Source organism: Zophobas morio, unplaced genomic scaffold (genome assembly GCF_036711695.1).
Source record: "Zophobas morio isolate AGI-343-1 ecotype UQ-CSIRO unplaced genomic scaffold, CSIRO_AGI_Zmor_V1 ptg000580l, whole genome shotgun sequence".
Classification (NCBI taxonomy): domain Eukaryota; kingdom Metazoa; phylum Arthropoda; class Insecta; order Coleoptera; family Tenebrionidae; genus Zophobas; species Zophobas morio.
Genome location: NW_026972683.1, coordinates 5,873 through 150,051, shown reverse-complemented (window position 1 = coordinate 150,051; position 144,179 = coordinate 5,873). Strand labels below are relative to the sequence as shown.

General features: G+C 31.6%; 1 protein-coding gene across 2 annotated transcripts; it reads right to left on the bottom strand.

Moving 5' to 3' along the window:
• Window positions 1–27,004: 27,004 nt before the first annotated feature.
• On the bottom strand, window positions 27,005–127,700 carry LOC135121423 (pyrokinin-1 receptor-like). 2 transcript variants are annotated; one of them, XM_064045746.1, is made up of 4 exons: window positions 127,661–127,700; window positions 67,850–68,833; window positions 39,136–39,341; window positions 27,005–27,631 (listed from the first exon to the last, which is right to left on the bottom strand). In XM_064045746.1, exons 2-4 carry the CDS (start codon window positions 68,784–68,786, stop codon window positions 27,083–27,085), a joined length of 1,692 nt encoding a protein of 563 aa, XP_063901816.1. In that variant the 5' UTR covers window positions 68,787–68,833; window positions 127,661–127,700; the 3' UTR covers window positions 27,005–27,082. The 2 variants fall into 2 exon arrangements, with proteins under 2 accessions (XP_063901816.1, XP_063901815.1); XM_064045745.1 differs by lacking the exon at window positions 127,661–127,700 and adding an exon at window positions 101,041–101,085.
• Between the last annotated feature and the right edge of the window lie 16,479 nt (window positions 127,701–144,179).

Here is a 144,179-nt window from a genome sequence, read left to right as displayed (position 1 = left end):
AACTTTCCATTTTGTGAATCTTTTTTTTTATTTTTCGATGTCTTAATATATTACAATTTTTCAATTATTCGATTTCGCAAATTTTGGTTTTTACAACTTAGAGATATTTCGATTTTTAATTTTAATCGAGAAAATTTAAATGAAAAACTGCAAAATTCCAAAATAAAATTGGAAAATTTGGGGTTTCTGCTTTTAATTTTTTTAATTTAAAATCAGTTTTTGGATTTTTTTTTCAGAATATCAGTTTGAAGAAATCTGTTCTTTTGTCGAAACACTAAAGAAAATTTATCTCCTCCCACTCCGCCCGAAGCCGGCCAATCAGCTTCAACCACGACGGTTTCCCCCACCACGTCTCAAATAGGTCACAACCACATTCTTCCCTCCAGAAGAGCTTCGCCTCTGGTACGGTTGACATACTGAGTTACCGTGCTCTTTTGCCTTATTCTTAACCCTGCACCTGAAGATGACACTTACGAAAGTGTGCGAAACGTTGAGCCCAAAAACTCAATTAACACGGTGCCAACTCTGAAAACGATCATGTTATTGACTCCGACCGTGGAAGCCTCCGAAATTATATTAATTGAAAAACTGAAAAATAAAAAAAAACAGAAATAGAAATGTCGAAAAATAGGGAAATCTAAAAATGGGAAAATCAAAAAAGCTAGAATTTAAAAAATTAAAACACAGAAAAATTATAAAATTGAAACATCAAACAAGTAAAAAATAAAAAAATTTGAACAATTAAAATTCAAAAAGAGACAATCAAAATATCCAAGATGCGAAAAACTCGAAAAAACAAGAAATGGAAAAATCGACAGACTGAAGAATCTGAAAACTAAAACATCGAAAAGTCAAGAAGTCGAAAAATAAATAAATTGTGAGTAGCTGAAAATGGAAAAAAAGAGAAATCGAAAAACTGATGAATCAGAAAAAAAACTGAAAAATAGAAATGTCGAAAAATTGAAAAATCGAAATATAGTAAATCGAAAAAGCTAGACTTTAAAAAATTGAAAAATTAAAATATTGAAAAATTGAAAAATTGAAAAATTTATAGATTTAAAATTCAAAAAGAGACAATGAAAGTATCCAAAAAAGCGAAAAGTTGAAAAATAAAAAAAACCAAGAAATCCAGAAATCCAGGAGGAGGGAGTGCTGCAGCTAGCGCTGGGAGTACGGGGTGAGAGGGGAGTGGAGACCGTAATGACTTTGTTGTTAGATATGTACTGAGTGATCTATTCTTGTAGCGATTTTTGTTGACTTATACAGGGTATGATGTTTGTTGTTGGGTTGGTCACTCGGTGGGCTTAATTTTGCCTGTTGACGTTGTGTTAAATGTGGGATCTTTTGTAATGGAAAATGGTAAGTCTAAGATGACCAAATATTTGCGAAGTGTTCTCCTTCTATTTGACAGTTTCCACGTTCTTGCCGCTCCTTTCCGGTGCTCATGTTGTTCTAGTCAATATTGTTACGTTGAATCTAGGTTAGTTGAATTATTGAAGCTACCATTTGTACATAATTAAAGTAGGTGTTAGTTTACTTAGGAAGATTGTAAAATGTGGGATCAAATCCGCACAGACGAGGTATTTTTTTATTTTAGTGTTTTGCATTAGTCTACGTAATATCTCTATGTGATAATAAAATTTATATTTGTATATCTACTTCGCATACTTTATTAAAATGTTTATTACGATTCGTGGAGTTTTTGATTTTGTGGGGGGAAATATGAATAAGTTCTGGAAAGAACTGTCTGTTATTGAAAAATTATTTCTCTACGAAGTGACAAGCAAGAAAACACGAAAAGTGAGGTTAGAAACGACAATAAATATGTTGTAGCTCCATTTTGTATGAGCAGTAGCATCGTCCTGCTGAAAATAACCGTAAACTAAGTCATCGTCATCCAGGTTGATTTAAAAATGGAGTCAAAGTTTCGTCTCGGTATCTTGCAGCGTTTATGTTTTGCGAAAACTTCTTTTATTTTATTGTTAGAGCACCAAGGTCAGGTCAGATCAGGTCAGGTGAAAAGTCAAAAATTGAAAAATTCAGAAATGGAAAAATTTCCAAAATAGAAATGTTAAAAAATTATGAAATTTAAAACTTGAAAAAACGAGAAATTTAAAAATCGTAGCCAAAAAATTTTAAAAATCGAAAAACCGAAAAGTGAAGAATACGAAACATCAATAATTTAAAAAAATGCCAAATATTTAAAAAATTGAAAAATTGGAAAATCCAAAAACTGATAAACCAAAAAAAAACAGAAATGTCGAAAAAGCTTTAATTTAAAAAATCGAAAAATTAGAATATCGAAAAATTTATACATTTAAAATTCAAAAAGAAAAAATCGATAAACTGATTAATTAGAAAAATAGCAATGTCGAAAAATTGAAAAATCGGAAAATAAGAAACTCACAAAATAAATGCTAGAATTAGAAAACTGAAAAATTAAAATATGGAAAAATTTAAAGATTGGAAATTCAAAAAGAGACAATAAAATATCGAATAGAAAAAAAGTTGAAAAATCGAAAAACCAAGAAATCGAGAAATCCAAAGACCGAAAATTAGAAAACTAAAACATCGAGAAATAGAAATATCAAGAAATCGAAAAATCGAAAAGCCGAAAAGTCGAAAAATCGAAAAATTGAGACATCGCAGTAGCCGAAAATAGTAAAATAGAAAAATCGAAAAACTGATAACCATAAAAAAATTGAAAAATAGAAATGTCGAAAAATTTTAAAATAAAAAACAGAGAAGTCGAAAACGCTAGAATTTAAAAAATTGAAAAATTAAAATAACGAAAAATTAAAAAACCGAAAAATTTAAACATTTACAGTTAAAAAAGAGACGATCAAAATATTCAAGATGCGAAAAGTTGCAAAATCGAAAAACCAAAAATCGAAAAGTCAAGCAGTCGAAAAATCGAAAAATTGGGAAATCGTAGTAGCCGAAAATCGTAAAATAGACAAATCGAAAAACTGATAAAACAAAACAAAAATTGAAAATAAAAATATCGAAAAATTGAAAAATCGGATAATAAGGAAATCGATAAAAGCTAGAATTTAAATAATTGAAAAATTAAAATATTTGAAATTGAGAAACCAAAAAATCGGGAGGTACAAAGACCGAAAAATTAGAAAACTAAAACATCGAGAAATTGAAACATTGAGAAATCGAAAAATCGAAAAATTGATACATCGTAGTAACAGAAAATCGAAAAATAGAAAAAAGGAAAAACTGATAAATCAAAAATAAACTGAAAAATATGTCGAAAAATTGAAAAATCCAAAAAGAGTAAATTGAAAAAGCTAGAATTTATAAACATGAAAATATTGAAACAAAGAAACAAAAAATCGAAAAATATAAACATTTGAAATTCAAAAATTCAAAAAGAGGCAACCAAAATATCCAAAAGGCGAAAAAGTTGAAAAATCGAAAAACCTAGAAATCTAAAAATCGAAAGATCGAAAAATTAGGAAAGAGGCACATCGAGAAATTGAAACATCGAAAAATCGAAAAGTGAATAAGTCGCAAAATCGGAAAATTAAGACATCGCAGTAACCAAAAATCGAAAAATATAAAAATCGAAAAACCGATAAATTAAAGAAACTGAAAAACAGAAAGATCGAAAAATTACAAAACTGAAACATCTAAATATTTAAACACTTAAAATTCCAAAAGAGACAATCAAAATATTCAAAAAAGATAATCAAAATATCTAAAAAAGCGAAAAGTTGAAAAGTCGAAAAATTAGAAAACTGAAACATGGAGGAATTGAAACATCGAGAAATCGAAAAATGGAAAAACAAAAATATCGAAAAACTGATAAATTAAAAACTAAAAAATAGGAATGCCGAAAAATTGGAACATCGAAAAATAGATAAATGAAAAAATCTAGAATTTAAAAAATTTAAAAATTAAAATATGGAAACATTACAAAATCGGCAAATCTGCTTGTCTAAATATACACAAATTTGAAACAACCAGAAATTGAAAAATTCCTAAACTTGAAATGGTGAAAAATTGAGAAATCTAAAACATGAAATATCGAAAAATTGAAAACTCAAAAATACTGAAAAATCAAAAGGTGTTAAATTAAAAATTCGCATCAGTGTCTGTGGGAAGACAAATTAATTAATAAAATAATTTTTTATTGTTTAAAAAAGTGAATCCCAAAAATGTTTGTGATCATCAGGGAAAGGGGAGTAAGGAAAGGGTAAAAAGAGTAAGAGGGAAAAAGAAAATGACATAAAAAACGACCAATGGATATGAGGAACAGTGTAAAAGAGAGAGAAAGATAGAGAAAGAGGAGAAGATAGAGACAGAGTGAGAAAGAGTGGAAGAGAAAGAAAGTGAGGTAAAATGGATAAATAGGAAAGAGAGGGACTGAGAATGAAGGACAGAGTGAAGGGTAAGAGAGAAAGATAGTAATGAAAAAACCGACAAATGAACGAACGGTGAAACGAAAAACGAAAAAACCGAGAAACAGAGAAAAACGTAACGGAAATTTTGTATTTTTTCTTAATTAACTGAAATTTATTTGACTTAAATGTTTCAATTTAAAATTAAATTAGAGGTAGAGTACGAAAAAAAAATTCTAATTTTGCAAATTTTCAATATTTCAGTATTACAATTTTCAGTTTCTAAATATATTTTTCGTTTTTCGATTTTTCGATTACGTTTTTTGATTTTTTTATTTATCAAATTTGATTTTTCATTCTTCGACTTTTTGATCCTTCAAAATTTCAGTTTGAATAAATTTGTTCAAAAAGTGAAAAATTAGCCATTGCGAAAATGAAAAACTGAAAATCCAAAACGTGAAAAATTAAAAATCGAAACTTTGCAAAACAAAAATTGAAATATTAAAAATCTTTTTTCTTTAGTTTGAAGTTCTAAATTATGTGTATTATTTTCCGAAGTTTTAAGTTTTTCAACTTTCCGTTTTTTTAAATTTCTCGATTATTATTTAACTTTTGAACCTTTCGACGTTCCAATGTTACAGTTTTTTGTTATTTCAATTATCCGATTTTTAATTTCTCGGTTTTTCTATTTTCCATTTGTTCAATTTTTGATTTGCAATTTTTCGATTTTCCAATTTTCGATTTTTGAATTTTTCTATTCTTTATATTTTTGATACTTATTTCTGCATTTTTCAGTTTTAAATTTCTTCTGCTTTTTAATATTTTGATTTTTTATTTTCCCGATCTATCATTTTTTGAATTTTTATTTTTCATTGTCTAAGTATTAAATTTTTTTAACTATTTGATTTCGCGAGTTCTGATTTTTCAACTTATAAATATTCCGATTTTTAAATTTAATATACGATTTTGCAGTTTTTCTATTTTTCAGTTTGAATAAATCTGTTCTTTTGTTGAAAAACTGAAGAAAAAGAAATCGAGAAAATGAAAATTAAAAATTGCAAAATTTGCAAAATAAAATGGGAAAATCCAAATTTTCAGTTTTAATTTTTTTAATTAGTCGCTTTTTTAATTTTTGGCTATTGTAATTTTTCGTTTTTCCCATTATTCAATTTCTCAATTTTTGATTTTTGATCTCTTCTATTTTTTTTAATTTTTCGATTTATGGATATTTAGATTTTTTAGTTTTAAAATGATTTTATTTTTTAGTGTATTAATTTTTCATTGTTTCTTTTTTTCAATCGTTCATTTTTCAAAATTTCAGTTTTGAATAAATTTGTTGATTTGAATTGTTAGATTTATAATGTTTCTATTTTCAGTGTTTCGTTTTTTAATTATTCGATATTTCAAGTTTTGATTTTTCAAATTACTGATTTTCGAATTTTCAGTTTTACAATTTGGTAATTTTTCGATTTTTCGATAACCCGATTTTTCATTTTCTTATTTGTCGAATTTGATTTTTGATTTTTGGAATTTTTGATCTTTCAAAATTTCAGTTTGAATACATTTGTTCTTTTTGTTGAAAAAGTGAAAACTTAACCATCGAAAAATTCGATTTCGATTTTCTTATTTCACATTTTTGATTTGAAATTTTTCAATTCTTTCTATTTTTTCTCTTTTTCAATCTTTAAATTTAAAAATTCTTCTGTTTTTCAATGTTTCAATTTTTTATTTTCCCGAGCATTTCCATTTTTTTAATTTTCATTTTCGTTCTCTTAATAATACAATTTTTCAATTATTCTATTTCCCAAGTTTTGATTTTTCAACTTACAGATATTTCGATTTTTAATTATATGTAAAATTTTGCAATTTTTCAATTTTTCAATTACCTGCTCGATTTTTTATTTTTCAATTTTTTTCGGAGTGTCAGTTTGAACAAATTTGTTCTTTATTTGTTGAAAAACTGAAGAATAAAAAACCGGGAAATGCAAAATTGCAAAATAAAATTGGACAATTCGAAGTTTTCAATTTTAATTTATTTTAATTTTTCGATTTTTCAACTGTAGGAACAACCGTTCCCACAAAATCAGGTGTTCTACCTGTGGGCATTCATAGTAATTGTATAAATGTAAATACTTCCTATCCTTCGTCTACCTGCCCTACACTTCTACATACTTTCTCTTTTCGCTTCTAGAATTTTCTAAACCCTTCTTTACCTACTTCCACCCATAGACAAGTTGGTTTGTCTATGCTTCCACCTCTTCGAAACCGAGCTTACCTGTGTACCATTTTAAACACCCTTCCCTCTTCTCCCTGGCACTCTCGAACAGTAAAGAACAAAATAAAATCTAAAAACCGTACCGTCGCTTTTAAATCACCAACAATACCCACACAACATTTAGAATTTTCGCTTTTAAAATATTTTTTTGTTTTGATTTTTCATTGTTTCGTTTTTTCAATAAATAATTTCAGTGAAGTCTTTGATTTGTGGGGGGGTACAGATAAAGTTGTGGAAAGAGAAGAAGTCGCAAGGAGCTTTTGTCACTAATTCAGACAAAAAATATGGTCTCCAGATGCATGAGCAGTAGCACCATCCTGCTGAAAATAACTATAAACTAGTTGATTTAAAAATGGAGTACCAACATTTTTTTTTTGTATCTTGCAGTATTGATATTTCTTGAAAACATCATTAATCTTCTTCTTAGAACAACAAGAAACTGGTCACGTATTATCCAAAAGTACTGGACCGATTGCTGTAAAATTTTGTGTGTATATTAGGAACATCATGTAGATGGTTAAGCGCTAACCAAAGTTTTGCTAATCATCCCCACCAGCAATTTCATGACATCGTCTCAAAAAATTCCATTTTAAAGTTATTCAAATGTTATGTCCAAATATTTACAAAAAAATTAATAAAATGTAATATCACTCCCGAGGCAAGTCAATGTCAATTATTTTATTTTACACTCGTTACTTTTAAATAAAGGACTTCGTAATAAAGCGACGACCCTCAGGCAATTAGTCATTTCGAAACGAAATTGCTCCCCGCGCCCCTTTCTTTATTTGAACACTACACAATTTAAAACAGTGTTTTGGAACTTTATAACGTTTACTTCCGCGTAACTCCAAACGACCCAAATTCGTCAAGCCGTTCCTCGGTACACTCACTGCTTTGATGAGTTTCCTACAACGAGACAAGAATCTTTGCCTACAACAATAAACTGACGATTAAACCCTAAATGCCTTCCTTCGTTTGCAAGTCAAAGCATCCACATCCGTTCTTTGGGGTGTTATCTTAATTGCCGGCTGAAGTACGTGGTAGGAATTAAGTGCGGAAGTCGACACCAAAAAATAGGTGCCTGTGTCGCAACCCTCCGTTATTAAAAATTTTTTTCTTTTAAAATATGTGGCTTGAAATAATTATTTTTGAGTTTGGTTACCCGGCGCCTCCACCATCCGTACAAAAAACGAACGTTTATTTTAGCGGACTGAACAGGTTTAATTCTTTCCGAAAATTCGCCCAAGATCACGAATCTGTGTTTACTTTACCATTATCTCTGGAGATAACCGAGGAAAAAAGCGTTCATGTGCAAAAAATTTAGGCTAGTCACGTAGGATTCGGCTAGGTTAAAGTCTGAGGTTGTGTTGTTGTTTAATTCAGATTTAAACATATTGTGGAAGAAAATTATTCTAAAGGATATTGTTGTTCTAAACTGAGTATATTGTTTCAATTACAAGCAGCTTTGAAACAACTTGGAGCAAACAATCGTAAGTTTAGTAAAAAAATTAAATATTTATACAATTTTAGAACTCTAGGACAGTTTTGTTTTAGAAACAAAATGAAGGTAAAACAGAAATTTACATGGAAGTTTTGGAGTAAGTTTACAAATAATATGACCAACTGAATGTAGAAGATTTAAAAGGAAAGAAACACAAATGGGGGTGTTCATAACTTTAATACTTTTCGTGATGTAGGTTTATGATTTAAACTACTAAATAAATAAAAAACACTCTCTGTTCTTGTTCTGCTTTCATTTTTCAATTCCATGATTTTCCACGTTTAAAATTGTTCAATTTGCAGTTTTTGGATTTCTAGTCTTCCAGTTTTTCAATTTCTTTAATTTTCAATATTTTGATTTTACAATACATATTTCTTTTTTTTTATTTTTCACTTTTTCGAATTTTAAGTTTTTCAATTTTTAATTTTTCGATTTTTCAAATTTTCGTTTCTTCAAATTTTCATGTTTGATTTTCATTTTTGACGTTTTTCAAGTTTTCATCATAAACTTTTTCGTTTTTTTATTTTTGATTTTTCAATTTTACAGTTTCTTGACTTCTAAATGTTTCAATTTTTCGATTTGCAATTTTTTAATTTTGCAATTTTTCGATATTACAGATTCTCATTTTTCGATTTTTCACATTCTCAGTTTTTAATTTTTGTCATTTTCAATTTTTCGTTTCCTCAATTTTTCAAGTTCCCGATTTTTATTTTTCATTTTCCCGATTTTTTTGATTTTGATTTTCTCGATTCTATGTCACAAATTTTCGTTGTTTCAATTCCTCTATTTTTTGTTTCTTTCGATTTTTCGTTTTTTCAATTCTTTAAATTTTCAGTTTCTCAATTTTTCGTTTTCACAATTTTTCATGTTACCGATTTTTATTTTTAAATATGGCGAATTTTAAGTTTTTATTTTCTCGATTTATATCACAATTGTCCGTTTTTTCGCTTCCTTTATTTTCTGTGTTTTTTTGTTCGATTTTACAATTTTTCATTTGTTCAATTTTTCAAATTTTCAGGCTTTGAATTTTTAGTTCGTCCATTTTTCAATTTTTAAATTTTTCACTTTGCAGTTTTTGGATTTCCAGTCTTCCGATTTTCCAATTTCTTTAATTTTAATATTTTTCTATTTCATAATACATATTTCTTTTTTTTTTGATGTTCAACTTTTTCGATTCTTAAGATTTTTCAAGTTTTCATTTTGTAATTTTTCGTTTTTATTTTTGATTTTTCAATTTTACAATTTCTCGACTTCCAAAATTTTCAATTTTTCGTTGCTTCAATTTTTCGGTTTGCATCAGTTTTGCAATTTTTCAATATTACACATTTTCATTTGTCGATTTTTCAGTTTCTCAATTTATAATTTTTCCCTTTTCCAATTTTTTGTTTTCGATTTTTATTTTTCATTTTCCCGATTTTTTAATTTTCACTGTTTCGATTTTATATCACGATTTTCCTTTTTTTGATTTCCTTTATTTTTTGTTGTTTCTTTCGATTTTACAATTTTTCCTTTATTAAATTTTTCGAAGTTTCAAGTTTTTAGCAATTTTTCTTCAAATTTTTAAGTTTGATTTTCACTCAAGTTTTTATTATACACTTCTTCGTTTTTTCATTTTTAATTTTTCAATATTACAATTTCCCATTTTTTCATTTTTCACATTCTCGATTTTTAATTTTTCCCTTTTTCAATTTTTCGTCCCCTCAATTTTTCAACTCCCCCAGTTTTATTTTGCGTTTTCCTGATTTTTTATTTTTCATTTTCTCGATTTTATATCACAATTTTTTGTTTTTTCATTTCCTTAATTTTTGTTGTTTCTTTCAATTTTCCAATTTTTCGTTTATTCAATTTTTCAAATTTTCAGACCAATCAATTCCAATTCGTCGATTTTCCAATTTTAAAATTTTTCAGTTTCCGTTATTTCATTTTTGATTTTTCAATATTACAGTTTTGCAATTTTTCCATTTTTTTATTCGAAAAGTTGAAAAATTGAAAAATTAATAATCGAAATAATGAAAACAAAAGAAAAAGTTTTTAAACAAAAACGGAAAAATGGAAAAATTCTAAAATGGTAAAATTGGAACGGTGATAATTTTAAAAATTATTATTGGTATTTATTATATTATATATTTAAAAAAATTTTCAATTTATGATTCGCAATTTTTCTAGATTTCATTTAGTGGACTTTTCAATTTTTCAACTTTTTGAATGAAAAAGGTAAGATTGAAAAAAATGAAAAAACGAAACAATATAAAATGAAAACTTCGAAAAATCTAAAAATTGGAAATAAAAAAAATGAAAAAACGAAAATTGAAAAATCGAAATATGTACATATGTATATAACAAAATTGAAAGACTGAAAATTAAAGAAATCGAAAAATCGGATAATTGGAAAGGCAAAAATTGTAAAATTGAAAAATTTAAAAATTAGAAAATCGAGGAATTGAAAAATCAAATATTGGAAGTTTGAAAAATTGAATGAACGAAAAATTATAAAATCGAAACGAACATTGAAAGATCAAGGGACTGAAGAAACAAAAATTATGATACAAATTCGAGAAAATATAAATGAAAAAATCGAAAAAATCAAAAATAAAAATCAAAAACTTGAAAAACTAAAATATCGAAAAATTGAAACATTAAAAATTTGTGAAACTGCAAATCGAAAACTGGCAAAATCTAAAAAGTGAAGATCGAAAAATGAAAATTGAAACCAATCGTAAATCGAAAAACTGAAGAAACGAAAAATTGAAAAAATAAAAAACTGAAAAAACAAAAAAATATAAAGTTGAAACATTCAAAAATTGAATGATCGAAAAATTAAAGAAAATAAGAAACAGAAACAAGAAATTACAAAAATTTGCAGAAATGAAAAATTGAAAAATCGAAAAATTGAAAACTCGTGAAATTGAAATCTAAAAATTGATCATTTATCAGACTTTTCAATTTTTCGATTTTTAAGATTTCAATTTTTCGTCACCTCAATTTTTCAACTCCCCGAGTTTTATTTTGCGTTTTCCTGATTTTTTATTTTTCATTTTCTCGATTTTATATCACACTTTTTTGTTTTTTCATTTCCTTAATTTTTGTTGTTTCTTTCGATATTCCAATTTTTCGTTTATTCAATTTTTCAAATTTTCAGGCCAATCGATTCCAATTTGTCGATTTTCCAATGTTTAAATTTTTCAGTTTGCTGTTTTTGAGTTTCCACCTCTTTTTTTCTTTTTGGATTTTCAATTTTTCGTTAAACTTTACATTTCTCAAATTTTCGACAGTTTTATACTTCGATTTCTTAATTTTTTTTCAACTTTTCGATGTTTTAATTTTTCTTTTTTAAAATTTTTCAATTTTTTTTATTTCCCGATTTATCGAATTCAGATGTTTGGATGTTTTGATTGCTGAATTTCTCAATTTATCAATTTCTCATTTTTTTTCTATTTCTCGATGTTCCGATTTTTGGATTTCTTGGTTTTTCGATTTTCCAATTTTTCGATGTTTCGATTTTTCAGTTATCCGATTTTTCAATTTTTTTAAATTCTGTAGTTTCAAGTTTTCAGTTTTTCGATTTTTAAGTTTTAGATGTTGATTCTTTGATGTTTGGATTTCTCCATTTTTCAATTTTGCGATATTTCAATTGTTCAATGTTTTAAATTTTAGCTTTTTCGATTTCGGGATTTTTTGATTTTCCAGTTCTTCAGTATTTCTGTTTTACAATTTTTCAAATTTTGACGTTGCTAAATTTTCAGTTTTTCGATTAATATATATATATATATATATATATATGTATATATATATATATATTTTTATTTTCCCGTTTCTCGAATTCGCAGTTTCGATTTTTCAGTTCTTCAATTCCTCAGTTTTAGATTTTTCAATTTTCAACTGCTTTATAATATATATTTCGATTTGTGAATTTTTCGAGTTTTCAGTTCTTGTATATTTTAATTTTTGTTTTTTTTCCGAATTTTTTTATTTTTCGATTTTTCAATTTTTTGAGAACTCGATTTATCGAGATTCGGATGTTTCGATGTTTTGATTATAGATAAGATAAGATAAGATAAGATGTTTATTTGTCCTGAGAAAATAGGGGGCGGGTGGGCTAGTCTAGTACTTATTCAGGTAAAACTGATATTGCCCCTATTAATCTTAAAAAAACTTGTGAAGTTTAAAGGTGTTAAATTGCAATAGTACCGAGTTAAATTCCTAAATCAACCCGAATTGTGCAAAATATCTTGAGTTTTTAATTGTGAGTTATCATTGCATTCATATTTTTACTTCCTGAGCGAATCCGTCGGCCGACTATCTACTTTTACATTTTCTCGAGCTTTCATGACCCCTAGAAGAAGAAGAAATGGGTCCCCCGTTTCCGTCTGTCTGTCCATCTGTCTGTTTGTCCGTCTGCCGTCCCGTATTTTTATTAGACAGATAATCTCCGATACTACTAGGCCGATAGTTGTCAAATTTTGTATTTATGTTAGGAATGGCATGTAGATGCTAATGCGGTAACCAAAATTTGTCTAGTCATCCCCACCAATAATGTGATGACGTCACTTCAAAATTGTACATGGTAAATGGGTTATAAATTGTATGAAATAACATAGCCCTACATATGTAATTTATGATTCCGTATTGAGTTTTTACCAGAAACGTCCAGATTTTTGAAAAAAAAGTCAAAATTATTAAACAACATTTTGCAATTTAATTTTGAATCTGCAGAACCGAATGCTTTGAAATCTTGGGGATGTTTTAAAGTTATGATAAGCATGATAAATGTTTAATCAAATTATATTTACTTATTACATTGTTATTTAATAAGAATTATAATAAAGATACTCAGAACATTTTGTTGATTCTAGCTTACTACTTAATAGTTTTGATCCTCTGTATTGAGGGGACGAAGTCATTCAAATCAAATTAATTTCTACCTGACATTCTTCCGATGTAAAAACATAAACACTTTCATATTTTCTCGATATTTCATAGCTATGGGACAGTAAATAAAATAAATAATTTCCAAAAAACATATATTGTGGGCAAATATTTAAAAATAAGTTCGACTTAACTGTAACTCCATTTTACAAAGTGTTTTCTTTTAAGTAAATACAGGGTCATTATTTTATCTGTTCACGCCTGAATACTTTGGTGTAGGCAACATATTATACACATCATAAGCATCTTTGATCAATCTATTAATCTTTTTAAATTAATAATTACAGCACAAAACAACAACACAAAAATCACGCTATGTCATAAATGACAATAAAGATGTCAGGCAACTAATAATGGAAAATTCAAACAAAATAATGTTTCCTAATAATAGGGTGGTATGGTTAAAACTGCCCGTCTTTTCTATCTTCACACAGTGCTATCCTGCGTTCAAAATTTTTTTTCGGAATTCAAAAACATTATTAGCAAAAGTTGAAAATAATTTGACTGCTACAATTAATTTGTCATAATTTAGGTACAATCATTGAAATCTACACGTTATTTATTATTTATAAGAAATTTAAGAGAAAGTCATTTATGGAAAGTAAAATGTGTTGCCTATTCAGATTTATCCAGGTGTGAAAAGATAAAATAATCACACTGTAACTTAAATTTGCTTTAGGGGAGCGATAAATTAATACAAATTTACAACTAGTTCCAACATGCTCATCTTATGTAACAGAGGTTACCACTTTAATAATATTTTGATTTAAAAAAGAGATACGAAGAAAATAGGAAAATACTGAGTACAGCATAACAAAAAAAATATTGCACTTATAAAAACAACATTCGTGATTCCTTTACAAAACTATAATGTATAAAAAAACAACATGCAACATAATAAATGTCAAACTTTTCCAAACTGTTCACAAATAATGCTATTTCGTCTACCTGAAGTACTTAGTAGTAAGTGCGAAACTAAAGAATAAACGCTTGCCCCAAAATAGGGGTTATTATTACGGATAATAAAACTTCATAATTTGTATTTGACTTCTAGAAACATTTTTTGTTAAGTTTCTAGGATTTTAAATTATCTTAATATTTTTAGGAATTTAGAGTTTACAAAGGTTTTCGTCATTAACCTCGAACTTATAAATTACAAATGACTTAAATTTTATAGTCTCGCTTGTGATTTCAAATTTGTTATTTAAGTATGTAATGTCAGTCAAATGTATGACTGTGGAAAAATATTAAATGATCACATTTATTATGGCCTAATTTTTAGTGTGTTAAAATAAATGGAGAACGATTTGAACGAAAGTGATGTAATTTAATTAAATATGTAAATAATGTAGATATTAATATTCTGTTCAATGCAGAAAACATGACTTTTTATAAGTAAAGGATGATTGTAATGTATTAATTTTCAAAGATAGTTTATTTCCGGCCACGATTGGGAATTATGCTTTGTAAATAGATGCGAGTTATTTTTTCCGGGCTTTTCAATTATTTTATTTAGTTTGTTTAATGGTGCTAGCTATAAGACTAATGGTGCTAGTTGGTGCTAGCTTTAAACTATTAGGTGCTAGCTTTTCGTTATCTTTAAATTATATTGGGGGGATAGCGTTAACTTAGCCCGCCCGAAAATAACCCTTTATTACATGGCTTTGTTGAATAAAAACACTTTTTTTATGGATCCAGCGAGTGCTAGCCCTAGACTATAAACCTACTGATTTTTTTCATTAAAGAAAAAAAACTGGGGCTAATTTTTTTTTGGTTTTCAATTTTTTTTTAATATTTGTAGGGTGGTGCTAGCTATGAGATTAATGGTGCTAGCTGGTGGTCTAAACTACCTCGGACTAACTTTCTAACCTTTCATGAGAATTAAATAATGTCGGGGGGCTAGCGTTAACTGGGCGCCCCCCGAAAGTAAAAGGCTTTTATTTCAATAATTAGGTGGTGCTAGCTTTTTGATTGGTGATGCTAGCTGGTGCTAGGTTAGAACAACAAGGTGCTAGCTTTTGAGTAAAATTCATTAACTTTGTGATGCCAAGTTAACGGACCCTGGGGAAATTGATAAAATGGAAAGATTGTTTGTCGAAATAACTCTGCACATACTAAGAAAAAAAAATGGCAAAATGTAGCCCCGCCCACCCACCCGGTCTCAATTGTGATGATTTTTTTATTCGTCGTGAGCCAAGAGGAAAGAGCTTAACTGGAAAAACCGTATTTTTCTACGAGAAATTAAAACCATGTTTTTAATGAGTATCGTGTTGTTTAAAGTATACCTACTATATATACTAGAAAAAAAATAAAGCCACACCAATATCCGCCCCGATCTCAATTCTTAAAGATCCGTATTTGTCTACAAGAAATTACCATCTAAAACATGTTTTAAGTTTCTTGTTCTGAAAAGACGACTACGTATATTGAGAAAAATGGAAAATATATATATTTTCATCGAGTTGCCGTATATGTTAGGTGGTATCATTAACGTCGTGTATTTTGAAAAACTTGTACATTTTTTGCATAAATTTTACTGTTTCTTCAGCACCTACAAATTTAGGATTCTCATATTTGTTCAAGTATTCGATCGCTGCCGTAACTGCTGGAGAAATAAGTTCCACAGCACGACGAACATTCATCTTCTCCATATTGATTGGATATACGTGTTTCCTTGTCAAACATCTTAATGGTTTTATAATTAAATTTTTCTGTAAATCGTATATTTCTTTCAAAAATTTTGCAGAAATGATGCCAGTACTAGAATGCATGTCATGGTCCAGGAAAATGTTTCGTAAATTTTTTATTATGTGGCAATAATCAAAGCTTAAAAATAGTGGAATCTTGGGTTGTATGGGATGCTGGATTTGTCTTGACAGGATATTGTTTGGTGATAATAATTTAAAAAGACCTACGTTGGATTTGTGATTATCCGTAACGATTCTAATTACAGTAAATCCACGTAAGTTTAAGAATTTTCATTGTCAAATTGAAATAATCATCTTGTGGTAATTGCCGATGGAAAAAATAACCAGCCGGAATTGTATACTTAATGGTCATCCCATGGATAACATAACATAGCTTTTTATTGGCTAATGTTGTTTTTTTACCAATAATTTGCCCATTTTCGTTTATTGTATCTAAACCATAAAATTTGTCGTCCGATCTACTGTAGGACATCTTTTCTTTTATGGCCATATCATCAATTATGAGGCTAGCGATTTTTTCAATAGGTTGAAGTTTTTGAATACTTAATCTGTCTTCGATTAACTGTGTTATATCTTGACCTCGCCCCAAATATCGTTCCAAAGTATCCCGATATGGCAATTTTAAAACTGAAAATCTGCCGTATTTTATCTCTTTGGTGAAGAAATTCTCTATGATTGTCAATTTTGAATTGCATTTCTTGTAGAGCTTAATTTTTTTGTTGATTTTGAGCGTCCTCCAAGATGTTTTCATATTATTAAACAAACAGGGACTGGAGGTTCTAAGATTTCTTCATAATAAAAAAATACTAAGGAACCCAACATTCTTTCAAAGTGTTTCAAAAAACAACACACTAGAAGCCCCAAGATCTTTTCAAATTCTTTCAAAAATAAGACACAAGGAGTTACGAAGATTCTTTCGTATTCTTAAAAAAAAGACTAGAAGCCTCCAATATTCTTTCAAACTCTTTCAAAAATAATACAACGAGGACCTCAGATTCTTCCGTATTTTTAAAATTAAAGAAAACTAGGGGTGCCAAGCGTATTATTAGTGGACCAAACATTTTTTCAAATCTGTCCAAAAAAACAGAATACTAGAAGTCCCCAAGATTTTTCCACATTCTTAAAAAAAAACACCAGGCACCCCGTGGATTTCTTCAAATACTTTCAAAAATAAAATAAGAAGGACTTCAACGACTCTGTGACATTCTTTAAAATAAAGCCACAGCTGGAGACTCTAAAATTCATTCAAACTCTTTCATAAACAAAACATCAGTGGCTCTGAGGAATTTTTCAAATTCTTTGAAAAGTAAAACAGCAGGGTCCTGCAAGATTTTTTCATATTTTTAAACAAACAGGGACTCGAGGTTCTAAGATTTCTTCATAATAAAAAAATACCAAGGGACCCAGCATTCTTTCAAAGTGTTTCAAGAAACAACACACTAAAAGCCCCAAGATCTTTTCAAATTCTTTCAAAAATAAGACACAAGGAGTTACGAAGATTCTTTCGTATTCTTAAAAAAAAGACTAGAAGCTTTCAAGATTCTTTCAAACTCTTTCAAAAATAATACAACGGGGACCTAAGATTACTCCATATTTTTAAAATTAAAGAAAACTAGGGGTGCCAAGATTTCTTCATATGAAAAAGCGTACTATTAGTCGACCAAACATTCTTTCAAATCTGTCCAAAAAAAACAGAATACCAGAAGTCCCCAAGGTTTTTCCACGTTCTTAAAAAAAATCACCAGGGACCCCCTAGAATTCTTCAAATACTTTCAAAAATAAAATAAAAAGGACTTCAACGACTCTGTCACATTCTTTAAAATAAAGACACAGCTGGAGACTCTAAAATTCTTTCAAACTCTTTCATAAACAAAACATCAGTGGCTCTGAGGAATTTTTTAAATTCTTTGAAAAGTTAAACAACAGGGTCCAGCATGATTTTTTCATATTTTAATAATAATAATAATAATAATAATAATAATAGCGTTTATTGCCCAACAGTTTTAAAAATAAAAACCAATTACAGAGCAACAAAATAATACAAAAAGAACATAATAAATTCGCATTCTAAACCGAAACAAAATTATAATGTAACAAAAGGAAGCACAAAAAATAACAAATCATTATAATGTACCTATAAACAAGGTGAGAAAACAGTGCTAAACATTTAATTTTGCATAACAATGTTGAATGATTAATTTTTTAAATTTTAAACTATTAAACTGGAATATATCAATAATACAGAATTCCTTATTATAAAGTTTGCACATTGTGTATATGGGAGATTTAATGAAGGTATTAGAATGTGGTATGGAGGTATATGTCAGGGAAATGTTTCTGGAATTTTGGCGAGGTACATGAAAAGATATATTAGCTAACAATTCAGCACAGTCGACATTGTAATTTAGAAGTTGATAGAAAAATATGACAATATTTATTTGCCTTTTGATTGTTAAAGGTAACGTATCAAACGCTCTATTGAGAAGTTCGTTGTCGATTCCTCGTTCAGGGTAGACACCGTACTTCTTATACCAAAGAAATTTTAAAAAGCGTCTTTGAACAGATTCGAGTAAGTTAATTTGTGTGACATAAATTGGGTTCCATATAGGACAACAATATTGAAGGATAGATAAGATGAAAGTGTTATATAACAGTCTTATAATGTTTAAATCAGTGAAATCCCTGCTATTTCTGATAATGAAACCAAGAATAGAAGTTGCTCTGGCAGTAAGTTCGTTTATATGGTACTGAAAGTTTAATTCTGAGTCAAAATATATGCCTAGATCTTTAACAACATTGTGGCGGCTTAAGAGTTTATCTTTAATTTTCTAATTGAAGGAAATTGGACATTTTTTACGAGTAAATGACACTATTTTACATTTGGCAGCGTTTAATGAAAGTTTATTGTCCAGACACCATTTATTCAGAGAATCAAGATCCTCTTGAAGAAAAAGTGCATCATTGATGTCGTTCACAATTCTATATAACTTAGCATCGTCAGCAAACAGTAGGGCGGGACTTTTTACAGTGGCAGGTAAATCATTAATGAAAATCAAAAACATTAGTGGTCCAAGATTTGCACCTTGTGGAACCCCCGATTTCACTTCATATGTCAACGAGCGACAGCCATTGTAATACACAGACTGACACCTGTTAGATAAGTATGATTTAATAAGTCGAAAGATCCTACCTGTTAAACCAAATAACTCAAGTTTTTGTAATAAAATGCCGTGATCGATTGTGTCGAACGCCTTTGAGAAATCAGTATAAATTACGTCTACCTGTGATTGTTTATCAATAGCATCAGATATAAATTGAGTAATACATGTCAGATTAGTTAAAGTCGATCTTTTATTATATATTTTTAAACAAACAGGGACTGAAGGTTCTAAGATTTCTTCATAATAAAAAAATACCAAGGGGCTGAGCATTTTTTCAAAGTGTTTCAAGAAACAACACACTAGAAGCCCCAAGATCTTTTCAAATTCTTTCAAAAATAAGACACAAGGAGTTACGAAGATTCTTTCGTATTCTTATAAAAAAGACTAGAAGCCTCCAAGATTCTTTCAAACTCTTTCAACAATAATACTACGGGGACCTGGGATTCTTTCATATTTTTAAAATTAAAGAAAACTAGGGGTGCCAAGATTTCTTCATATGAAAAAGCGTATTATTAGTGGACCAAACATTCTTTCAAATCTGTCCAAAAAAACAGAATTCCAGAAGTCCCGAAGATTTTTCCACATTCTTAAAAAAAAAGACCAGAGACCCCCTAGATTTCTTCAAATACTTTCAAAAATAAAATAAAAAGGACTTCAACGACTCTGTCACATTCTTTAAAATAAAGACAGCTGGAAACGCTAAAATTCTTTCAAACTCTTTCACAAACAAAACATCAGTGGCTCTGAGGAATTTTTCAAATTCTTTGAAAAGTTAAACAGCAGAGTTCTGCAAGATTTTTTCACATTTTTAAACAAACACGGACTGGAGGTTCTATCATTTCGTCATAATAAAAAAATACTAAGGGACCCAACATTCTTTCAAAGTGTTTCAAGAAACAACACACTAGAAGCCCCAAGATCTTTTGAAATTCTTTCAAAAATAAGACACAAGGAGTTACGAATATTCTTTCGTATTCTTAAAAAAAAGACTAGAAGCCTCCAAGATTCCTTCAAACTCTTTCAAAAATAATACAACGAGGACCTCAGATTCTTCCGTATTTTTAAAATTAAAGAAAACTAGGGGTGCCAAGCGTATTATTAGTGGACCAAACATTTTTTCAAATCTGTCCAAAAAAACAGAATACTAGAAGTCCCCAAGATTTTTCCACATTCTTAAAAAAAAACACCAGGCACCCCGTGGATTTCTTCAAATACTTTCAAAAATAAAATAAAAAGAACTTCAACGACTCTGTCTCATACTTTAAAATAAAGACAACGCTGGAGACTCTAAAATTCATTCAAACTCTTTCATAAACAAAACATCAGTGGCTCTGAGGAATTTTTCAAATTCTTTGAAAAGTAAAACAGCAGGGTCCTGCAAGATTTTTTCATATTTTTAAACAAACAGGGACTCGAGGTTCTAAGATTTCTTCATAATAAAAAAATACCAAGGGACCCAGCATTCTTTCAAAGTGTTTCAAGAAACAACACACTAAAAGCCCCAAGATCTTTTCAAATTCTTTCAAAAATAAGACACAAGGAGTTACGAAGATTCTTTCGTATTCTTAAAAAAAAGACTAGAAGCTTTCAAGATTCTTTCAAACTCTTTCAAAAATAATACAACGGGGACCTAAGATTACTCCATATTTTTAAAATTAAAGAAAACTAGGGGTGCCAAGATTTCTTTATATGAAGAAGCGTATTATTACTGGACCAAAGCTTTTTCAAATGTGTCCAAACAAGCAGAATTATTATTATTATTATTATTATGAAACTGCGATCGGGCAGAGGCCTAAGCCTGTTGTGCCCGCGCATCTTTAATACCTACACTTTGTTATACTGATCGTAGCTACGTTTGAAACTTAAAACTGAGTCACTCAACACAACCTCCGTTTGTAAAGAATTCCACTTACCAAACACCCTGTTAACAATGTATATCTGTCTAGCTGTTGTTTTAAAGTTACCTTTAACTAATTTAAAGGAATGACCCCTTGTCCGACCACGCATGTCTAGCTTAAAAAAGGACCGTATCACTGAGTTGTTGTTAGTAAGCGCTTGAAATGTTGTAATCATGTCCCCCCTTACCCTTCTATCAGCCAAGGAAGGTAAGTGCATTAGGGCCAGTCTCCCTTCATATGAAGGGCGAACTCTCCCAAACGGCAAACGAGTGGCACGACGCTGTACACCCTCCAATAATGCAATATCGCCTTTCAGAGACGGTGCCCATACAGTATTGGCAAATTCTAGAACTGGTCGAACTAACGTTTTATATAAATTGATGAACATCGATATTGTAATAGCCCTAAACGTCCGACTAATAAGAAATATAATTCTATTCGCCTTCTTAACTACTTCAGCTATGTGCTCGGACCACAAGAGAGAGGATGACACCATTACACCCAGGTCACGATAAGCGTCAACCTTGAACAGTTGCGTGCCATTCACATGATAATCATGCTTTGGATTTCGGCTACTATTAGTATATAGCACGACGCATTTTGCGGAGTTAATAGGCAGCAACCAAGTACACGACCAATTGGCAACCACATCTAAGTCATTTTGCAGAACAGTGAAATTGCAACTCTTATTATAGATCTTGAGGTCATCCGCATACATTACAAAAGGGGATTTCAAAGAATATTTAATGTCGGAGGTATAGATCACAAAAAGAAGGGGCCCAAGTACCGATCCCTGAGGAACTCCACTCAGCACTCTTCTCTGCATACTAAATACGTCACCCACTTTAACACTGAACAACCGATTAGAAAGAAAAGCCTCTATCCAGCGAAGAAGGTTTCCACGAACGCCAAAATGGTTGAGTTTAAGTAGAAGATGTCGCAAAGGCACTCGATCGAAGGCCTTCGAGAAGTCCAAGTACAGAACATCAGTTGATTCGCCGGAATCAAGCGTCTTGGTCCAGTCCTCAAGACTACAGAGTAAATTTGTAGTAACAGACCTACCAGGCACAAATCCGTGTTGCTCTGTAGGGAGTATATTACAGTTAATCATAAACTCTATCAACACATCATAAACAATGGATTCAGCGATTTTGACTACGTGAGACGTTAAACTGACAGGTCTATAATTGTCAGCAACAAACTTATCACCCTTTTTATATATGGGTTTCACCACCGCGGACCTCCATTCAAGAGGAAGAGTCCCCGACTCAAATGACTGCTCCATTAGAATCTTTAAAGGTTGGCACAAACATTGGCACTTTTTGAGAAGACTCACGGTAATGCTATCTGGTCCAGGAGATTTGGTTATGCGCAGTTTAGATATCTTTTTAGCTATTGCTACCTCAGAGAATTCAACGGAAGTAATAGTTGTGGAATTTGGGGGTGTCTGTACAGTAGGGAGATTAGAATTTGTGTCAATTGTAAAAACTTTAGCAAACGTGTCCGCAAACAAATTAGCGACCAATTGACTATCCTCAGTGACACGTCCACTTACGTCTCTTAGGTGAGGGGTCTTCACAGGCCCAACTAAGGAAGACCGCACGTATTTGTAAAAACATTTCACATCTTTTAAAGCAGCAATGCGCTTCTCATAGTTGCATCTGGCATCTCTTATGGTAGCAGAAACTTTGTTTGAAAACACTCTGTGTGCCTTGTAATCACTCTCACTACCAGTGCGCTTGTAACATCGCCACAGCGCCCTCTTTTTTCTAATAAGTTTAAGAATCTGTTTGGTGATCCATGGTTTATTTGAAGACTGTTTTCTTACTACGGAAACTGTGTGTTTGGTCACCACAGAATTAAGCTGTTTCTTAAATCTAGTCCAATTGTCTTCTACAGATGGTTCCACAAGAATGGTGGACCAGTCAGTGTTGAACAGATCTCTGTTGACCAGCTCATAATTCGTAATAACCCTACAACCTACAAGTAGAGGTAATCTTCCTTCGTCTTTCAAAACAGATTTGCACTTCTACCTTTAACACCACGTGATCAGATTTACCAACAGGATCCAGATAATCCAAGTTTGCTAGTAACTTATCGTCCGAGGTGATAATTAGATCGAGGGTTGACGGTGTTTGGTTCGTTCTATAACGGGTCGGTTTAGTAATAATTTGCTCTAGATGACTGTTTATCAGTACATCACGCAACAACTGGGAATGAGCGTCAAAATTAGCATTATGATCAAGAGGCCAGGTTATGTCAGGTAAATTAAAGTCTCCCGCTATAATCAGTCTGTCGCAGCTATCGGCAATTTTTGACACAAACGTAAAGAGTTTTCTATCATCACCAATTGCAGAGTCTGGGGGTCTGTATATACATCCTAACACAAATGAGATACTACTGTTCGATAATTTGAGAAATAGTGCTTCATTATTGCCGACTTCCGAGCTTAAGATATTAATTGTGAAACTGGAACAAATCAAGTCCGCTACAAAGATACACACACCGCCACCCCTTCTGCCGTCCCGGTCGTTCCTAAAAAGAGTGTAACCGTTTATAGCCACTAATGTATCAGGAATCGCAGGGCTTAACCACGACTCTGACAACATTATAAAAGTCGGTTTCAAAGATTGCACCAGCACAGAGAAGTCGTCATATTTTGCCATCAGGGAAGCTATATTAGTGTATACTAAATTGCCAACAAAATATTTAACAGATGAATTATTTTGAAAATTGAATTTGAAAGGAAAAAGAAAAGAAACGAAATCGAATCCCTATTAGGAACCGCCTGAGGGGCCAGCCACAGTATCCGTAGCTTTATTACATGTTTTATCTGCAAGCCTAGCAAGTGCCTTTTTAATTTTAAGTCTAATTTTTTTAATACGATTGCGGACGCTATTATGAGTAAGCAGCGGAAAAATATCGAATAGCATAGCAGAGACCCCTTCTACGTCAGTCGTGTATTTTCGTATTAACTCTAAGATATCCAATTCACCAACAGCTTTCTCCACAAATCGGGTTAGCTCTTCAAAATTTAGCGGGTACTGGGCATTATCTATTAAATCTTTAGCGGGCTGAATCAAATCAGAGGTCGAAGTTAAACTCTCAGTGGAGTCACTAGTTTTAATTTTTTTGGTTTGTCTAGAGCTTAAAACATTCTCCACCTCACAAGATAACTCTTTACTCAGATCTAGCGGCTGAAAACCTTCCATTTCCTCTTCGTCATCGGGACGGTCCTTGTCCACATCCCTATTAGATCTCTTATTCGACTTCTCAAGTGAAGTGTCATTTGCCTGTAAAATAGTGGGAGAAGAAGTATCTGAAGTACCTGAGGTTGAGGGACATTCTTGTGCGAAATGACCAACCTGCTTACATTGAAAGCAAACGTCGTCGTAATTTAGAAAAATACGGTAGTTCGTGTCATCATACTTCAATATCAACGAAGATGGAAGTTCAACTGAATCATTAGGCTGGACATAAACATGACGACGAAAACTCAAAACATGATTATATTCACTGTTTTGTATGCCAGTTCTCAAAAAGGATATATTAGATACTAAGGTAAAACCCAATCTTTTGATGAGATCCTCAACAATCTTGTGAGGGATCGAAGGACACACATTAGAAAAGATAATACGTTTAGCGGGGTTTATAAGCCGGCGCACACTGACTGCATTTTCCTTAACGACAATATTTTGATGATCTGAAATGATTAAGTCAACATATGATTTTTCTTTTAAATATATACATACTCTATCGTTCGACATATGGGACGCGAATATGACATTTTTAGGCGCAACTATATCCCCTACAGCCACGACATAATCAATAAGTTTTAAATCTTTAATTGCATTTAGAACTATAGCCTGATCCCTTGCCGGAAATGAAGTCGTAGACGTCTCCATTTCGACTGGGCGTATGTTGTTTAGATTCAATAAATTATACTCGCCCTTGGGGCGAGTATAATGCCACAGTACTTCACCTCCGCAAAAATATCCGTTATCAGCGCAAAAAAATTACGATAAAACTCGAATTGATATCCAAACTTTGTTACTGGGAAAACAAGTACTGAATTCCCAGAAAACAACCAAAGATGCACCAATATCAATACAAAAATATGAACACCATCAAACAGGAATAACAATAATCCAATTCGCAAATTAACAATTGGAAAGGGCTCACCAAATACCAGGTGAAAGCGGGGATCGCACAATCACGCACCTATCACCTATGATGGTTGAAAACTCTACCAGAAGTCCCCAAGATTTTTTCACATTCTTTAAAAAAAACCACAGGGACCCCTAGATTTCTTCAAATACTTAAAAAAAAATAATAAAAAGGACTTCAACGACTCTGTCACATTCTTTAAAATAAAGACACGGCTGGAAACGCTAAAATTCTTTCAAACTCTTTCACAAACAAAACATCAGTGGCTCTGAGGAATTTTTCAAATTCTTTGAAAAGTAAAACAGCAGAGTTCTGCAAGATTTTTTCACATTTTTAAACAAACACGGACTGGAGGTTTTATCATTTCGTCATAATAAAAAAATACTAAGGGACCCAACATTCTTTCAAAGTGTTTCAAGAAACAACACACTAGAAGCCCCAAGATCTTTTGAAATTCTTTCAAAAATAAGACACAAGGAGTTACGAATATTCTTTCGTATTCTTAAAAAAAAGACTAGAAGCCTCCAAGATTCTTTCAAACTCTTTCAAAAATAATACAACGAGGACCTCAGATTCTTCCGTATTTTTAAAATTAAAGAAAACTAGGGGTGCCAAGCGTATTATTAGTGGACCAAACATTTTTTCAAATCTGTCCAAAAAAACAGAATACTAGAAGTCCCCAAGATTTTTCCACATTCTTAAAAAAAAACACCAGGCACCCCGTGGATTTCTTCAAATACTTTCAAAAATAAAATAAAAAGAACTTCAACGACTCTGTGACATTCTTTAAAATAAAGCCACAGCTGGAAACTCTAAAATTCATTCAAACTCTTTCATAAACAAAACATCAGTGGCTCTGAGGAATTTTTCAAATTCTTTGAAAAGTAAAACAGCAGGGTCCTGCAAGATTTTTTCATATTTTTAAACAAACAGGGACTCGAGGTTCTAAGATTTCTTCATAATAAAAAAATACCAAGGGACCCAGCATTCTTTCAAAGTGTTTCAAGAAACAACACACTAAAAGCCCCAAGATCTTTTCAAATTCTTTCAAAAATAAGACACAAGGAGTTACGAAGATTCTTTCGTATTCTTAAAAAAAAGACTAGAAGCTTTCAAGATTCTTTCAAACTCTTTCAAAAATAATACAACGGGGACCTAAGATTACTCCATATTTTTAAAATTAAAGAAAACTAGGGGTGCCAAGATTTCTTCATATGAAAAAGCGTATTATTAGTCGACCAAACATTCTTTCAAATCTGTCCAAAAAAACAGAATACCAGAAGTCCTCAAGATTTTTCCACATTCTTAAAAAAGACACCAGGGAATTTCAAAGTGTCAAATTTAATAACTCCTCCGGAAAAATGAGCCCATTAGGTGGCGCCTTGCGGAGAACAGCCAAACCACACTTATGATCAGGCAGGATTAATACAGGTGGCAGTGCTGATACCGATGTCGGTACTGCAGATGGCGCCACAACTCAGTTCAAAAGGAAACTACGAAATTACAGGTTAACTCTGGATATGAAACAGTTTACTCTAGAAGTTTCAACTGACAAGACTAAGAATGCTAATTGATGGCGCTAAATGCAGACAAAGAAAGAGAACTTTTTTTGACTGAAGTGTGTTCAACTCGGTCGATCAACAGGTGAAAATTTCCGCTTGTTGCATGCCATTCCATATTGCAAATTAACATAGAAGAGAATAAAAGAAATAATTTTTCCATACAACATTTATTATAATAACAATCACATGAATCCAAAAGTCAGGTACAAACATTACAAAACTTGTTAAAATATCTCCATTTTCCAAGAAATCGAACAATCGAGTAGAAAGTGTATAGAAAACTCCATTTCGTTGCACAAACTATCATATAACAACAACAACAACAAAAAACACAGACTCTAGAATAAATAACTCTTAGTCAAAAACCCACATTTAACAACACGAAATCAGAGCAAAAAAATAACAACAGTAACACCATCAATACACAATTTATGACAGCATTTACGCCTCCAGTGTTAGTATTACATAACTGGAAACCTCCAATTCATTTCTTATTCATAACACAGCCAATCATATCTCCTAACTCCTAAACTTAATTGACTGAAAGCGCGATCCTGAACTCCTCCACTCTCGTCAGATCCTCCCTCTTCTCGCTGCGCCCCACCCGCCGCATCCCCACCAGGCAGCCTCCGCCAATCTCCGGCATCGTGCACGACTTGACCAAGCCCGCCGCGCCTTTGTCCCCGCCCCAGTTCAGCGAGCCCGCCCTCGCCTCCAGCCGGCCGGCGTTCAGCGGGCAGATGTGCGTCGGCTGCAGGCTGTGCACCTCCACCACGTCCTCGCTCACGTTGGTGAGCGCCTCCTGCACGTCGCTGTCGTCGTAAATGGTGACTTGCTTGTGCGCTCTGCGCGCCGGGACTTGCGAAGGCTTTTTCCTTCGGAAGGAAACAACCAGTGGCCTTCGAGAGTCGTGTAGACGTGCCATCTCGGCATCGAGGTAGCGCAGCGAGCTCTGCCGGCTGTAAGAATCTGTGTTGCTATGACTGTTTACTTGCGACGAGCGACCCGATAATGTCGAGTAACACCTACCTCCGCCGGGGGTGCGGTGGTGGCCGCGGCGAAAGCACTGCTTGAAGGTGGCCTGGAAAGAGAGAAACGGGGGTTAGTGACACAATTAGTCGTTTTTTAGTTTAATCTAATATGTCGATAACCCAACTTTTTTTAACAACTTCAAATAAAACACAAGGGGTCCCTAACAGGGTGGGTGGGCGGGGCGAACACTTTACAAATTAAATTCCATCTTCATCTCAGCGTCAATAAAATAAACCAATGAAATTAGAAAGTTTAGATGGGATTTATTTATCAATTTAAAATCAGCTTTTCGTTCAATAAAATGAGCGATCGAGAAGAAAACGGGGTGGGTGGGCGGGGCTATACCAAAATATTTTTTATTGTAGATTCGAACACTTGACAAATTAAATTCAATCTTCGTCTCACAGTAGATAAAATAAACCAATGAAATTCAGAAGTTCAGATAGGTGGGATTAGTTTTAGTTTTTGATTCCACTAGTTGTCAGTATAAAATCCACATTTGGTCCAATTAAATAACGAAATTGATAAGTGGAGGTGGTTGGGATTAGTTTTACCTTTTTTGTTTAACTTCCACTATTCATCAACTTAAAATACATTTTTCGTCTAATAAAATGAGTGATCGAGAAGAAAAAGGGGTGGGTAGGCGGGGCTACATGAAGTATTTTTTATCGTAGATTCCAACACTTCACAAATTAAATTCAATCTTCATCTCACGCTAAATAAAATAAATCAATGAAATTCAAAAGTTCAGGTGGGTGGGATCAGTTTCACTTTTTTGTTTAGATACCACTATTTATCAATATAAAGTCCACTTTTCGTCCAATAAAATAGGCCAATGAACTTCAAAACTGGACGTGGGTGGGATTAGCGTTACCTTTTTTGTTTAACTTCCACTATTTATCAATTTAAAATACAATTTTCGTCCAATAAAATCAGCGACTGAGATGAAAAAGGGGGGGGGGGGTGGGCGGGGCTACATGAAGTATTTTTTATCGTAATTTCGAACACTTGACAAATTAAATTCAATTTTCATCTCACAGTAAATACAACAAACCAATGAAATTCAAAAGTTTAGGTGGATGGGATTAGTTCTACTTTTTGTTTAGATTCCACTAGTTTATCAATATAAAAACCATTTTTCGTCCAATAAAATAAGCCAATGAAATTCAAAACAGGAGGTGGGTGGGATTAGTTTTACATTTTTTGTTTAACTTCCACTATTTATCAATTTAAAATCCAATTTTTGTCCAATAAAATGAGTGATTGAGAAGAAAACGGGGTGGGCGGGCGGGGCCATATGAAGTAATTTTTATCGTAGATTCGAACACTGGAAAAACCAAATTCCATCTTCATCTCACAATAAATAAAGAGTTCAGGTGAGTGGGATCCGTTTTATTGTTTTGTTTAGATTCGAATGGTTATCAATATAAAAACCACTTTTCGTCTAATAAAATAAGCCAATGAAGTTCTAAAGTGGAGGTGGGTGGGATTAGTTTTACATTTTTGATTTAGATTCCGCTATTTACGAATGTAGGTAAAATCTACTTTTCATCCAATAAAATGAGCGATCGAGAAGAAAAAGGGGTGGGTGTGCGGGGCCATATGAAGTATTTTTTTATCGTATTCTCGAACACTTGATCAATTAAATTAAATCTTCATCTCACAGTAAATAAAATAAACCAATGAAATTCAAAAGATTTTTAGTAATCAATATAAAATCCACATTTCGTCCAATAAAATAAACAAATGAAATTCCAAAGTGGAGGTGGGTGGGATTAGTTTTACCTTTTTTGTTTAGATTCCACTATTTATCAATATAAAATCCACTATTCGTCCAATAAAATGGGTGGTCGAGAAGAAAACGGGGTGGGTGGGCGGTCCCATATGAAGTATTTTTTATCGTAGTTTCGAACAGTTGACAAATTAAATTCATTCTCCTTCACACAGTAAATAAAATAAACAAATGAAATTAAAAAGTTTAGGTTGGTGGGATTAGTTTTACTTTTTTTTTAGATTCCAATGGTTATCAATATAAAAAACATTTTTCGTCCAATAAAATAAGCCAATTGAATTCAAAACTGGAGGTGGGTGGGATTAGTTTTACATTTTTGATTTAGATTCCGCTATTTATCAATGTAAAATCTACTTTTCATCCAAGAAAATGAGCGATCGAGAAGAAAAAGGGGTGGGTGGGCGGGGCCATATAAAGTATTTTTTATCATAGTCTCGAACACTTGACCAATTAAATTAAATCTTCATCTCACAGTAAATAAAATAAACCAATGAAATTCAAAAGTTTCTTAGTAATCAATATAAAATCCACTTTTCGTCCAATAAAATAAGCAAATGAAATTCCAAAGTGGAGGTGGGTGGGATTAGTTTTACCTTTTTTGTTTAGATTCCACTATTTATCAATATAAAACCAATTTTCGTCCAATAAAATGGGTGGTAGCGAAGAAAACGTGGGTGGGCGGGACATTATGAAGTATTTTTTGTCGTAGTTTCGAACAGTTGACAAATTAAATTCATTCTTCTTCACAAAGTAAATAAAATAAACCAATGAAATTAAAAAGTTTAGGTGGGTGTTATTAGTTTTACTTTTTTGTTTAGATTCGAATGGTTATCCATATAAAAACCATTTTTCGTCCAAGAAAATAAGCCAATTGAATTCAAAACTGGAGGTGGGTGGGATTAGTTTTACATTTTTGATTTACATTCCGCTATTTATCAATGTAAAATCTACTTGTTGTTCAATAAAATGAGTGATCGAAAAGAAAAAGGGGTGGGTGGGTGGCCCATATAAAGTTTTTTTATCGTAGTCTCGAACACTTGACCAATTAAATTCAATCTTCATCTCACAGTAAATAAAATAAACCAATGAAATTCAAAAGATTTTTAGTTATCAGTATAAAATCCACTTTTCGTCCATTAAAATAAGCCAGTGAAATTCCAAAGTGGAGGTGGGTGGGATTAGTTTTACCGTTTTTGTTTAGATTCCACTATTTATCAATATAAAATCCACTTTTCGTCCAATAAAATGGGTGGCGGTGAAGAAAACGGGGTGGGTGGGCGGGGCCATATGAAGTATTTTTTGTTGTAGTTTCAAACAGTTGACAAATTAAATTCATTCTTCTTCACATAGTAAATAAAATAAACCAATGAAATTAAAAAGTTTAGGTGGGTGTTATTAGTTTTACTTTTTTGTTTAGATTCGAATGGTTATCAATATAAAACCATTTTTCGTCCATAAAATAAGCCAATGAAATTCAAAACTGAAGGAGGGTGGGATTAGTTTTACATTTTTGATTTAGATTCCGCTATTAATCAATGTAAAATCTACTTTTCGTCCAATAAAATGAGTGATCGAGAAGAAAAATGGGTGGGTGGGCGGGGCCATATGAAGTATTTTTTATCATAGTCTCGAACACTTGACCAATTAAATTAAATCTTCATCTCACAGTAAATAAAATAAACCAATTAAATTCAAAAGTTTCTTAGTAATCAATATAAAATCCACTTTTCGTCCAATAAAATAAGCAAATGAAATTCCAAAGTGGAGGTGGGTGGGATTAGTTTTACCTTTTTTGTTTAGATTCCACTATTTATCAATATAAAACCAATTTTCGTCCAATAAAATGGGTGGTCGTGAAGAAAACGGGGTGGGTGGGCGGGGCCATATGAAGTATTTTTTATCGTAGTTTCGAACACTTGACAAATTAAATCAATTCTTCTTCACACAGTAAATAAAATAAACCAATGAAATTAAAAAGTTTAGGTGGGTGGGATTAGTTTTACTTTTTTGTTTAGATTCCATTATTTATCGATGTAAATTCACTTTTCGTCCAATAAAATGGGTGATCGGGAAGAACACGGGGTGGGTGGGCGGGGCCATATGAAGTATTTTTTATCATAGTTTCGAACACTTGATCAATTAATTTCAATATTCATCTCACAGTAAATAAAATAAACCAATGAAATTAAAAAGTTTAGGTGGGTGGTAGTTTTCGTCCAATAAAATGAGTAATCGACAAGAAAACGGGGTGGGCGGGGTTATATTGTAGTCGGTATTTTAGTAAAACTAATTTTTACTCTTCGAACGAGCGGTTTATTATTCTGTTTAGATACCGTCGTGTCCCGTACTGCTTCCTCCTCACTGCTGCCATCTAATTGTAGCGCCAAATTTGAAATTTTAAATGTAGGTGACCACAATTCGGCCAATCCTGACATTATGATCGTCCCGATCATATACACAAAGTAAAACATAAGGTACATAACATAATAAGTGACAGAAAACATAAAGTGCTTAAACTTCAATCACACAAACATCATAAGTTACACAAAGTAAAACATAAGGTACGTAACATAATAAGTGACAGAAAACATAAGGTGCTTAAACTTCAGTCACACAAACATCATAAGTTAGTGAAACATAAAATGTTAAAAACATAAGTCACATAAATCCAATACATAATATAACGCCTAAATAACATAATGATAAGACGCACATAAGTATCTAAAGTACATAAATCACATAAGTAATTAGGACACATAAAAATCATAAGGGTATTAGAGATGGATTAGAAAACCCAATCGCTTAAAAGACGGCTTAAAAGACGAACATGTCAGCGTCAAAACTAGAACGAGGTGGAAACAAAACTAAGAAACACAACATTATGAAATAATGAACAAATGAAACTAATCTCTTTGTAACTTATTGAAGCCAAAGCTTCATATTCTCAGGACAACATACTCCCTCAAATGGGATTTGCGTTACTTGGAAACCTTCAACGTCTGTAATCCAATAACGATCATTGCCTAATGACTTCTTGATTTCGTAGGGACCGCGATACCTAGGTAAAAGTTTTTTATTAATACCTGGTGTAACATCTATGTTTTTTATCATCACATAATCACCGACATTGTACGGTTTAGGAGGTCTATGTTTTTGGTCATACATGCGCTTATTGTATGCTTGTAACTTTTCATTCTGAGACTGAGCCTTTTCTCGAACCTCGGGTAAGTCATCTTCTTTTTCAGCTTCAGCGCCCAATGAATTTCTTAAAGGATCGCTAGGATCGTTTTGACTAATACCGAACAATAAAACGGATGGAGAATTACTAGTGGATCTACAAAACGAATTGTTAATAGCAAATTCAACTGTTCCCAAAGCTTTCTCCCACTTGTTTGTTAAAATAGCCAATTTTGACAACATTGGTGTTAAGTCTCGATTGATTCTTTCGATCTGACCGTTTGATTTTGGTGACCCCGTCGCGACTTTAATATGCTGAATCATATGTTCTTGAATAAACTTTTCGAACTCATTAGAGGTAAAACAGGATCCCCGATCGGATACAATACGTAATGGTACACTATAGTGCCTAAAATAATTTTCTAACTGATTGATTACTTCACAAGTTTTGGTGCTCTTGACTGCATACAGTTTTACGAATTTAATGAAACAATCAATGATCTCAAAAATATATCTTTTATCTGTCAAAGTTTTTTCTAATGGACCATAATGGTCAATATGTATGGTGACGAAGGGTTTATTTCCCATAGGGATATTGTGTAACTCACTCGGCACAGCGCCACCAATTGGTGAAAAGGTGATACATTTCAAACAATTTCGAACATGATTTTTCACTTTTTCTTTAATACTAGGAAACCAATAGCTGCGTTTTAGATACTCCATAGTTTTGTCCACGCCAACGTGACCGAAATTATCATGACACATAGTTAAGATCTGACTTTCCATCAACGAAGGAACGTAAAATAAAAGCTTTCCGTTGCTCTTTCTATACACTAGTCCATTCCTAAGTTCAAATTTTGTACTTTCGCGGATTTCGAGTTCAGACTTAACCTTTTGAATACTCGAATCTAAATTTTGAGAAATAGCTAAATTTTGTTCCAGTGTATTTTCCTTTAGTACTAAAATATTGTTGGCTCGACTTAAAGCATCAACATGGATCATCCGTGTTCCTGGACGATGTTGCAATTCGTAGTCATAATTTTGTAAAAATAGTGCCCACCCAGAAATTCGAACATTAATATCTTTTTTATTCAGAGTAAGCCTAAAACTATCACAGTCTGTGACAATCGTAAAATGTATACCGAAGAGATATATATGAAATCGTTTAATAGCATAAATAGCGGCTAAACATTCCAATTCAAAGCTGTGATATTTAGATTCGGTTTCGGTCGTCCTACGACTGAAATAAAAAACAGGATGAAACTTTCCCGACGACCCAGATGTGCATGCATCGCAGTGCAACTCTGTTTGGGTATGCGGATCATACACAGCTAAAAGAGGATAAGAAGCTAATTGATTTTTTACTTGTTCAAATGATTCAAGTTCTTTTTCACCAAACCGAAACTCAACATTCTTTTTTAACAAGTCATATAAAGGTTTTGTAAGGACGGAAAACCCATTTATAAATTTTCGAAAACAACTAGCAATACCAACAAACCTATGAACTTCCTTAGCATTTGTAGGAATTGGATACTGCAAAATTGCTTCAACATTTTTCGGATTAGGTCTGATGCCATCATTGTTTACTAGATATCCTAAATAAGAAATTTCAAACATAAGAAAAGCACATTTATCAATTCGAAAAAGCAAATTGTGTTGGGAGGCTGCACCAAATACTTCTTTCAAAATGTCTAAATGTTCTTCGTAACTGTTGGTCGCTATTAGAATATCGTCTAAGTACAAAATAATTTTGTTTGCTCGAATTAATTTATTGAAAACTAAATTAATAAATCTGTTAAAAACTCTTGGGGCATTAGTTAACCCAAAAGGCATTCTAAGATATTCAAATTTCCCTAAAGGTGTGATAAAACTAGTAAATTTAATCGACGATTCTGCTACACGAACATGATGGAAACCATCCTTAAGATCAAGGGTCGTAAAATATCTTTTGTTTCGAAGTCGATCCAGATTGTCTTCTATCAAAGGAGTAGGAAAGTTGTCTTTAATAGTAATTTTGTTTAATTCGCGATAATCAACGCAAAGCCTTAAATCACCTGTCTTTTTTCTTACCAGTACAATTGGACTACAGTAATCAGAGCTACTAGGTCTAATAATGCCTCGTTCTAATAGATCATCTAACATGTTTTGTAATTTTTCTTCTTCAGAAAAGGATAAACGCCGTGGTCTAAAAGAGATTGGTTGATTATTCTTAACACAAATGTTCATTTCGTAATTACAATCAATCTTTGGCGAGTCATTACATAAATAACAATTATCATACACTTCCAAAACTTCCACTTTTTTATCATAATCTAAACAAGGATTGATCTGTACTTCTTTGTTACTTTTTATTTCTTCACCTACCTTAAAATCGACATGTAAAATTTCGTCAAAGTTATTTACTTTCTCAAATTCGTTTGAAATAATTTTTAAATGATCTCCTAACGTAAACGTGAAACCCTTGGTATTGAGAAAATCTCTACCTAATATAGCGTTAAAGGACATGGTGCTATTAGGAACTACATAGAATTTTATGGGTAAAACAGTTTCATTAACAAATACTTCCGTGTTAAAAATACCCAAAATTTCAAGCTTCGATCCATTCACACCCACGAAATTTAAATTTGGATTTAGACCTTCATTGAAATTATTTTCGGTGACATACCGAACTTTTACAACTGAAATTGGGCTACCTGTATCGATTAATGAATTCAAATTATAGCTACATTCGGTTTGACAATCATCTTTAACATTAATCTTAACGTTTACCATATAGGGATCTTGTGTCTCGGTTGATATCACATTGGTGGTGTTGTCTTCCTTTTTCTTCCCTGGACAATTCCTCTTCTGATGTTCCTTTGAACTGCAATTGTAACAGGAACCCTTTTCCCTCACCGGAATTGGACAATTTGAGGCGAAATGGCCCACACCATTACAATTATAGCATCTTCTAATTATGTTCTGATTTGGAGGGGGTTTACTACTGCCCTTCGCTCCTACAGACCCCGAAGAATAAGTTCCTTTGTTTTCGTTATGCTTTCGGAAACGTTGACCAACAGATTGAGTCGAAGGTGTACGGGTCTTTCTAATCTTATCATAAACTTCAATTTTTTTCTTTAAGTCGACATAAGTTTTAGCTTCATACAACAAAAATTTGTGTTCAGGATCATCGTTGATACCTTGAATGACATATTCGATTACTGACTCCTCTTCAATTTGACCCTTTGAAGCGAGTTCACGCATCTTCAACAAGTATTCCTGGAGAGATTCTTCTTTTTTCATTTTTCTATTATTCAGCATGCGATGCAGTTCAGCAGTGCTCACCTTCTTGGAAAATTCACTCAATAACCTGCGTTTCAAGTCCTTCCATGTACCCAAATTCCTCTGACTTTGGGTAAATAACTTAGCAAGCCCAGTTAATGATTTCTTCGCAAAAACTAGTCGTTGCAGTTCCGACCACTTCATAAGTTTAGCGATGTCTTCAAAGTCTGCGACCCAAGTCTCGATTGCATAATTGTCATCACCACTAAAAGTGCGTACGGAATCTTCGATGTCTCTGAAAGACATGGTGAACGTAGGGACTGCTGCCGCGCCTGCTCGACCATCATCACTGTCTACCGGATCATCTTCGTCGTCCTCGTCTTCACTCTCTTGTTCTTGAACAACTCTTTCTTGTGTAAACAGATCAAAATCAGTCAACACTGAACAAATTCTCTCGGCCACTTCTTGGTGAGTACCTGCATAATTCAACCCCAGTAGAAGGCCGGCTCCACAAAGTTCTGCGATCGTAAAATTCTGCACTACCTCATCCACTTTCTCATTGAAGTCATCTGATGCGATCTCAAAAGGGAAACCCGTCCATTGACACAGCTTCTTTCTGTTCAACCGACTACCGTCGTCAAAGGCAAGGCCGTATAGCGTACGTACCGATGCATAAGGACCATTCTTAATAGCGTCGTCACACAACTCCACTTCTTGGAGGGTTCTTGCCATCTTCTCCTTTTATGAAAAACGCGATGAGTTGACATAACCTCACATTTCCCACGTGCTTGACTCTTCTACCATTTATCCGTGTAACTATTCCATGAATCAGCACTTCACAAACACAAATCGGACATTGGTCATTCCGATGTTAAGGTCGTTCATCCCACTCCTGAAATTGTAGTCGGTTTTTTAGTAAAACTAATTTTTACTCTTCGAACGAGCGTCGTGTCCCGTACTGCTTCCTCCTCACTGCTGCCATCTAGTTGTAGCGCCAAATTTGAAATTTTAAATGTAGGTGACCACAATATGAAGTATTTTTTATCGTAGATTCGAATACTTGTCAATTAAATTCAATCTTCATCTCACATTAAATAAAATAAACCCATGAAATTCAAAAGTGGAGATATTTTGCTTTTGAAAAAATTTACGAAAAAATCCCAAAAAATTCAGGGTCTTGGATTTCGACTCCCCGATTTCAAAAATTCAGCGTGTTTATGGTTCCGGGGTAAGATTTTAGAAATTTTCTGTTTGAAATCCGATTTTTGGTATAATTCTAAAAATGTACATATTACAACTGGCGACTTTGAAAATGTGTTTGGAAAGAAACGGGAAATGAATTTCGGAAATGGTCAAAAATGGACCAAAAATTCATTCTGAAAAATTTTACTTTTAAAAAAGTTGCCGAAAAAATTCCAAAAACTTCAGGGATGTAGATTTCAGGGCGCTGATTTCAAAAACATAGCGTGTTTTTGGTTCCAGGGCAAGATTTTGTAAATATTCACGTTGAAATCCAATTTTTTTGGAAAATGTTAAAAATTGCCATATTTCAATTGGCGATTCTGTAAAAATGGTGGAAGTTATGAAAGAAATGGGTCGCAAGTATCTTCTAGAGGTCAAAATCTAGAAGAAAAGTTTTTGGCTAAATTTCGGAAAGGGCCAAAATTTTCAAAAAAGCACGATTTTGAAAAATTTCCTTTTGAAAGCATTGCCGAAATATTTAAAAAATATAGCGCATTTAAAGTCCCTAGACAACATTTAGGAAATATTTGGTTTGAAATCTGTTTTTTTGAAAAATCCTAAAAAATGTCGTCAATTCAATTGGTTACTCTGGAACAATGGTACAAGTTGTCGAAGAAACTGGACCGAAAGTAACTTCTCGAGGTACAAATTAATGAGAAAATGTATTTCGTTGCGTTTTGAAAATAGTTGAAAATAGGCGAAATTTTCATGAAAGCGCGATATTGAAAAATTGTGCTTTTGAAAAAGCTGTCGGAAAATTTTTAGAAAATTCAGATGTAGATTTCGATGCACTAATTTAAAAAATATAGCGCATTTAAAGTCCCTTGGGAACATTTAGGAAATATTTGGTTTGAAATCTATTTTTTTGAAAAATCCTAAAAAATGCCCTCAATTCAGTTGGTTACTCTGGAAAAATGGTACAAATTATCGAAGAAATTGGACCGAAAGTAATTTCTCGAGGTACAATTCTATGAGAAAATGTATTTCGTTCAGTTTTGAAAATGGTTGAAAATTGATGAAATTTTCATGAAAGCGCGATATTGAAAAATTTTGCTTTTGAAAAGTTGTCGCAAAATTCCCAAAAAAAATGAGGGATATAGACTTCGACGCACTAATTCCGAAAATATAGCGAAAATAAAATGTTAAATATATACAATAATAATATATGTTCGAGAATTTTTGAGATGTTTAAAAACGATTATGTAGAATAATGAAATAAATGTAGATCTCAAAGAAAACCGACTTAAGGCTGGCGTCTGGTTCGGTTTAGCCCTATACTAAATACATTGAAAACATCGTCGCGGTTTCCGGAGTTGCATTTTAAAAATATGAGAATTATCGCTTTAAAAAAATTATATTTCGAATTAACAAACTTCAGTCCAGGGGACCTCCATATTTATATTCATATCTAGTATGCAGTTTTTACAAAAAAAAATTATAAAGTTGACCAACTTTTACATCACATTTTAACCGGCACATTGATGCATTTTTTGACGAAGTGCCGAAGTTTTTTGCATTCTGAGATAGGAGGTCCCCTGGGGAAAAGTGTCAGCTTTCTTTTGATACCATTTATAATATTAAAAAATCCACGACTGAGGTAAATAACTCGCGAAAAGTCAAAATCTATTGAAACGAGAAATCGGTATTAAACGAGCTGTGATGCGGTAGCAGAATGCAGGTTTACTTAGATTCTGACTTGGTTGGAGATTTCAGTATTTTAAAAATGCAATTCCGGAAACTACGACGATGTTTTGAATGTATTTAGTATTGGGCGAAACCGAACCAGACGCCACCCTTAAACTTCCCTAAAGCGCCAGTTTTCATCCTATCTTAAAGCCTATTTTGTTTTTTTTAATCCGCTCTTTAGCGACGATTTACAACAAACAATACGGCTGAAGCGTCCCTTCACTGTCAAATCCAGCCCTCTCCATTCACCCGTCAAAATTAATTAGTTTAATCACCCCTGATTACTCGACTCGCTTCATCATCTACTGCATCACTTTGTCGTCAACCCTTGCGTAAAATTTCAATTTTTTTGCTGTTTACTCTTTGAGAATAAAAATTCAAAGTGCGTCGCTCACCTTAAAAGCCTCCCGAAATTTATGCGACATTATGTGATACAGGAGCGGGTTGACGGTGGTTGAAAGATAGTAGAACACCCCGCTGACGTAAGTGAGGACTTGGAAGGCCCGGATCATGTTGGCCGACGTGTGTTGACCGTAGATGGCGAGGAGGCGCTGGGCGTGGAAAGGGGCCCAGCAGATGAAGAAGGCCACGACGACGGCAACTAGAACGAGAAACAAGTTAGCTGTGATGAAGAAATCGGTGACGTAGTGTTCAACTTTTGTCTACTAATGTAATATGGTCGATAATGGTATTTTTAAATTGTTTAGTAATGCATTGATGGATAAATAAACTGTGCGTGATTTTATGTTTTCATTCAACAGAAACGAGGAGCTAATAAATTATGGAATTTTCAGTGGGATGCTACATAATTGAGGCATTGGGATTACATATTTGCCAACAATTTGTGTATATTTAGACATTTAATGCCGCCTACGCCTCATTTTCAAACATTGCAAATTGGTAATATTAAATTGTTGCATACATTTTCAGCATAAATTTATACAGGACGAAGCTCACCTTTATTAACATTTTTAGTATTTTTTTCAAGAACTGAAATTTCCAGGTCACGGTAAAATTAAATTCTTCACAATTGTCATTTTTTTAAATTCTTTCAACAATGTATATAATATTCTTCCAAAAATTTGACCTAGAGAATATCATATTCCACATAAAATTCAATAGTGACCTTTTTAACCCTTTTAAAGACAAAATAGAAGAATCCCTGATTTTTTTTAATTCTTTCAAGATTAAGATACCAGGACTCCTCAAGATTCCTTAAGATTCTGGTAAAAAAGGCATTGGAGGCTCCTAAGATTGTTTTAAATTATTTCTTAGAGAAGGCACAAGACTTCCTCAAAAATTTCCAGATTCTTTCAAAAATATGACATCGGGAATCCCGAAAATTCTTTCATGCTCTCTCAAAAGTAAAACTTTAGGGTTCGTAAAACTATTTCACATTCTATTGTATCCAAGGTGCTTTCAAACTCTTTCAAAGACAAAATAAAAGAATCTCGTGGATTTTTTTTAAGAATTCTTAAGACAACGAGAGCCCTCAAGATTCCTTCAGATTCTTGGAAAAAAGACACTAGAGGCTCCTAAAATTCGTTTAAACTGATTCTTAAACATGGCACAGAGACACCTTGGAATTTTTAAAATCCTTTAAAATACATGGCACATGGAACTCCGAAAATTCTTTCAAACTTGTTAAAAAATAAAACAGCACGGGTCCTTAAACACAAGATTCCTGCAGATTCTTAAAAAAAGACACTATAGGCTCCTAAGATTGGTTCAAATTGTTTCTTAAAGAAAACATAAGAATCCCTCGAAATTTTCCAAACTCTTTCAAAAATATGGCACTGAGAATCCCGAAGATTCTTTCATACTCTTTCAAAATATTCTATTGGTGAAATTTGCTACTAAGATGTAAGAATTTCGAATTATTTTAAAATTACATTAAAGACTCTCCAAAATTCTTTCACACTCTTTCCTTTGAAAGAATTCTAAATAGAACGATCTCGAGAATTTTTTATACTTTCAAGAATAAAACACCACACGAGAGACCCTCAAGGTTCTTTCAATTAAAAAAAAAAACACTAGTATCTCCTGAAATTCTCTCAAACTCTTTTAAAAATATAACACAGAGGACCTAGAAGATTCTTTTTAAAAAAATCGGAAAAGAAACAACTGAGATACCTAAAACTTCTTCACATTCTAAATGTAGAAGACACTAAAGGTACCCAAAATTCTCAAATTCTTTCAAAAATAAAACACTAAAGTCCTCCAAGATTCTTTCAAATTTTTCAAAAATAAAAGACCAGGAATTCCCAACACTATTTCACATTCTTTTCGTAAAATTCACTAGTGAGATCTAAAATTTTAAAATCCTTTCAAAAATAAAGCACCAAGACCCCTAAAGATTCTTTCAAACTCTTTCAAGGACAAGATAGAATAATGAACAAGAATTTTTTTATTCGTTCAAGAATAAGATACCAGGAGGCCTCAAGATTCCTTCAGATCCTTAAAAAAACACTAGAGGCCCCTAAGATTCTTTCAAACTGTTTCTAAAATAAGATACAACAAAGATTCTCTCAAACTCCTTCTTTTGAAAGAGTTCTAAATAGAAGAATTCTCGAGGATTTTTTTATATTTTCAAGAATAACACAACACAATAAGGGCCCTCATGGTTTCTTTGTATTTAGAAAAAAATCACTACGGCTTTCTAAGATTCTTTCAAACCCATTTAAAAATATAATACAAGTGGTCCGGAAGAATCTTTTAAATTCGCAAAAAACACGAGATACCCATCACTTCTTGCATTCTATATGCTAAAGATGCCAGAGGTACCTACTATTTTTAAATTCTGTCAGAAATAAAGCACTAACAGCCTCCAAAATTCTATCAAACTCTTTCATTTGAAAGAATTCTAAATAGAACGATTTCGAGAATGTTTTATACTTTCAAGAATAAAACACCACACGAGAGACCCTCAAGGTTCTTTCAATTAAAAAAAAACACTAGTAGCTCCTGAGATTCTCTCAAACTCTTTTAGAAATATAACACACAGGACCTAGAAGATTCTTTCAAAAAATCGGAAAAGAAACAACTGAGATATCTAAAACTTCTTCACATTCTAATTGTAGAAGACATCAAAGGTACTCAAAATTCTCAAATTCTTCCAAAAATAAAACACTCAAGTCCCCCAAGATTCTTTCAAACTTTTTCAAAAATAAAACGCTACGAATTCCCAAAACTATTTCATATTTTTTTCGTAAAATTCACTAGAGAGATCTAAAATTTTCGAATTCTTTCAAAAATAAAGCGCTAAGACCCCTCAAGATTCTTTCAAACTCTTTCAAGGACAAGATAGAATAATGTACAAGATTTTTTTTATTCGTTCAAGAATAAGATACCAGGAGGCCTCAATATTCTTTCAGATCCTTAAAAAATCATTAGTAGCTCCTAAGATTCTTTCAAACTGTTTCTTAAATAAGACACAACAAAGATTCTCTCAAACTCCTTCGTTTGAAAGAGTTCTAAATAGAAGAATTTTCGAGGATTCGTTTATATTTTCAAGCATAACACACCGCAATAAGAGCCTTCAAGGTTTCTTTGCATTAAAAAAAAAACCACTACGGGTTTCTAAGATTCTTTCAAACCCTTTTAAAAATATATTACAAGTGGCCCGGAAGAATTTTTTAAATTAGCAAAAAACACGAGATACCTATCATTTCTTGACATTCTATATGCAAAAAATACCAGAGGTACCTACTATTTTTAAATTCTTTCAAAAATAAAGCACTAACAGCCTCCAAAATTCTTTCAAACTGTTTCCTTTGAAAGAATTCTAAATAGAACGATTTCGAGAAATTTTTATACTTCCAAGAATAAAACACCACACGAGAGACCCCCAAGATTCTTTCTATTAAAAAAAAAACACTAGAAGCTCCAGAGATTCTCTCAAATTCTTTTAAAAATATAACACAGAGGGACCTAGAAGATTCTTTCAAAGAATCGGAAAAGAAATAACTGAGATACCTAAAACTTTTTCACATTCTAAATGTAGAAGACATTAAACCTACCCAAAATTCTCAAATTCTTTCAAAAATAAAACACTAAAGTCCTCCAAGATTCTTTCAAACTTTTTCAAAAATAAAGCACCAGGAATTCCCAAAACTATTTCACATTCTTTTCGTAAAATTCACTAGTGAGATCTATAACTTTAGAATTCTTTCAAAAATAAAGCATTAAGACCCCTCAAGATTCTTTCAAAGTCTTTCAAAGACAAGATAGAATAATCTACAAGAATTTTTTTATTTGTTCAAGAATAAGATACCAGGAGACCTCAAGATTTCTTCAGATCCTTAAAAAAACTCTAGAGGCTCCTAAGATTCTTTGAAACTGTTTCTTAAATAAGACACAACAAAGATTCTCTCAAACTCCTTCTTTTGAAAGAGTTCTAAATAGAAGAATTCTCGAGGATTTTTTTATATTTTCAAGAATAATACACCGCAATAAGGGCCTTCAAGGTTTCTTTGTATTTAAAAAAAAAAATCACTACGGGTTTCTAAGATTCTTTCAAACCCTTTTAAAAATATATTACAAGTGGTCCGGAAAAATCTTTTAAATTCGCAAAAAACACTAGATACCCATCACTTCTTGACATTCTATATGCAAAAGATACCAGAGGTGCCTACTATTTTTAAATTCTTACAAAAATAAAGCACTAACAACCTTCAAAATTCTTTCAAACTCTCTCCTTTGAAAGAATTCTAAATAGAATGATCTCGAGAAATCTTTATACTTTCAAGAAAAAAACACCACACGAGAGACCATCAAGGTTCTTTTAATTAAAAAAAAGAAAACACTAGAAGCTCCTGAGATTCTCCCAAACTCTTTTAAAAATATAACACAGAGGACCTAGAAGATTCTTTCAAAATATCGGAAAAGAAACAACTGAGATACCTAAAACTTCTTCACATTCTAAACGTAGAAAATATTAAAGGTACCCAAAATTCTCGAATTCTTTTAAAAATAAAACACAAAAGTCCTCCAAGATTCTTTCAAACTTTTTCAAAGATAGAACACCAGCAATCCCCAAAACTATTTCACATTCTTTTCGTAAAATTCACTAGGAAGATCCAAAATGTTCGAATTCTTTCAAAAATAAAGCACTAGGGGAACCAAGATTCTTTCAAACTCTTTCAAAGACAAAATAGAAGAGTGTTCGAGAATTTTTTTATTCCTTCAAGAATAAGACACCGAGAGCTTTCAAGATTCCTTCATATTCTTAGATAAAGACACTAGAGGCTCCTGAGATTCTTTCAAACTCTTCCTTTTGAAAGAGTTCTAATTAGAAGAATCCTCGAGGAATTTTTTATATTTTCAAGGTTGAAACACCACACTAAGGGCCCTCAAGGTTTCTTTGTACTAAAAATACACTATGGGTTTCTAACATTCGTTCAAACTCTTTTAAAATTATAATACAAGTAGTCCGGAAGAATCTTTTAATTGGAAAAAAAACATGCGTTACTCATAACTTCTTCACATTGTATATACAAAAGTCACGAGTGGTACCTAATATTTTTTAAAATTCTTTCAAAAACAAAGCACTAAAAGCCTCCAAAATTCTTTCAAACTCTTTCCTTTGAAAGAATTCTAAATAGAAGCACTCGAGAAATTTTTATGCTTTCAAGAATAAAACACCACACGAGAGACCCTCAAGGTTCTTTCAGTTAAAAAAAAAACACTGGGGGTTCCTAAGATTCTCTCAAATTCTTTTAAAAATATTTAAACAGAGTATCTAGAAGATTCTTTAAAAAAATCCGAAAACAAAACACCTGAGATACCCAAAACATCTTCACATTCTAAACGCAGAAGACACTAATAGTACCAAAATCTTCAAATTCTTTCAAATATAAAAGACTAAAGTCCTCCAAGATTCTTTCAAACTTCTTCAAAAATAAAACACCAAGAATTCCCAAAACTATTACACATTATTTTCATAAAATTCACTAGTAAGATCCAAAATGTTCGAATTCTTTCAAAAATAAAGCACTAGGGGCCCCAAGATTCTTTGAAACTCTTTCAAAAACAAAATAGAAGAATCCTCGAGAATTTGTTTATTCCTTCAAGAAGAAGACACCGAGAGCTTTCAAGATTCCTTCATATTCTTAGATAAAGACACTAGACACTCCTGAGATTCTTTCAAACTCTTCCTTTTGAAAGAGTTCTAAATAGAAGAATCCTCGAGGATTTTTTATATTTTCAAAATTGTTACACCACACTAAGGGCCCTCAAGATTTCTTTGTATTAAAAAACACTTTGGGTTTCTAACATTCTTTCAAACTGTTTCCTTTGAAAGAATTCTAAATAGAAGCACTCGAGAAATTTTTATGCTTTCAAGAATAAAACACCACACGAGAGACCCTCAAGGTTCTTTCAGTTAAAAAAAAACACTAGGGGTTCCTAAGATTCTCTCAAATTCTTTTAAAAATATTTAAACAGAGGATCTAGAAGATTCTTTCAAAAAATCGGAAAAAAAACACCTGAGATACCCAAAACTTCTTCACATTCTAAATGCAGAAGACACTAATGGTACCAAAATCTTCAAATTCTTTCAAATATAAAACACTAAAGTCCTGCAAGATTCTTTCAAACTTCTTCAAAAGTAAAACACCAAGAATTCCCAAAACTATTACACATTCTTTTCGTAAAATTCACTAGGAAGATCCAAAATGTTTGAATTCTCTTAAAAATAAAGCACTAGGGGCCCCAAGATTCTTTCAAAGACAAAATAGAAGAATCCTCGAGAATTTGTTTATTCCTTCAAGAAGAAGACACCGAGAGCTTTCAAGATTCATTCATATTGTTAGATAAAGACACTAGAGGCTCCTGAGATACTTTCAAACTCTTCCTTTTGAAAGAGTTCTAAATAGAAGAATCCTCGAGGATTTTTTTATATTTTCAAAATTGTTACACCACACTAAGGGCCCTCAAGATTTCTTTGTATTAAAAAACACTTTGGGTTTCTAACATTCTTTCAAACTCTTTCCTTTGAAAGAATTCTAACTAGAAGCACTCGAGAAATTTTTATGCTTTCAAGAATAAAACACCACACGAGAGACCCTCAAGGTTCTTTCAGTTAAAAAAAAAACACTGGGGGTTCCTAAGATTCTCTCAAATTCTTTTAAAAATATTTAAACAGAGTATCTAGAAGATTCTTTAAAAAAATCCGAAAACAAAACACCTGAGATACCCAAAACATCTTCACATTCTAAACGCAGAAGACACTAATAGTACCAAAATCTTCAAATTCTTTCAAATATAAAAGACTAAAGTCCTCCAAGATTCTTTCAAACTTCTTCAAAAATAAAACACCAAGAATTCCCAAAACTACTACACATTATTTTCGTAAAATTCACTAGTAAGATCCAAAATGTTCGAATTCTTTCAAAAATAAAGCACTAGGGGCCCCAAGATTCTTTGAAACTCTTTCAAAAACAAAATAGAAGAATCCTCGAGAATTTGTTTATTCCTTCAAGAAGAAGACACCGAGAGCTTTCAAGATTCCTTCATATTCTTAGATAAAGACACTAGACACTCCTGAGATTCTTTCAAACTCTTCCTTTTGAAAGAGTTCTAAATAGAAGAATCCTCGAGGATTTTTTATATTTTCAAAATTGTTACACCACACTAAGGGCCCTCAAGATTTCTTTGTATTAAAAAACACTTTGGGTTTCTAACATTCTTTCAAACTCTTTCCTTTGAAAGAATTCTAAATAGAAGCACTCGAGAAATTTTTATGCTTTCAAGAATAAAACACCACACGAGAAACCCTCAAGGTTCTTTCAGTTAAAAAAAAACACTAGGGGTTCCTAAGATTCTCTCAAATTCTTTTAAAAATATTTAAACAGAGGATCTAGAAGATTCTTTCAAAAAATCGGAAAAAAAACACCTGAGATACCCAAAACTTCTTCACATTCTAAACGCAGAAGACACTAATGGTACCAAAATCTTCAAATTCTTTCAAATATAAAACACTAAAGTCCTGCAAGATTCTTTCAAACTTCTTCAAAAATAAAACACCAAGAATTCCCAAAACTATTACACATTCTTTTCGTAAAATTCACTAGGAAGATCCAAAATGTTTGAATTCTCTTAAAAATAAAGCACTAGGGGCCCCAAGATTCTTTCAAAGACAAAATAGAAGAATCCTCGAGAATTTGTTTATTCCTTCAAGAAGAAGACACCGAGAGCTTTCAAGATTCATTCATATTGTTAGATAAAGACACTAGAGGCTCCTGAGATTCTTTCAAACTCTTCCTTTTGAAAGAGTTCTAAATAGAAGAATCCTCGAGGATTTTTTTATATTTTCAAAATTGTTACACCACACTAAGGGCCCTCAAGATTTCTTTGTATTAAAAAACACTTTGGGTTTCTAACATTCTTTCAAACTCTTTCCTTTGAAAGAATTCTAACTAGAAGCACTCGAGAAATTTTTATGCTTTCAAGAATAAAACACCACACGAGAGACCCTCAAGGTTCTTTCAGTTAAAAAAAAAACACTGGGGGTTCCTAAGATTCTCTCAAATTCTTTTAAAAATATTTAAACAGAGTATCTAGAAGATTCTTTAAAAAAATCCGAAAACAAAACACCTGAGATACCCAAAACATCTTCACATTCTAAACGCAGAAGACACTAATAGTACCAAAATCTTCAAATTCTTTCAAATATAAAAGACTAAAGTCCTCCAAGATTCTTTCAAACTTCTTCAAAAATAAAACACCAAGAATTCCCAAAACTACTACACATTATTTTCGTAAAATTCACTAGTAAGATCCAAAATGTTCGAATTCTTTCAAAAATAAAGCACTAGGGGCCCCAAGATTCTTTGAAACTCTTTCAAAAACAAAATAGAAGAATCCTCGAGAATTTGTTTATTCCTTCAAGAAGAAGACACCGAGAGCTTTCAAGATTCCTTCATATTCTTAGATAAAGACACTAGACACTCCTGAGATTCTTTCAAACTCTTCCTTTTGAAAGAGTTCTAAATAGAAGAATCCTCGAGGATTTTTTATATTTTCAAAATTGTTACACCACACTAAGGGCCCTCAAGATTTCTTTGTATTAAAAAACACTTTGGGTTTCTAACATTCTTTCAAACTCTTTCCTTTGAAAGAATTCTAAATAGAAGCACTCGAGAAATTTTTATGCTTTCAAGAATAAAACACCACACGAGAGACCCTCAAGGTTCTTTCAGTTAAAAAAAAACACTAGGGGTTCCTAAGATTCTCTCAAATTCTTTTAAAAATATTTAAACAGAGGATCTAGAAGATTCTTTCAAAAAATCGGAAAAAAAACACCTGAGATACCCAAAACTTCTTCACATTCTAAACGCAGAAGACACTAATGGTACCAAAATCTTCAAATTCTTTCAAATATAAAACACTAAAGTCCTGCAAGATTCTTTCAAACTTCTTCAAAAATAAAACACCAAGAATTCCCAAAACTACTACACATTCTTTTCGTAAAATTCACTAGGAAGATCCAAAATGTTTGAATTCTCTTAAAAATAAAGCACTAGGGCCCCCAAGATTCTTTCAAAGACAAAATAGAAGAATCCTCGAGAATTTGTTTATTCCTTCAAGAAGAAGACACCGAGAGCTTTCAAGATTCATTCATATTGTTAGATAAAGACACTAGAGGCTCCTGAGATTCTTTCAAACTCTTCCTTTTGAAAGAGTTCTAAATAGAAGAATCCTCGAGGATTTTTTATATTTTCAAAATTGTTACACCACACTAAGGGCCCTCAAGATTTCTTTGTATTAAAAAACACTTTGGGTTTCTAACATTCTTTCAAACTCTTTCCTTTGAAAGAATTCTAACTAGAAGCACTCGAGAAATTTTTATGCTTTCAAGAATAAAACACCACACGAGAGACCCTCAAGGTTCTTTCAGTTAAAAAAACACTAGGGGTTCCTAAGATTCTCTCAAATTCTTTTAAAAATATTTAAACAGAGGATCTAGAAGATTCTTTAAAAAAATCGGAAAAAAACACCTGAGATACCCAAAACTTCTTCACATTCTAAACGCAGAAGACACTAATGGTACCAAAATCTTCAAATTCTTTCAAATATAAAAGACTAAAGTCCTCCAAGATTCTTTCAAACTTCTTCAAAAATAAAACACCAAGAATTCCCAAAACTATTACACATTCTTTTCGTAAAATTCACTAGTAAGATCCAAAATGTTCGAATTCTTTCAAAAACAAAGCACTAGGGGCCCTAAGATTCTTTCAAACTCTTTCAAAGACAAAATAGAAGAATCCTTGAGAATTTGTTTATTCCTTCAAGAAGAAGACACCGAGAGCTTTTTAGATTCCTTCATATTCTTAGAGAAAGACATTAGACACTCCTGAGATTCTTTCAAACTCTTCCTTTTGAAAGAGTTCTAAATAGAAGAATCCTCGAGGATTTTTTTATATTTTCAAAATTGTAACACCACACTAAGGGCCCTCAAGATTTCTTTGTATTAAAAAACACTATGGGTTTCTAACATTCTTTCAAACTCTTTTAAAATTATAATACAAGTAGTCCGGAAGAATCTTTTAAATTCGGAAAAATATATGCGTTACTCATAACTTCTTCACATTGTATATAAAAAAGTCACCAGTGGTACCTAATATTTTTTAAAATTCTTTCAAAAACAAAGCACTAAGAGCCTCCAAAATTCTTTCAAACTCTTTCCTTTGAAAGAATTCTAAATAGAAGCACTCGAGAAATTTTTATGCTTTCAAGAATAAAACACCACACGAGAGACCCTCAAGGTTCTTTCAGTTAAAAAAAAAAACCACTAAGAGTTCCTAAGATTCTCTCAAATTCATTTAAAAATATAACAGAGGATCTAGAAGATTCTTTCAAAAAATCGGAAAAAAAAACACCTGAGATTCCCAAAACGTCTTCACATTCTAAACGCAGAAGACACTAATGGTACCAAAATCTTCAAATTCTTTCAAATATAAAAGACTAAAGTCCTTCAAGATTCTTTCAAACTTCTTCAAAAATAAAACACCAAGAATTCGCAAAACTATTACACATTCTTTTCGTAAAATTCACTAGTAAGATCCAAAATGTTCGAACTCTTTCAAAAATAAAGCACTAGGGGCCCTAAGATTCTTTCAAACTCTTTCAAAGACAAAATAGAAGAGTCCTCGAGAATTTGTTTATTCCTTCAAGAAGAAGACACCGAGAGCTTTCAAGATTCATTCATATTCTTAGATAAAGACTCTTCCTTTTGAAAGAGTTCTAAATAGAAGAATCCTCGAGAATTTTTTTACATTTTGAAAATTGTAACACCACACTAAGGGCCCTCAAGGTTTCTTTGCATTAAAAAACACTATGGGTTTCTAACATTCTTTCAAACTCTTTCCTTTGAAAGAATTCTAAATAGAAGTATCACGAGAAATTTTTATGCTTTCAAGAATAAAACACCACACGAGAGACCCTCAAGGTTCTTTCAGTTAAAAAAAAAACACTAGAAGCTCCTGAGATTCTCTCAAATTCTTTAAAAATATTTAAACAGAGGATCTAGAAAATTCTTTCAAAAAATCGGAAAAGAAACAATTGAGATACCTAAAACTTCTTCACATTCTAAATGTAGAAGACATTAAAGGTACCCAAAATTCTCAAATTCTCCCAAAAATAAAACACTCAAGTCCTCCAAGATTCTTTCAAACTTTTTCAAAAATAAAACACCAGGAATTCCCAAAACTATTTCACATTCTTTTCGTAAAATTCACTAGCGAAATCTAAAATTTTCGAATTCTTTCAAAAATAGAGCACTAAGGGCCCCAAGATTCTTTCAAACTATGTCAAAGACAAAATAGGAGAATATACGAGAATTTTTTTATTCCTTCAACAATAAGACACCGAGAGCTCTCAAGATTCCTTCATATTCTTAAAAAAAGGCACTAGAGGCTACTAAGATTCTTTCAAACTGTTTCTTTTGAAAAAGTTCTAAATAAAAGAATCCTCCAGGATTTTTTTATATTTTCATGATTAAAACACCACACTAAGGGCCCTCAGGGTTTCTCTGTATTAAAAAAAAAAAAAAACACTTGGAGTTTCTAATATTCTTTTAAACTTTTTTAAAAACATAAAACAAGTGGTCCGGAAGAATCTTTTAAATTCTGAAAAAAACCACGAGTTTCCCATAACTTTTCCACTTTCTATATGCAAAAGTCACCAGCGGTACCTAATATTTTTAAATTCTTTCAAAAATAGAGCATTAAGAGCCTCCAAAATCCTTTCAAACTCTTTCCTTTGAAAGAACTCTAAATAGAAGAATCTCGAGAAATTTTTACTCTTTCAAGAATAAAACACCATACGAGAGGTCTTCAAGGCTCTTTCAGTTAAAAAAAAAACACGAGGTGTCCCTAAGATTCTCTCAAATTCTTTTAAAAATATACATACATACATACATACATACATACATACATACATACATAGGACTTTATTCATGTTAAAAAAATACATGATTAGGCGGGGTCTAGCCATAGGCTATTCCACACAACCTGTTTATAAATAACTTTCTCAAGGATTTTTGATAAGGCTGGAAGGATACTTATAGGCCGTAAATCAGATAACGATTTGACAACTGTTGATTGGGGAACAGGACGGACAAGGGCCATTTTCCAACTTTGTGGAAAAAAAACAGTCTCTAAACAGCAATTGATAATGTAAACCTTATGTTAACATATAACAGAGAAGCATAATTTGATCATCTGAAGGGTAATTTCATCATATCCTGACGCATTTGGTTTTAGAGCAGAAATTATGTCTAAAACCTCATTTTCCGTAGTGAGCGGTATTTTTTATTTCGAATTTCATTAGTTGCATCCTTACAGTTATGTGGCGGAGGACCTACAAGATTCTTTCAAATGACACAGACGACCTAGAAGATTCTTTCAAAAAATCGAAAAAAAAACACCTGAGAAACCCAAAACATCTTCAAATTATATACGTAAAAGACACTAAAGGTAAGCAAAATTTTCAAATTCTTTCAAAAATAAAACACCAATGTCCTCCAAGATTCTTTCAAACTTTTTCAAAAATAAAACACCAGAAATCCCCAAAACTATTTCACATTCTTTTCGTAAAATGGACTAGTGAGATATAAAATTTTCAAATTCTTTCAAAAATTAAGCACTAATGGCCTCCAAAATCATTTCAAACACTTTCTTTTGGAAGAATTCTAAATAGAAAAATCCTCGAGATTTTTTTTTACAGTTTCAAGAATAAAACACCACACCACGGTTCCTTTAGAAACGATCGCTTGAAATTTTTCAAATTTTTTCAAAAATATGACACAGAGAACCCCGAAGATTCTTTCAAACTCTTAAAAAAATAACACAAGTTGCCCGGAAGATTCTTTCAAATTCGGAAAAGAAACACCTTAGATACCCAAAACTCCTTCAAATTCTTTACGTAAAAGACACTAGTGGTACCTAAGATTTTCAAATTCTTTCAAAATTAAAACATTAAAGGTCACCAAAATTCTTTCAAACATATTTCTTTGAAAACATTCTAAATACAAGAATCCTCGAGATTTTTTTTGTACTTTCAAGTATAAAACACTACACCAGAGACCCTCAAGTTTCTTTTCGATTAAATAAAAAAGACACTAGAGACTTCTAAGATTCTTTCTTCTGTTTCTTAAAGAAGACACAAGGATTCCTCGGAATTTTTCAAATTCTTTCAAAAATATGACAGAGAACCCCGAAGATTCTTTCAAACTCTTTACTTTGAAAGAGTTCGAAATAGAAGAATCTTTGGGGATTTTTTATACTTTCAAGAATAAAGTACTACACTAGGGGCCTTCAAGGTTTCTTTGGATTAAAATAAAAATAGGAAGATTCTAAGATGCTTTCAAACCCTTTGAGAAATTTAACACAAATTGACGGAAAGATTTTTTTTAAATTCGAAAAAATACACGTTAGACAGCCAAATCTCCCTCATATTCTATACGTAAAAGACACTAATGGCAGCTAAGATGTTCAAATTCTTTCAAAAATATAGAACTAAGGGCCTCCAAGATTCTTTCAAACTATTTGTTTGAAAGAATTCTAAATAGAAGGATTCTCGTTTAGATTAAAATAAGGACACCACAGACTTCTACGATTCTTTCAAACTGTTTCTTATTCGAGACACAAGGATTCCACGTAATTGTTCAAATTCTTTCAAAAATATGACAGAGAAGCCCGAAGATTCTTTCAAACTCTTCACTTTGAAAGAGTTCTAAATAGGAGAATCCTCGAGGATTTGTTTATACTTTCAAGAATAAAACATTGCACTAGGGGCCCTCAAGGTTTCTTTGGATTAAAAAAAACACCAGAAGATTCTACGATTCTTTTAAACTCTTAGAAATATAACACAAATTGCCCGGAAGATTCTTTCAAATTCGGAAAAGAAACACCATAGATACCCAAAACTCCTTCACATTCTATACGTAAAAGACACTAGTGGTACCTAAGATTTTCAAATTCTTTCAAAAATAAAGCATTAAAAGTCACCAAAATTCTTTCAAACACATTTCTTTGAAAAAATTCTAAATAAGAATTCCTCGAGATTTTTTTTGTACTTTCAAGAATAAAACACCACACCAGAGACTTCTAAGATTCTTTCTTCTGATTTTTAAGAAGACACAATGATCCCTCGGAATTTTTCAAATTCTTTCAAAAATATGACACACAGAAGCCCGAATATTCTTTCAAACTCTTTACTTTGAAAGAGTTCTAAATAGAAGAATACTCGAGGATTTGTTTATACTTTCAAGAATAAAACATTGCACTATGGGTTTCAAGGTTTCTTTGGATTTAAAAAAAAAAAACACTAGAAGAGTCTAAGATTCTTCCAAACTCTCAGAAAAATAACACAAGTTGACCGGAAGATTCTTTCAAATTCGGAAAAGAAACACCTTAGATACCCAAAACTCCTTCACATTCTATACGTAAAGGACACTAGTGGTTCCTAAGATTTTCAAATTCTTTCAAAAATAAAGCTTTAAAGGCCACCAAAATTCTTTCAAACACTTTTCTTTGGAAAAATTCTAAATACAAGAATCCTCGAAAATTTTTTTGTACTTTCAAGAATAAAACACCACATCGGAGACCCTCAAGTTTCCTTTCGATTAAATAAAAAAGACACTAGAGACTTCTAAGATTCTTTCTTCTGTTTCTTAAAGAAGACACAAGGATCCCTCGGAATTTTTCAAATTCTTTCAAAAATATGACAGAAAACCCCGAAGATTCTTTCAAACTCTTTGCTTTGAAGAAGTTTTAAACAGAAGAATTTTTGAGGATTTTTTATACTTTCAAGAATAAAGTACTACACTAGGGGCCTTCAAGGTTTCTTTGGATTAAAAAAGAGCACTGGGGGATTCTAAGATTCTTTCAAACTCTTTTAGAAATATAACACAAATTGACGGGAAGATTCTTTTAAATTCAAAAAAATACACCTTAGATAGCCAAATCTCCCTCGCATTCTATACGTAAAAGACATTAATGGTTGCAAAGATTTTCAAATTCTTTCGAAAATAAAGGACTAAGGGCCTCGAAGATTCCTTCAAACTATTTGTTTGAAAGAATTCTAAGTAGAAGGATTCTCGAGAATTTCGTTATGTTTGCAAGAATAAAACACCACTCCAGGTTCGTTTAGATTAAAAAAAGGACACCACAGACTCCTACGATTCTTTCAAACTGTTTCTTATTCAAGACACATGGATCCCTCGGAATTGTTCAAATTCTTTCAAAAATATGACACAGAGAAGCCCGAAGATTCTTTCAAACTCTTTACTTTGAAAGAGTTCTAAATAGAAGAATCCTCGAGGATTTGTTCATATTTTCAAGAATAAAACATTGCACTAGGGGCCCTCAATGTTTCTTTGGATTAAAAAAAAAACACTCGAAGATTCTAAGATTCTTTCAAACTCTTAGAAAAATAACACAAATTGCCCGGAAGATTCTTTCAAATTCGGAAAAGAAACACCATAGATACCCAAAACTCCTTCACATTCTATACGTAAAAGACACTAGTGGTACCTAAGATTTTCAAATTCTTTCAAAAATGAAGCATTAAAGGCCACCAAATTTCTTTCAAACACATTTCTTTGAAAAAATTCTACATACAATAATCCTCGAGATTTTTTCTGTACTTTCAAGTATAAAACACCACACCAGAGACCCTCAAGTTTCCTTTCGATTAAATAAAAAAGACACTAGAGACTTCTAAGATTCTTTCTTCTGTTTCTTAAAGAAGACACAGGAATCCCTAGGAATTTTTCAAATTCTTTCAAAAATATGACAGAGAACCCCGAAGATTCTTTCAAACTCTTTACTTTGAAAGAGTTTTAAAAAAGAATATTTGAGGATTTTTTATACTTTCAAGAATAAAGTACTACACTAGGGTTCTTCAAGGTTTCTTTGGATTAAAAAAAAAACACTAGAGGATTCTAAGATTCTTTCAAACACTGGAAAAATAACACAAGTTGCCCAGAAGATTCTTTCAAATTCGGAAAAGAAACACCTAAGATACCCAAAACTCCTTCACATTCTAAACGTAAAAGACACTGCTGGTTTTAAAATTTTCGACAGAACTTCCCTCGCCTCTTTTAGAACAATCAAACAATTCAAGTTTCTGCTTATACAGGGTGTCTCATCAAACACTGAAGTTACATTATCGATTAAATTTAAAACGTTTTGTAATTCCGAGTAGACAAGGAAATATCATGCAATTACGAGTCGCATTTAAAAATTTAATTTATGTAATTTAGTTTTTTTAAAGATTAATTAGTTGATTCTTGAAAAACTTGATTGACAAATGGCGCAGGATTTACGGAATTGCAAATTTACTAAATCGACAAAAACATAACTTGATTTTTGGATTATTCAACACTGGGATTGTCTTTCGAATTAAAAAAACTTGTAACGAGCGACAAATTTCAGTAGAATTTAAATCGTAATGGACAAAAGTCCGAAACAAAAAAATACAGCGACGCGTTCATTATATGTTTTACGCATACAACTCCACCGGTAAACACCAATTAAACCATTTTTCCCCCAAGAGAAAAAATGCGGAACTCAAGTCCACCAAGCGACCTCAACAATTTCTAATAAATTCAGTATTTTTTAACAAAATTCCTGTCCTTGAAGACACCATCGCGTTGCCAAATACCGGTTCTTACGCGACTATCAAAATTAATGTCACACGAAATTTAGTCAATAATTTCGGCTCGGTGCTAAATTTTGTTTTGATTTATATCTGCATTAACTTTGTGAGATTCGCAAAGTTCGAACGTGGTTTAGCAACGGGTCAAAGTTAAAGCGTGAATCTCTCGCATTTTGGATTCCGAGTTTATCAAATTTTTTTAATAACGGCCATGGCTGTTATACCGGTTTTGGTCTAATTATCTAAAGCAGCAACGTCAGAAGTGGCGAAGACTCTACTTAGTGTAGGTTTGTTTATGTGGGTAACATTTAAGTAATGTTAGGTTAGTGATGGTGTTTGGAGTAAACGCGTGAATTTGAAGTGACAAGTGACGAGGACACGGTGTGTGGTTTATTGGTTGATTTATTCATCAGTGTAATATATATTGAGGCTTAGTAGCTACTAAACTGAACTAATGCGTGTTGCTCAAGAAATAAGTGGATAAATTGGTTGTTAATTTACTGTTGGGTAAGTCTTGGTATTTTTCATTTAGATTATTTATTAGACTTTGTCGTCTTAGATTAATTAATTAAACAAGGAAACATTTTTTTCAACTTAGACATTCTTTACCCTAAACTTAAATCGAGTGGAATTCGTATTTTATCCCCACATGCCTGCTTATTAGAGAATACATATCTAAACGATCCAAATATAACTTGAAACATAATAAATAAAATTCAATATTACGTTTTTTTTTTACATATAAATTCCGGAATATTTGTAAGATTCGCTAATAACCCAAACATGTGTCTTCTTGTACTAAAAATGAATTCCGCATTGCGTCTTTTTCTTTCTGTCATGTCACATTTGTCGCAATTTTTCGAACGTAACAGCAACCCCGTTAGATCAGAGTATTGTTAAAAATAAACTACAAATATTACGAGTGCATTTTAAACTAACGTGTTTACAAAATTGCCGTTGCATAAATCAACAGCTATTTTTTAATGAAGTAATTAAATTTATGCTTACACATAAACATTAATTAAAACCCAGCTACTAAACAACAAATGTTTCAACCTGCTACCGCAGACACCTGAAGGTCACCTCACTCAAGCACGCACGTCGATGAACTCCACCACACAAAGCCCGCTTTCCCTAAACCGAAAACCGCGCGTCTGGCCCAAACCCCGTCCGTGTAAGCACCTCCTTAAACCTTCATTTTCAGATAGTTTTTTCGATTTGCGTCAATCGCTACCAGTTCCTCGTTTCGTTTATTTCGTATCACATCCAAGGTCTTCGCTAGATACAAACAGTGCATAAATAACGAAAAATGTCTAATTCCGATTTTCCGAAAGCAATTTCCTTAGTGGAAACTTTCATCGGAACGGAAACGTTTTCCTCGCTTGAGGACAGCCGGGATTCATCTTTAGTGTTCATATATCACGGTTTGGGGCGAACTTTGCGATTTGCTACGAAATAGAAAAGTATGCGAAATAATTACCGGTTGCGTAATGGGTTTGTATCTCACGCGATTCGGGTTGTAAACGTGGAATTTTAGTCGGCGTGTTGCTTTGTAGCTTTCCTTGAACCTGACCCGGCGATTTTCCGCATCTGCTTTCCGGAATAATTTATTGTGGGTAGTTTGTTGGTTCGAGTTTCAGCTCATGTTTCGCGGATTAATATTTCATTTCTTTTATATTAGGGACTTATTGACCTTTTCGGTTGACAATGTGTTTTTCTTTGGTATTATTGGGCGGAGATTGGACGAGTGTTTTCAAGTGTGTTTGAGTAGCGGGGAATTTGGAGAGAATGTTTGAGAATTTAAAGAATTTTCTTATGTAAACAATGCTGGATTTATTCATATATTCAGAGTAAGGCACGGATTTTTGACGGGTGAAGTTTTGATAATAAGCGTCTGTCTGAAATAGTTCTTTAAAATATTGAAAATAGTCGGTTCGAAAATCAATTTTGTCCTTGATTTAAAAATCGCACGAAGTAGACACAATGTATAACTGTATGCGCCGCCCCTACTCTCTGAACCAAAGAAATGATTTTTTAAGGTGGAGCTTGTACAAGTGGGCGGAGCATCAGTGATATTGCGTTTTAAATATAATTCTCACGTTAGATATTTTATTTACAAATTTATCTATTTTCTCACCAACAATCACCACAAACAATATTAAAAGTGGTCACCAGAATGAAGAGGTGGGTGGGTGGGCGGGACTATTGTTTGTTCATGAGACTCTGTAGAAAGAAGTTCAACTTAGCTCCATCATGTCTCCATTTTGCTAAATAATATTGTTTCTGTAAAGTAGGAATTATTGCATTTTGCTTTGATTCGTGGTAGAATATAAGATTTAAATCAAAGTCAAACGTGGCCCCACCTACCCACCCCTACTCCGTTTTGATGACCCATTGTATTGGCTCTGAGACGTAAGTTGGAATTTATATTGACAAATAACAGAATCTAGTACAACATTTTTTTTATAAAATTTTAATATTTATTCAAAAACGACTTTACCGTCTGTGCTTACATAGAAACATTTAAAAATCCTAGAAAATAGACACACTGGTGCAATTATAGAAGCCGCCCTTCTTCTTCGGGCCAATGAAATGATTTATTAAGGTGGAGCTTGTACAAGTGGGAGGAGCATCAGTAATATTGCGTTTTAAATATATTTCTCACCTTAGATATTTTATATACAAATTTATTTATTTTCTCACCAACGGTTCAACCGAATTGAATGGGATTCTAATAAGATGATAATTCTATCATTAATTTCAATATTAAAAGTGGTCACCAGAATGAAGAGGTGGGTGGGTGGGCGGGGCTATTGTTTGTTCATGAGACTCTGTAGAAAGAAGCTCCACTCACGTCATTTCTCCATTTGGCTAAATTATATTATTTCTCTAAAGTAGGAATTGAATTTATTTATAAACTTTTAATTTTTATTCGAAAAACGACTTAACTGTCAGTGTTTAGATAGAAACATTTTAAAATCTTAGAAAGTAGAAACACTCTGGTATATCTTATCTATAAACGTCACTTTTCTTCTCTGAGTCAATGAAATGGTTTATTAAGGTGGAGCTAGTGCAAGTGGGAGGAGAATTAGTGACATTTCTTTTTCTCACTTTTGTTATGTTTATTTAAGACCAATTTAAAATTTTCTGGACACTTAAATTTCCATTTTTATCTATTTCCTCACCAGTGGTTTAACAGATTTTTCCGAGATTCCAAGAAGATAAAATAGTTTGTCATTAATTGGCAATGTTAAGAGTGGTCCCTAAGAACAAGACTGGGGCGGGTGGGCGGGGCTATTTTTTGCTTGTAAGACTATGTAGAAGAAATTAAAACTTGCCTCCACCCATCTTCCTTCTGCATTTCATTGCTTTAACATTTTATTTACTGTAAAATGAGTACTGAGTTTCGTGTGACAAGTGGTATTAATCTAATATTTAAAGCAATTTCAAAAGTGACCCCGCCCACCCACCCCTGCTCCGTTTTGATGACCCATTTTATTGGCTCTAAGACGTAAGTTGAATTTTATTGAAAAATGACAGAATCCAGTACAATTTTTTTCTCTTAATTTTAATTTTCATTTGAAAAACGACTTTGCCGTCAGCGTTTACATAGAAACATTTAAAAATCATAGAAAGTAGGCACATTCTGGTATATCTATAAAGGCCACCTTTCTTCTCCGAGCCAATGAAATGATTTATTAAGGTGGAGCTAGTGCGAGTGGGAGGAGAATTAGTGACATTTCTTTTTCACACTTTTGTTGTGATTATTTAAGACAAATTTAATATTTTTTGAACACTTTAATTACCATTTTTATTTATTTCCTCACCAGTGGTTTAATAGATTTGTCTGAGATTCCAAGAAAAAAAATAGTTTGTCATTAATTAGCAATATTAAGAGTAGTCCCTGACAATAAGACAGGGGCGGGTGGGCGGGGCTATTTTTTGCTAGTAAGACTATGTAGGAGAAATGTAAACTTCGTTCCACCCATCTTCCCTCTGCATTTCATTGCTTTAACATTTTATTTACTGTAAAATAGGTACTGAGTTTCGTATGACAAGTGGTAATAATCTAATATTTAAAGCAAATTCAACAGTGACCCCGCCCACCCACCCCTACTCCGTTTTGATGACCCGTTTTATTGGCTCTAAGAAGTGAGTTGAATGTTATTGACAAATAACAGAATCCAGTACAATTTTTTTTTAAAAACTTTTAATTTTTATTCGAAAAACGACTTAACACTCTGTGGTTAGATAGAAACATTTAAAAATCTTAGAAAGTAGACACACTCTGGTATATCTTGTCCATAAACGCCATTTCTTCCCCGAGCCAATGAAATGATTTATTAGGGTGGACCTAGTGTAAGTGGGAGGAGAATTAGTGACATTTCTTTTTCCCACTCTTGTTATGTTTATTTAAGACCGATTTAATATTTTCTGGACACTTTAATTACCATTTTTATCTATTTCCTCACCAGTGATTTAACAGATTTTTCTGAGATTTTAAGAAGATAAAATAGTTTGTCATTAATTAGCAATAATGAGAGTAGTCCCTAAGAACGAGACTGGGGCGGGTGGGGGGGGCTACTTTTTGCTTGTAAGACTATATACAAGAAATGTAAACTTAGCTCCGCCCATCTTCTTTCTCCATTTCAGTGCCTTAACATTTTATTTATTTTAATATGGTAACTGAATTCTGCTATGGCAAGTGGTAGAATCTAAGATTTAAATCAAAGTCAAAAGTGACCCCGGCTACCCCCACCCACTCCGTTTTGGTGACTCATTTTATTGGATCTGAGACGTAAGTTGGGTTTTATATTGACAAATGACAGAATCTAGTAGATTTTTTTTTTATAAAATTTTTATTTTTATTCCAAAAACGACTCTACCGTCAATGTTTACATGGAAACATTTAAAAATTATAGAAATTAGACACACTGTGGTACAATAATAAACATCGTCCTATTTCTCCGGCCAATGAAATGATTTAATGAGAAGTAGCTTGTGTGAGTGGGAGGAGCATCATTGATATTTCTTTTTATATATAATTCTAACTTCTGTTATGTTTATTTAACACCAGATTAATATTTTGTTTATACTTTGTTTACAATTTTTCTCTATTTTCTCACCAGGGGTTTAACAGATTTTTCTGAGATTCAAAGAAGATAAAATAGTTTGTCATTAATTAGCAATATTAAGAGTAGTGCGTAAGAACAAGATTGGGGCGGGTGGGCGGCGCTATTTTTTGCTTGTAAGACTATGTAGAAGAAATGTAAACTTAGCTCCGCCCATCTTCCTTCTCCATTTCATTGGCTTAACATTTTATTCCTGCAAAGTGGGATCTCGATTCTGGTATGACAAGTGGTAGAATCTAATATTTAAAGCAAATTCAAAAGTGTGCCCGCCCACCCACCCCTACTCCGTTGTGATGACCCGTTTTATTGGCACTAAGACGTAGGTTGAATGTTATTGACAAATAGCAGAATCCAGTATAATTTTTTTCTCTTAATTTTAATTTTCATTCGAAAAACGACTTTGCCGTCAGCGTTTACATAGAAACACTTAAAAATCATAGAAATTAGACGCACTCTGGTATATCTTATCTATAAAAGCCACATTTCTTCTCCGAGCCAATGAAATGATTTATTAAGGTGGAGCTAGTGCGAGTAGGAGGTGAATTAATGACATTTCTTTTTCCAACTTTTGTTGTTTTTGTAAGACCAATTTAACATTTTCTGGACACTTTAATTACCATTTTAATTTATTCCTCACCTGTGGATTAACAGATTTTTCTGAGATTCCAAGAAGATTAAATAGTTTGTCATTAATTAGCAATATTAAGAGTAATCCCTGAGAACAAGACTGGGGTGGGTGGGCGGGGCTATTTTTTGCTTGTAAGACTATCTAGAACAAATGTAAACTTGGCTCCACCCATCTTCCTTCTGCATTTCATTGCTTTAACAGTTTATTTACTGTAGAATGGGTACTGAGTTTCGTATGACAAGTGGTAATAATCTAATATTTAAAGCAAATTCAAAAGTGACCCCGCCCACCCACCCCTACTCCGTTTTCATGACCCCTTTTATTGGCTCTAAGACGCAACTTGAATGTTATTGACAAATAACAGAATCCAGTACAATTTTTTTTTAAACTTTTAATTTTTATTCGAAAAACAACTTAACCGTTAGTGTTTAGACAGAAACACTTAAAAATCCTAGAAAGTAGACACACTCTCGTATATCTTATCTATAAACGCCACCTTTCTTCTCCGAGCCAATGAAATGATTTATTAAGGTGAAGCTAGTGCGAGTGGGAGGAGAATTAGTGACATTTCTTTTTCCCACTTTTGTTATGTTTATTTAAGACAAATTTAATATTTTCTGGACACTTTAATTACCATTTTTATCTATTTCCTCACCAGTGGTTAAACAGATTTTTTCGAGATTCCAAGAAGATAAAATAGTTTGCCATTAATTAGCAATATTAGGAGTAGTCCCTGAGAGCAAGACAGGGGCGGGCGGGCGGGGTTATTTTTTGCTTGTAAGACTATTTAGGAGAAATGTAAATTTAGTTCCACACATCTTCCCTCTGCATTTCATTGCTTTAACATTTTATTTACTGTAAAATGTGTACTGAGTTTCGTATGACAAGTGGTAATAATCTAATGTTTAAAGCAAATTCAACAGTGACCCCGCCCACCCACCCCTACTCCGTTTTGATGACCTATTTTATTGGCTCTAAGACGTAAGTTGAATTTTTTTGAAAAATAACAGAATTCAGTACAATTTTTAGTTATAAACTTTTAATTTTTAATCAAAAAACGACTTAACCGTCAGTGTTTAGATAGAAACATTTAAAAATCTTACAAAGTAGACACACTCTGTTATATCTTATCTATAAATGCCACCTTCCTTCTCTGAGCCAATGAAATGATTTATTAAGGTGGAGCTAGTGCGAGTGGGAGGAGAATTAGTGACATTTCTTTTTCCCACTTTTGTTATGTTTATTTAAGGCCAATTTAATATTTTCTGGACACTTTAATTACCATTTTTATCTATTTCCTCACCAGTGGTTCAACAGATTTTTCTGAGATTTCAAGAAGATAAAATAGTTTGTCATTAATTATCAATATTAATAGTAGTCCCTACGAACAAGACTGGGGCGGGTGGGCGGGGCTAATTTTTGCTTGTAAGACTATGTAGAAAAAATGTAAACTTAGCTCCGCCCATCTTCCTTCGCCATTTCATTGGCTTAACAGTTTATTTACTGCAAAATGGAATCTGAATTCTGGTATGACAAGTGGTAGAATCAAATACTTAAAGCAAATTCTAAAGTGACACCGCCCACCCACCTCTAGTCCGTGTTGATGACCCGTTCGAGTGGCTCTAAGACGTAAGTTGAATGTTATTGACAAATAACAGAATCCAGAACAATTTTTTTTATAAACTTTTAATTTTTATTCGAAAAACGACTTAACCTTCAGAGTTTAGATAGAAACATTTAAAAATCTTAGAAAGTAGACACACTGTGGTATATCTTATCTACAAACGCCACCTTTCTTCTCCGAGCCAATGAAATGATTTATTAAGGTGGAGCTAGTGCGAGAGGGAGGAGAATTGGTGATATTTCTTTTTTTCACTTTTGTTATGTTTATTTAAGCCAATTTAATATTTTCTGGACACTTTAATTTCCATTTTTATCTATTTCCTCACCAGTGGTTTAACAGATTTTTCTGACATTCCAAGAGGATAAAATAGTTTATCATTAATTAGCAATATTAAGATTGGTCCCCAAGAACAAGACTGGGGCGGGTGGGCGGGGCTATTTTTTGCTTGTAAGACTATGCCGAAGAAATGTAAACTTAGCTCCGCCCATCTTCCTTCTCCATTTCATTGCCTTAACAGTTTATTCACTGCAAAATTGGATCTGAGTTCTGGTATGACAAGTTGTAGAATTTAATGCTTAAAGCAAATTCAAAAGTGACCCCGCCCACCCACCCCTACTCCGTTTTTATGACCCGTTTTATTGGCTCTAAGACGTGAGTTGAATATTATTGACAAATAACAGAACCCAGTACGATTTTTTTTATAAACTTTTGATTTTTATTCGAAAAACGACTTAACCGTGAGTGTTTAGATACAAACATTTAAAAATCTTAGAAAGTAGACACACTCTGGTATATCTATAAAAGCGACATTTCTTCTCCGAGTAAATGAAATGATTGATTAAAGTGGAGCTAGTGCGAGTGGGAGGAGAATTAGTGACATTTCTTCTTCCCACTTTTGTTGTTTATGTAAGACCAATTTAACATTTTCTGGACACTTTAATTACTATTTTTATCTATTTCCTCATCAATGGTTTAAGAGATTTTTCTGAGATTCCAAGAAGATAAAATAGTTTGCCATTAATTAGCAATATTAAGAGTAATCCCTAAGAGCAAGACTGGGGCGGGTGGGCGGGACTATTTCTTGCTTGTAAGACTATGTAGAAGAAATGTAAACTTAGCTTCACCCATCTTCCTTCTGCATTTCATTGCTTTAACATTTTATTTACTGTAAAATGGTTATTGAGTTTCGTATGACAAGTGGTAATAATCTAATATTTAAAGCAAATTCAAAAGTGACCCCGCCCACCCACCCTTACTCCGTTGTGATGACCCGTTTTATTGGCACTAAGACGTAAGTTGAATATTATTGACAAATAGCAGAATCCAGTATAATTTTTTTTATAAACTTTTAATTTTTATTCGAAAAACGACTTAGCCTTCAGTGTTTAGATAGAAACATTTAAAAAACTTACAAAGTAGACACACTCTGGTATATCTTATCTATAAACGCCACCTTCCTTCTCCTAGCCAATGAAATGTTTTATTAAGGTGGAGCTAGTGCGAGTGGGAGGAGAATCAGTGACATTTCTTTTTCTCACTCCTGTTATGTTTATTCACCGCCAATTTAATATTTTCTGGATACTTTAATTGCCATTTTTGTCTATTTCCTTACCAGTGATTTAACAGATTTTTCTGAGATTCCAGTAAGATAATATAGTTGTCATTAATTAACAATATTAAGAGTAGTCCCTAAAAACAAGAGTGGGGTGGGTGGGCGGGGCTATTTCTTGCCTGTAGTCTTTATAGAAGAAATGTAAACTTAGCTCCGCCCATCTTCCTTCTCCATTTCATTGTCTTAACATTTCATTTACTGTAAAATGGGTAGTCAATTCTGGTAAAACAGGTGGTGGAATTTAAGATTTAAATCAAAGTCAAAAGTGACCCCGCCGACCCACCCCTAGTCCGTTTTGCTAATTCGTTTTAGTGGATCTGAGACGTAAGTTGAAAGTTATACTAAGAAATAACGGAATCCTGTACAATTTTCTTTTAATTTATTAATTTTCATTCGAAAAACGACTTTACCGTCAGCGTTTACAAAGAAACATTTAAAAATCAAAGAAAGTAGACACATTCTGGTATATTTATAAACGCCGCCCTTCTTCTCCGGGCCAATGAAATGATTTACTAAGGTGGAGCTAGTGCGAGTGGGAGGAGAATCAGTGACATTTCTTTTTCTCACTCCTGTTATGTTTATTTAACGTCAATTTAATATTTTCTGGATACTTTAATTACCATACTTGTCTATTTCCTTACCAGTGGTTTAACAAATTTTTCTGGAATTCCAGTAAGATAATATAGTTGTCATTAATAAACAATATCTATAGTTGTTCCTAAAAACAAGAGTGGGGCGGGTGGGCGGGGATATTTCTTGCTTGTAGACTATGTAGAAGAAATGTAGACTTGGCTCTACCCACCTTCCTTCTGCATTTCATTGCTTTAACATTTTATTATATGTAAAATGAGTACTGAGTTTCCTATGACAAGTGGTATTAATCTAATATTTAGCGCAATTTTAAAAGTGACCCCACCCACCCACCCCTACTCCGTTTTGATGACCCATTTTATTGGCTCTAAGACGTGAGTTGAATGTTATTGAGAAATAACAAAATCCAGTACATTTTTTTTTATAAACTTTTAATTTTTATTCGAAAAACAAATTAGCCTTCAGTATTTAGATAGAAACATTTAAAATTCTTAGAAAGTAGACACACTCTGGTATACCTTATCTATAAACGCCATCTTTCTTCTCCGAGCCAATGAAATGATTTATTAAGGTGGAGCTAGTGCGAGTGGGAGGAGAATTAGTGACATTTCTTTTTCCCACTTTTGTTGTTTATGTAAGACCAATTTAACATTTTCCGGACACTTTAATTACTATTTTTATCTATTTCCTCATCAATGGTTTAAGAAATTTTTCTGAGATTCCAAGAAGATAAAATAATCTGTCATTAATTAGCAATATTAAGAGTAGTCCCTAAGAACAAGACTGGGGCGGGTGGGCGGGGCTATTTTTTGCTTGGAAGACTATGTAGAAGAAATGTAAACTTAGCTCCGCCCATCTTCCTTCTGCATTTCATTGCTTTAACATTTTATTTACTGTAAAATGGGATCTGAATTCTGGTGGGACAAGTGGTAGAATCTAATATTTAAAGCAAATTCAAAAGTGACCCCGCCCACCCACCCCTACTCCGTTTTGATGACCCGTTTTATTGGCTCTAAGACGTACGTTGAATATTATTGACAAGTAACAGAACCCAGTACAATTTTTTTTAGAAACTTAATTTTAATTCGAAAAAGAACTAAAACTTCAGTGTTTAGATAGAAACATTTAAAAATCTTGGAAAGTAGACACACCCTGGTATATCTATAAACGCCACCCTTCTTCTCCGAGCCAATGAAATGATTTATTAAGGTGGAGCTAGTGCGAGTGGGAGGAGAGTTAGTGACATATCTTTTTCCCACTTTTGTTATGTTTATCTAAGACCAATTTAATATTTTCTGGATACTTTAATTACCATTTTTATCTATTCCTTCACCAGTGATTTAACAGACTTTTTTGAGATTCCAACACGAAAAAATAGTTTGTCATTAATTAGCAATATTAAGAGTAATTCCTAAGAACAAGGCTGGGGCGGGTGGGCGGGGCTATTTTTGCTTGTAAGACTATGCCGAAGAAATGTAAACTTAGCTCCGCCCATCTTCCTTCTCCATTTCATTGCCTTAACAGTTTATTCACTGCAAAATTGGATCTGAGTTCTGGTATGACAAGTGGTAGAATCTAATACTTAAAGCAAATTCAAAAGTGACCCCACCCACCCACCCCTACTCCGTTTTGATGACGCGTTTTATTGGCTCTAAGACGTAAGATGAATGTTATTGACATTTAATTTAAATGCGAAAAACGACTTTACCGTCAGTGTTTAGAAAGAAACATTTAAATCTTAGAAAATAGACAGACTCTGGTATATCTATAAACGCCACCTTTCTTCTCCGAGCCAATGAAATGATTTATTAAGGTGGAGCTAGTGCGAGTGGGAGGAGCATCATTGAAATTTCTTTTTATATATAATTCTAATTTCTGTTATATTATTTAACACCAACTTAATATTTTCTGGATACTTTGTTTACAATTTTTATCAATTTTCTCACAAGGGGTTTAACAGATTTGTCTGAGATTCCAATAAGATAAAATAGTTGTCAGTTATGACAAGTGGTAGAAATAATATTTAAAAAATCATAATGGCTTGAAGACGAAAGTTCAATTTGATATTGGCAAATAATAGAATGTAGGACTACAATTTTGTTATCACATTTATTTTGATTCTTATAAATTAGAACCAATGAGGTACATATAACTGTAACATCAATTAACGGTATTAAAAATAGTCACTAGACTCAAGAGGGGGGTGGGTGGGCGGGCCACTGCTTGTTCATACATACGATTCTGTAGAGAAAGGCAAATTTTTTTTTCTTGATAAATTTCTAATAGAATTTGGGGCTACAGTTCAAAAAAAAACATTTCTAAATATAATATATACAGTTAACAATGCAAAATTGCTTACTCAGCATCTTCACCACGTGCTTCGTCGCCTGTGCATTCTTGGCGAAATTCTTCCTCCCCTCCTCCTCCACAGTCTTCTCTCCAGCGTCCCCATTGGCCAGAGCCGGATTAATCTGCTTGTACACCCTGTGCTTCAGCTTCACACTATTACCCCTCGATGGCCGCACCGTCGACTTGTGCAGCTGCAGCCCGATCAACACGTACAGCACCGTAATCAGAGACATGGGCCCCACGAAAAACAAGAATGTGGAAATTTCGAAAGCGTGTGGTATGACTAGTCGTTTCACCATGCAGACACAGTGATCTTCAACCACGCTCCCATCGGCCAGAGTCTCGTACACCACGCCAAATGCCATGGCTTGAGGTATGGCCAGACACATGGCCACCATCCAAATCGCGATGATGAACTTGATGGCGCGGTTCAGTTTGGACAGCGTGTGTGACAGGAAGGGGTGGCAAATCGCCAGGTATCTCTCGACCGTGAAGGCCGTGATGGTCAACACAGTGGCGTTGGCGGAAGTCTCGGCTGCGAAGCCTTGCATGACGCAGAAGGCTTCGCCGAAGACGTAGGGGTACTTGGACCATATGGAGTAGATCTCGGGGGGCAGACCGGACACCAGGAGGAGCAGGTCGGAGATGGCGAGGCTGAAGAGGTAGTAGTTGGTGGCGGTGTGCATGGATTTGTTGCGGGCGATGACAATGCAAGTGCTGACGTTGCCGACCACCCCGCTGACGAAAGTGAGGGTGTAGATGACGGTGATGGGGATGACGATGGAGAGGGGGTCGCGTTTCGGGCCCCAGTCGCTGCTGTTGAGGGCGGAGGACGGCTTAGTGCTGATTTCGTGGAGGGTGGACTTGTAGAAGGTGGTGTTTTCGTGGTGGAAGAATGTGGAGTTGGCTTCGGTCGAAGGCTTGTCCAAGACGATCATAGTCTGCATTTTGGCTAGGGGGTGGGGGAGAAGTCCATGGTGGGGGTTGCCGTGGGCTGCAACAAAATAACTAAATTAAAAAAATATATCGGGGTTCTACCTCGGAATTAAATTTTTTCTACAATGTTATGTTTCGCAGCGTCTATCGATTTCGCCCCAAACGCTCCTTAATAAGTCATATTTCGCCATAAAAAACCGGTAAAACTCACCAAAAAAATAAAAATCGTATTTCCACCCTATCTCCCATGCCGACTCTATATTTATGGCAAACGAAGAATATTAAAGCTTCGAAGGGAAAACGCGGTTTCGGCTGTCAAAGCTCAGCTTATAATTTAGCACACAATTTAACCGCTCTGGAACTAAAATAAATAAAAAGTGCAGTTAGAACGTGACCGGATTTGCGATAACAAAAACGAAGTGCAAAGTATGGACATTAGTAGTTTGCATATTTAACACATTCTAAGATTTCTGAGAGCTTGCACGCGATCCAGTTGTGCACTTCGGAGCTTAATAGGTGAAGATAACACAAATTACGACCGATTGTGGGTGGACACGAGAAGCTAATTAGAGCGAATTTAATCCTTTGAGGACTGAAAGGACTTCAAGTATGTACATGTGTCGGCGGAAATATGTCAAGTCCGGGTTTATGAAAATTATCATGACGCTGAAACGTCCGAGTGGACTTTTACATTTACGTGTTCACCCACACAGGGGTTTAAAAATAGTGGTCAATAAGATGAGGTGGGCGAGTTCGTTTCAAGGGAAATGGAAGTGGTTAAGTTTCCCTTATGGACCTAACATGTGTGGACATGTTCACTGGCTGAATCAATATTAATGAAAATTTATTTTGGGAGAGTGGAGCAAGAGCGAGGCAAATATATTTTTTATACTTAAATCGTAATGCGTGAGGTGTCAGTATATATGGTGTTAATAGAATGGTAATATTTTCTGATATCACAATTTTTCGTTTTTTTATTTTATTTAATTTTTCCGTTTGTCTACTTCCAAATTTTTCAATCTTTTCAATCGATTTTTTCGTTTTTTCATTTCATTTATTTTTTAAATTTTTCTTCTATAGTTTTTCGTTTATTCATTTTCAAATTTTCAATTTTTGATGTTTCAGTTGCTTGATTTTCCAATTTTTAAAGTGGACAATTTTTTCGATTTTCCAATTTCTCGACTTCCAAATTCTTCAAACTTTCGATTTTACAATTTATCAGTTTTGAATTTTGAGTTTCTCATTTTTAATATGTATTTCGTTTTTTCAATTTGTCGGTTTTTATTTTTCATTTTCTCAATTTTTTTTATTTTAATTTTCTCGATTTTGTATCACAATTTTTCGTTCTTTCATTTCCTTTGTTGTTTTCAATTTTTCTTTTATAGTTTTTCGTTTATTCATTTTCAAATTTTCAATTTTTGATTTTTCAGTTGCTTGATTTTCCAGTTTTTATAGTGGATAATTTTTTAGATTTTCCAATTTCTCAATTTTTTTTATTTTAATTTTCTCGATTTTGTATCACAATTATTCGTTTTTTCATTTCCTTTATTTTTTCAATTTTTCTTTTGTAGTTTTTTGTTTATTCATTTTCAAATTTTCAATTTTTGATTTTTCAGTTGCTTGATTTTCCTGTGTTTAAAGTGGATAATTTTCTCGATTTTCCAATTTCTCGACTTCCAAATTCTTCAGTTTTTCGATTTGCGATTTTTCAATTTTGCAATTTTCGATCTTACAATTTTCCAGTTTTGAATTTTGAGTTTCTTATTTTTAATATGTATTTCGCTTTTTCAGTTTGTCGTTTTTTCGAGTTTTCAGGTTCTTGATTTTTATTTTTCATTTTCCCAATTTTTTTATTTTAATTTTCTCGATTTTGTATCACAATTTTTCGGTTTTTCATTTCCTATATTTTTTCAATTTTTCTTTTATAGTTTTTCGTTTGTCCATTTTCAAATTTTCAATTTTTGATTTTGCAGTTGTTTGATTTTCCAATTTTTAAAGTGGATAATTTTTTCGATTTTCCAATTTCTCAACTTCCAAACTCTTCAGTTTTTCGATTTGCAATTTTTCAATTTTGAAGCTTTCGATTTTACAATTCTTCAGTTTTGAATTTTGATTTTCTCATTTTTAATATGTATTTCACTTTTTCAATTTGTCGTTTTTTCAAAGTTTCAAGTTCTTGATTTTTATTTTTCATTTTCCTAATTTTTTTATTTTAACTTTCTCGATTTGGTATCACAATTTTTCGTTTTTTCATTTCCTTTATTTTTTCAATTTTTCTTTTATAGTTTTTCGTTTATTCATTTTCAAATTTTCAATTTTTGATTTTTCAGATGCTTGATTTTCCAATTGTTAAAGTGGATAAATTGTTCGATTTTCTAATTTCTCGAATTCCAAATTCTTCAATTCTTCGAGTTGCAATTTTTTCAATTTTGCAATTTTCGACTTTACAATTTTTCAGTTTTGATTTTTGAGTTTCCCATTTTTAATATGTATTTCGCTTTTTCAATTTGTCGTTTTTTTAAATTTTCAGGTCCTTGATTTTTATTTTTCATTTTTCCAATTTTTTTATTTTAATTTTCTCGATTTTGATTCACAATTTTTCGTTTATTCATTTTCAAATTTTCAATTTTTGATTTTTCAGTTGCTTGATTTTCCAATTGTTAAAGTGGATACATTGTTCGATTTTCCAATTTCTCGAATTCCAAATTCTTCGATTCTTCGAGTTGCAGTTTTTTCAATTTTGCAACTTTCGACGTTACAATTTTTCAGTTTTGAATATTGAGTTTCCCATTTTTAATATGTATTTCGCTTTTTCAGTTTATCGGTTTTTCGAATTTTCAGGTTCTTGATTTTTATTTTTCGTTTTCCCAATTTTTTTATTTTAATTTTATCGATTTTGTATCACAATTTTTCGTTGTTTCATTTCCTTTGTTTTTCAATTTTTCTTTTATTCATTTTCAAATTTTCAATTTTTGATTTTTCAGTTGCTTGATTTTCCAATTTTTAAAGTGGACAATTTTTCGATTTTCCAATTTCTCGACTTCCAAATTCTTCAGTTCTTCGATTTGCAATTTTTCAATTTTGCAACTTTCGATTTTACAATTCTTCAGTTTTGAATTTTGATTTTCTCATTTTTAATATGTATTTCGCTTTTTCAATTTGTAGTTTTTTCAAATTTTCAGGTTCTTGATTTTTTTTTCTCATTTTCCCAATTTTTTTATTTTCATTTTCTCTATTTTGTATCACAATTCTTCGTTTTTTCATTTCCTTTATTTTTTCAATTTTTCTAATATAGTTTTTCGTTTATTCATTTTCAAATTTTCAATTTTGATTTTTCAGTTGCTTAATTTTCCAATTTTTAAAGTGGATAATTTTTTCGATTTTTCAATTTCTCGACTTTCAAATTCTCCAGTTTTTCGATTTGCAAATTTTCAATTTTGCAACTTTCGATTTTACAATTTTTCAGTTTTGAATTTTGATTTTCTCATTTTTAAAATGTATTTCACTTTTTCAATTTGTCGTTTTTTCATATTTTCAAGTTCTTGATTTTTATTTTTCATTTTTTCAATTTTTTTGGTTTTAATTTTCTCGATTTTGTATCACAATTTTTCGTTCTTTCATTTCCTTTATTTTTTCAATTATTCTTTTATAGTTTTTCGTTTATTCATTTTCAAATTTTCAATTTTTGATTTTTCAGTTGCTTGATTTTCCACTTTTTAAAGTGGATAATTTTTTAGATTTTCCAATTTCTCAATTTTTTTATTTTAATTTTCTCGATTTTGTATCACAATTTTTCGTTCTTTCATTTCTTTTATTTTTTCAATTTTTCTTTTATAGATTTTCGTTTATTCATTTTCAAATTTTCAATTTTTAATTTTTCAGTTGCTTGATTTTCCAATTTTTAAAGTGGATAATTTTTTCGATTTTTCAATTTCTCGACTTACAAATTCTCCAGTTTTTCGATTTGCAATTTTTCAATTTTGCAACTTTCAATTTTACAATTTTTCAGTTTTGAATTTTGATTTTTTCATTTTTAATATGTATTTCACTTTTTCAATTTGTCGTTTTTTCATATTTTCAAGTTCTTGATTTTTATTTTTCATTTTCTCAATTTTTTTGGTTTTAATTTTCTCGATTTTGTATCACAATTTTTCGTTCTTTCATTCCCTTTATTTTTTCAATTTTTCTTTTATAGTTTTTCGTTTATTCATTTCCAAATTTTCAATTTTTGATTTATCAGTTGCTTGATTTTCCAATTTTTAAAGTGGATAATTTTTTAGATTTTCCAATTTCTCAATTTTTTTTATTTTAATTTTCTCGATTTTGTATCACAATTTTTCGTTGTTTCATTTCTATTATTTTTTCAATTTTTCTATTATAGATTTTCGTTTATTCATTTTCAAATTTTCAATTTTGATTTTTCAGTTGCTTGATTTTTCAATTTTTAAAGTGGATAATTTTTTCGATTTTCCAATTTCTTGACTTTCAAATTCTTCAGTTTTTCGATTTGCAATTTTTCAATTTTGCAACTTTCGATTTTACAATTTTTCAGTTTTGAATTTTGATTTTCTCATTTTTAATATGTATTTCACTTTTTCAATTTGTCGTTTTTTCATATTTTCAGGTTCTTGATTTTTATTTTTCATTTTTTCAATTTTTTTTATTTTAATTTTCTCGATTTTGTATCACAATTTTTCGTTCTTTCATTTCCTATATTTTTTCAATTTTTCTTTTATAGTTTTTCGTTTATTCATTTCCAAATTTTCAATTTTTGATTTTTCAGTTGCTTGATTTTCCACTTTTTAAAGTGGATAATTTTTTAGATTTTCCAATTTCTCGACATCCAAATGCTTCAGTTTTTCGATTTACAATTTTTAAATTTTGCAAACTTTCGATTTTACAATTTTTCAGTTTTGAATTTTGAGTTTCTCATTTTTAATATGTATTTCGTTCTTTCATTTCTTTTATTTTTTAAATTTTTCTTTTATAGGTTTTCGTTTATTCATTTTCAAATTTTCAATTTTTGATTTTTCAGTTGCTTGATTTTCCAATTTTTAAAGTGGATAATTTTTTCAATTTTCCAATTTCTCGACTTCCAAATTCTTCAGTTTTTCGATTTGCAATTTTTCAATTTTACAACTCTCGATTTTACAATTTTTCATTTTTCGATTTTTGAATATTTCAGGTTTTTGATTTTTATTTTTCACTTTCACAATTTTTTTAATTTTGATTTTCTCGATTTTGTATCACAGTTTTTCGTTTTTTATTTCTTTAATTATTTTTGATTTTTCGATTATGCAATTTTTGGAGATCCAGTTTTCGGATTTTCAGTTTTCTTTAATTTTCATATTTAGATTTTACAATACATTTTCTGTTTTTTACGTTTTTTCACATTTTCGATTTTTTATTTTCTCAATTTCCAAATTTTTCGATTTTTGAGTTTCTCGTTTCTTAAATTTTTCAAATTATTGTTTCCTAATTTTTTTTTTTTCAAAGTTTTCATTTTATAATTTTAAGCTTTTTCTTTCTTGATTTATTAATTTTACAATTCTGCAATCTTTCCTTTTTCTTTTTTAATGAAAAGTTGAAAATTTGAAAAATTTAAAAAACCAAAAATCAAGAACCGAAAAAATAAAAATGTAAAAAATGAAAACTCGAAAAACTGAAAAAATGAAAAATTAAGAATTGAAAACCTAAAAAATGCAAAATAAATGAAAAATGGAACAACAAAAATAAGCTAAAAATTGAAAAGAAGATAAAACGAATCGAATCAAAAAAGTGGGAAACCCAAAAATTGTAAAATTGAGAAATTTTTGAATCGTCAAAATTCAAAAGTCGAATTTATGAAAAAATTTTAAAATCCTTGAAAAATGGAAGAATTTTAAAATCTTTAAATTGGAAGAGTGAAAACTTTTAAAAATTATAATTTTGTTACATATTTAAAATGAAATCTAAAAAAAGCAAATCAAAAAATAAAGAAACGATAAACTGAAAAATCTAAAAATGAAAAATCGAAAAATTGAAAACCAACAACTGCTATCGGAAAATTGAATAATTAATAAATTGAAAAATTTCATATTGGAAAAAAAGGAAATGATAAAATCAGCTCGTTGAAAAAGCGAAAAATTAAAAAATTAACAAGATACAAATAAAAAAAAATGAAAATGATAAAATCAGAATACTGGAAAATCGAAGATTTGTAAAAATAAGAAAATAAAAAACCGAAACGGAAATTTGAGAAACGGAAAATTGAAGAATCGAAAATTTGAAAAATCAAAAATTAAAAACTCGAGAAATTCTACATCGAAAAATTGTTGAATCTAAAAATTAAAAAAATGAAAAATAAACTTATAGATGAGAACAATTGCGAACCAAAAACTGAACAAACGAAAAATAGAAAAATCGAGAAACTGAAAAATCTAAAAATGAAAAATCGAAAAATTGAAAAGTGCTAGCGAAAAATTGAAAAATTTCTTCTTGGGAAAAAATAAAAATGATAAAATCAGGTACCTAATTGCGAATAATTGAAAAAATTAAAAACATTAAAACCCAAAATATTTAAATTGCAAAACAAAAATTATAAAATCGGAATACTGGAAAATCGAAAATTTGTAAAAATAAAGAAAATAAAAAATCGAATCGCAAATCTGAAACACAAAAAATTGAAGAATTGAAAATTTGAAAAACGGAAAATTGAAGAATCGAAAATTTGAAAAAACAAAAATAGAAAACTCGAGAAATTCTACATCGAAAAATTCAAAAATATAAAATTTGAAAAATTGAAAAAACTGTAACTCAAAAACTAGAAAAAATGCAAATCAAAAACTAAAGCAAAGAATAATTGAAAAATGAGAAACTGAAAATCTAAAATTTGAAAACCGAAAAATTGAAAAATCCGACAACTGAAAAATTTCATATTGGAAAAATAAGCATTATCCAATCAAACATCGAAAAAGTGAAAAATAAATAATTCAAAAAATAAAAAGGATAATAAACTTAAACGAAAAATTGGAAATCGAAAAAAAATTAAATGCAAAAATTTCATATAAAAAAAAAAAATTGTAAAATTTGAACTCTGGAAATCGAAATTTGTTAAAATAAAGAAAATACAAAATCGAAACGAAAAATTGCAAGTCGAAAATTTGAAGAATCGAAAAAATAAAAAATTAATCTTGAAAACTTGGGAAATTTTACACCGAAATCTAAAAATTGCAGAAGAAAAACTAAACAAATATAGAAGATAAAAACCGAAATCGAAAAATTGAAAACATGAAAGACTGAACTAACGAAAAATTGAAAAAATTAAAATTGGAAAAACAAAAAATTGAAAAATTGAAAAGTTATAAACATAACTAAAACAAAAACAGCAACAAAAAATTTGCAAATCGAAAAAAATTAAACATGCGCGAGTAATTTTGAATCGAAAAATTGAAAAAAATCCAAAAATTGAAGAATTTCAAATCAAAAAAACAAAAATTATAAAATTGGAAGTCGAAAATTTGAAGAAATGAAAATTTGTAGAATCAAAAAAATCAAAAATTAAACTAAAAAACTCGGGGAAATTTTGCATCAAATTCTAAAAATTAAGGAAATCAAAAAAACGAAAACCTGAAAAATCGCAAATTAAAAAAACGAAAATTAAAAAAATTAAAATTGAAGAAACAAAAAAATTAATCAAATTTGAAATTTGAAACCTTGAAAAATTGAATAATTAAAAAAAAAACGAAAATAAAAACCAAAACAAAAAGCCGCAAACCGAAAAACTGAAAAATTAAAAATTGAAAACTCGAGAAACCCAAATTGAAAAACTGCAAAATCTAGAACTTGAAAAATTTTAAACTGAAAAATCTAAAATTTGAAAACCGAAAAATTACAAATCGAAAAACTGAAAAATCCAAAATTGAAAATTTTTCCATTGAAATAAAGAAAAATTATTAAACCAGAAAAATTGAACGAATGGAAACTGAAATCAAAAAATTGAAAACACTAAAAATTGGAAAAATGACAGTTTGAAAAATTAAAAATTGAAAACACGTGAAATTGCAGAATCTAAAAATTGAAAAATTTATAAATGAAAACTGGAAGTGTTGTATGTTGCCAAATTGATGAAACGAAGAATTAAAGAAACAAAAAATTGAAAAAAAAAATTGTTAAATTTGAAAAATTGTAAGAATAAAGAAAATAAAAATAAAAAAGGAAAAATTGCCAGTCGAAAATTTGAAGAATTGAAAGCTTGTAGAATCAAAAAAATCAAAAATGAAACTAGAAAACTCGGGGAAATTTTGCATCAAATTCTAAAAATTAAGGAAATCAAAAAAACGAAAACCTGAAAAATCGCAAATTAAAAAAACGAAAATTAAAAAAATTAAAATTGAAGAAACAAAAAAATTAATCAAATTTGAAATTTGAAACCTTGAAAAATTGAATAATTAAAAAAAAAACGAAAATAAAAACCAAAACAAAAAGCCGCAAACCGAAAAACTGAAAAATTAAAAATTGAAAACTCGAGAAACCCAAATTGAAAAACTGCAAAATCTAGAACTTGAAAAATTTTAAACTGAAAAATCTAAAATTTGAAAACCGAAAAATTACAAATCGAAAAACTGAAAAATCCAAAATTGAAAATTTTTCCATTGAAATAAAGAAAAATTATTAAACCAGAAAAATTGAACGAATGGAAACTGAAATCAAAAAATTGAAAACACTAAAAATTGGAAAAATGACAGTTTGAAAAATTAAAAATTGAAAACACGTGAAATTGCAGAATCTAAAAATTGAAAAATTTATAAATGAAAACTGGAAGTGTTGTATGTTGCCAAATTGATGAAACGAAGAATTAAAGAAACAAAAAATTGAAAAAAAAAATTGTTAAATTTGAAAAATTGTAAGAATAAAGAAAATAAAAATAAAAAAGGAAAAATTGCCAGTCGAAAATTTGAAGAATTGAAAGCTTGTAGAATCAAAAAAATCAAAAATGAAACTAGAAAACTCGGGGAAATTTTGCATCAAATTCTAAAAATTAAGGAAATCAAAAAAACGAAAACCTGAAAAATCGCAAATTAAAAAAACGAAAATTAAAAAAATTAAAATTGAAGAAACAAAAAAATTAATCAAATTTGAAATTTGAAACCTTGAAAAATTGAATAATTAAAAAAAAAACGAAAATAAAAACCAAAACAAAAAGCCGCAAACCGAAAAACTGAAAAATTAAAAATTGAAAACTCGAGAAACCCAAATTGAAAAACTGCAAAATCTAGAACTTGAAAAATTTTAAACTGAAAAATCTAAAATTTGAAAACCGAAAAATTACAAATCGAAAAACTGAAAAATCCAAAATTGAAAATTTTTCCATTGAAATAAAGAAAAATTATTAAACCAGAAAAATTGAACGAATGGAAACTGAAATCAAAAAATTGAAAACACTAAAAATTGGAAAAATGACAGTTTGAAAAATTAAAAATTGAAAACACGTGAAATTGCAGAATCTAAAAATTGAAAAATTTATAAATGAAAACTGGAAGTGTTGTATGTTGCCAAATTGATGAAACGAAGAATTAAAGAAACAAAAAATTGAAAAAAAAAATTGTTAAATTTGAAAAATTGTAAGAATAAAGAAAATAAAAATAAAAAAGGAAAAATTGCCAGTCGAAAATTTGAAGAATTGAAAGCTTGTAGAATCAAAAAAATCAAAAATGAAACTAGAAAACTCGGGGAAATTTTGCATCAAATTCTAAAAATTAAGGAAACAAAAAACCGAAAACCTGAAAAATCGCAAATTAAAAAAACAAAAATTAAAAAAATTAAAATTGAAAAAACAAAAAAAATTATAAATTTGAGATTTGAAACATTGAAAAATCGAATAATTAAAAAAAAAAAGAAAATAAAAACCGAAACAAAAAGCCGCAAATCGAAAAACTCAAAAATCAAAAATTAAAAACTCGAGAAACCCAAATTGAAAAACTGCAAAATCTAGAACTTGAAAAATTTTAAACTGAAAAATCTAAAATTTGAAAACCGAAAAATTACAAATCGAAAAACTGAAAAATCCAAAATTGAAAATTTTTCCATTGAAATAAAGAAAAATTATTAAACCAGAAAAATTGAACGAATGGAAACTGAAATCAAAAAATTGAAAACACTAAAAATTGGAAAAATGACAGTTTGAAAAATTAAAAATTGAAAACACGTGAAATTGCAGAATCTAAAAATTGAAAAATTTATAAATGAAAACTGGAAGTGTTGTATGTTGCCAAATTGATGAAACGAAGAATTAAAGAAACAAAAAATTGAAAAAAAAAAATGTTAAATTTGAAAAATTGTAAGAATAAAGAAAATAAAAATAAAAAAGGAAAAATTGCCAGTCGAAAATTTGAAGAATTGAAAACTTGTAGAATCAAAAAAATCAAAAATGAAACTAGAAAACTCGGGGAAATTTTGCATCAAATTCTAAAAATTAAGGAAACAAAAAACCGAAAACCTGAAAAATCGCAAATTAAAAAAACAAAAATTAAAAAAATTAAAATTGAAAAAACAAAAAAAATTATAAATTTGAGATTTGAAACATTGAAAAATCGAATAATTAAAAAAAAAAGAAAATAAAAACCGAAACAAAAAGCCGCAAATCGAAAAACTCAAAAATCAAAAATTAAAAACTCGAGAAACCCAAATTGAAAAACTGCAAAATCTAGAACTTGAAAAATTTTAAACTGAAAAATCTAAAATTTGAAAACCGAAAAATTACAAATCGAAAAACTGAAAAATCCAAAATTGAAAATTTTTCCATTGAAATAAAGAAAAATTATAAAACCAGAAAAATTGAACGAATGGAAACTGAAATCAAAAAATTGAAAACACTAAAAATTGGAAAAACGACAGTTCGAAAAATTAAAAATTGAAAACAGGTGAAATTGGAGAATCTGAAAATTGAAAAATTTATAAATGAAAACTCGAAGTGTTGTATGTTGCCAAGTTGATGAAACGAAGAATTAAAGAAACAAGAAATTGAAAAAAAAATTAAATTTGAAAAATTGTAAGAATAAAGAAAATAAAAACCAAAACGAAAGATTGCCAGTCGAATATTTGAAGAAATGAAAACTTGTAGAATCAAAAAAATCAAAATTAAACTAGAAAACTCGGGGAAATTTTGCATCAAATTCTAAAAATTAAGGAAACAAAAAACCGAAAACCTGAAAAATCGCAAATTAAAAAAACGAAAATTAAAAAAATTAAAATTGAAAAAACAAAAAAAAATTATAAAATTGAAATTTGAAACATTGAAAAATTGAATAATTAAAAAAGAACGAAAATCAAAACTGAAACAAAAAGCCGCAAACCGAAAAACTGAAAAATTAAAAATCCAAAAACTCGAGAAACCCAAATTGAAAAAGTGCAAAATCCAGAAATTGAAAAATTTTAAACTGACAATTCTAAAATTTGAAAACCGAAAAATTACAAATCGAAAAACTGAAAAATCCAAAACTGAAAATTTTTACATTGAAATAAAAAAAATTATGAAGCCAGAAAAATTGAACGAATGGATACTGAAATCAAAAAATTGAAATCACTAAAAATTGGAAAAATGAAAATTTAAAACACGTGAAATTGCAGAATCTAACAATTGAAAAATTTATAAATGAAAACTCGAAGTGTTGTAGGTTGGTAAATTGTAGAAACGAAAAATTGAAGAAATAAAAAAATAAAACCGAAACGGAAAATTGCAAATCGGAAAATTGCAAAATCTAAAACTTGACATATCCAAAAGTTAGAAAATCGAAAAATTGAGAAATTTAAAAATAAAAACTCCAAGTAAAATTGAAGAAACAAAATAAAATGAAAAAAAGCTGAATGCTTGAGAAATTTTAAAATAGAACATTGCAAAATCTACAAATTGAAAAACAAAATAACAAAAAATTTTTAAAAATCGAAAATCGAAAAATTGAAGAAATGGAAAACTGGAAAAATTAAAGTAAAAAAAAATCAAAACATTGAAAAATTGAAATTTAAAAGCGTAAAAAATTACAACTCGACAAACTGAAGAAACAAAAACAAAAAGTACTTTATAAACGTTATCATTATCACAAAAATAAATCTCAAAACTTTTTATGATTTTTCAAAGAAGCTGCATTTTGCACTTCAGGGGCGAGGTAAGTTCTCTCTAAGTAACCTTCCCCAATTTTTTTCATAAATTGGCTACTTGCCAGCAAACAAACTCCTGCCTTGCTCTTATCAAAGAAATGGAAATTTAAAAAAAATTTCCTCCTCCGAGAAAAATTGTTTCGTTTGATAGATTGCGTTCGTGGCGTTATTCTAGCCCCCCACCCCCACCTCTATTAACACTCGTATTGTTTTGACACATAAAATTGTACAAACGTGGCAAACTTCCCGCCGCCCAAATTCCGAACCTAAAAACTTCCAAAACAACGCGGACTTCAAGCAAATCGCTAATCGACGCATTCTCCCTCCACGAAAACTAATCGTTATCCGCCCCCAGCAAATTGAGAAACCCCGTAAATTCTTCTGTTATTCGCTTAAACTTTGACAAGGGTCAAATAAATCTTGTTCGCGCTCACTACTAATCCTGCACTTTATTACTCCCTTCATAATTTATTCACGATTTTATTAGATTTGTTAGAGAATGTTATCGCAAAGTTAAATTAGCCGATCCTGTTTATGACAACACTGACTCATAATAATTCACCCTCGTGCTTACATTACGCAAACCGGCTTTTTAGCCCGCAATTGAATTAAACAAAAACGATGAAATGGAGCGGATAAGACGGAACGAGACTTCTGCCTGCTTTTTCCACATGCGGGAGTTTTAAAATTCAAATGGGACGAGGGTCGAGGGTTTTCTGATCGCTAAGATTGCTGGATTTGCTTGGGGGTTATGGGGGTTTTAATCGCGGGGAAATTAAAATCTGGGTGAGGAGAAGTGGCCCGCAGGGAGTTGTGGGGGTGTAATGGAAAACCGGCTAGAGTGACAACATCGACACTTAAAATAACAAATCGAAACTGAATTCGGGTTTAAGTTTGCGGCTTTGTGGGAAAGGATGGAAATGTACCTGAATAAACAGACTGACGGGTTTCTTATTTTAGATGGCGGATAGGTGAGTAGAAACAGGAGCAAGGATTCTTTATTTCAGAGAGTTCGGCTAAGGACAATGCGGTGAAAGCTTCAAGGAGATTTTTGATGTGTTTTCACGTTATTTTTGTTTATTTTAGAGAGGGATTATGAGGGATTCGTGATGATTGGAAAATGACCCGTGGTGGGACGGTGTTGAAAAGCATAGATTTAAAAAATTTGTTTTAAGTTATTCACAACGAATTTTCCTCGCATGTGAAGTTGATATTTTAAATACGAACCACTTAGCATATTTTTAGATATAACGTCTTCAAAGCTTTGGCGAGGTCGAAAAATTTGTTAACGACTGGAAAACAGGGAAATAAACTAAGGCCGCCCCGGGATGTTTCAGTTTTCCCAAAAAAACTTCCCTTAAAAAAGCACCAAGAAACCGCGAAATTCTTTGGCATTTTAGAAAAACATTACAATAAAGGGACCACGAAATTGTTAAAGCGTCTCTTACACAAAAACAATACGGGACCCTCGGAATCTTAAAGTTTATCCATAAAAGATCCAAGGAATCCACGGGATTTTTGAAGCTTATCCATAAAAAACACAAGGGGATTCCGAGATTCTTAAAGCTTTTCCACAAAATACTTAAGGGGACCCGAGATTCTTTCGCGTTTTAGCAAAAGATAACTCTAGGGCATCCCGAGATTCTGAAAGGTGATCCATAAAAAACAAAAGGGGGTACGAGATTCTTTCGCATTTTAGAAAAAGGTAACACTAGGGATCTCAAGATTCTTAAAAAGCTTATCCATAAAAAAGCACTAGGCGACCTCGAGATCCTTGAAAAGCTTATCCATAAAGAGCATTAGAGAACTCCTAGATTATTAAAGTTTATCAATAAAAAAACACTAAGCTACCCTAAGATTCTTAAAGCTTATACATAAAAAAACACTAGGGAATCCCGAGATTCTTAAAGCTTATTCATAAAAACGATTAGCGGATTCCGAGATTCTTGAAGCTTATCCATAAGAGACACTAGGAATGCCCGCGATTTTTAAAGCTTACCCACAAAACACTCAAGGGGACCCGAGATACTTTCGAGTTTTAGGAAAATATAACACTAGGGCATCCCGAGATTCTTAAAGCTTATCCATAAAAATCAGAAGGGAGTACGAGATTCTTTCGCGTTTTAGAAAAAGGTAACAATAGGGATCTCAAGATTCTTCAAAAGCTTATCCATAAAAAACCCTAAGTGACCCCGAGATTCTTAAAGATTATCTATAAAAAAAAACACTATGGGATCTCGAGAATCTTAAAGATTCTCTTCGAAAAAATCACACTTGGGGACCTGAAGATCCTTAAAAAGCTTATCCATAAAGCGCATTAGGGAACTCCGAGATTATTAAAGTTTATCAGTGAAAATTCACTACGCAACCCTAAGATTCTTAAAGCTCATCCATAAAAAAGCACTACAGGATCCCGAGAATCTTTAAGCTTATTAATAAACACGACTGGCGGATTTCGAGATTCTTAAAGCTTTTTCATAAAATACACTAGGAATCCCGAGATTTTTAAAGCTTATCCATAAAAAACTCAAGGGGACCCTAGATTCTTTCGCGTTTTAGGAAAAGATAACACTAGGGGATCCCGAGATTATTAAAGCTTATCCATAAAAAACACCAGGCGACCCCGAGATTCTTAAAGCTTATCTATAAAAAAAAAACACTATTGGATCCCGAGAATCTTAAAGAGTCTCTTAGAAAAAAAAAACACTTGGGGACCTCGAGATCTTTAAAAATCTTATCTATAAAAAACATTAGGGAACTTCGAGATTATTAAAGTTTATCATTAAAAAAACACCACGCAACCCTAATATTCTTAAAGCTCATCCATAAAAAAGCACTATAGGATCCCGAGAATCTTTAAGCTTATTCATAAACACGAGTGGCGGATTTCGAGATTCTTAAACCTCATTCATAAAATACACTAGGAATCCCGAGATTTTTAAAGCTTATCCATAAAAAACTCAAGGGGACTCGAGATTCTTTCGCGTTTTAGGAAAAGATAACACTGGGGGATCCCGAGATTATTAAAGCTTATCCATAAAAAACACCAGGCGACACCGAGATTCTTAAAGTTTATCTATAAAGAAAAACACAATGGGATCCCGAGAATATTAAAGATTCTCTTAGAAAAAAACACACTTGGTGACCTCGAGATCCTTAAAAAGCTTATCCATAAAGCGCATTAGGGAACTCCGAGATTATTAAAGTTTATCAGTAAAAAATCACTACACAACCCTAAGATTCTTAAAGCTCATCCATTAAAAAGCACTAGAGGATCCCGAGAATCTTTAAGCTTATTAATAAACACGACTGGCGGATTCCGAGATTCTTAAAGCTTATTCATAAAATACACTAGGAATACCGAGATTTTTAAAGCTTATCCATAAAAAACTCAAGGGGATCCGAGATTCTTTCGCGTTTTAGGAAAAGATAACACTTGGGGATTCCGAGATTCTTAAAGCTTATCCATAAAAAACACCAGGCGACCCCGAGATTCTTAAAGCTTATCTATAAAAAAAAATACTATGGGATCCCGAGAATCTTAAAGAGTCTCTTAGAAAAAAAAAACACTTGGGGACCTCGAGATCCTTAAAAAGCTTATCTATAAAAAGCATTAGGGAACTTCGAGATTATTAAATTTTATCAGTAAAAAAACACCACGCAACCCTAAGATTCTTAAAGCACATCCATAAAAAAGCACTATAGGATCCCGAGTATCTTTAAGCTTATTCATAAACACGACTGGCGGATTTCGAGATTCTTAAAGCTTATTCATAAAATACACTAGGAATCCCTAGATTTTTAAAGCTTATCCATGAAAAACTCAAGGGGACCCGAGATTCTTTCGCGTTTTAGGAAAAGATAACACTAGGGGATCCCGAGATTATTAAAGCTTATCCATAAAAAACACCAGGCGACACCGAGATTCTTAAAGCTTATCTATAAAGAAAAACACTATGGGATCCCGAGAATATTAAAGAGTCTCTTAGAAAAAACCACACTTGGTGACCTCGAGATCCTTGAAAAGCTTATCCATAAAGCGCATTAGGGAACTCCGAGATTATTAAAGTTTATCAGTAAAAAACCACTACGCAACACTAAGATTCTTAAAGCTAATCCTTAAAAAAGCACTAGAGGATCCCGAGAATTTTTATGCTTACTCATAAACACGACTGGCGGATTTCGAGATTCTTAAAGCTTATTCATAAAATACACTAGGAATCCCGAGATTTTTAAAGCTTATCCATAACAAACTCAAGGGGACCCGAGATTCTTTCGCGTTTTAGGAAAAGATAACACTTGGGGATTCCGAGATTCTTAAAGCTTATCCATAAAAAACACCAGGCGACCCCGAGATTCTTAAAGCTTATCTATAAAAAAAAACACTATGGGATCCCGAGAATCTTAAAGAGCCTCTTAGAAAAAAAAAACACTTGGGGACCTGGAGATCCTTAAAAAGCTTATCTATAAAAAGCATTGGGGAACTTCGAGATTATTAAAGTTTATCAGTAAAAAACCACTACGCAACCCTAAGATTCTTAAAGCTCATCCATAAAAAAGCACTAGAGGATCCCGAGAATCTTTAAGCTTATTAATAAACACGACTGGCGGATTTCGAGATTCCTAAAGCTTATTCATAAAATACACTAGGAATCCCGAGATTTTTAAAGCTTGTCCATAAAAAACTCAAGGGGACCCGAGATTCTTTCGCGTTTTAGGAAAAGATAGCACTTGGGGATTCCGAGATTCTTAAAGCTTATCCATTAAAAACACCAGGCGACCCCGAGATTCTTAAAGCTTATCTATAAAAAAAAAACACTATTGGATCCCGAGAATCTTAAAGAGTCTCTTAGAAAAAAAAAAACACTTGGAGACCTCGAAATCCTTAAAAAGCTTATCTATAAAAAGCATTATGGAACTTCGTGATTATTAAAGTTTATCAGTAAAAAAACACCACGCAACCATAAGATTCTTAAAGCTCATCCATGAAAATGCACTATAGGAACCCGAGAATCTTTAAGCTTATTCATAAACACGACTGGCGGATTTCGAGATTCTTAAAGCTCATTCATAAAATACACTAGGAATCCCGAGATTTTTAAAGCTTATCCATAAAAAACTCAAGGGGACCCGAGATTCTTTCGCGTTTTAGGAAAAATAACACTAGGGGATCCCGAGATTATTAAAGCTTATCCATAAAAAACACCAGGCGACACCGAGATTCTTAAAGCTTATCTATAAAGAAAAACACTATGGGATCCCGAGAATATTAAAGAGTCTCTTAGAAAAAAACACACTTGGTGACCTCGAGATCCTTAAAAAGCTTATCCATAAAGCGCATTAGGGAACTCCGAGATTATTAAAGTTTATCAGTAAAAAACCACTACGCAACACTAAGATTCTTAAAGCTCATCCATAAAAAAGCACTAGAGGATCCCGAGAATTTTTATGCTAACTCATAAACACGACTGGCGGATTTCGAGATTCTTAAAGCTTATTCATAAAATACACTAGGAATCTCGAGATTTTTAAAGCTTATCGATAAAAAACTCAAGGGGACCCGAGATTCTTTCGCGTTTTAGGAAAAGATAGCACTTGGGGATTCCGAGATTCTTAAAGCTTATCCATTAAAAACACCAGGCGACCCCGAGATTCTTAAAGCTTATCTATAAAAAAAAAACACTATTGGATCCCGAGAATCTTAAAGAGTCTCTTAGAAAAAAAAACACTTGGAGACCTCGAAATCCTTAAAAAGCTTATCTATAAAAAGCATTATGGAACTTCGTGATTATTAAAGTTTATCAGTAAAAAAACACCACGCAACCCTAAGATTCTTAAAGCTCATCCATGAAAAAGCACTATAGGATCCCGAGAATCTTTAAGCTTATTCATAAACACGACTGGCGGATTTCGAGATTCTTAAAGCTCATTCATAAAATACACTAGGAATCCCGAGATTTTTAAAGCTTATCCATAAAAAACTCAAGGGGACCCGATATTCTTTCGCATTTTAGGAAAAGATAACACTAGGGGATCCCGAGATTATTAAAGCTTATCCATAAAAAACACCAGGCGACCCCGAGATTCTTAAAGCTTATCTATAAAAAAAAACACTATGGGATCCCGAGAATCTTAAAGATTTTCTTCGAAAAAAGCACACTTGGGGACCTCGAGATCCTTGAGAAGCTTATCCATGAAGAACATTAGAGAACTCCGAGATTATTAAATTTTATCAATAAAAAAACACTAAGCGACCCTAAGATTCTTAAAGCTTATACATAAAAAACACTAGGGTATCCCGAGATTCTTAAAGCTTATTCATAAAAACGACTAGCGGATTCCCAGATTCTTAAAGCTTATTCATAAAATACACTAGAAATCCAGAGATTTTTAAAGCTTATCCATAAAAAACTCAAGGGGACCCGAGATTCTTTCGCGTTTTAGGAAAAGATAACACTAGAGGATCCCGAGATTCTTAAAGCTTATCCATAAAAAGCACAAGGGGTATGACATTCTTTCGTGTTTTAGAAAAAGATAACACTAGGTATCTCAAGATTCTTAAAAACTTATCCATACAAAAGTATTAGTGGACCCCAATATTCTAAAGGTTTATCCATACAAAAACCCAAGGGGACGCCGAGAAAGCTTATCCATAAAAGACACTTGGAATCGTCGAGATTTTTAAAGCTTATCCATAAAAAACTCCAGGGGACCCAAGATTCTTTCGCGCTTTATTAAAAGATAACACTAAGGGACCCCGAAATTCTTCAAATTTATCCATAAAAACACAAAGGGGTACGAGATTCTTTCTCGTTTTGGAAAAAGATAACATTAGGATCTCAGGATTCTTAAAAAGCTTATCGATAAAAAAGCTCTAGGCGACCCCAATATTCTTAAAGCGTATCTGTAAAAAAACACCATGTGATCCCGAGAATCTTCAAGATCCTCTTAGAAAAAAATACAATTGGGGACCTCGAGATCTTTAAAAAGCTTATCCATAAAAGCATTAGGGAACTCCAAGATTATTAAAGTTTATCAATAAAAAAAGCACTAAGCGACCCTAAGATTCTTAAAACTTATCCATAAAAAAGCACTAGGGGCCCCGAAATTCTTAAAGCTTATCCATAAAAAGGACTAGCGGATTTTGAGATTCTTAAAGCTTATGCATAAAAGATGCTAGGAATCCCCGATGTTTTTAAAGCTTATCTATAAAAATAAACACAACGGGATCCCAAGAATCTTAAAGATTCTGTTCAAAAAAACAATTAAAAAAACAATTGGGGACCTCGAAATCATTAAAAAGCTTATCCATAAAAAGCATTAGGGAACTCTGAGATTATTAAAGTTTATCAATAAAAGAACACTAAACAACCCTAAGGTTCTTAAAGCTTATCAATAAAAAAGCACTAGTGGACCCCAAAATTCTTAAAGCTTATCTATAAAAACGACTAGCGGATTCCGAGATTCTTAAACTACTAAGCAACCCTAAGGTTCTTAAAGCTTATCCATTAAAGACATTTGGAATCCCCGAGATTTTTAAAGCTTATCCATAAAAAATACAAGGGGGTGGGGGGCGAGATTCTTTTGCGTTTTATGAAAGTAACACTAGGAATGCTCGAGATTTTTAAAGCTTAACCATAAAAAAGCACTAGGACACCATGAAGTTCTTAAACATTCTCTTAGAAAAAACACAATGGGACGATAACACTAGGGACCCTGAAATTCTAAAAAAGCTTATGCATAAAGAAGCACTAGCAGACCCCGAGATTCTTAAATCTTTTCGATAAAGAAGCACTAGGAGACCCCAAGATTCTTAAAGCTTATCCATAAAAAACACCACAAAATTCCGAGATCCTTTTGCGTTTCTTAAAACTTCTCTTAGAAGAAAACACTATGGAACCCTGAGATTATTAAAACCTTATCCATATAAAAATACTAAAGGAACCTCGAGATTTTTAAAGCTTATCCGTAAAAAACATGAGGGGATCCCGAGCTTTTTAAAGCTTTTCTCTAGAAAAAGTTTATAGGGGATTACGAGATTTTTAAAGCATTAAAAATAAGCATTTGAGGAATTCGACAGTCTTTCGACTTCTCTAGAAAAAAAGAATATTTTTCTTGTTTTAGAAACAAATTAAACTAGAGACTCCTAGATTTTTACAAGTACTCTAAAAAAAACCCTGATGGAACTTAAAGTTTATCTATAAAAAAACACGAGAAGGCCGCGACGTTCTTAAAGATTCTCTTTAAAAAAGGAAAACGTTAGGGGACATCGGGATTCTTTCGCGTTAAAAAAAAATAACACTAGAGGACCCTGAGGTTCTAAAAGGTTCTCTTAGAAAAAAAAAAAACACTAGGGGATCTAGAAATTCTTAAAGCTTATCTAAAAAAACCACTAGATTCCGAGATTCTTTTGTATTAAAAAAAAAAAACACTAGGGACCTCAAAATTCTTGCTGTTTCCATAAAAAGATGCTACGGGACCCAGAGATCCTTTCAAGTTCTCTACAAAAAAGTTACTAGAACAACCGTAAATTTTTACAACTAGGGGACCCCAAGATTTTTTCAACTTCTCTAAAAAGAGCCACTAAAGACCTCGAAATTCTTTAGAAGTTAAAAAAAATAATATTAGGGGACCTCGAGGTTTTTAAAGCTTATCTATATACCAAGGGACCGGGACATTCTTAAAGATTCTCTGTAAAAAAACACTAGGGAACCCCGTGATTTTTCCGCGTTTTAGAAAAAAATTGACACCAGGGAACCCTGGGATTTTTAAAGCTTCGCTAGGAAGAAAAACACTACGGGACCCCGAGATTGTTAAAACTTATCTATAAAAAATACTAGAAGATCCCTAGATTCTTTCGCAATTAAAATAGCCCTAGGGGACCGTGAAATCTTTAAAGTTTATCAAAAATAAAACACCACGGGACCCCGGCAGTTTCAAGGATTCTCTTAAGAAAAAATTACTAGGGGACTGAAATATAATTCCGGGTTCTCTAAAAAAAGACACTACGGAACCCGAAGTTCTTAAAAATTTCCTTTAAAAGAAACACTAGGGGACCGCGACATTCTTTCAACTTTTCTAAAAAAGACACTAGGGAACCTTGAGATTCTTTCGCTTTTTAGAAAAAAGACACTAGGTTACAGCTACATTCTTAAAGCTTTTCTCAGAAAAAAAAAACACTAGGGGACCACGAGATTGTTTCATCTTCTCTAAAAAAGACAGTAGGGGAGCTTTTCAAAGATTATTAATAAAACACTCAAGGGGAAATTCTTTCGCTTTTTAGGACAAAATAACACTAAGGGACCCCGAGATTCTTAAATTTTATCCATAAAAAACCCTAGGGGAGCCCGAGAAAATTTATCCATAAAAGACACTAGGAATCCTCGAGATTTTTAAGGCTTATCCATAAAAAACTCAAGGGGACCCGAGATTCTTTCGCGTTTTAGGAAAAGATAACACACATTAGGGGATCCCGAGATTCTTAAACCTTAACCATAAAAGAGACAAGGTGGTACGGGATTTTTTCGTGTTTTAGAAAAAGGTAACACTAGGCATCCAAGGTTCTTAAAAAGCTTATCCATAAAAAAGCACTAGGCGACCCCAATACTCACAAAGGTTGTCCATAAAAAACCCAAGGGGACCCCGAGAAAGCTTATCCATAGAAGACAGTAGGAATCCCCGAGATTCTTAAAGCTTATCCACAAAAAACACAAGGGGGTACGAGATTTTTCGCGTTTTAGAAACTAGGGACCTCAAGATTCTTAAAAAGCTTATCCATAAGAAAGCACTAGGCGACCCCGATATTCTTAAAGCGTATCCATAAAAAAACCTTAGGGGACCCCGAGATTCTTTAAGCTTATCCATAAAAACGACTAGCGGATTCCGAGATTCTTAAAGCTTATCCATAAAAGACACTAGGAATCCCCGAGATTTTTAAAGCTTATCCATAAAAATGACTAGCGGATTCCGAGATTCTTAAAGCTTATACATAAAAGACACTAGGAATCCCCGAGATTCTTTAAGCGTATCCATAAAAACGACTAGCAGATTCCAAGATTCTTAAAGCTTATCTACAAAAAAAACACAATGGGATCCCGAGAATCTTAAAGATTCTCTTAGAAATAAACACACTTGGGGACCTCGAGATCCTTAACAAGCTTATCCATAAAAACATTAGGGAACTCCGAGGTTATGAAAGATTGTCAATAAAAAGACACTAAGCGACCCTAAGATTCTTAAAGTTTATCCATAAAAAAGCACTAGGGCACCCCGAGGTTCTTAAAGCTCATGCATAAAAAACACAAGGGACCCGATATTCTTTCGCATTTTAGGAAAAGATAACACTAGAGATCCCGAGATTCTTAAAAATCTTATCCATAAAAAAGTACTAGGGAGCCCCGAGATTCTTAAAGTTTATCCATAAAAACACAATAGGGGTACGAGATTCTTTCGCGTTTAGGAAAAAGATAACACTAGAGAATTCAAGATTCTTAAAAAGCTTATCCATAAAAAAACACGGGGGGACCCCAAGATTTTGGAAGTTTATTAATAAAAATACTAGGACACTCCAAGATTCTTCTAAAACTTATCCATAAAAAAGCGCTAGGGGCCCCAAGATTCTTAAAGATTATCCATAAAAAACACTAGAAGATTCCGAGATTCTTTTGGGTTTCTTAAAACTTCTCCTAGAAAAAGACTCTTAGGAAGCCTGAGATTATTAAAATCCTTATCTATAAAAAATTACCAAACGGACCTCGAGATTTTTAAAGCTTATCCGTGAAAACCATTAGGAGATCCCGAGATTTGTAAAGCTTCTCTCTAGAAAAAGATACTAGGGGATTGCGAGAATTTTTGAAGCTTTAAAAAAAGCATTTGGGGAATTCGGCAGTCTTTCGGCAGAATAAAAGACTCTTTTTCTTATTTTAGAAACAAATTAAACTAGAGACTCCGAGATTTTTTCAAGTTGTGTAAAAAAAAGCCCTAAATGAACTTACAGTTTGTCTATAAAAGACACGAGGGGACCGTGACATTCTTGAAGATTCTTTTCAAAAAAGAAAAACGTTAGGGGGCATCGCGATTCTTTCGCGTTAAAAAATAACACTAGGGGATCCTGAGGTTCTTAAAGGTTCTCTTAGAAAAAAACACTGTATTCCGAGATTCTTTTGTATTTAAAAAAAACACTAGGGGCCTCAAAATTCTTGCTGCTTCTAGAAAAAGATGCTACGGGAGCCAGAGATCCTTTCAAGTTCTCTACAAAAAAGATACTAGAACAACCGGAAATTTTTATAACTAGGGAACCCCAAGATTTTTTTCAACTTGTCTAAAAAAAGCCGCTAAAAACCGCGAAATTTTTTCGAGTTTAAAAAAAAAATAACATTAGGGGACCTCGAGGTTTTTAAAGCGTATCTGAAAAGCACCAGGGGCATTCTTAAAGATTTTATGCAAAAAACACTAGGGTACTCCATGATTCTTTCGCGTTTTAGAAAAAAATTAACACTAGGGAGCCCTGGGATTTTTAAAACTTCGCTTAGAAGAAAAATACTAAAGGACCCCGAGATTCTTAAAACTTATCTATAAACAATACTAGATTCTTTCGCATTGAAAAAATTGCACTAGGGGACCGCGAAATTTTTAAAGTTTATCAAAAAAAACACCACGAGACCCCGGCATTTTCAACGATTCTCTTAAGAAAAAATTACTAGGGGACCCCTATATGCTTCCAAGTTCTCTAAAAAAAGACACTAGGGAACCCGAAATTCGTAAAAATTTCCTCTAAAAGAAATACTAGCCGGGGACCCCGACAATATTTCAACTTCTCTAAAAAAGACATTAGGGGACCTCGAGATTCTTTCGCATTTTAGAAAAAAAACACTAGGTTACAGCGACATTCTTAAACCTTCTTCTCAGAAAAAAAAACACTAGGAAACCACGAGATTCTTTCACCTTCCCTAAGAAAAATTCAATAGGGGACCTCGAGATTCTTTCGCGTTTTAGAAAAGCTCTATTAAAAGATTACACTAGGGGAACCAGAGATTCTTAAAACTTATCCATAAAAAACACAAAGGGGTACGAGATTCTTCCGCGTTTTAGAAAAAGATAACACTAGGGATATCAAGACCCTTAAAAAGCTTATCTATAAAAAAAGCACTAGGCGACCCTAAGATTCTTAAAGCTTATCCATAAAAAAGCACTAACGGACCCTGAGATTCTTAAAGCTTATCCATAAAAACGACTAGCGGATTCCGACATTCTTAAAGCTTTTCCATAAAAGACACTAGGAATCCCCGAGTTTTTAAAGCTTATCCATAAAAAATTCAAGAGGACCCGAGATTCTTTCGCGTTTTAGGAAAAGATAACACTAGGGGACCCCAAGATTCTTAAAGCTGATCCCTAAAAAAACACAAAGGGGTACGAGATTCTTTCGTGTTTTAGGAAAAGATAACACTAGGGGACCCCGAGATTCTTAAAGCTTATCCATAAAAAACTCAAGGGGACCCAAAATTCTTTCGCGTTTTAGGAAAAGATAACATTAGGGGATCCCAGGATTCTTAAAGCTCATCCATAAAAAACACAAGGGGACCAGAGATTCTGTCGCGTTTTAGGAAAAGGTAACACTAGGGATCTCAAGATTCTTAAAAAGCTTTCCCATAAAAAAGGACTAGGCGACCCCAATATTCTTAAAGCTTATCCATGAAGAAGCCCTAGGGGACCCCGAGATTCTTAAAGCTTATCTATAAAAATAACACTATGGGATCCCGAGATCCTTAAAACGCTTATCCATAAAAAGCATTCGGGAACTTCGAGATTATTAAAGTTCATAAATAAAAGAAACACTAAGCGACCCTAAGATTCTTAAAGCTTATCCATAAAAAACACAAGGGAGTACGAGATTCTTTCGCGTTTTAGCTTTTCCATAATAAAGCACTAGGCGACCCCAATATTCTTAAAAAAACCCTAGGGGACCCCGAGATTCTTAAAAAGCCTATCCATAAAAACCACTAAGGAACTCCGAGATTCTTAAAGTTTATCAATAAAAAACACCAGGGGACCCTAAGGTTCTTAAAGCTTATTAATAACAAAACACTAGGGGATCCCTAGGTTCTTAAATATTCTCTTAAAAAAAATACTGGGTACCCCGAGATTATCAGAAAGCTTATGCATAAAAAAGTACTAGAGGACCTCGAGATTCTTGAAGCTTATCTGCAAAAAACACTAGGGGATCCTGAGATTTTTAAAGCTCCTCTCTAAAAAAAGACACTAGGAGATCATGAGATTTTTAGAGTTTCTTTAAAAAAAAAAAGCATTAAAGCACTCCGAGATTCTTTCAAGGCACAAGAAGGGCCTGAGATTTTTTCGCGTTTTAGAAAAAGATACCACTAGGAATCCCGAGATCCTTAAAAAAGTTATGCATAAAAAGCACTAGGGGACCCTGAGTTTCTTAAAGCTCATCCATAAAAAACCACTAGGGCACCCTTTGATTCTTAAACATTTTCTTAGAAAAAAGATTAGGGGACCCAGAGATTATCAATAAGCGTATCCATAAAAAAGTACTAACGAACTTCGAGATACTTCATCTTATCTAGGGGATCCCTAGCTTCTTAGCGCTTCTCTTAGTAAAAAACACTAGGGACCCTAAGGTTATTAAAAATGGACCTCGAGTTCTTAAAGCTTCTCTCAGCTCTTCTCAGACAGTAAGATATCACGAAATTTTCTAAGGCTTAAAAAAAAGCACTGGTGACTCCGAGATTCTTTAAATTTTCTAAAAAAAAAAACACTGTTTTATCCATAAAAACCACGAGGGGGCTTCGAGATTCTTAAAGCTTATCCATAAAAGATACAAGGAATCCCCGAGATTTTTAAAGCTTATGCATAAAAACAGGGAGCCCGAAATTCTTTCGCGTTTAAAAAAAATAATACTAGGAATCCCGAGATTCTTAAAAAGCTTATCCATAAAAAAGGACTAGGGGTACCCGGAGATTCTTAAAGCTCTTCCATAAAGACACTATGGGATACCGAGAATCCTTTGCGTTTTAGAAAAAGATAACACTAGTGGTTCCCAAGATTTTTAAAGAATCTCTTAGAAAAAAACACTAGGCGACTCTGAGATTAGAGAAATGCTTATCTATAAATAGGTACTGGAGGATCTGGAGATTTTTAAAACTTATCTGTAAAAAACATTTGGGAATCCTGAGATTTTTAAATAGCTTCTCTCTATAAAAAGACACTAGGGGATAACGAGATTCTTAAAGATAATCCATAAAAAAACACCATGGGACCCCAAGATTCTCAAAACTTATCCATAAAAAACATTAGAAAATTCGGAGATTCTTAAAGCTTCTCTTAGAAAAAAACGCTAGGGAAGCCCGAGATTATTAAAAATCTTATCCATAAAAAATACTAAAGGAACCTCAAGATTCTTAAAGCTTATCCGTAAAAATAGGGGATCCCGAGATTTTTAAAGCTTCTCTCCAGAAAAAGATACTAGGGGATTACGAGATTTTTTAAAGCTTTAAAAAAGCATTGGGGGAATTCGAGAGCCTTTCAACTTCTCCAGAAAAAAAGACTCCTTTTCTTGTTTTAGAAAAAAATTAAACTAGAAACTCCGAGATTATTTGAAGTTCTCTAAAAAAAGCCACTAAGGACCTCGAAATTCTTTCGAGTTAACAAAAAATAACATTAAGGGACCCCGAGCTTTTTAAAGCTTATCTGTAAAAAAATACCAGGGGACCGCGACATTCTTAAAGATTCTCTTTAAAAAAGAAAAACGTTAGGGGACATCGCGATTCTTTCGCGTTAAAAAAAATAACACGAGGGGACCTAGAAATTGTTAAAGTTTATCTAAAAGAAAAACACTAGAGGATTCCGAGATTCTTTTGTATTTTAGAAAAAAAAAAACACCAAGGACCCCAAAATTCTATTTGCTTCTATAAAAAGATGCTAGGGGACCAAGAGTTCCTTTCAAGTTCTCTACAAAAAAGATACTAGAACAACCGGAAATTCTTAATTTCCTATACTAGGGGACCCCGAGATTTTTTGAACTTCTCTAAAAAAAGCCACTAAGGAGCTTGAAATTCTTTCGAGCTAACAAAAACTAACATTAAGGGACCCCGAGGTCTTTAATGCTTATCTATAAAAAAATAACAGGGGACCGCGACATTCTTAAAGATTCTCTTTAAAAAAGAAAAACGTTAGGGGACATCGTGATTCTTTTGCGTTAAAAAAATAATACGGGGGGACCTAGAAATTCTTAAAGTTTATCTAAAAAAAAAAAACATTAGAGGATTCCGAGATTCTTTTGTAATTTAGAAAAAAAAAACACAAAGGACAGCAAAATTCTTGCTGCTTCTATAAAAAGATGCTAGGGGATCCAGAGATCCTTTAAAGTTCTCTACAAAAAAGATACTAGAACAACCGGAAATTCTTAAGTTCCTATACTAGGGGACCCCGAGATTTTTTGAACTTCTCTAAAAAAAGCCACTAAGGAGCTTGAAATTCTTTCGAGCTAACAAAAACTAACATTAAGTGACCCCGAGGTCTTTAATGCTTATCTATAAAAAAATACCAGGGGACCGCGACATTCTTAAAGATTCCCTTTAAAAAAGAAAAACGTTATGGGACATCGCGATTCTTTTGCGTTAAAAAAATAATACGGGGGGACCTAGAAATTCTTAAAGTTTATCTAAAAAAAAAAAAAACACTAGAGGATTCCGAGATTCTTTTATATGTAAAGAAAAAAAAAAACACCAAGGACCCCAAAATTCTTGCTGCTTCTATAAAAATATGCTAGGGGACCAAGAATTCCTTTCAAGTTTTCTACGAAACAGATACTAGAACAACCGGAAATTCTTAATTTCTTACACTAAGGGACCCCGAGATGTTTTCAACTTCTCTAAAAAAAGGCCACTAATCTCCTCGAAATTCTTTCGAGTTAACAAAAAATAACATCTAGGGACCCCGAGGTTTTTAATGCTTGTCTATAAAAAAATACCAGGGGACCGCGACATTCTTAAGGATTCTCTTTAAAAAAGAAAAACGTTAGGGGACATCGCGATTCTTTCGCTCTAAAAAAAATAACACGAAGGGACCTAGAAATTCTTAAAGTTTAACAAAAAAAAAACACTAGAGTATTCCGAGATTCTTTTGTATTTTAGAAAAAAAAACACCAAGGAATCCAAAATTCTTGATGCTTCTATAAAAATATGCTAGGGGACCAAGAGTTCCTTTCAAGTTTTCTACGAAAAAGATACTAGAACAACTGGAAATTCTTAATTTCTTACACTAAGGGACCCCGAGATTTTTTCAACTTCTCTAAAAAAAGGCCACTAATCCCATCGAAATTCTTTCGAGTTAACAACAAATAACTTAAGGGACCCCGAGGTTTTTAAAGGTTATCTATAAAAAAATATCAGGGGACCGGAACATTCTTAAAGATTCTCTTTAATAAAGAAAAACGTTAGGGGACATCGCGATTCTTTCGGATTAAAAAAACAACACGAGGGGACCTAGAAATTCTTAAAGTTTATCTAAAAAAAAACACTAGAGGATTCCGAGATTCTTTTGTAATTTAGAAAAAAAAAAACACAAAGGACAGCAAAATTCTTGCTGCTTCTATAAAAAGATGCTAGGGATCCAGAGATCCTTTAAAGTTCTCTACAAAAAAGATACTAGAACAACCGGAAATTCTTAATTTCCTATACTAGGGGACCCCGAGATTCTTTCAACTTCTCTAAAAAAAGCCACTAAGGAGCTTGAAATTCTTTCGAGCTAACAAAAACTAACATTAAGGGACCCCGAGGTCTTTAATGCTTATCTATAAAAAAATACCAGGGGACCGCGACATTCTTAAAGATTCTCTTTAAAAAAGAAAAACGTTAGGGGACATCGCGATTCTTTTGCGTTGAAAAAAATAATACGGGGGGACCTAGAAATTCTTAAAGTTTATCTTAAAAAAAAAAACACTAGAGGATTCCGAGATTCTTTTATATGTAAAGAAAAAAAAACACCAAGGACCCCAAAATTCTTGCTGCTTCTATAAAAATATGCTAGGGGACCAAGAGTTCCTTTCAAGTTTTCTACGAAAAAGATACTAGAACAACTGGAAATTCTTAATTTCTTACACTAAGGGACCCCGAGATTTTTTCAACTTCTCTAAAAAAAAAGCCACTAAGGACCTCGAAATTCTTTCGAGTTAACAAAAATAACATTAAGAGACCCCAAGGTTATTTATCAATGCTTATCTATAAAAAAATACCAGGGGACCGCGACATTCTTCAAGGTTCTCTTTAAAAAGACACTAGGGAACCCAATAATTTTTTTCGCGTTTTAGAAAAAATTAAGCCTGAGATTTTTAAAGCTTCTCTTAGAAAAAAACACAAAAGGACAACGACATTCTTAAAGCTTATCTATAAAAAATACTAGAGGATCCTCAGATTGTTTCGCATTAAAAAAAGTAAGTAAATGTAAGGATTCTCTTAAGAAAAAAAATACTAGGGGGCCTCTATATACTTTCAAGTTTTTTTAGAAAAAGACACTAGGGGCCCCGAGACTATTTCAACTTCTCTAAAAAAAAGACAGTAGGGGATATCAAGGTTTTTAAAACTTATCTTAAAAAAAAATAATGGACTCGGATATTCTTAAAGGTCCTCTTTAAGAAACACTAGGGGACTCCATGACTCTTTCGCGTTTTAGAAAAAATTAACACTAAGGGACCCTGATATTCTTAAAGTTTATCTATAAAAGTTACTAGAAACTTTACGTACTTTGAAATATTGGAAAAAACAAAACTGAAAAATCAAAAATTTCAAAATTTAAAAATCAAAAACTGAAAACGAAAAACTTTGAGAAATCGTAAAATTGAAAAATCGAAAAAGTGAGAAAAGGAAAAATTGCGAAAAGGAAAGATTGAGAAACTAGAAAAACCAGAAATTGAAAAAATAAAAAAGCTAAAAACTTGAGAAATTTGTAAAGTTGTAAAATCCAAGAATTGAAGAAATGGAAAAAGTTAAAATCAAAAACGGAAAATTTGGAAGATCGAATAATTGAGAAAGCAAAAATTGCAAGATTGTAAAATTGAAAAATCAGGAAACCCAGAAACTGACAACTCAAAAATTGCAAAATAAGTAACTATAAAATCGGAGTTTTGTAAAATCAATCACCTGACTTGACTTGAACCTTCTCTTTAAAAGAAAATTAAAGGACTCCCAGCTCCTTTCAACTTCTCCAAAAAAAAAAAAATAACACGAAGGAACCTCGAAATTCTTTCAGATTCTCAAAAAAAAGACACCAAGGATCACTACGATTTTTTTACGTTTTAAGAAGAACGCTCAAATCTCTCGATATTCTTTCAGCTTAAAAAGATTTAAAATCACGTGGACCCTTCAACATTTTTGAAATTTCACGCCACAAAAAGCACGAACCCTTCTTGCAGAAACGTGGGAGGCAAAAATTTTTCGCACTCAGCTTTTCAACAATTAAACAAATCCCGCGGCATTAACTGCCAAATTCGCTCTTCATCCAAATCCGATTTTATCTTTTGAAAGTAAGCACACAATGAAATCTGTGGACGTTTTGATGGATGAATACGGCGATTTGCATTAAAAAAAAGTAATCCGGCCCGCTATTTAGCGAATTTTGCAACACCCCCCGGCTAGATCCGCACAAAACCATCGCGACATTTAGGTACAGATCTCGGCAAATATTTACACAAACCGCGCCTTCCTTAAATCGCAAATAATTTCCAAACGCATAATAGAAAATTTTATTCATAAACCGCCGCTTACGAAACACAGCATGCAATTTATTTTTCCGTAGGAACGAGCAGTGATTGGAAAAAAGTTTGGCAAATATCGATCCCGACTCCATATATAAAATTTCACTTTATGTTGTTGTTTTCGGAGGGACTTGTTGTTTGGGGATGATAAAAACGCTAAACTAAACATTGTTACAAAAATTCTGACTTAAATTTTCTGCGTTATTAAAATTTCTGTTGTAATTAAAACCGTCGCTTGACGGCACATTTTCCACTTAAACAGTTTCACAATAAAAACTAAACTCGAAATGTACAAAGGAACACACGAGGCTTGGAATTTTTAATAATATATATGATTTCACGTTTCATCCAAGACCTCTTCAAACTAAATTAAATGCGACCACATTCATACACTTTTGAGACCTTGCGGCTACTTAATTAAATTAATTTAAACGGGAATCGCGTCGTGGTTACAAAAATTCTATAAATCAATAGTGGGTTATGGAATTGTTAATAATTCATAAAAATGTTATTAAAATAACTGGTTTTGTGCAGTTCCACCACTAATATTATTTATTACGTTATTTTTCTAGACCGTGGGTTTAAATAACCATCTACTTTACATTTTAATCGATGCACCATAATGACATTTTATGCATCGTAATTAAGCGAAAATTGGATCTTCTCTATTTTAATTTAACACAATGTCCGACAAAACAAACAATATAACCTTATTTTTTAACCACTAGTTATAACATACTTGCTGACATTAACACCTAAGTGATTAAAAATACTCGTGTAATAAATTAGCAATTACTGGCGTCCTCACTTAAATGAAAACAAACTCTAATTATGGTCACCTAGAAGTAAAAATTACCCGTTTCATTTCTCCGGATGTGTGCCAATAAAAATTTCAACATCCAAAGACGTGTTTTTCGTGAAAATCACCGTTAAAAGTTTTCCGTCCAACACAAATATATCGACGAAAACAATCAAACTCTCCAAAGTTACGAAAAAGTTTTGTTTCGCGAGAAAAATCACCGCAATAACGCAATAATCGTTACTGAGCAACACGATCAGACTGTTCACCAATCCGCGTAACGAAAAATCCAATTTCGGGAGTCTGTTTAAAATCATAACTGCATTTGAATAATTAGCGCTAAATTCGCCTTCAAACCCGGATTTGCCTAATCCCCCAGACACAAATACCCTTTTTAGCGAAATCAGATATCCAATTAAATCCATAAGCACGTTCCCGCTTTAAACACCCACATCCAATCTGTCGCATACATATTTCAAACGAACGTAAACATCCACTAAAACCACTTCCCTGTCCCGGAAAACGCCGCTTTTTTCGTTGTGGAAATAGAAAATCGACTCACCGAGCGAAGTTTTCCAGTGGGAAATGCGTGCTTTTCGCCGGGAAAACTGGCCGATACTAAGTGAGCGCGTTTTGAGGAATTTTCAAAGCGCAGGTCAGACGTTGGGTGATAAGGTGCATGGAGGGGCTACAAAGACGCAAGGGTGCTCAATGGGGGTAATTACGATTGGTGGGTTGGGTGGTTTCGACACGACGGGGCTACAGCGCATTTTTTGATTTTTGGCCTTGACCCTGGTTGGTGTCTTACTTTATTTGAGCAAGGTCTGCGGGCATTTACATCTCATTCTAATGTGTTTCATTCATCGAACATAATAATTTCGCCGTAGACGTCAACAATAAAAATTGAATTGGAATGTTATGTCTTCATTCTAATGCAAAGTCCGGCAGTTTGGTTCTTCGTTTACAGGTGGAGTGTCGTGGATAATTTTGATCGGGCTTTAGACGGTGAGTGATTAGTTTAACCCTTCGAATTAAAAACACAAACAAAATATTGTTGTTTAGTAATAATTTGATGGTGATTTTTTTGTGTTTACCGTCGGAGTAGAGATTAGGACAAATTAAGCATAGCAAAAAATGGTTCAAAGAGATTTTTTCACCCTTGTGACATAATAATTTTTTAAGCCTGTCTTCCTTTTGCCTCGAATATCTAAACCCGCATTATTCCGCCTGCTTTAACAGTTATGGATAAAGGTAATAAACCCAGCCAAAAACGACCAACTAATTATTATTTAAATATATGTACATTTCCGCAAGGTATAACGACCACTAAAAGTACTTTCTGGCAAAAGTCGCTTTTTTTAACTACGAAAAACCGCTGTGCTCGATTATACGTATTAGCATCATCTTCCAAATTTTCCTTGTTAGTACCTCAAGGCGTTTCGAACCTTGAATAAAAAATTAGTCTGTCATCGGCTGTCTTAAATTATGCATCCTTTATGGTAATGATAGGTTCACTATACACAATTGACAACAGCTATTGCTTTATGCGTTTTATTGACACAATGGTAAGTTCGCCCATTATCTATTCAGTGTGGTTTTAATTGCCCCACAAATCATAAGGAACGTTGTATTTTGTCTTTTTTTGGCCACACAACGTTGCATAATGTGTGTGTTTGTTTTGTAATTAGAGGTGTAATTATAATTAAATGAAGCACCGCCAAAATTTAGCACACGTTTCTGATTACCGTATTGGGTAGAGGCAGATTTGATTATTTTGGAATTAATTTTCTTTGTTATATAAAATTTTGGTAAATACGTTAATTATTTTTGTATAAAACGCTTCTGATTGGCATCGACTCGTTCGGTATTTGTATTTGTAGTGTTTCTAAGACGAGGACTATTCGAAATAATTTTCATTGTTTTTGTATATAACGCTTTTGATTGGCTTCGACTCGTTCGGTATTTGTGTTTGTGGTGTTTCTAAGACGAGGACTATTCGAAATAATTTAAACACTTTTGTAAATTCTTAATTTTTGAACAATTTTGACATTTTGACATTAAGAATTTTTTTCAAAATAGAACATTATTTTCTACAAATTCTGTCATCATGTTTTTTGAGATTATTATGAGTTCTTAAGGTCTACAAATTTTAAAATCTTTTAATGGATTCTGACTGCTTAGTCGGAATCTGTGAAAATCTCGCTTGATAATTTTGAAAAATGCTCGAAAAATTGTCGAAAATTCCAAGAGGAAAGAGCTTAAAAAATTGCATTTTGGAAATGTTGCTTGAAAATTCAGAACAATTTTTGAAATCAATAGATCGCGACGAGCTGAATCTAAAAAGATAACGTCTTGATGGTTTGGAACCAACATTTTCGAAAAATTCGCTTTCAAATTCAAGGGTCTTAAACAATTTTTAAAATTGCTATATTTCATTGGGCGGTTCTGGAAAGTGTTACGAATTTTCGAAGAAATGAGGCTGTAAATAGCTTCTGAAGGCTAATAATCTAAAAAAATACCTGTGATTTCCGAAAATTGTTAAAAAAGGGTTGAACATTTTTTATTGAAAATATGAATTTTGATAAAGTTGCCGAAAAATCCACAAAAATTTCCTAACGAAGATGATGATGATCTGGGATTAAGATTTTCAAAAAATTCACTTTCAATGTCAAAATTTTCTAAAAAATTCTAAAAATTGGTAAATTCATTTGGCAGTTCTGAAAAATGATAAGAATTTTCCTAGAAATGAAGCTAAAAATTAGGCTAAAATCTAAACAAAAATCTGTACTTTTCGAAAATGATCAAAAAAGGTTGAAAATTTTCGTATTGAAAAGTTGGATTTTGAAAAAGATAACTAAAATGAACAAAAAATTCTGAACGATATGGATCTCGACGAACTGAATAAAAAACATAATGAGCTGATGACCTGGGATTAAGATTTTCAAAAAATTCACTTTTTAAGTCAAAATTATAAAAAAATCTAATATGTGATTGATAAATTCCTTAGAGTAGTTTTGAAAATGTTAGGAATTGTTAGGAATTTTCAGTGAAATGAAGCTAAAAACAGCTTCTGGAGGTTAGAATCTAAAAATAATTCATTTAATTTTCGTAAATGGTCCAAAAACCGTTGAAAATTTCCCATTGCAAATCTGGATTTTGAAAAAATTGCTAAAAAATTCGCAAAAATTTCTGAACGATAGATTTTGACGAAGTGAATCAAAAAACGTAGTGGATTGATGACCTGAGATTAAGACTTGCAAAAAATTTGCTTTCAAAGTCAAAATTTAAAAAAATCAAAAAATCGGTAAATTCGTGTGGCGATTCTGGAAAAATGTCAATAATTTTCGAAGAAATGAAGCAGAAAATAGCTTCTTCTAAGGAAATCTTATAAAAATTCCTGTAATTTTCGAAAATCGTCAAAAAGGCTTGAAAATTTCCCATTGAAAATTTGGATTTTGAAAAAGTAGCCAAAAAATCCGCAAAAATTTCTGAACGATGGATTTCGACGAACTGAATCGAAAAACGTAGTGGGTTGATGTCCTGAGATTAAGATTTTCAAAAAATTTACTTCTTTCAAAATCAAAATTTTAAAAAAGTCAAAAAATCGGATAATTCGTGTGGCGATTCTGGAAAATGTCAATAATTTTCGAAGAAATGAGACAGAAAATAGCTTCTGGAAGTTAAAATCTTAAAAAAATTCCTGTAATTTTCGAAAATCGTCAAAAAGGTTTGAAAATTTCCCATTGAAAATTTGCATTTTGAAAAAGTTTCCAAAAAAATCCGCAAAAATTTCTAAACGATAGATTTGACGAAGTGAATCAAAAAACGTAGTGGGTTGATGACCCGCGATTAAGATTTTCAAAAAAATTACTTTCAAATTCAAAATTAAAAAAAAATTAAAAAATCGGTAAATTCGTGTGGCGATTCTGGAAAATGTCAATAATTTTCGAAGAAATGAAGCAGAAAATCGTTTCTGGAGGTTAAAATCTAAAAAAAATTCCTGTAATTTTTGAAAATCGTCAAAAAGGCTTGAAAATTTCCTATTGAAAATTTGAATTTTGAAAAATTTGCTTAAAAATGCACAAAAATTTCTGAACGTAGAACTCAACGAACTGAATCGAAAAACATAGTGATATTAAGATTTTCAAATGTCATCAACCCAGCATGTTTTTCGATTCAGTTCGTCGAAAACTATAGTTCAGAATTTTTTGTGAATTTTCTAAAGCAACTTTATTAAAATCCAAATTTTCAATAAGAAATTTTCAATCTTTCTTGACAATTTTCGAAAATTATAGGACTTTTTTTTTATTTTAACCTGCAGCTATGTTCAGCTTCATTTCTTAGAAAATTCATTTTCTAAGAATTATTTTTCCAGAATCACCAAGTGAATTTAACTATTTTTAGAATTATTTTAAAAATTTTGACTTTGAAAGTGAATTTTTTGAAAATCTTAATCCCACTATATTTTTGGATTCAGGTCGTTGAGATCTATTGTTCAGAAATTTTTGTGGATTTTTGGGCAACTTTTTCAAAACGAAATTTTCAACATTTTTGACCATTTTCGAAAATTAAAGAGATTTTGTTTTACATTTCAACTTCCAAAAGCTATTTTCAGCTTCATTTTTTCGAAAATTCGAAACATTTTCCAGAATCGCCAAATGAATTTACCAATTTTTAGAATTATTTAAAAATTTTTACTTTGAAGATGAAGTTTTTGAAAATCTTAATCCCAGGTCTGATGACCTATATATTTTTCAATTCAATTCGTCGAGATCTCTATTGTTCAGAAATTTTTTTCGAGTTTTACCCAACTTTTTCAAAATCCAAACATTTTTTTTAACAATTTCGAAAATTACAGACATTTTGTATTACATTTTAACGTCCAGAAGTTATTGTTATCTTCGTTTCTTCGAAAATTCTTATCATTTTCCAGAATCGTCAAATGAATTTACGGATTTTTAGATTTTCTTAAAATTTTGAATTTGAAAGTGAATTTTTTGTAAATCTTAATCCCAGGTCATCAGCCAACTTTCTAAAAAATTCTAAAAATCGGCATATTCATTTAGCGATTCTAGAAAATGATAAGAATTTTCGAAGAAATGAAACTGAAAATATCTTTTGAAGATTAAAATTAAAAAAAACCTGCAATTTTCGAAAATGGTCAAAAAATATTGAAAATTTTCGAATTCAAATTTTGGAATTTGAAAAAGGTGAGTAAATTCCACAAAAAATTTTCAATTGAGATTTTCAAAAAATTTACTGTCAAAGTCAAAATTTTTTAAAAAATTTAAAAAATCGAAAAATTTATTTGGCGATTTTGGAAAACGTTACGAGTTTTTGTCAAAATGAAGCTGAAAATAACTTCTGGAAGTTAAAAGTTCAAACTTTCGTATTGAAAATTTGGTTTTTGGAAAAGTTTCCTAAAAATCCACAAAAAATTCTTAACGATAGATCTCGACGAACTGAATCGAAAAACATAATGGGTTTTGACTTGGGATCAAGATTTTCAAAAAAGTCGCTTTCAAAGTCAAAATGTTTAAGAAAATTCTAAAAATCGTTGAATTCATTTGGAGATTTCTGAAAATGTTACAAATTTTCCAAGAAATGAAGCTGAAAATGTCTTGTGTAGGTTAAAATTTAAAAAAATGCATGTTATTTTCGAAAATGGTCAAAAAATATTGAAAATTTCGTACTGAAAATTTGGATTTTGAAAAAATTGGTTAAAACTCCACAAACATTTCTGAAAGATAGAACTGGACGAACCGAATCGAAAAACAGTGGGTTGATGACATGGGAATATTATTTTCAAAAAATTCACTTTCAAAGTCAAAATTTTTAAATAAATTCTGAAAATCGAAAATTCATTTGGCGATTCTGAAAAATGTAAGGAATTTTTGAAGAAATGAAGCTGAAAATAACTTCTGGGAGTTAAAATGTAATACAAAATCTCGAAAATGGTCAAAAAAATTCTACCATTCTGTACTGAAAATTTTGATTTTGAAAAATTTGTCTAAAAACACAAAATTTTTTAACGATAGAACTCGACGAAATGAATCGAAAAGCATAGTGGATTGATGACTTGGGATTAAGATTTTAAAAAAATTCAGTTTCAAAGTCAAAATTTTTGAAAACATTCTAAGAATAGGTAAATTCATTTGGCGAATATTAAGAGTTTTCGAAGAAATGAAGCAGAAAATAGCTTCTGGAGGTTAAACTAAAAAGAAATTCTCTGTAATTTTCTAAAATGGTCAAAAAATGGTTGAAAATTCCAATTGAAAATTTGGATTTTGGAAAAGTTGCCAAAAATCCACAAAAATTTCCTGCTTGTTCATTTTCGCTTAAAATTGGAACCTAGTGAGATTTAATTTTGTAAAAGGAAGACATATTTTGTGTAAAAAACTTTACTTGGTCCGATTTTGACATTTTTAGAATCTTTGTTTTTGTCGACAAAAATACAACGGATATTTTTTTAAATCTCGGGATTTCAAGATGATTTTCCCTAAAATTTTTCAGTAATGTAAAATTTACTCAAAATTTTGCAGTCTTAGATCTCAGTATTGGTTTTTGCAAAGAATTAATTCTTTTCAAGATCTTGATGTTTTGCCAAATTTTTACATTCAGGAGATTTCATCACAAGTTTGTATTATTTCTTAATATTTTGACACTTTAATCAAGTTTTTGACTATTCTAAAACATCGACTTTTTTAAAATTTCGGCTCTATCACTTCTGCAATCTCAGCTTTTTAGCCACGACTTTTTTTAAACATATTTTTTCCATAAAATCTTAACTCTGAATTCTATTTTCCACAAATCTTGTATCATCATCATAATTGATCATCAAAAATCAAAATTAATCTAAATTTTTGTTTGATGACTGTGTATGCAGAAATATCGCGACCTGACTTGACCTGACCTAACCTGACCAGACAAGTCCCGACCCGACGTCACCCGTTCGACAACTACAAACTCCCAAACAGAGCACAAACACCATTTGAAATCCTCGCAATAAACATTCTCGAATCGCTGCACAATTATCAACCCCATAGTACAAACTAGCAGAAATTAATTCATGCCACGTTTCCCCGCATTAGGACGAGCTCTGCAAATAATTATCTCAATCATGAAATTCCTGAAAGTCATCCTGAAACCTTTCAGCTGTATCTCATTCCTCAATTTATTCTACCATATTATAATATAATTCGTAAAATTAGCTCTAATAGCCATTAACGTACGAATTAGTTAATCTCGCCCCCCGTCCCGCCCCACCCTCTTTCCAATCATCATTACGCCCCGAAATTCGCACGCCCCGACAAAACGTCCACCTTCAACTCTATTTGTAAATCGAGGATCGAATGAATCGTCTCTTACACAAACAGCATTTCTTAGAAAATTGCCCATTTGTTGGTTTTGTTGATAAAGGGTGGGTTAAATTCGGTGGAAAGTGACGAACTTTGTCGCGTATCGAACCGGAAAAGTGCGAACTTACAGACGGGGTAAAAATAGTCTTTGGAAATTAATCCACGAAATAAGGGTGATAAGGATTTCGATTACATGAATGGAAAAAGTGGGCACGTTTCTACGATTCGGAATTCAGTTTTCGATAGCGTAATGGGGATGATCTACTTAGGGCGGTTTATTTTTGAAGAGGAAGGAGTTTATCGGTGACCTAGTTCCAAAACTGGAAGTGGGCGGCGGAATGCGAGGAAATTAGAGGAAGTGAAGGTTCGAAGGGCAAGGTGTTGCGTTCCAAACAGATATTAAGTTTCGGGATTCTACCTGCTACGGGCACAACGTCATTCGGGATCAATTTATACAGTTATTGTCGCCTTTTTTACCCTTCACAGGGTAATAAAATTTTACTGGATTTAAAAATAGAAAAGCGAGATTAGCGAAATTTGTGGCTCCTAAATCACGACATCTTAAATATTCATGGGGACGTAAATGACAAACTGATTGTAAAATGCCCATAAAGATAAAAAACTGAATAAAAAATGCATTTTTCCTAAAACTTAAAAAAAATTCAATAACACTCGTGTTATAATAAAGATAATATTTGTAGTGATAATAATAATAACCTAAATTAACCCCTTTCGTATACCGTTATTATTATGCAACCACCTACGTTCATCCCCTTTTATGCCACCCCTTATCTCCACAAACGACAACACATTAAAGCCACATTCAGTTATAGCGCCACCTGACAAAAGCAAACAAGGGGTGAATTCTTACCGGAGTAATTTGTCCGCGAAAAACCCCCACACACGACTTGTCAAAGCTTTCGAGATAATCTCCCAACTCGGATTAATATATTTAAGGGTAGTTCGTACCGAAAACACTGTCCCAAGCACCCTTGGACGAAAATACGTTCAAGTTCAATGCCACCCTCCGGAAAAAATAAATACGCATTTTAACTTTCCTTTTTATTATTTTTATCGATTTTATTCACTCCCTGGGATCAAAGAAAAGAACATTCCGACTTTATTTTGGAAGTAATTGAGTTGAAGTGGAAAAATTGTCGCCAGAAGTTAATTACATTTCTAATCGTCATGTCAAAATCGTAAAACATCGATCGAACGACGAAGAAAAAGTAAGAAAATTGGGTCGAGGCATAATGTCGGCTTATTTAAAATTCGCAGAACACACCTAGAATGCGTGAAATTTAAAAAAAACACTGAAAACGCGAATTTGCCCCCAGGAATTAATTTTCCACTTCGAACTTCCAATTAATTTCGGAACTAACTGGATTAGCAAAAATCGATTTTGAAAAGTTTATTTTCTTTGAGCGTTGGCCAACCCTGGCTTGCACAAATAAAACGTGTTGTTGTTGAATCGTAATAAGGTTTCAGGCTATGAAATTGTTCTTTTCAGGCACGATCTAAAACTGCTGAATTCAATTTTTCTGTTCATTGTTGGGCAAACGGAGATTTCGAATACGGGAGTTGGAAGTTTTAATGGGGTGTTAATACGAGGGTTTAAATGGCCGGAGTGGTGTCTTGTGAAATTAATGTAAGGACGGCAAGGGTGGTGCGTTTTCGTGTTCGAAAAGCTGCGAGGCTTTTTTGGAAATCAAGCATTTGCGATTTTTGGTGGCTAAAGTGTGACCTAAAAACTTGTGTATCTTTGAAACAAGATGATAAAATTTGTCGAAATTAGAGATGAGTTTGAGAAAAATTTTTCAAAACTTCAAAAACTTCAAAAATTATTAACAACTTCCAGAACGCCAAATGAATTTACCGATTCTTAGAATTATTTTAAAAATTTTGACCTTAAAAGATAGTTCAGAATTTTTTGTAGAATTTTAGACAATTTTTTCAAAATCTAAATTTTGAACACGAATTTTTCGACCATTTTTTGACCATTTTCGAAAATTACAGATTTTTTTTACATTTTAACTTCCAGAAGCATCATTCCTATGAAAATTCTTTACAATTTCCAGAATTGTCAAATGAATTTAAAAATTTTTTGATTTTTTTTTAAATTTTGACTTTGTAGCTGAATTGTTTCAAAATCCAAATTTTCAATACGGAATTATCAAACTTTTTGACCATCTTCGAAAATTACAGCGATCTTTTTTAAATTTTAACATCCCCAAGCTATTTTCAGGTTTATTTCTTCGAAAGTCGCAACATTTTCTCGAATAGCCATTTGAATTTATCAATTTTAAGAACATTTTAAAAAATTTTGACTTTGAAAGTGACTTTTTTGAAAACCTTAAGCGTAGGTCATCAACCTACTTTGTTTTTCGATTCGGTACCTCGAGATATATCGTTAAAAAAATGTGTGGATTTTTAAGTAACTTTTTCAAAATCCAAAATTTCAATACGAAATTTTCAACCTTTTTTTAACTATTTTCGAAAATTGCAAGAATTTGTTTTTAGATTTTAACCTCCAGAAGCAATTTTTAGCTTCATGTCTTTGAAAATTCTTAACATTTTCCAGAATCGCCAAAAGATTTTACGGAATGTTAAATTTGTTCCTTAAATTTTGACTTTGAAAGTGAATTTTTTGAAAATCTTTACCGTAGGTCATCAACCAGTTCTGTTTTTCGATTCGGTATCTCGAGATATATCGTTAGAAAAATGTGTGGATTTTTAAGTAACTTTTTCAAAATCCAAAGTTTCAATTCGAAATTTTCAACCTTTTTTAGACTATTTTCGAAAATTGCAAGAATTTGTTTTTTGATTTTAACCTCCAGAAGCAATTTTTTGCTTCATGTCTTTGAAAATTCTTTGACTATTTTCAGAATTAACAGATTTTTTTTTTAGTTATTAACCTCCAGAAGCTATTATTTTTCAGCTTCATTTTTTCGAAAATTACTAACATTTTCCAGAATCGCAAAAAGAATTTACGGAATGTTAAATTTTTTCTTTAAATTTTGACTTTGAAAGTGAATTTTTTGAAAATCTTAAGCCTAGATCATCAACCTACTCTGTTTTTCGGTTCGGTATCTCGAGATATATCGTTAGAAAAATGTGTGGATTTTTAAGTAACTTTTTCAAAATCCAAAGTTTCAATAGGAAATTGTCAACCTTTTTTTGACTATTTTCGAAAATAGCAGGAATTTGTTTTAAGATTTTAACCTCCAGAAGCAATTTTCAGCATCATGTCTTTGAAAATGCTTAACATTTTTCAGAATCGCCAAAAGAATTTACGGAATGTTAAATTTTTTCCTTAAATTTTGACTTTGAAAGTGAATTTTTTGAAAATCTTCAGCCTAGATCATCAGCCTACTCTGTTTTTCGGTTCGGTATCTCGAGATATATCGTTAGAAAAATGTGTGGATTTTTAAGTAACTTTTTCAAAATCCAAAGTTTCAATAGGAAATTTTCAACCTTTTTTTGAGTATTTTCGAAAATCGCAGGAATTTGTTTTAAGATTTTAACCTCCAGAAGCAATTTTCAGCATCATGTCTTTGAAAATGCTTAACATTTTTCAGAATCGCCAAAAGAATTTACGGAATGTTAAATTTTTTCCTTAAATTTTGACTTTGAAAGTGAATTTTTTGAAAATCTTAAGCCTAGATCATCAGCCTACTCTGTTTTTCGGTTCGGTATCTCGAGATATAAAATCCAAATTTTCAATACGAAATTATCAAACTTTTTGACCATTTTAGAAAATTACAGCAATTTTGTTTTTTTAGATTTTAACCTCCAGCAGCTATTTTCAGCTTTATTTCTTCGAAAATTCCCAAAATTTTCCCGAAAATTCCCAAAAATTTCTGAACGATAGATTTCGAAGAATTGAATCGAAACACATAGTTGGTCGATGACCTAAAATTTACCGATTTTAAGAACTTTTTAAAAAATTTTGACTTTGAAAGTGAATTTTTTGAAAATCTTAAACATAGGTCGTCAACCTATTCTGTTTTTCGATTCAATACCTCGAGATCTATCGTTAAACAATTTGGGTGGAGTTTTAAGTAACTTTTTCAAAATCAAAAGTTTCAATACGAAAATTTCAAAACGAAATTTTCAAATTTTTTGAACATTTTCGGAAATTACAGACATTTTGCGAAAATTTTAAATTCCAGAAGCTATTTTCAGGTTCATTTCTTCGAAAATTCGTAGTATTTCCCAAATTCGCCCAATTAATTTACCGTTTGCAAGTTTTAAAAATATTTTTGATTTTAAAAGTAAATTTTTTGAAGATCTTAATCCCAGGTCAAAAACGCATTATGTTTTTTTGATTCAGATCGTCGAAATCTATTGTTCAGAATTTTTTGTAGACATTCAGGCAACTTTTTCAAAACCTACATTTTTAATACGAATTTTTCGGTCCTTTTTTAACAATTTTCGAAAATTTCAGATTGTTTTTTTTACATTTTAACCTCCAGAAGCTATTTTCAGTATCATTTCTTTGAAAATTCTTAACATTTCCCAGAATTGACAAATGAATTTACAAATTTTTAGAATTTTTTGAAAATTTTTAATTCGAAACTTCTAGTAGTTATTTTCGTCTTCAGTTCTTCAAAAATTCCTAACATTTTCCATAATCACCAAATACCGAATTTTAGAATTTTTCTAAAAGTTTTGACTTTGAATATAAATTTTTTGAAAATCTTAATCCTAGGTCATCAACCCACTATGTGTTTCGATTCATTTCGTTGACATCTATTATTCAAAATTTCCTGTGGATTTTTAAGCAAATTTTCAAAATCCATATTTTCAATACGAAATTTTCAATCATCTTTTGACCATTTTAAACAAATGCAGGGATTTTTTAAAATTTCAACCTCCAGAAGCTGTTTTCAGCTTAATTTATTCGAAAATTCGAAACATTTTCCCGAATCGCCAAATGAATTCACCGATTTTAATTTTTTTTTTAATTTTGAGTTTGAAATTGAATTTTTTGAAAATCTTAATCCCAACACATCAACCCATTATGTTTTTCGATTCAGTTCGTCGAGATCTATCGCTAAGAAATTTTTGTGGTTTTAGGCAACAAAAATTCTTCAAGAGTAAGAGTCAAAATGTTTCAAAAATTAAGAATTTAGGAAAAAAGATGTTTAAAAAATTTGATAAAAATGCTAAAAATTTGAAAAATAATCAAAACAGCAAGACTTTGAATGGAATTAATCGTCTTCAATGACCATAATTGCGCTTTGAGGCTGGAAAATTTTGAGTAATGTTTAAATAAATTTTCAAAATTTTCAGGCAAAGATATTTTCGAAACGTTGAGGTTATCTCGAAATCTCGATAAATAATATTAGTGTATACTAATGTATTTTTGTCGACAAAGACAAATATTTTAAAATTCCGAAATCGAACTAAGGAAAGTGTTTTATAGAAAATTTGTGTCTTGTTCTTAGAAGATTAAATCTAAATAGGTTAGAATTTTGAACGAAAATGCACAAAAGAGACGCAAATCCAAATTTTCAATACGGAATTATCAAACTTTTTGACCATTTTCGAAAATTACAGGGATTTATTTTTAGATTTTAACCTCCACAAGCTATTTTCAGCATTATTTCTTCGAAAATTCGCAACATTTTCCCGAATAGTCAATTGAATTTATCGATTTTAAGAACTTTTTAAAAAATTTGACTTTGAAAGTAAGTTTTTTGAAAATCTTAAGCGTAGGCCATGGATTTTTATGTAACTTTTTCAAAATCCAAAGTTTCAATACGAAATTTTCAACATTTTTTGACTATTTTCGAAAATTACAGGTACTTTTTTTTAGATTGATAACTTTCAGAAGCAATTTTCAGGTTCGTGTCTTTGACAATTCTTAACATTTTCAGGAATCGCCAAAAGCGTTTACGGAATGTTTTATTTTTTCCCTACATTTTGACTTTGAAAGTGAATTTTTTGAAAATCTTGATGCAATGTTTTTCGATTCAGTTCGTCGAGATCTATCGTTCAGAAATTTTTGTGGATTTTTAAGCAACTTTTCCAATATTCAAATTTTTAATACGAAATTTCCAACATTTTTTGACCATTTTCGAAAATTGCAAGAATTTGTTTTTGGATTTTAACTTCCAGAAGCAATTTTTGGCTTCATTTCATTGAAAATTGTTTACATTTTCCAGAATCGCTAAAAGAAACGGAATTTTTAATTTTTTCTTAAATTTTGACTTTGCAAGGGAATTTTATTTTCCGAAATGCTAATTCTAGATCATCAACCCACTATGTGTATCGATTCAGTTCGTCGAGATCTATCGTACAGAAATTTTTGGAGATTTTCAGGAAAACTTTTTTAAATCCACATTTTCACTACGAAATTTTCACCATTTTTTGGATTTTTAACCAACTTTTTAAAATCCAAATTTTCAATACAAAATTTTCAAATTTTTTGACCATTTTAAAAAATTACAGGGATTTTTTTTTAGATTTTAACCTCCAGAAGGTCTTTTCAGCTTCATTTCTTCGAAAATTGTTAACATTTTGTAGAATCAAAAAATGAATTCACCGACTTATAGAATTTTTTTTAAATTTTGACTCTGATATTGAATTTTTTGAAAATCTTAATCCCAGGTACGTTTGTCAATTCAGTTCGTCGAGATCTATCGTTCAGAAAGTTTTATGGATTTTTAAGCAGCCTTTTCTAAATCCAAATTTTCAGTTGGAGATTTTCTAACTTTTTTGACTCTCTTCGAAAATTACAGGGAAATTTTAGATTTTCTTCTAAAATTCGTAACAGTTTTCAAAATCGAAAAATGAATTCACCGATTTGTAGAAATTTTTTTTAATTTTGACTTTGAAATTGAATTTTTTGTGAAAATCTTATTCCCAGATCATCAACCCAACATGTGTTTCGATTCAGTTCGTCGAGGTCTATCGTTCAGAAACTTTTGGGGATTTTCAGGAAAACTTTTTCAAAATCCAAATTTTCAACCTTTTATGACTATTTCCAAAATTACTGGGCTTCTCTCTTAGATTTTAACCTCCATAAGTTATTGTCAGCTTCATTTCTGCGAAAACTTTTAACATTTTCCAAAATTGCGAATGAATTTATCGATTTTTACAATTTAAAACAAAATTGATACTAAAAGTGAACTTTTTGAAAATCTTAGTCTCACTATGTTTTTCGATTCAGTTCGTCGAGATCTATCGTTCAGAAATTTTTTTTGGATTTTTGGCCACTTTATCAGAATCCAAATTTTCAGTCTTTTTTGACTATTTTCAAAATTCAAGAGATTTTTCTTTAGATTTTAGCCTCCAGAAGCTATTATTTTTTAGCTTTATTTCTTCAAAAATCCTTAACATTTTCCAGAATCGCCAAAAGAACTTACGAAATTTTTGATTTTTTTTTTAATTTGACTTTGAATGAAAATTTTATTTTCCGGAATCTTAATTCTAGGTCTTCAACCAACTATCTGTTTCGATTCAGTGCGTCGAGATCTATCGTTCAGTAATTGTTGTAGATATTTAGGAATCTTTTTCAAAATCCAAATTTTCAATACGAAATTTTCAGCCCTTTTTTGACAATGTCGAAAAATACGAGGACTTGTCTTTAGATTTTAACCTCCAAAAGTTATTTCCAGCTTTGTTAAGTTATTTTCTTTGAAAATTCTTAAAATTTTCTAGAATAGCCAAATGAATTTACCTATTTTTAAGATTATTTAAAAAATTTTGACTTTGAAAGTGAATTTTTTGAAAATCTTAATCCTAGGTAGTCAACTCACTATGTTTTCCGATTCAATTCCTCGAGATCAGAAATCAGTTCAGAAATTGTTTTGGAGTTTTAGGCAACTTTATCAAAATCTCAAGATTGAACTTTTTTTGACTATTTTCAAAATTAACAGAGATTTTTCTTTAGATTTTAACCTCCAGAAGCTATTATTTTTCAGCTTCATTTCTTAGAAAGCTCCTAACATTTTCCGGAACCGCCAAATGAATTTCTCGATTTTTTGAATTTTTTAAAAAAATTTGACTTTGAATCACAGGATCGTCCAGATACATCGCTCAGAAATTTTTGTGGATTTTTAAGCAATTTTTTCAAAATTAAAATTTTCATATGCAATTTTTTTACAGTTTTGTGACCATTTTCGAAAATTGCAAAATTTTTTTTGGACTTTAACCTCCTCAATCTATTTTCGGCTTCATTTCTTTGAAAATTGTTAACTTTTTCCAGAATGGCTAACAGAATTAATGGACTTTTTAAATTTTTTCTTAAATTTTGACTTTGAAAAGGAATTTTATTTTCCGAAATTTTAATCCTAGGTCGTCAACCCACTACAGGTTTTGATTCAGTTCGTCGAGATCTATTGTTAAGAAATTTTTGTTGATTTTTAGGCAAATATTTCAAAATCAAAATTTGCAACTTTTTTTTGACCAATTTCAAAATTAACAGCGATTTTTTTAATTTAACCTCCAGAAGCTATATTCAACTTCGTTTTTTCGGAAATTCCTAACATTTTCAAGAATCGCCAAATGGATTTATTGATTTTTAGAATTTTTTTTTATTTTGATCTTTGAAAATGAATTTTTTGAAAATATTAATCACAGAATCGTCGAGATACATCGTTCAGAAATTTTTGTGGATTTTTAGGCAATTTTTTCAAAATTCAAATTTTCCATATGAAATTTTTTAACAGTTTTGTGACCATTTTCGAAAATTGCAGGATTTTTTTTTTGATTTTAACCCCCTGAATCTATTTTCAATGTTTTCAGATTCAATTCCTCGAGATCTATCGTTCAGATATTTTTTGGATTTTTAGGCTACTTTTTCAAAATCCAAACTTTCAATATGAAAATGATCAACGCTTTTTTGACGATTTTCGAAAATTACAGGCATTTGTCTAGACACTAGCTAAATGAATTTATCGATTTTTAAGATTATTTCAGAAATTTTGACTTTGAAAGGGAATTTTATTTTCCGAAATCTTAATCCTATAGGCCATCAACCCACTACAGGTTTCGATTCAGTAAATTTTGATTTTGGAAGTGAATTTTTTGAAAAATTTAATACCATGTCATCTACCCACTATGTGTTTCAATTCAGTTCGTCGAGATCTATAGTCCAGAAATTTTTGTGAATTTTTAGTCAAATTTTTCAAAATCCAAATATTCAATATGAAAATATTCAACCCTTTTTTGACCATTTTCGAAAGTTACAGGGATTTGTTTCTACATTTTCACTTCCAGAAACTATTTTCAGCTTCATTTCTTTGAAAAATTCTAACATTTTCCAGAATAGCCAAATGAATTTACCGATTTTTATAATTATTTTAAAAATTTTGTCTATTGATTTTTGAAGTGCATTTTTAAAAATCTTAATGCTAAGTCATCAACGCACTGTGGTTTTCGATTCAGTGCGTTGAGATCCATCGTTCAGAAGTTTTTGTGGACTTTTGGCAACTTTTTCAAAACCTAAATTTTGAATACGAAATTTTAGGCCATTCTTTGACTATTTTCGAAAATTATCCGAAGAAATTTGTTTGTAGATTCCAACTTCTAAGGGATATTTTTAGATTCATTTGTTTGAAAATTCCCAGCTTTTTGCCAAATTCGCCAAGTGAAATATGGCAATTTTTAGAATTTTTAAAATCATTTGAGTTTGAAAGAGAATTTTTCAAAATTCCTGGTCATCAACACTTGTCTTTTTCGATTCACCTCTTCTAAATCCATATTTCAGTTTTTTTTGTGGGTTTTAGGAAACTTCCCAAATTCAATTTTTTTATACTCTCCTGAGTCCCACCTGCAGAAAACCTTCTCGGTTTCGTTTTTGGCAAAATTCCTGCGATTTTCTCAAAATTGCCAAATGAAATAGAGCGATTTTAATTTTTTTTTTTTATTATTTTGTTAATGCTGGTTCCAGAATTTCAACACGTTATCTTTTTCAATTCAGCTCGTCGAAATCTATATTTGAAAAATTTTTGTGGATTTTTAAGCAACTTTTCCAAAATCCATTTTTTAAGTTCTTTCCTTATGGATTATTATGGAAAATTACCAGTTGCGATTTTTTATAGATTCCGACTTCCAGAACCTATTTTCGGCTTTACTTCTTGAAAAATTCCTACCATTTTTCCAGAATCGTCAAAAAATGGCGATTTTTAAAATGTAAAAAAAATTACTTTGACAGCAAATTTTTCGAAAATCTTAGTCTCAGACCATCGATACGTTATGTTTTGGAAAAAAATCTCATAAAACAAGATGATAAAATTTGTAGGAAATAGTATTTGATTTTGAGAACAATATCAAAACGTCAAAATTTTTCAAAAAATATAAACTTACGGAAAATCACAACTACAACTACAAATTTGTGACGAAATCTTCTGCATGTGAAAATTTGGCAAAACAGCAGGACCTTGGAAGAAATTGACTGTTTTCAATGACCATAATTGCGATTTAAGATTGCAAAAGTTTGAGTAATTTTTTTTTGAAGCTGAAATTCAAAATTTTAAATTCGTTTTTAAAAAGCAACCTGTGTAAAACGTTCGATCGGTTTGACGTTAGGAACCGTGTTCACGAACTTTACAAACAATCTCACCCTCTTCGTTTTTTCCCCCAATCTGCCTAGTTTCTACAATCTCCTACAATATTAACCCGCATTCGTTGTTCGCAACTCGAACACTTCAAACTTACGTAATTAATACTTTCTGCGTGAATTTATAACCTTCGATATGTACAAAGTTCTCCTAGACTTTGCAATTTCTAATACAACGCTACAAAACTTTGCATAAATACTATCTTTTCTTCGCACCTGGGTAAATAAATAATTACAATAGATTGTTATCGACATAATGGAAGAATAATAGCCGACACTTTAGTTCCGTTATAACGCACGAGATACGCATTCTCTTCGACTTTCATGCATATAAATAAGCCACTAAACTCACCCTAGTAGCTTTTTAAGACATTTTCCTTAGCTTTTTGGATAAAGTCGACATAATCGGTTTATGCATAATCGATACAAATTAGACGGCTACGCCTAGAATTTGTTTTCTTAGGTGGATGGCGGAAAAACACTTCACATTTCTAGGATAAGCCAGAACCCAACGAGCAAAGTTTCGTCGTTACGGTTTGTCTAATTGTTACGATGATAGACAAGATTTGGCTAGTTGGAATTTTAGTTATGTTGTGGAATCCTGTTTAATTTTATGGGTTCGCGTGGAGGCTATGGCCCGATAAAACACAGCTCTGTTATTTCCCGTTATTTCATACCATCAGTCGACACGAAATTCAAAAATTTTATTCGTCCCGAGACAGATCGATACAATTTTTCACAATGTTGTCAGACAAGAAACAACCCCATAAAATCCATGTTTATTTAATACTTCCGTGAAACCTTCACACATTTAGCACGAAACATCTCAAGATAAAAGTCGATGTTATTCAGAGCATAAAAAATTTACGAGGACTTTTTCAACTCCGTTGCTCATGCTGTGTTTGGAAATGCTAGTGCGAAAATATCAGAAGACGGAAAAACATGTTGGGCGAGAAAATTCTATCATCGTTTATTGTTTCTGGCTGTAGTGTCAATATTTTCCCGATCGGGGAAATTCGTGCCCTTTATTTTAAACACGATATTTGTTTGCGCTTTTTGGCGCTTTAATTAGGGGTGTTTGTTCCGGGGTGCGTTCAATTCTGTGAAGAGGGGCAAATCATCCCTGATTAAAATTAGCGAAGTTTGCCCCTTTGCATTGCACGTACGAATTCCAAGTTTGGACTTAGACTAATCCCTTCGTTGAGTAAATCTCGAGATTGTTGGAGTTGTAGATGGATCAAATCCGGCATGTTCGAGCTGCTCGGCACTAATTTGGTAATCAAAATTTTTTTGCGATTTTTGTTTTCGGATAACATCTATAAAGTAAAAACCAGTGCAATTTTTGAGTTTTCAAATTTACATTTTTCAGTTTTCTAATTTTCCAACTTCTCATTTTACAAATTTTTCGTGAGTTTCTTGATTTTTCAGTGTTTCGATTTTATAATGTTTTGTTTTTTCAATTTTAATTTTGACAGTTTGAGTTGCTTCAATTTTGCGATTTGCGATTTTTCAATTTTTCATTTCTTTTTTGGTTCTTCGATTTTGAAATTTTGAAATTTTTCGATTTTTTGATTTTCAATTTCTTGAAATTTTAGATTTATAATTTTTGGTTTCGTTTTCGTCATGTAGTCCTCAAAAAACCGCACAACTTAGGTCTTTGACTTTGAAAAATTGCTCAAATATAAAAATGCCGCAAAATAATTTCCAAAAATTTTCCAAAAAACCTTAAAACAGCACCTGATCGAATGGAAAAAGAGCGTTTCTTAAACAAATTTGTAAATCTGAAATCAGCTATTCCGTTTGAACCGACCCAGAAAAACATGAACTCATTTTCCAAAAATTTTCCAAAACATGTAAAAATAGACATCAAAGCAAAATGTTTTCCAACAATACTTCCAAAAAATTTTAAACGATTTTTACTCAAAAGAAAGCGGCAAATGTTGAACTATTAATTATTGTCTGCAAATTAAGAATCTGATATGATATGATCTGGAAGAAACATAAAAAAATTAGAAAATAATTTTAAAAAATTTTCCAAAAAATTTTACAATGGCAGCTACTCGAACGGAAAAAGACAGTTTCATAAACAAATTTGATACCATTTTTGCTATTTCGTTTGAACTAACCTAGAAAAACATGAACTCATTTTCCAAAACTTTTCCAAAAAAATGTCAAAATAGACACCAAAGCAAAATTTTTCTAACAATATTTCCAAAAGAAGTTAAAACAATTTTGACTTAAAGGGAAGCGGCAAATATTGGATTATTAATTATTGTCTGCTGATTACGAATCTAGAATCATTTTAGCTCGATCTCTTCAAACCCAAAAAATAATGGGAAAATAAGTTTCAAATATTTTCCAAAAAGTTTTAAGATTGAAAAAAGCACCACCGCATATAGAATTTCTCGTTGAATAAGAATTTGATAAAATTTTCACTAAGGCTCTTGAAATGAAACTGACAAAATTTGGAAAATTAATTTCAAAATTTTTCCAAAAAATCTTAACACGGTTCCTGCTCGAATGGAAAAGGACCATTTCATAAACAAATTTGTAAATTTTAAAACATTTTTCCAATACCGCTTGAACCAACCTAGAAAAACATGAAATAATTTTCCAAAGATTTTCCAAAAAATGTCAAAATGGACAGCAAGTCAAAATTTTATCCACCAATTTTTCCAAAAAAATTTTAAACGATTTTTACTCAAAAGGTGGCGGCAAATGTTGAATCATTATTTGTTGTCTGCAGATTACGATTCTAGAAACAATTGAGCTCCCTCTCTTCAAATCCAAAAAAAATATAGGAAAATAATCTTCAAAAATTTTCCAAAAAGTTTTAAGACTGCGAAGAGGACCACCACATATAGAATTCCTCGTTCATTAAGTATTCGAAATAATTTTCACTAAGGATCTTCAAATAAAACTGACAAAATTTGGAAAAATAATTTCCAAAATTTTTCCAAAAAATCTTAAAACGGTTCCTGCTCGAATGGAAAAAGACCATTTCATAAACAAATTTTTAAACCTGAAATCATTTTTGCTACCCCGTTTGAACCAACCTAGAAAAATTTGAAATCATTTTCCAAAAATTTTCCAAAAAATGTGAAAAAGGGACACCAAGTCAAAATATTATCCACCAATTTTTCCAAAAAAATTTTAAACGAATTTTACTCAATAGGAAGCGGCAAATGTTGAATTATGAATTATTGTCTGCAGATTAAGAATCTGATATGATATGTTCTGGAAGAAACAAAAAAAATGAGAAAATAATTTTCAAAAACGTTTCAAAATATGTTAAGATTGGAAAGAGCACCACTACGTTCAGAATTCCTCGTTGATTAAGAATTTGAAGTAATTTTCACTAACGCCCTTGAAATAAAACTGACAAAATTTGGAAAAATAATTTTCAAAAATTTTCTAAAAAATCTTACAATGGCAGCTACTCGAACGGAAAAAGACAGTTTCATAAACAAATTTGATACCATTTTTGCTAGTCCGTTTGAACTAACCTAGAAAAACATGAACTCATTTTCCAAAACTTTTCCAAAAAAATGTCAAAATAGACACCAAAGCAAAATTTTTCCAACAATATTTCCAAAAGAAGTTAAAACAATTTTGACTTAAAGGGAAGCGGCAAAGAGTGGATTATTAATTATTGTCTGCTGATTCCGAATCTAGAATCATTTTAGCTCGATCTCTTCAAACCCAAAAAAGAATGGGAAAATAGTTTTCAAATAATTTCCAAAAAGTGTTAAGATTGAAAAAAGCACCACCGCATATAGAATTCCTCGTTGATTAAGAATTTGAAGAAATTTTCACTAAGGTTCTTGAAATAAAACTGACAAAATTTGGCAAATTAATTTCAAAATTTTTCCAAAAAACCTTAAAATGGTTCCTGCTCAAATGGAAAGGGACCATTTTATAAACAAATTTATAAATTTGAAATCATTTCTCCAATTCCGCTTGAACCAACACAGAAAAACAAGAAATCTTTTAACAAAAATTTTCCAAAAAATGTCAAAATGGTCACCAAGTCAAAATATTATCCAACAATTTTTCCAAAAAAATTCTAAACGATTTTTACTCAAAAGGAAGCGGTAAATGTTGAATTATTAAATTTTGTCTGCAGATTACGATTCTAGAATTATTTTAGCTCCCTTTCTTTAAACCCAAAAAAAAAATAGGAAAATAATACTCGAAAATTTTCCAAAAAGTGTTGAGGTTGCAAAGGGCACCACCACATATAGAATTCCTCGTTGAGTAAGAATTCGAAATAATTTTCACTAAGGATCTTCAAATAAAACTGACAAAATTTGGAAAAATAATTTTCAAAATTTTTCCAAATAACCTTAAAACGGTTCCTGCTCGATTGGAAAAAGACCATTTCATAAACAAATTTGTAAACCTGAAATCATTTTTGCTATTCCGCTTGAACCAACCTAGAAAAACATGAAATCATTTTCCAAAAATTTTCCAAAATATGTCGAAATAGACGAAAAGAAAGCGGCAAATGTTGAACTATTAATTATTGCCTGCAGATTAAGAATCTGATATGATATGATCTGGACGAAACGTAAAAAAATGAGAAAATAATTTTCAAAAATTTTTCAAAATATGTTAAGATTGGAAAGAGCACCACTACATACAGAATTCCTCGTTGATTAAGAATTTGAAGTAATTTTCACTAAGGCTCTTGAAATAAAACTCACAAAATTTGGAAAAATAATTTTCAAAAATTTTCCAAAAAATTTTACAATGGCACCTACTCGAACGGGAAAAGACAGTTTCATAAACAAATTTGATACCATTTTTGCTATTCCGTTTGAACTAACCTAGAAAAACATGAACTCATTTTCCAAAACTTTTCCAAAAAAATGTCAAAATAGACACCAAAGCAAAATTTTTCCAACACTATTTCCAAATAAAGTTAAAACAATTTTTACATAAAGGGAAGCGGCAATTATTGTATTATTAATTGTTGTCTGCTGATTACGAATCTAGAATCATTTTAGCTCGATCTCTTCAAACCCAAAAAAGAATGGGAAAATAATTTTAAAATCATTTTCAAAAAGTGTTAAGATTGAAAAAAGCACCAACGCGTATAGAATTCCTCGTTGATTAAGAATTTGAAGAAATTTTCACTAAGGCTCTTAAAATAAAACTGACAAAATTTGGAAAATTAATTTCAAAATGTTTCCAAAAATCTTAAAACGGTTCCTGCTCGAATGGAAAAGGACCATGTCATAAACAAATTTGTAAACCTGAAATAATTTTTGCTATTCCGTTTGAACCAACCTAGAAAAACATGAAATTATTTTCCAAAAATTTTCCAAAAAATGTCAAAATAGACATCAAGGCAAAATGTTTTCCAACAAACAATATTTCCAAAAAAATTTTAAACGATTTTTACTCAAATGGAAGCGGAAAATATTGAATAATTAATGTTTGTCTGCAGATTACGATTCTACAAACATTTAAGCTCCCTCTCTTCAAACCCAAAAAAATAGGAAAATAATTTTCAAAAATTTTCCAAAAAGTGTTAAGGTTGCAAAGGGCACCACCACATATAGAATTCCTCGTTGATGAAGTATTTGAAATAAATTTCACTGAGGATCTTCAAATAAAACTGACAAAATTTGGAAAAATAATTTTCAAAATTTTTCAAAATAATCTTAAAACGGTTCCTGCTCGAATGGAAAAAGACCATTTCATAAACAAATTTATAAATTTGAAATCATTTCTCCAAATCATTTTTCCAATTCCGCTTAAACCAACCCAGAAAAACATGAAATCATTTTCCAAAAATTTTCCAAAAAATGTCAAAATGGACACCAAGTCAAAATATTATCCACCAATTTTTCCAAAAAAATTTTAAACGAATTTTACTCAAAAGGAAGCGGCAAATGTTGAATTATTAATTATTGTCTGCACATTAAGAATCTGATATGATATGATCTGGAAGAAACATAAAAAAAATGAGAAAATAATTTTCAAAAATGTTTCAAAATGTGTTAAGATTGGAAAGAGCACCACTACGTACAGAATTCCTCGTTGATTAAGAATTTGAAGTAATTTTCACTAACGCCCTTGAAATAAAACTGACAAAATTTGGAAAAATAATTTTCAAAAATTTTCCAAAAAATCTTACAATTGCAGCTACTCGAACGGAAAAAGTCAGTTTCATAAACAAATTTGATACCATTTTTGCTATTCCGTTTGAACTAACATGGAAAAACATAAACTCATTTTCCAAAACTTTTCCAAAAAAATGTCAAAATAGACACCAAAGCAAAATTTTTCCAATATTTCCAAAAAAAGTTAAAACAATTTTTACTTAAAGGGAAGCGGCAAATATTGTATTATTAATTGTTGTCTCCTGATTACGAATCTAGAATCATTTTAGCTCGATCTCTTCAAACCCAAAAAAGAATGGGAAAATAATTTTCAAATATTTTCCAAAAAGTGTTAAGATTGAAAATAGCACCACCACATACAGAATTCCTCATTGTTTAAGAATTTGAAGTAATTTTCACTACGGGTCTCGAAATAAACTTAAAAAAATTTGGAAAATTAATTTTGAAAAATTTTCCAAAAAATTTTAAAACGGTCTCTGCCCGAATGGAAAAAGTCAATTTCATAAACAATTTCGTAAATCTGAAACAATTTTTGCAAATCCGTTTGAAGTGACCTAGGATAATGTGAAAACATTTTCCAAAAATCTACCGAAGAAGTGTTAAGACGAAGTCCAAAAGAAGATATTTTTCAAAAACATTTCCAAAAAATGATAAATCGAGCTCTACTCAAGGGGTGGGGGCAAATACTGCATTATCAACTATTCTCTGCAGATTACGAATATGGAATCATTTTAGCTCGAACCCTTCAAACATAAAAATATCGAAAAATAATAATTTTCAAAATTTTTTCAAAAAATGATAAAAATGAAAAGAGCACTACCACTGAGAATTCCTCCTTGTGTACGAATTTAAAGTCATTTTCACTATGACTGTTGTAAAAAAAGCGAAATAATACGGAAAAATAATTTCCAAAAATTTTCCAACAAATCTTAAAACGGTGCCTACTCGAATGGAAAAAGACATTTTCATAAAAAAAAATTGTAAATCTGAAATCATTTTTGCTAATCCGTTTGAACCAATCTATAGAAACGTGAAAACATTTTCCAAAAATTTTCCAAAAAAATGTCAAAATTGACTCCAAAGCTAAATATTTTTCAACGATATTTCCAAAGAAAGTTAAAACGATCTTTTCATAAAAGGAAGTGGCAAATTTTGGATTATTATTAATTATTGTCCGCAGATTACGAATATGAAAGCATTTGAACTCGATGTAATAAAAAAATCGGCAAATAATTTTTAAAAATTTTCCAAAAAGTGTTAAGATTGGAAAGAACGCCACCACATATAGAATTCCTCATTGATTAATAATTTGAAGTAATTTTCACTATGGGTCTCGAAATAAACCTGAAAAAAATTGGAAAAGTAATTTCCAAAAATTTTCCAAAAAATTTTAAAACGGTTCCTGTCCGAATGGAAAAAGTCATTTTCATAAACAAATTTGTAAATCTCAAATAATCTTTGCAAATCCGTTTGAAGTAACCGAGGAAAATGTGTAAACATTTTCCAAACATCTACCGAAGAAGTGTTAAAACGAAGTCCAAAAGAAAATATTTTTCAAAAACATTTCCAAAAAATTTTAAAACGAACTCTACTCAAAGGGTAGCGCCAAATACTGGATTATCAACTATTCTCTGCAGAATACGAATATGGAATTATTTTAGCTCGAACCCCTGAAACATAAAAATATCGGAAATAATTTTCAAAAAGTTTCAAAAAAATGTAGAAATGAAAAGAACACCACCACTGAGAATTCCTCCTTGAGTACGAATTTAAAGTCATTTTCACTATGACTGTTGAAATAAAAGCGAAATAATACGGAAAAATAATTTCCAAAAATTTTCCAAAAAATCTTAAAACGGTACCTACTCGAATGGAAAAGGACAATTTCATAAAAAAAAATGTAAATCCGAAATCATTTTTGTTAGTCCGTTTGAAGCAATCTAGAAAAACGTGAAAACATTTTCCAAAAATTTTCCAAAAAAATTTAAAAATTGACTCCAAAACTAAATATTTTTCAACGTTATTTCCAAAGAAAGTTAAAACGATCTTTTCATAAAAGGAAGCGGCAAATTTTGGATTATTATTAATTATTGTCTGTAGATTACGAATATGGAAGAATTTGATCTCGATATACATAAAACAAGGGGCAAATAATTTTTAAAAATTTTCCAAAAACCCATTCTAGAGAAACATGAAAACATTTTCCAAAAATTTTCCAAAAAAAATGTCAAAATTGACTTCAAAGCTAAATATTTGTCAACAATATTTCCAAAAACTGTTAAAACGATATTTACAAAAAAATTAATGGGAAAATAATTTTCAAAATAAGTCCTAATACTTTGCGTAATCCAGATATTTTAATTTTGAGATGACGTCATCAATTATTTGGTAGGGAATAAGCGAATCAATTTTAGCTAACCTTTGTGTTTCGGGAAGTAAAAAATAGCTACACCCTCTACACAATCTTCTCTCACAATAATGGCTCTATTGAATCTCCAGCCAAATAACGCTTCTCTTAGGGCAATACAACACTGTTAAATAATTACGCCTAGAGCTTGTACATCGTATGAACCCAGCTTAATAGCGAAGTGGTGATGGCTTCTGTGAAAATAAGATTAGAAGGGGTTGTTGCATAATGGAGCGCACAATATTTTAGACTCTCTAAGTGAAAGTAATAGCCACAGACCGTCAAAATTTATGCAAATGAGCCCTGGCCCTCCAGTGCTTCAAACTCGCCCTTTCTCACTTTAATTAATTTTTGACCACCTGTACAACGAACTCGAATTATGAATAATTAACAACCTCCAAGCAAGTTTTAATTAAATCCAACCCCGGTTTATTGACTATTAATTTTCATTATTATTTAAACAATCGAAAAAAATTAATTAAAGCCAACCGCATCGAATCCTCGCAAGTGTCAAATCCAAAAATAACGCTCATCCATTGAAAAACTCGCTCTGGACGGATTTAGCTCCACAAACGTTTACTTAATTTAATCATCCGGTGGAGAAGAATCGCGGGTTTTATTTTTCTAGCTCATTGAATTTTTGTTTAAAATAATTTGTTTGTCGGGAGCAGAATTCGAGGGGTGATTGCATTAGGGAGATAATGACTAGATCTTACCGTGCGAAGTTTGGGAGAGTTTAGTTGTAAGTTTGACGAGCTTTGGAGACGCACAAATACTGAGACGAGCGCGCGTGGGGGCGGTGAGGGCGCACGCTCGAGGGGTGGGTCGGAAGTAAGGGTAGAGGGTGTTGGACTTTTGGAAAAAAAGTTGGGGGTAAATGAATTGCTTTTGTTGAAAAAAAAAATATTTGAGTGAAGGGTTCTTCCTGAGATGGACAATTCACTATATTGAGAATTTTTGGAATTTATTCACGCGAAAGTGTTAATAAAATTGGCGCAGTCATTTGAATATTCAAATGATGGAATTTCAATGGCTAGAAACCAATATTTGTCGGACTGGTATAAAGGAGGTTCAGATTTTATTGATGAAAAACTAATGAAAGCCGATGCTTTGTGAAAGAATGCTGTCGGAGCTTATATTACAAATTGTAGTCTGCTTTGTACTGCAAAGCAAAGTGTTAAAATTAATTATTTGTGTACAGTGTTATGTGTGTAACTGATGCTTGAAGACGATTGGCATTTTTGCCATTCTTAACATTTTTTGGAAATTTTTTTAAAATTATTTTCCAATTTTCTTATGTTTTAGGAAATAGAGCTAAATTGGCTCCAGATTTGCAACCTGTAGAGAATATTTGATAATCCAACATTAGTCGTTTCCCTTTGACTAATAATTAAAGATCGCTTTAAACTTTTCTGGATTTTTTTGGAAAATTTTTGGAAAATATTTTCCTATTTTTTTAGATTACCTGAAACGCTGTGGTAAAAATGAGTTCAGATTCAAGAAATTATCTGTGAAAATGCTTTTTTCCGTTCAAGCCGAAACAGTTTTTAGAGTTTTTGGAAAATTTTTGAAAATTAATTCTCAACCTTCTTTCCCAGTTACGTCAAGAGCCATAGCGAAAATTACTCCAGTTTCGTACTTAACTGGAAATTCTTAATGTGGTGGTGCTCTTGTTAATCTTGCAGTTTTTGAAAAATTTTTGGAAATAAGTTTCCCATTTTTTTATGTTTGACTAAATCTAGCAAAAATAGTTCTAGATTCGTAATCTGCAGAGAATTATTAATAATCCAACATTTATCGTCTGCCTTTGAGCAAAGAATTAAAGGTTGTTTATAGCTTTTTTTGATTTTTTTTGAAAATTATACTTCTTTGAAGTCTGTTTTAATATTTCTTTGGAAAATTTTTGGGAAATATTTTTCCATGTTTCTAGGTTACTTCAAATGGCATAGTAAAAAAGATTTCAGATTCACAAAATTACCTATGAAAATGCCTTTTAACTTTCAAGACTGTAAATTTTTTGGAAAATTTTTCAAAATTATTTTCCAGCCTTCTTTTTTCGGTTACTTGAAGAGGCATTGCGAAAATGACCTCAGATTCGTACTTGAACGAGAAATTCATGATGCAACGGTGCTCCGCTTGTAAATTTTGGCACTTTTTGGAAAATTTTTAGAAATTTGTTACTAATTTTTTTGTATTCGGGGAAATCGAGGTAAAATGGTTCCAGATTTGTAATCTGCAGAGGATAGTTGATAATTGAACATTAGCCCTTTCCCTTTGAGTAAAAATTAAAGATCGCTTTAAACTTTTCTGGATTTTTTCGGAAAATTTTTGGAAAATATTTTCCTATTTTTCTGGGTTACCTGAAACGCTGTGGTAAAAATGAGTTCGGATTCAAAAAATTATCTGTGAAAATGCCTTTTTCCGTTCAAGCCGAAACCGTTTTTAGACTTTTTGGAAAATTTTTGAAAATTAATTCTCAGACTTCTTTTCCATTAACTTCAAGAGCCACACGGAAAATTACCTCAGTTTCTTGCTTAACGGTAAATTCTTAATGTGGTGGTGCAATTGTTAATCTTGTAGGTTTTGTAAAATTTTTGGAAATAAGCTTCCCATTTTTTTTGTTTGACTAAATCTAACAAAAATGGTTCTAGATTCGTAATCTGCCTACATTTGTCGTCTTCCTTTGAGGAAAGAATTAAAGATTGTTTATAGCTTTTTTCGATTTTTTTTGAAAATTATATTTCTTTAAAATCCGTTTTAACATTTCTTTGGAAAATTTTTGGGAAATATTTTCCCATGTTTCTAGGTTACTTCAAATGGCATAGTAAAAATGACTTCAGATTCACAAGATTGCCTATGAAAATGCCTTTTAGCTATGAAGCCGGCGCCGATTTTAAAATTTTGGAAAATTTTTGAAAATTATTTCTCAGCCTTCTTTTCTCGGTTACTTGAAGAGCCATAGCGAAAATGACCTCAGATTCGTACTTTAACGAGAAACTCATGATGCAACGGTGCTCCACTTGTCAATTTTGGCACTTTTTGGAAAATTTTTAGAAAGTTGTTACTAATTTTTTTGTATTCGAGGAAATCGAACTAAAATAGTTCCAGATTTGTACTCTGCAGAGAATAGTTGATAATTCAACACTAGCCGTTTCCCTCTGAGTAAAAATTAAAGATCGTTTTAAACTTTTCTGGATTTTTTTGGAAAATTTTTGGAAAATATTGTCCTATGTTTTTAGATTACCTGAAACGCTGTGGTAAAAATGAGTTCAGATTCAAGAAATTATCTGTGAAAATGCCTTTTTCCGTTCAAGCCGAAACCGTTTTTAGACTTTTTGGAAAATTTTTGAAAATTAATTCTCAGCCTTCTTTTCCAATTACTTCAGGAGCCATAGCGAAAATTACCGCAGTTTCGTACTTGACGGGAAATTCTTAATGTGGTGGTGCTCTTGTTAATATTGCAGATTTTGGAAAATTTTTGGAAATAAGTTTCCCATTTTAATGTTTGACTAAATCTAGCAAAAATGGTTCCAGATTCGTAATCTGCGGAGAATTGTTAATAATCCAACATTTGTCGTCTTCCTTTAAGCAAAAAATTAAAGGTTGTTTATAGCTTTTTTCGATTTTTTTTGAAAATTATAATTCTTTGAAATCCGTTTTAACATTTCTTTGGAAAATTTTCGGGAAATATTTTCCCATGTTTCTAGGTTACTTCAAATGGCATAGTAAAAATTACTTCAGATTCACAAGATTGCCTATGAAAATGCCTTTTCACTTTCAAGCCGGCGCCGATTTTAAATTTTTTGGAAAATTTTTGAAAATTATTTTTCCACTTTCTCTTTTCGGTTACTTGAAGAGCCCTAGCGAAAATGACCTCAAATTCGAACTTGAACGAGAAATCGATGATGCAACGGTGCTCCGATTGCCAATTTTGGCACTTTTTGGAAAATTTTTAGAAATTTGTTATTAATTTTTTTGTATTCGAGGAAATCGAGCTAAAATGGTTGCAGATTTGTAATCTGTAGAGAATAGTTGATAATTCAACATTAGCCGTTTCCCTTTGAGTAAAAATTTAAGGATCGTTTTAAACTTTTCTGGATTTTGTTGGAAAATTTTTGGAAAATATTTTCCTATTTTTCTGGGTTACCTGAAACGCTGTGGTAAAAATGAGTTCAGATTCAAGAAATCATCTATGAAAATGCATTTTTCCGTTCAAGCCGAAACCGTTTTAGACTTTTTGAAAAATTTTTGAAAATTAACTCTCAGCCTTCTTTTCCAGTTACTGCAAGAGCCATAGCGAAAATTACCTCAGTTTCGTACTTAACGAGTAATTCTTAATGTGGTGGTACTCTTGTTAATCTTGCAGTTTTTGAAAAATTTTTGGAAATAAGTTTCCCATTTTTTTATGTTTGACTAAATTTGGGGAAAAATGGTTCCAGATAAGTAATCTACAGAGAATTGTCGTCTTCCTTTGAGCAAAGAATTAAAGGTTGTTTATAACTTTTTTCGATTTTTTCTTGAAACTTATATTTCTTTGAAGTCCGTTTTAATATTTCTTTGGAAACTTTTTATAAAATGTTTTTCCATGTTTCTAGGTTATTTCAAACGGCATAATAAAATGACTTCAGATTAACAAAATTGTCTATGAAAATGTCTTTTACCAATCAAGCCGGTGCTGTTTTTAGTTTTTTTGAAAAATTTTTGAAAATTACTTTTCAGCCTTCTTTTATCACTTACTTCAAGAGCCATATCGAAAATTACCTCATAGTGTCCCCTTTTTTTACGTTTGAGGAAATCAAGCTAAAATAGTGCCAAATTTGTAATCTGTAGAGAATAGTTGATAATCCAATATTTGCCGTTTCCTTTTGAGTAAAGAATTAAAGATCGTTTTAATCTTTTTAGGATTTTTTTTTGAAAATTATGTTCCTTTGGAGAATTTTTGGAGAACAATTTTCCATTTTTCTAGATTAATTCAAATGGCATATTAAAAATCACTTCAAATTCACAAAATTGTCTATGAAAATGTCTTTTTTCCATTCAAGCAGAAACTGTTGTTAGACTTTTTGGAAACTTTTTGAAAATTATTTCTTTTTTTCCGTTACTTTAAAAGCCATACCGAAAATTACCTCAAATTCGTACTACGAAAAATTCTTAATGTGGTGGTGCTTTTGTTAATCTTGGCACTTTTGGGAAAATTTTTAGCAATTAGTTTATATTTTATGATTCGAAAATTGATGCTTTCCCATTGATAAAGCTCCTTTTACGTTTTTTGAAAATTATTTTCGATTTTCTCGGTTACCGAAAAGGTATGCATTTCTTAAGTTTGGTAATTGATGACAAATAGATATAAATTTTTCCGGTGTAGATTCCGTTTTAACATTTTTTTTTGGAAAATTATTTTCCGATTTTTCTAGGTTAGTTCATACAGAATAGCAAAAATAACTTCAGCTTCACAAAATGGTCTATGAAACTGCCTTTCTCCATTTGACGAGGAGTCAGTTTAACTTTTTTTGAAAAATTTTTAGAAATTAGTTTCCCATGTTTTTTTAAATTATTCCAGATTCGTAATCTGCAAAGAATAGAGTTTATAATCCGGAATTCGGTGCTTCCTCTTTAGTAAAACCCCTTTTTCACATTTTTTTGAAATTTTTTGAAAATTAATTTCCTTTTTATCGGCTACTAAAAAACCATACAAAAATGTCCACAGATTGACAATATTTGCGAAAAAATTCGACCAGGTATTTATTTTTCTCGCTGGTGTAGATTCCGTTTTAACACTTTTTTGGAAAATTTTTGGAAAACGTATTTCCATGTTTTTGTGTTACTTGTAGTGTTCGAGAAAAATAACTTCAGATTTCTATTCTATAAACAATTCTCTATAAAATTATCCTTTTTTTTTAGTACAGCCTATTTCAATATTTTTTTTTTGGAAAATTTTTAAAAAATACATTATCTTGTATTGCTCGGTTATTTGAAAATGCAGAAAAAAAAATTTCATGTTCTTTTTCAATTCGAATTGAGCTCGACATTTTTTGAAAAATGTTTGGAAGAGGTTTTCCTGGTTTTCCCGGTTACTTGAAAAATTGGCAAATCGCAAATTGAAAAACTGAGAAACAAAAACTAAAAAAATCAAAACTGAAAATCGAAAAATTGCCAAATTTCACATTGAGGAAAGAAAAATTAAAAATTAGAACATTGAAAAACCCAAAAAATTTAAAAAATTAAGAAAATAATAAACCGAAACAAAAAATTACAAATCTAAAAATTGATACATCCAAAAGTTGGAAAATCAAAAAAAAAATGAATAATTGCAAATAAAAAAAATGAAGAAACGAAAAATAAAAAAAATTAAAATCGAAAAAACAAGGAATTATAAAACTGAAGATTTGAAAAATCGAAAAATTGTAAAAATAAGCAAAATAAAAAACCGTAACGAAAAATTGCAGAGCGAAAGTTTGAAGAAATTGAAAAAAACGAAAAATGGAAAAATAAAAATTGAATTGCAAATCGAAAAATTGCAAAATCTAAAAATTGAAACATCCAAAAATTAGAATAACAAAAAATTGTAAAATCGGAGAATTGAAAAATGAAAAATATTGTAAAAATCAGGAAAATAAAGAATTAAAACAAAATATTGCAACTCAAAAATTTGAAGAAATGAAAAATTGAAGCATTGAAACTTGAAAAATTAAAAATCGAAAAACTGAAAAATTAAAAATTGAAATATCCAATTGTTGGAAAATTCGGAAAATTTGAATTGTAAAAACAAAAAATTATAACCAAAAATTTGAAGAAATGGAAAATTAAGGAATCGAAAATTGAAAAATTAGAAATTGAAGCACAAAGAACGACAAATTGTAAAATCGCGAATAGAAAAAATGAAAAAACGAAAACTAATAAAATCAAAATTGAAAATCCAAAAATGGGGGAATTTCACCTTGAAAAACTCAAAAAATGTAAAAAATTTAGAAAATAAAAAGCGAAACGAAAAATACAAATCTAAAGCATCCAAAGGCTGGAAAATAAAAAAAAACAAAAAATTGAACAATTCCCAAAAATTGAAAAAATTTTGTAAGTCGAAAATTTGAAAAAATGAAAAATTGAAACATCGAAAAATTGAAAATTTAAGATAAGCTGAAAAATTAATAAATTGAAAACTCGTGAAATGACAAATCGAAAAATTGCAAAAAATGAAATTGCAAAAACAAAAAATTATAAAATAAAGACAATAAAAAACCGAAACAAAAAAGTTAAAGAAATGAAAAATTAAAGAATCGAAAAATTGTAAAATCGAAACATTAACAAATCGAATAATTGAAAAAATAAAGAAAATAAAAACCGAACTGGAAATTTGGAAATCGAAAAATTGAAAACTCAAACACAAATCGAACAATTGCAAAATCCAAAACTAGTAAAACTTTCAAGTCTTGGATAGAAAATTGAAAAACTGAAAATTTTAAACTTAAAAACTCGAAAAAATGAAAATCAAAAAACTAATTCTTACTCTGTAGAGCTTATCATAAAATAAAATTCGCAAACAATTTCTATTATCATTCGAAATTTGTAGCCCTGCTCTCCCGAACCTAGGAAAGTTTTCTCAAAATAACCTCCCCCCAATTTTTTATAGTTAATAATCCACGGACGTCTTTGATGTAGGGTAATTTTCCCAACTCAATTATAAACTATCCACAATTTCCAAACTCACCCAAATGAGACTCGAAACTGACGCATTATTCCCCGGAAAATTCGCTTTTCCTCCTAAAACTTCCAATTTTATCAATTCGAAGCCATTTTTCACGTCGCGATTTTTTACCCGTGACTAAATCTGTCAAAAATCGATTTAAGAAGCCGGACCCGATTAAAGTTGATAATTCAAGAGAGAATAAGGACAAAAGAGAGGCTAAAAATTGATGCGGCTCGAGATAACCCCGAAATGGGATTACCTCCTCGGTTCGAAATTTTCATTTAGTAAATCGTAAATTGTCATCAAGATGTCGCGTTGTTTTTTGAGAGGGACAGGCGAGCTATTATTTGGCGAGAGATAAGTGAAATGAATTTTTTGTTGGGTCGTGGAAGTTGTCATTTTGTTTGATTTAATTTTAAAGGGCTGTGTTTAGATTTTATGTTGAACAATTAGAGATAAAGTGAGGTTTTTCGCTTGGCTTATCATTGTTGGGTTTATTTAAAGTAGGTACGTGGTTTATTATCTTCGGAAGTTTTAATCCGAAAATGCCCGGTTATCGCTTTATGACACACTGGGGTGACGAAGTTTTGTCGTTAACTTATTTAAAAATTATCGACGGAGCAGAAGGTTTTTTAAGTAACTGCTAAATACTTTTAAAAGTTGGAGAGGTTTCGCTCAGATTTTTTTATGTTGAGTGACATTGTAATATCTCAAAATACAATTCAAATTGCTTGGGCTAGAACAAAGGTGTATAGTTCGTTACCACCTGGAAAAATCTATTTATTGAGAACAATAAAAGCAAGAAATAGGTTTGGATTTATGTCCTAACTAGCAACGTTACGGAGAAGTGAACTTATTGTTGCCGATTTAGTCATTAAACCGTTAAATGTTTAATTGTAATCAATACCTGCATGTTTACTGCTAATATTGATTAGTAGTAATGATACTGTTTTGATTAGTGTGTTGTTAAACCATTACGACTGTGAAATGCCCTTCGTCTACCTCTACTGAGAAAATTGGCGAAATATTTACATATTTTTTTCCTAAAAAAAAAATAAGTTACCTAATCTGGAAAAAAAGCACATTTAAAAAAAATCCAAAAAATGGTCAAACCATGATTATTTGAATTCATAAATAATGTAACTGTTGATATCGATCTTCAAGTAAACGAGAAAACCAGGAAAACGTTTTCCAAAAATTTTCCAAAAAATGTCGATCCCAATTCGAATTGAAAAAGGCTCTAAGATATGGCATATTTTTCGGGGATTTTGAAGATGAAATTTTCAAAAATTTTTCAAAAAAATGGATTGTCTTATAGAGAATTGTTTATAGAATACAAATCTGAAGTAATTTTTCTTGAACACTTCAAGTAACACAAAAACATGGAAATACTTTTTCCAAAAATTTTCCAAAAAAAGTGCTACAGCGAACTTTACTTCAGGAAAAAACATGTTGGCATGTTGTTCGGTTGTAGTAAATGGTAAGTGAAAATGGGAAAATAATTAAAAAAAAAACTAGTAACATGGGAAAAATGCCAAGATTGAAAAGACCACCCTATCGTATTTCCAAAAAGTTTCCAAAAAATCTTAAAACATAGACAACTTCGTGAATCTACAGTTATTTTTCTTATATTGTATGAACAAACGTAGAAAAATGTAAACGCAGTTTTATCAATGAGAAAGCAGCAAATTCCGAATTATAAAATATTCTCTGGAATAAATTTAGATGTCCTCAAAAAAAATGGGAAACTAATTTCGAAAAATTTTCCAAAAAGTGCCAAGAATAAGAAGCACCATCACATTAAGAATTTTTCGTTAAGTACGAATCTGAAATAATTTTCAAAAATTTTACAAAAAGTATAAAGACGGTCCCCGTTTGAATGGAAAAAGGAATTATCATAGACAATTTTGTGAATCTGAAGTCATTTTTAATATGCCATTTGAATTAACCTAGAAAAGTGGGAAAATGTTTTCCAAAAATTTTCCAAAGGAGTGTTAAAACGGACTTCAAAGGAATATCATTAAAAAAATCCAGGAAAGGTTAAAACGATCTTTAATTCTTTACTCAAAGGGAAACTGCAAACATTAGATTATTAGCAACTATTCTCTAATAATTAGATTTTTCATTTCTCGATTTCTCAATTTTTCGCTTTTTCACATTTTTGATTTTTCGACTTTTCGATTTCTCAGTATTTCAATTTGACTTTCCGGGTTCTCGATTTTTTATTTCTCAATTTCTCATTTTCTAGATTTTTCAGTTTTTCAATTTGATAATATTTCGACTTTTCGATTTTTCGATTTTTGGAATTTCCATTTTCCAGTTTCCGTTTTTTCAATTTTCGAGTTCTCAATTTGTCAATTTTTCATTTTCTCGACTTTCGGTTTCTCGGTTTTTCTATTTTTCGATTTTTCAACTTTTCGATTTCTCGATATTTCGACTTATTTTCGAGCTCTCAATTTCATGATTTTTAGATTTTCAGACTCCAAGTTCTTGATTTTTCGATTTCTCGATTTTTGGACATTTCTATTTCACGAATTATTTTAAATTAATTTCTCAATTTTTCAGTTACATTTTTCAACTTCTCGACTTCTCAACTCTGCGTTTTTTCAATTTTTGATTTCTCATTTTGTTAGTTTTTCATTTTTTCAACTTCTCGACTTTCGATTTCTGGGTTTTTCAATTTTTTGATTTTTCAACTTTTCGATCTCTCGATTTTTCGATTTACCTTTCGATTTTTAGACTCCGAGTTCTCGATTTTCCGACGTTTCTATTTGTCGATTTATTTTAAATTAATTTCTCAATTTTTCAAATTCTCGGTTTTCAGTTGATAGATTTTTCAATTTCTCGATTTCTCAATTTTTCGCTTTTTCACATTTTTGATTTTTCGACTTCGATTTCTCAGTATTTCAATTTGACTTTCCGGGTTCTCGCTTTTTAATTTTTCAATTTCTCATTTTCTAGATGTTTCAGTTTTTCAATTTGACAATATCTCGACTTTTCGATTTCTCAATTTTTCGAAATTTTAGTTTTGCGGAATTTTCGACATCTCGAGTTTTCAATTTTCGATTTTTGGAATTTCCATTTTCCAGTTTTCCTTTTTTCAATTTTCGAGTTCTCAATTTGTCAATTTTTCATTTTCTCGACTTTCGATTTCTCGGTTTTTCCATTTTTCGATTTTTCAACTTTTCGATTTCTCGATATTTCGACTTATTTTCGAGCTCTCAATTTCGTGATTTTTAGATATTCAGACTCCAAGTTCTTGATTTTTCGATTTCTCGATTTTTGGACATTTCTATTTCACCAATTATTTTAAATTAATTTCTCAATTTTTCAGTTACATTTTTCAACTTCTCGACTTCTCAACTCTGCGTTTTTTCAATTTTCGATTTCTCAGTTTGTTAGTTTTTCATTTTTTCAACTTCTCGACTTTCGATTTCTGGGTTTTTCAATTTTTTGATTTTTCAACCTTTCGATCTCTCGATTTTTCGATTTACCTTTCGATTTTTAGACTCCGAGTTCTCGATTTTCCGACGTTTCTATTTGTCGATTTATTTTAAATTAATTTCTCAATTTTTCAAATTCTCGGTTTTCAGTTGTTAGATTTTTCAGTTTCTCGATTTCTCAATTTTTCGCTTTTCACATTTTTAATTTTTCGACTTTTCGGTTTCTCAGTTTTTCAATTTGATTTTTCGGGTTCTCGATTTTTAATTTTTCAATTTTTCATTTTCTAGATTTTTCAGTGTCTCAATTTGGCAATATTTCGACTTTTCGATTTTTCGATTTCTCAATTTTTCGAAATTTTAGTTTTGCGATTTTTCGACATCTCGAGTTTTCAATTTTCGATTTTTGGAATTTCCATTTTTCAGTTTTCGTTTTTTCAATTTTCGATTTCTCAATTTGTCAGTTTTCATTTTCTCAACTTCTGGACTTTCGATTTCTGAATTTTTCAATTTTTCGATTTTTCAACTTTTCGATTTCTCGATATTTCGATTTACCTTTCGATTTTTAGACTCCGAGTCGTCGATTTTTCGACATTTCTATTTGTCGATTTATTTTAAATTAATTTCTCAATTTTTCAATATTGCGTTCCTTCAACTTCTCGATTTTCAGTTGATAGATTTTTCAATTTCTCGATTTCTCAATTTTTCGCTTTTTCACATTTTTGATTTTTCGACTTTTCGATTTCTCAGTATTTCAATTTGACTTTCCGGGTTCTCGCTTTTTTATTTCTCAATTTTTCATTTTCTAGATTTTTCAGTTTTTTAATTTGGCAATATTTCGGCTTTTCAAATTTTCGATTTCTCAATTTTTCGAAATTTTAGTTTTGCGATTTTTCGACATCTCAAGTCTTCAATTTTCGATTTTTGGAATTTCCATTTTTCAGTTTTCGTTTTTTCAATTCTCGAGTTCTCAATTTGTCAATTTTTCATTTTCTCGACTTTCGATTTCTCGGTTTTTCTATTTTTCGATTTTTCAACTTTTCGATTTCTCTATATTTCGGCTTATTTTCGAGCTCTCAATTTCGTGATTTTTAAATTTTTAGACTCTCAAGTTCTCGATTTTTCGATTTCTCGATTTTTGAACATTTCTATTTCTCGAATTATTTTAAATTAATTTCTCAGTTTTTCAGTAAAATTTTTAATTTCTCGATTTCTCAATTTTTCGTTTCTTCAATTTTCGATTTCTCAATTTGTCAGTTTTTCATTTTCTCAACTTCTCGACTTTCGATTTCTGGGTTTTTCAATTTTTCGATATCTCGATATTTCGATTTACCTTTCGATTTTTAGACTCCGAGTTGTCGATTTTTCGACATTTCTATTTGTCGATTTCTCAATTTTTCGGTTTTTCACATTTTTGATTTTTTGACTTTTCGATTTCTCAGTACATATTTCAATTTGACTTTTCGGCTTCTCGATTTTTAATTTCTCAATTTTTCATTTTCCAGATTTTTCAATTTTTCAGTTTGGCAATTTTCCAACTTCTCGAAACTAATTTCTAAGAATTTTTCAAAAAATCCCAAAATTGACAAGAATTCATGACGAATTTCTCAAATTCAGGTGCGAATTTGAGGTCATTTTCGCTATGATTCTTGAACTAACTGAAAAAAACAAGGGAAAATATTTTCAAAAATTTTCCAAAAAATTCGCAAACGGCACCGGATTGAATGGTAAAAGATATTTCCATAGACAATTTTGTAAATTTGACGTGATTTTTAATATACCATTTGAATTAACCTAGAAAAATGGGAAAACGTTTTCCAAACATTTTCCAAAGGAGGGTTAAAACGGACTTCATAGGAATATCATTAAAAAAAATCCAGGAAAGACTAAAACGATCTTTAATTCTTTACTCAAAGGGAAACTGCAAACAATGGATTATTAGCAACTATTCTCCAATAATTACGAATGTGGAACTATTTTAGCTTGATTTCCTCAAATATAAAATAAATGGAAACTAATTTATAAGAATTTTTCAAAAAATCCCAAAATTGACAAGAATTCATGACGAATTTCTCGTTCAAGTGCGAATTTGAGGTCATTTTCGCTATGATTCTTGCACTAACTGAAAAAAACAAGAGAAAATATTTTAAAAAATTTTCCAAAAATTCAAAAACGGCACCGGATTGAATGGTAAAAGATATTTTCATAGATAATTTTGTAAATCTGATGTGATTTTTAATATGCCATTTGAATTAACCTAGAAAAATGGGAAAACGTTTTCCAAAAATGTGCCAAAGGAGTGTTAAAACGGACTTCAAAAGAATATCATTAAAAAAAAATCCAGGAAAGGTTAAAACGATCTTTAATTCTTTACTCAAAGGGAAACTGCCAACATTGGATTATTAGCAACTATTCTCCAATAATTACGAATGTGGAACTATTTTAGCTTGATTTTCTCAAATATAAAAAAAATGGAAACTAATTTCTAGGAATTAAAAAAAAAAACAAAATTGACCTGAATTCATGACGAATTTCTCGTTCAAGTTCGAATTTGAGGTCATTTTCGCTATGATTCTTGAACTAACTGAAAAAAACAAGGGAAAATATTTTCAAAAATTTTCCAAAGAATTCACAAACGGCACGGGATTGAATGGTGAAAGATATTTTCATAGACAATTTTGTAAATCTGAAGTGATTTTACTATGTTGTTTGAAATAACCTAGAAACATGGGAAAACATTTTCCAGAAATTTTCCAAAAAAATCTTAAAACGGACTCTACAACAGCGAGAAGAATGAATACCTGGTCGAAATTTTTCGCAAATTATCAATCTGAGGATATTTTTGTACGGTTCGTCAGTAGGTTTTACTAAAATGGAAGCACTAAATTCCGGATTATACACTATTCTTTGCAGATTACGAAACTGGAATAGTTAAAAAAATGGGAAACTGATTTCTAAAAATTTTCCAAAAAAATTTAAACCGACTCCTCCTCAAATGGAAAAAGGCAGTTTCATAGACCATTTTGTGAATCTGAAGTCATTTTTACTATACTCTATGAAGTAACCTAGAAAAATCGGAAAATAATTTTCCAAAAAAAAATGTTAAAACGGACTTCACATCGGAAAAATTTATATCTGACAGAAATTTGTCATCAATTACCAAACTTAAGATATGTATCCCTTTTCAGTACCCGAGAAAATCGAAAATAATTTTCAAAAAAACGCAAAAGAGTTAATTTATCAATGGGAAAGCAGCAATTTTCGAATTATAAAATATTCTCTGCAGATTACGATTCTAGAATAATAAAAAAAAATGGGAAACTATTTTCTAAAAATTTTCCCAAAAATGCCAAAATTAACAAAATCACCACCACATTAAGAATTTTTCGTAGTACGAATTTGAGGTAATTTTCGCTATGGCTTTTAAAGTAACGGAAAAGGAGAAATAATTTTCAAAAATTTTCCAAAAAGTCTAAAAACATTTGAAAAATTGAAGAAACGAAAAATTGAAAGAGAATGAAAAAACGAAAAATTGTGCTATCAAAAAATTGTAACATTTTCATCATTTCTTAGGGGGCATAAACAAATAAATTAGTAAAACAAATAAACAAAAAAAGCGTCTGTATATTCTTAATATAGTTATATACAAAAATTAACAACAATCGGTCCAGTAGTTTCGGAGATTGTGTCCAAAAAAAAATGATATAGAAAAAACATGAAAGTCGCCTACACTCGGCAAGTAAAAACAGAGTTGTGATCAGAGCAAAATCTGCGTAATTATGCGCGCTGTCATCTATTATTCAATTACTTTAATTAATAAGCAGATTAAAGACAAATTTGTCTTTGTAAGCTTTCAAATCTCAGCGAAAAGTAAATAATTTTCATTTACCCGGAAGAACGTTGTTTCAGGCTTTATGTCCTCGTTTGCTGTTACTACGGCTCCCGTCGAGCTTTTTTCTCTTTTATGGGCGTACTTAGTGACAACGTTGTTAAGGTTTTATTCAAACTTTTACATTGTATTATAATAAGAAATAATTGCTAGAGGCTTTCATTCGTGGATAAAAGCTCTAGTGAGTTTAGTGGAATCGATAATACATCATACGACTCAAAATATAATAAAGACAACTTTATGAATTCACCTTTTGTGGTTGCTTTTTTTCCCCAAATTGGAATACGAGCTTAGTATTTTTTTGAAGTCTGTGTCTGAGAAGAGAAGAAATCTCAACAATTCAACGTTAAGTAAGCGAATTTGTGGATTTGAATTCCAATGCCAGTTTAATACGAAAATCATTTATCGACACTCTGTTTTATTAAATTTCCCTGCGATTACGCCTACTTGCCGCATTTCGCAATTCATCATTATTTTCAATTTACCCCGAATCCGGCAAACTTTCACAAATTGTTTCCCTGATTCTTCCCCGAAAAACTCCCACAACTTAATTCCAAACTCATTCATTACCTAGCGGTTCCCCTCTTGCCACCTCAAGCGAATGTACGAATAATCGGTCTACAGTAGCTACCATCCAGCAGCAACGCCGACTTTCTTAACAACAACCGTTAAAACGATAATCCTGAATTATTCACCACCCACGGATACATTTTGACTTTTTTTCTGCCAACTTGATTTTCGTATTAATAAGTTAGCAGCGCCAACTCGAATCTTAGTCTCGCGATTTCCGTTCCTCGGAACTTTCCCGAAATTGGGGTTACCCGAGGTGAAGGCGTGACCTTGAGCTTCGCCTCTCCATTTCCAATTCAAAATCGATCATTTGTATTATTGTTGATGAAACAAGCGCGCTCCAAGTTACAGTAAAACGCTACAAAAACACAAAAGTATTTGGTTTTCCGATAATTGCCTCCAGTCGAGGGAGGAAAGTTCGAATGGGAATTTTATTGGCCGAGTGCAATAAAACCCCGTAATGGGAGTATTTCGCGCTGTGATTGAAAAGTGTCTTGTTTACAGCGACCAGACTCGTCGATTGTTCGCCGAATAAAACCGGGAGTCAATTGTAAACACGCGAACTGTTTTCGTCTGAAACGGGAGAGCGGCGCAATTTTTGCCTGGGTTGAAGTTCTGGAGGTTGTTATCCATCTCATGGGCGCCGCAACACCTGTTGGAGTTGGCGTAGGAGGGGGTGAAGGTTTCTGAAAAGTGTGGTTGGTAGTCGGAGGTTGTGCCAGGAGATGGCGGCGCCGGGTGATGGAAAGTGATTATTGATCTTGAGGTGTTTAGTTATGTAGATGAAATATGGAGGCGTTCTTGTACCAATAACCTGTTGCTTCTAATTTCACTCGACGTCGCCTCGGGTTACTTTAATCATCGATGAAATAATAAAATGCGATTGGAATAGGCGACAAGTCGCAAAATTGGACGAGTCGTTTTACAAATAATAATTTGTGGGCGAGGAATCCTTGGAAAGGGTTTGCTTGTCGGTGATAAAACACTTGCCGTCCCTAAGATTTTTCAAACTTCTTAAAAAATAAAACACCAACTGCTCCCAAGCTCCTTTAAACTACTTAAAAAATAAAGCACTATGTATCGCTGGGATTCTTCAAACTACTCCAAAAATAAAACACTAGGAGTCCCTGAGATTCTTTATACTTCTTAAAGATAAAACACTCGATGTGTCTGAGATTCTTCAAACTTTTTCAAAAATAAAACACTAGCGGTTGGTGAGATTCTTTGTACTTCTTCTAGGGTTTTACCCTAGAGGTCCACCACATTTTCAAACTTCTTCAAACAATAAAACACCAAGTGTTCATGAGACACTGTAAACTTCTTCAAAAACCACAAACTTCTCATGTTCCTGAAATTCTTCAAACTTTTTAAAAATAAAACACCAACTGCTCCCGAGCTCCTTTAAACTACTTAAAAAATAAAGCACTATGTATCGCTGGGATTCTTCAAACTGCTTCAAAAATAAAACATCGAGTGCTTGTGAGGCTCTTTCAATTTCTTCAAAAATAAAACACTAGGGGGTCCCTGACATTCTTTATACTTCTTAAAGATAAAACACTAGATTTGTCTGAGATTCTTCATACTTTTTCAAAAATAAAACACCGGGTGCTTATAAGACCCTTTCAACTTCTTCAAAAAATAAAACACCAAGT

Bases quoted from the DNA above. Each gene is read 5' to 3' on its own strand.
- LOC135121423 (XM_064045746.1), bottom strand. From the start codon at position 68,786: ATGCAGACTATGATCGTCTTGGACAAGCCTTCGACCGAAGCCAACTCC. The intron at 39,342-67,849 runs GTAAGCAATTTT...TTCTCGTTCTAG, and splicing joins GCACGTGGTGAAGATGCTGA to TTGCCGTCGTCGTGGCCTTC. The intron at 27,632-39,135 runs GTGAGCGACGCA...CTCTCTTTCCAG, and splicing joins AATTTCGGGAGGCTTTTAAG to GCCACCTTCAAGCAGTGCTT.